The following is a 105,314-nucleotide window of genomic DNA, read 5'->3' on the forward strand; positions in this document are numbered from 1 at the left end:
ACAGAAACATGAGATTGCACCAGGCTACAGAAGAACTTCCTGGTAGACAGCGCTGGGTGCAAAAATAAGGGCTTGGTCCAAGCTACTGACAATTTTTCACAAAGCTTGTTTGTTTGTATAATTAGCCAAAGGCCTGGAAGAATAATGGAATCATAGAATTGTAGAGTTGGAAGCGACCCTGAGGGGCTTCTGGTACAACCTCCTGGAATGCAGGAATCTCAAGGAAGAGAAATGCTTTTGCTTGGTGACTAAAGATATCAAGGTGCCAGGTGAGCTTCCATGGAGAGGGCATGCCACAAACGGGGGGCCACTGCAGAAAAGGCCTGCTCTTGTGCCGGACCCACGGGGCCGCTTGTGGAGGAGGCACACGAAGGGGAGCCTCTGGTGGTGATTGCAGGGTCTGTATAGGTTCATATTGCAGAACTACAATTCCCATCACCTACAGTAACCATGGCCAATAGCCAAGAAGAATGGGAGGTGTGTTTCAACAACATCTGGAAGACCAAAGCTTCCACACACCTGTTCTACTTGGATACAGCCCAATATGAATACGCTTAAGACTATCTTGCAAATATTTCATCACTTACCTTTTTTGCAACGCTTTCCCAAGTAGGAGCTTAGTCTGCCTTTGTCCTCCAATGACATCTCTTCCACTCAGCTGGGGTTTGTGTCTCTTTTTGCTTCCAGTGCATTTGGAAACCCATTTGCCACTTCTATCATAGGACACAATTTGCAGCACTTCCTGTGTGGAGTGTGCATGTATTGAAGTGCGAGAAATATGAAAGTTATTTATATATTTTAAGAAGACCCGTGACATCAATGCATGTTGTTGTTGTTGTTGTTGTTGTACACGTGGCTCTATCCACTGTTGTCCCTCCCCATCCCAAGGCAACCAGATATATTTTCTGGGTGCATATCACATATGCAGACACTGTGCAAGGCGAAGGACTCTTGCTGCCCATTTGGAGATTCCTGCGCTTTTGATTTATTGTGCCAATTGCTTAGGAGACGTTGTCTCCTCTCTGGCCAGAGTGAATACTGACAGCTTAATTTATCACACATGCTGTTTGGTAGACCAATGCTTTATATAAGCTGCTAAGCAAAGATCTGGCCAGTTTAACAAACTGATTACTAATAAACCTTTCACCTCATCTAGCACATTGATAACTAATTTTTCTTTGATAAGAACTGGAGACACAAAGTCAAGAATACTCCAAATTGAAGAGCTGCCCTAGGTTTTGTCTAAATGGAATTGGCCCTATAAGAGGGTGTTCAAAACAGAATTGATCTATTATTGCTATTGGTGACTGCCATACATTGCAACAAAAGGGCAGAAATTGGGATCAGTCAAAACTAAGTGTAGCTTCTCTATTAGAAATTAATTAGCATGGTATATTTGGACTTTATCCAGGGAGATTTAGCTCAATGCATGGCTGGGTATTCAGTGCATTTAAGAACAGAACCAGCCAGAATGGCCAAATGTCAAAGATGAAAGGAGTTCAAGACCAACAACATCTGGAAGGCAACAGGCGAGCCAACCTTGTTTTAAAATAAATAAATAGCTGATGTTGAAGTATCACAAGAAGATTGGATCTGGGAGAAGGTTAAAGGGGCCACAGTAGACCTCACTGAATTCGTCATCACGTCTTGCTCTTCCAGGAACTTATCCCCATGCTGTCAATATGTTTGCATGATGAGCCCTCTATGGATCTGACGAGCAAGCTACCATAAAGGTAAAGGGGACCCCTGACCTTAGGTCCAGTCGCGGACGACTCTGGGGTTGCGGCGCTCATCTCGCTTTATTGGCCGAGGGAGCCGGCGTACAGCTTCTGGGTCATGTGGCCAGCATGACTAAGCCGCTTCTGGCGAACCAGAGCAGTGCACGGAAACGCCATTTACCTTCCTGCCAGAGTGGTACCTAGTTATCTACTTGCACTTTGACATGCTTTTGAACTGTTAGGTTGGCAGGAGCAGAGACCGAGCAACGGGAGCTCACCCCGTCACAGGGATTTGAACCGCCGACCTTATGATCGGCAAGCCCTAGGCTCCGTGGTTTAGACCACAGCGCCACCCGCATCCCAGCAAGCTACCATACTATATAATTATTGATATTATTGATATTACTTGCATTAAAAACAATTAAGAACCAACAAAAACCCTAAAAACACAGCTATACAATTAAAAGGCAGGACTAACAAATACCACCCGATTAAAAGAGGCCAAAATGTCACCCTTTGAACGAAAGGCCAAAAGGCTGGGGAAAGAGAAAAGTCTTTGACTGGTGCTTAAACATAAAGAGGGCGGTGGGCACATCTCACCCTTGAGATCACTAGCCAATCCCACCAAGGGAAGTTACAAAATTACTAAATCAACAGGTAGCATGCATACAAAAACTAAGAGTTCTATCACACATTTCTGGATAGAATCTAACAGTTTTCTTGGGCTAGTGATTCTCCTCCCCCCCCAATACCCCACCTTTTTGAAAATATTATGCCACTTGGGTACCAAAATGTCTCGGGCCCTGGGCATCCCACACAAGTCAAAATATTTACACAAGTTTTTAGATTTTTTTGAGGCAGGGGTTGGATGGCTGCACCTGCTCTGTGTAGGGTTTGGGGGGTAGATAGATGGATGGAGAAAGGACAGCTCTTCACATGCCTAGAAAAGCTTCAAGAAAAAGCACCTGCGAGTTGATCTGCATGAGCTTGTAGCGTGCAAAAGGAGGACAGCGAGCATCTTCTCAAGATGAACAAGCTGATCTTATTTTAGTAGCTCCCCTTTTCACATTTACCCAGTTTTTTTTTAAAGCACTCCAATGATTTCTTTGGGGGCTTCCAATAAAGACCCAATACTATTTCTGCAGCAGGGTCCCTAAGCATTCAGGAACACTGGAAACGGAACGTGCTTCAGTTCCAAGAGAACGGTGTGCAAGTTCTGTTATATACCATGGAACGTAGAGGAAAACACTCCTGAAAAGACTCCGAAAGAATATATTGCAGCACTCCAAATCACTTGCCCACGTACGTGCACAGGAAAAGAGTAGATCTAGCAAAAAGAGAGAGATCCGCATGCATCATTGCAGCGCCTCCCTAATTATTATCTAATTATAGTATTAGCGTATAATATTAGCAGGGCTGTGGCTATCATTAAGGGACCCTACACTCCTGAATTTGCACATTATCAGGATTATCAAAAAGGATAGGGCTGACCACAGTTCAGAAGCTCCTTACCACCCAAAATCACACCAAGTACGCTGACTTAGTCATTTCTCAAATGCCAGTGCTGTGGAGGTGGTGTTCCTTGAACGCCAGGCTCTGAAAGCTCAGTTATTTTAGGATAAAGCTTTGTTGTCTCATCATCGGGATGAGGCAGCCAGCCACCCGTGGCTTCCCAGACAAGTCGTACGCTGCCTAAAGCCTGAGAGATGCTGCAAGCCATAATGGTCCTTGGGAAAGCTCATGGCTGTTGGAACCGGGTTAACTCCTTCCATGCAGAGACCTTGCCCTTCACGGTCCAGTTGATAACCTGGCAATCTTTGCGTGGCCAGCTGGGGCAAGGCTGTGTGGCAGGTGTCTGCACCACAGGTGATAATTGAGAGCCAATATATATGCATATGTACAAGAGGCCTGACATGTAATATGGCAAAACACATTCCCTGAAAATCAAAGCAGCAGAAGCTCTAGGGTCTACAAGCAGCTATTTGGCGCATGCCCATGAACATGTAGATAATGAACATACTCTTCAAGAGGCCACTTTTTAGCCTATATTTAATGACAAGGGCCCACCAAACCTCATGAATCACTCACCCCTGTCCTGTCAGATACTGAGACCACCCGCCTTCCACTTGGCCCTTATATCCAGAAAGCAAAGCAAGTGAGCATTATTTTAAGGCTTCCATATTCCATCCTGCTCTAAGAATTGAAAACAGATAATGCGACAACAGCCCAACACATGCACCTTAAGATTCTAGTCTGTTTTATCTCCATCCCTTTCTGTATAACAAGGCTGGAGTTAGCCTTTTTAAAAAAAATCCCCCAAGCTCAGGTAGGTAGCTGTGTTGGTCTGACGCAGTCAAAATAAATTAAAAAATTGTCCAGTAGCAGACCAACTAAGTTTGTTCTGAAGACAGGAGTGCCTGGCGTGCTCTGGTCCATGGGGTCACGAAGAGTCAGACATGACTAAACAACAACAACAAAGTTTGTTATGGGTATAAGCTTTTGTGTGCCAGCACACTTCTTCATATACACTGTGTATCTGAAGAAGTGTGCATGCACACAAAAGCTTATACCCAGTACAAACTTAGTTGGTCTCCAAGGTGCTACTGGACATTCTTTTATTATTTATTTATTTATTCCCCAAGCTCAGTTGGTTAGAGCGTGTGCTGATTAACACCAAGGTTGCAGGTTCGATCCCTGTATGGGAGAGCTGCATAGTCCTGCATAGCAGGGGGTTGGCCTAGATGATCCTTAGGGTCCTTTCCGACTCTACAATTCTGTGATATAAAATCACACAATACCTACCTGGATATTGAACCTGAGGCCTTCTGCATGCAAAGCTGATGCTCTGGCCCATCACTCTCCCTTCCCCATGTTTCATTTCAGCTGGGGCTGAGCATTAAAGGGTTAAGCTGGGGATAGACTCCTACAAGTGGAGGGCCACAGGTTTCCTAACCTCCATCAGCCCTGCCCCATGAGCTATATTGGCTGGGGCTGATGGAAGCTGCGAGTCCAAGAACATCAAAAGAGCATGCATCAGGTTCTCCTGAGAGAGCCAGTGTGGTGTAGTGGTTAAGAGCGGTAGTCTCGTAATCTGGTGAACCGGGTTTGCGTCTCCGCTCCTCCACATGCAGCTGCTGGGTGACCTTGGGCCAGTCACACTTCTCTGAAGTCTCTCAGCCTCACTCACCTCACAGAGTGTGTGTTGTGGGGGAGGAAGGGAAAGGAGAATGTTAGCCGCTTTGAGACTCGGGTGGCGCTGTGGGTAAAAGCCTCAGCGCCTAGGGCTTGCCGATCAAAAGGTCGGCGGTTCGAATCCCCGCGGCGGGGTGCGCTCCCGCTGCTCGGTCCCAGCGCCTGCCAACCTAGCAGTTCGAAAGCACCCCCGGGTGCAAGTAGATAAATAGGTACCGCTTACCAGCGGGAAGGTAAACGGCGTTCCGTGTGCTGCGCTGGCTCGCCAGATGCAGCTTTGTCACGCTGGCCACGTGACCCGGAAGTGTCTCCGGACAGCGCTGGCCCCCGGCCAATAGATGTGAGATGGGTGCACAAACCCCAGAGTCTGTCAAGACTGGCCCGTTCGGGCAGGGGTACCTTTACCTTTACCTTTAGGGTAGTGATAAAGCGGGATATCAGATCCAAACTCTTCCTCCTCCTCCTCTTCTTCTTCTTCTTCTTCTTCTTCTTCTTCTTCTTCTTCTTCTTTCTTCTTCTAACATACCCAGACTAAACAGGTGAAAGTGTGGCATGCCAGGGAACAGACAGAAGTTCATTCAGTACTGCAGAAAAAAGATTTCCACAAGAGTTAGTGTTAGTGAAGGGGAGTGAAAGGCGGGATATCAAATCCAAACTACTACTACTACTACTACTACTACTACTACTACTACTACTACTACTCTTCTTCTTCTTCTTCTTCTTCTTCTTCTTCTCCATAGACCAAACGCTCATCATTTCACTACACTTGTGCCTTCCCTTTGCTAGCCTGCCCCACTGACGTCCACTACTCCACTCATTGTGTTAAGGATCCAGGAACTCCACCCCCACAGGCACCCCTATAAACTGCACCCTCACCCCAGCTTCCCCATCCAGAAGGGTGCTTTGTTTTTGCTGCCGCTTGGCTTGCTGTTCTCACAGGGCTGCAGAAATTAAAGCAGCAAAGCGAGCCAGTATAATAATTTCTCCCTGTGTTCCCGTTTGATCTCTTTGGGGTATTATTGAGCATTTTACATAATAATCCTATTAATAGAAGTGATAGGCAGCTTAACGCAGTGTGAGGTCACCCACACTAGAAGAGTGAGACTGGTATTAGTTAATCACCAGAAGAGAGAAAATGAGGACTTTGATCAGAGAAAGAGATTTGCCACACTCTAAAAGCTCCTACCTGATCAAGCCAGGAATATTTCATAGGAGGGGAGCCAGGAGAAACAGAATATAGGCTATTGTGAGAGATTCAGAGCAAGTTGCCGTTGTAACAGTGATGGCAGCCAAGGCAGATTGATTCTGTGTGTGAAGTTGACAGAGCAGGCGAGAGTTGGAACTTCAAAGGTCCTTTTCATAAGCATTGGATATGAGGCAGACTTTAGTATCTTCAGAATCTTTGTATTTTCCACCCCTATATTTTTTTAAACCCACAAAGTTTCTAGTCCTTAGGGGGTTTTTTTTTATACCAACTTGGTGGGGAGGGGGGAGGAATAGACTGCAAGTCTTGAAAACCGAGAAGCTCAGAAACTGAATACCTGCCAGAGTTAGCTCAGCTGGTTAGACCATGGAGCTGATTAACTCCAAGGTTGCGGGTTTGATCCCCGCGTTGGCCAGCTGCATATTCCTGCATTTCAGGGGGTTGGACTAGATGACCCTCGGGGTCCCTTCCAAATCTATGATTCTATGATAAGCCAGAAGAGGATGTAGCTGCAGTGGTCATAAAGCTGTGCGTTTCATTCACATCTCATAACTGGGCTTCTTAGAACAGAATGTCAACATTCAAGCTTTGCTAAAATTGGCAATTACCACTGATATGGTATCTAAGAACCTGACAGAGGCCTCGTGCCTTATTTCCCAAAGCCCGGTGTCTCACTTACATTGCTTTGGAAAGGCAGCATGAGGGCTGGGGGTGGGGAGTCAAGTTTTGGTCTTGCTTCTCCCTTGCAACTAGGTAGTGTGCGGCTCACAGATTCCGTGTCAAAGTACTCTTACAGCTCACTTGGTATGAAAAGTTGGGACGCCCTGTCCTAAAGGATCTGCCCACCCTCCATCCCTTTCTACTTGTATGTGTTAAGTTCTTGAAATAAAAATAAAAGCTCTGAGCTGAGAATTGGTGGAAGCTGCGTCCAAGCTGCTGCGCTAAGTTTTCAGGAAGAATTGTCAGAAAAGTGGATTTCCTAAAGCCCTGGATTCCTCTCCTGCTGAATCTTTCTCCTTCAACATTTTCCATTCCTCATCATCCAGCCATCCCCTTTCAATCTCCTTACTTGAAGACAGGGAACAGCTAGCAAGCAGAGCTGCACCAATATATATTGCCAATGGCCTGGTTCACACATTATGCTAAGCCATGGTTTGACCACGAGTTGCCCCACAGACGATAAAAGCAAACCATGGCTTGTTTCTGCATTGTTTAGCTTGTTTTCTAACTGCTCTTACCTACTGCCTTTGTAGCTTGGTAAGCATTAGGGGTGCAGTGGCCATAAAAACACACACTTAAGGAAGGATGCTGTGTTCACACGCAATAGCAACCGTACTTAAAGGAAACAAAGTTTTGTAAAACAAGATATCATGATTTCAGATGATGTTAAACAGATCAATAGCTAAGTGGCTGGGCAGGGTTTAATAAAGTCTGGCTTAGTGTTGTTTTTTAACTAGGCCAAGAGAGGCAGCCCAAGGATGGCATATACTCTGGGAACTCATCTGACGTAAGGCTTCCTTTTTTGCACAAGAAGAAAGTTAACAATGCAGAGTGTCGCAACACCTAATTCCCATGAGACTGGATTTGTCCAAATTATGCCACACAGACTTCAGTTTTACATCAAACTTTCCGGACGACTCTATTCCTCATTTGACCAAGATTTGACTGCTAGTATTTCTGTTTGTAAATGTGTGCACTTGTAGGGGTAATTTCTACCCAACTGACACCCAGCTAGGAAAGACCCACCTGATCAGCCCCTCACACCTGGTTACCGCAGCAGGACTTAGCACTTAGCCACCGGGAGTTGAACGGCAGCCAAGTGGTTCCCAAATGGAAGAGGCAGTTAGAGACAGACCGCATTAGCCTTCTTGCTCCTTGGATCCGGCCAATGCTCAATTTTCACCATAATCTAGAGTAGCTTTCATTTTTGTTTTCCTTTGAAATCTTATGCCAAAATACCTAAATTTCATAGAATCATAGAGTTGGAAGAGACCACAAGGGCCATCGAGTCCAACCCCCTGCCAAGCAGGAAACACCATCAGAGCACCCCTGACATATGGTTGTCAAGCCTCTGCTTAAAGACCTCCAAAGTAGGAGACTCCACCACACTCCTTGGCAGCAAATTCCACTGTCAAACAGCTCTTACTGTCAGGAAGTTCTTCCTAATGTTTAGGTGGAATCTTCTTTCTTGTAGTTTGGATCCATTGCTCCGTGTCCGCTTCTCTGGAGCAGCAGAAAACAACCTTTCTCCCTCCTCTATGTGACATCCTTTTATATATTTGAACATGGCTATCATATCACCCCTTAACCTCCTCTTCTCTAGGCTAAACATGCCCAGCTCCCTTAGCCGTTCCTCATAAGGCATCGTTTCCAGGCCTTTGGTCATTTTGGTTGCCCTCCTCTGGACACGTTCCAGTTTGTCAGTGTCCTTCTTGAACTATGGTGCCCATAACTGGACACAGTACTCCAGGTGAGGTCTGACCAAAGCAGAATACAGTGGCACTATTACTTCCCTTGATCTAGATGCTATACTCCTATTGATGCAGCCCAGAATTGCATTGGCTTTTTCAGTTGCCGCGTCACACTGTTGGCTCATGTCAAGTTTGTGGTCAACCAAGACTCCTAGATCCTTTTCACATGTACTGCTCTCAAGCCAGGTGTCACCCATCTTGTATTTGTGCCTCTTAAATTTGCGTCATTCAAATATTGTTCCCAGCATTTTAAATGAATTAGGGTCCACTAAAGAGGTTCATCCATCCATGGCACTAGCATAACTACTCAGATCTAGTAAGAGGGCGTTCTCACTTTCTCTTTCACTCTCACACAAATATTTATTCAACTGGTCACACAATGTGGCGCTGCCTTTAAGCATTATTCACAAAGCAAACACTGAATTCCTCTGACAGCTCTGAAGAGTGAAAAAGAATCAAAAGGAGTCAGGTGGTAATACTCGAATACCTTTTATTCCCCCCCCCCTCCTGTAAAATGGCTTGTACTTCCAAAACGTACAACAGTTAAATTGTGTTAATATCCATTCACATTGATGTATATAAAAGGCCAGCTTTCACAAACATAACTCAGAACGTTCAACAGCTGGTAACACTTTTGAAGTAAACATTGCCATTACCCCCATTCCCAGTGGGCTCATGGGAATGAGATGCAGTTCTGAAATTTGGGCTTGGGTTTTTGTTTTGTTTTTAAGAAATGTATTTAGAGCATAGCAAAAATATACTTTTACTTGTTGGATCATGCTACAATTTTATCCAGGTGCCGAGTTCACAAGGAGAATGTCAAAAAGTCATGTGTGCCTTGAAATGCGTTTGCAGAGGGCTTGCTGCTGAAATCTCTCTCAGATACATGGCAAACTACCACAGGAGTCTCAGGAAAATCCATAGCTCATTGGCAAAGGCATGGCTTTGCAGGCAAACAGTCTCAGATTCCATCCCTGGCACCTTCGTTGAAAGAACCTTGAAGATCAGGCTGGGCAGGGGGCATCAGAGGGGAGAGCCACGGCTTCTTCAAGACAGTACTCAGTAGGTATCTGGAAACTTACGTCAGAGCCTGTGTGCTATGGTCTGAAACAAGACTGAAATGGTATTGCCATTGTTGGGGAAGAGATGTGGCAAAATAAAATAAAATAAATGCTTTTCACGACTTCTGGGTGACCATCTCACCCTTCAGTCACCTCCTGTTTATGGCTCAGAGCAGATCAAGTACTTTGATCGCTTTTCTTTCTCTGAAATTGGCTTTTCTGACAAAGTTAAACACCACCACAATTCTGGTCAAGAAACAGCACAGGTTGGCTAGGTTAAAATCCCAAATCACTCAGATTCCACAACTACCCACTGCCCTGCTTTGCTCTTCCTTCCAGATTGCCCTTCAAACAATTATCACGTGCATTTTCTGTGCCAGCAAGATCAACAGCTATCAAAAACTAGAAAGTGCTCTAAACAACACAAAGTCTTGGGGCAAATTAAATACTAGTTAATTTATCGCGGCATAAGCTTTCATGGGCTCATCAAGCCTGACAAAGTGTGTTTGAGTCTCTGAAAGCTGATGCCACAATAAATTTGATATTCTTTAAGGTGCCACAAGACTCCTTGCTTGCTTTGCTGCAAAGAAACCACATCTCTCAAAACAATGAATGCTCTTCCCCCCCCAAAAGCAAGCTTCTCAGTGAAGCCAAGGAGAAATTTGCATAAGCAACTTGGGATCGATAGGAATTTTTGTTTTTTGTTTTGCTTATGTTAAAGGGAAATGGTTTGCTGATCTCTGCAGGGGAAAGTTACACCTCAAGAACAAATTAGGACTGTTCACTAAATTTTTAAGGGACCAAAGTTGCTGCTGGGCTCAAATTATTTTCCAGAGTCGTTTGGATCATGGGGTTGATATGGCTGGTTAAGGCACGCCCATTTAAAATCAAATTTGGGGCAAAAAGGAGAGCAGGGGCTAGAAGAGTAAATTATTATGGATTTTCTAAATTAGGCTATTCTCTAAAAACAGGTGCACCAAAAAGGGTTATCCAGAACTGGAGAGCCAACTTCCATGGAACGTGTAGCCATCATAAATCAATCTTAGGCAATATGATAGTTCAAAATGAACTTCCTCTCTACAGACATTAACTGCTCCTGTACTTTCTACCTAGAAATAGTGAGAAAGACATACAAGCATCAGCAGGAAAAGACGTTTAGAGCCAGAAGTTGGAGTTTAGCCAAAGCTTGTTTGGAAGCAGCTAAACAAGAACAGTTCAGTGGGGGAAAAACAGATTTCATATTGTTATGATGCTTTCAGAGACAGATGCACACAACATAGGTAAAACAATCATTTACTAAACCAGTCAATGTCTTACAACATGGAGGTATGAAAGCTTTCAATGGCAAAAAATTGTGACGTCTACCTATGCCCTACACGCCAGCAGTATCACTCACTCGTGTTAGCCACAATGAGACTTCGTTCAACAAAATCTGGATTGATTCAGAAAGAACTTAACTCCTCTGACTTCAGTATTTCTCGTGCTAATCAGCATTGGAGCATGGGTCCGGATTCAATGTGCTCTCAAACACTGACAATCATGGCAGCACAACAGCGATCTTATACACTAGTTTTGCCATTCACAGTAAAGTCTGGGATAATCTAAACTTCAACTAGGAAGTATAGGAACTGCGAGAAGAGCGAAAAACAATGCAATTTGGACAACTCTTTGGATATACAGAACACCGGAAAACTTTATGGAAATGAGCATGACAGAGAAGTCAGTGCTTCAGAGCTACTGAAGACAGCCTGAGCATTATGGAAACCTGGGAAATCTTCCAACTGTTCCAACATCATTCTCTTTCTCACAAAAATGCAATGAAAACAGGGGTGAATCCAACACTTTTGATGTTACAGTAAATCAGTTCTTCTTGTTTCTCAAAGTGGCCCACTAGCAATCCACCCACTAGGTGCACCTGTCACCGTGCGGAACTAGGTCACAAAAATGGATTCAGAATCACAGGTTGGACTGTCCAATGGATCCTTTTTGAAAGAGTCTGGAGTAGCTTCAATGTAATCCACAACTGAAGTGGGAACAATCTCTAGGTATACATTCACACATGGAAGGAAACCTAATTGTGGGAATATTCTACACCTGAGCAGGGCCTGAGTCATCGCTACTGTGTTTTTTCTGTCCTTGAAGTTGGCAAGCAAGGCAGATTTTAAAACTCTGATTTTATGATATTTTGCCAGTCGGCAAAAGGCCTCTTGATAACAGAGCCTGGGGAGCAGCAGACAGAATAAAGGAGGGGTCTGAGGCACCTATGATAAAAGATCAGGATGGGGTTACAAACCGTGACACAAAAACAGGGTTATCGTCAGAATTTGAGCTACACATTTGTCTTGAGGAATATCAAAGGTGAGGAGCACTCATTTTAAAAAGGCACTAGGACAAAGTGTTTATAAAACAATTGGCCCTATTTCCCAACCTACTGAGTGGGGCAGGCAAGCTACGGAGTATGGCATTTGACAGAAAATGCAGCAGAGTGAGTGAAACCTTTCCAAACAAAAGAAATTGGTGCATCAACTTAAAATGCTGAACTTTTTTATACAGCAAAATTGTATTAAACAGCAGCAGATAAAAACAACATGCCCCATCACCCAGTGGGCAATGAACATCTGAAAATGTTTAAAAGGTTAACTATAAAACAATATTACATCCAAAATATGAACAGGCCAGTTCAAGTATATACACAATATATTAAAATCATATAAATTATATATTTATACAAAGGGCACACACATAGCAAGGGGTTGCTGTGAATTTAACAAAATGGAGATCCAAACTGCCAGAATCACTTCAGATGTGCAATTAATTTTTCCCTGTGGGTTCTTTTTTCATGTCAACATTGAAGAACTAATACCTCTGATACCACAAGTATGGGGGGGTGGGTGGAGAAGCATAAAAATACCCCAAGCAGATGAAAATGCAAATATGGTAAGGGCATTATAGCACATGAAATCCCAGTCAGTTCACAATGAGCACTGAGTTGCCTCCTTTCCCACAACTCCACCCACCCACTTCAAACCAGGAATTTCAAACCACATAGGGGATGAATTAATTCTGGGTATTTAATAGTAACATTTGGTGTTTCTCTGAATCTCAAAATAGAGAAAAGGGGGGTGGGGAGGACAGATGGCAAACTGAAAAGTTAATAAACTGTGTTAAACTATTGCAGGATGTTTGCACATTGGCCAGCATCACAGAAGGAAGCTCAGCAAAACAGCTTATTTTTAATTACTGATTTCAAAATAGCTACCAAATATTTAACCATCTGTAGGAGGATTCTTGGTGACTCGCATGTTTAAGACTCAAAGAGTGTCCCAAAACCAGCCATCACATCATGGCCAACGTGTCTTACGTTTTGCAAGAGAGCAGATTGAAACCTTCTTGCTGATGTAGCAAAGCAGCCACTTAAATAACTAGATTTATAACAAGTCAGTTTGCTCACAGGGCCAAGACATGCAAGGGGAAACTATATCCAGTGGCAATAAAGCCAAAAAGGCAGAATTAGAAACGGACAGAAAACTGTGAACATGGTGAATGTAACTGCATATATGTAAAAAGTAACACAAATTGCATCAGATGCAAAGCTGAAAAGGGCTGATATCATATTGTGCCTTACCACCCCTGGGTTTTCATGAAAGCTGTTTTCATGTTATCGCAAATCCCCGTGTTCCCACATTGGTGAAGGAGCCAGTTTTCATTGGCTTCAACCCCTGGTGCTGCAGCAACACCAGAAAATGATGGAGCCATATAGGCAAGACCAGCCTTGATGGGAAGGGCATGCACAACACCGCACAGCCATATAACAAAGTCATTCAAACACACAGTAAGGGCACAGGATGAAGTCACAGAAAAGTGGCTCTTGCAACACTATGACAATGTATGAAGGGGCTCAAGGTTGGTCACAAATTAACTTAATGTTGGTGCGAAATCTATAAAACACAGGGCAGGATGGTAGTACAGTGGCTGTCAGAGAGTTGTGCTGCCTCAGGAAAGTCAGAAGCAAACTAATCTTTTTGCACATAAAAAAGTGACCTAACACATCTGTTGGACCAGATAACCCGTATCTTAAATCTTCCCACATTATGTTTCACGTGTAATGCTAAATACAGGAAGAACATGCAAGGGTAACTTCTGTGTCAAAAAGACATTAATATGTGAAGTGACAGCGATCTCCAAATTTCAAGTAATTTTGAGTGTTTTTTCTTTCTTTTTGGACAGCTGCATTAACACCACACTGCAGAATTCCATAATATTTTTGTGCTATTGTTTATGAAGCCAACCTTTCGTGTTCACGGCTTGTTTAATGCATGTATCTAGTGAACATTCACCCAGGTTTGCTCACACATTCAGTACATCCTCTTTGAGAATGAACTATTCAAGTTAATTATATTGCAAATTAAAAAAAAAAAGAGAGAGAGAGAGAGAGAGAGAGAGAGAGAGAGAGAAAAGGACAGACAAATTACATTCTGTATGCTCCTTTTAGCTTGAAAAAATATGTGTCTTAAAGGCTTGTCAAAGTTTAGAAGAAAAGCATTTCTGTTAAAAAATCCAAGATTAAAAAATCATTAAGACATTGGTATCTTTTTTCTTCTTCTGATCAAGGGTACTAAGAAAAAAATATTACAAATATACTACAATTTTACCAAGAAGATGTCATCATGAACATGCTTCTGTTGAGCATGCAATGCCACTGATACCTGTTTGGTTCCAGGTATCAGTGTATCACCACACTCCACATTACTCCCAGCTGGTTTCTCCCCCCAACCCGCCCCCGAAAAGCCCTCATTAATAACAATCCTATAAAAAGGTAAAATCTAGAGTTAGTGGCAAATTCTTTATCTTCACAGTAAATTGTTAACCATGTGAGCTTTTCCGTGGTCATCTGTAAAATGGTGTCGTCAGTCAATTGGACCCTGAAAAATAAGTTTGACACAGTTCTGATCTCCGGACAGCTGGGTAGCGCAGAAAGGGCAGGCAGCATGGAACGCATGAGTACCATGTGGCAGTGGGATCTGGGACCAGTATTTGGCAGACTTCTCCGAGCACACATGCCCACAAGGGGTGAAAGCATATGTTGGCGGACCAGCATCAACATAAAAGCCTGCCTCGCACCCGAGCCAGAGAGGCACGTAGGGACCAATGGTTCTGCACATAGGACACTCACGCTCGTTGGCTTCTGTGTCGCTACGGTGCCCCCAGTTGTGATAGCCATGGACGTGGCCACAGCTGAGGTAAGCCCAGGGCTGTTTCTCTTCCACCACTTCCTTGCGGTTGATGCTGGGAAAGGCCAGCGTGTTCAGCCCCACGGGGCACTGGGGTCTCGCTGCATTGATCTCTTGCCGTAGAGCCTCGATGTGTTTCTGAGTCGGTGTATGGAATAAGCCATCTGCTGTTCTCCACAGGAGTGTGGCTCCACACAGATCAATGAGAGAACCATCTTGCAAGACGTTGGTTTCATTTTCCACCTAAAAGGGCAGACGGAGATGGAGAACGGTTTGACAGCTAATTCATTCTGAAGCGAAGTGACCCCACCCCACGCAATGCATTTTCCACACACACCCCTTTTCTGTCAGCCTCTTGTACATCCAATGTAGCGTTCAGCTTCCTTCTGTTCTCCTACATGGATTTTATGTAGAAATGTTGATGCAACAGCCCCTCCTCTACAGCAAGCTGCTACAGATTAAACAAAAAAAGCAAATCCAAATCCCTTTCTGTCCTGGTATCTCCATTTCCTCCTCAACTGTTGTTGTCTTGCTTACTGCTAAATTAGGCAAAAGTAATGGAACTTACAATGCACATGTCACTCAATGTGTCATGTAAACTGATGTAACTGCATAAACAAGAGTAATATCTTTTGACAGATCCTGCAGGATAGCCATGATACTACGTTGTTGTGGAAAGGGTCTTGTGGCCTCTTATAAGTCTAAACACATTTACTGTAACAAAGCCCACTTTGTCAGAGGCATGACATGGCAAGTTGGCAAGAGTACAGTGGTACCTCGGGTTAAGAATTTAATTCGTTCTGGAGGTCCGTTTTTAACCTGAAACTGTTCTTAACCTGAGGTACCACTTTAGCTAATGGGGCCTCCTGCTGCCGCCGTGCCACTGCCATGCGATTTCTGTTCTCATCCTGAAGCAAAGTTCTTAACCCGAGGTACCATTTCTGGGTTAGCGGAGTCTGTAACCTGAAGCGTCTGTAACCTGAGATATCACTATATATGCATGCACAGTGAGTCTGGCCACAATTGTACACACTGTGGCCAAAAAGTGCAAGAGATCACCAACAGCCATGTCTTCACACATTCAGCTTATTAGGAGACAAGGCCAGAATTACTTCAAGATTGTCACGCGCTTTGTGTTCAAAACTAAAACTCTTCTGAAACTTTTGTTCTTTTGGCACACAATTCATCAGCAACAAGTTTGGATTTAAATGAAGCAGAAAGGTCATACTGCAGACTCTCACAGTCATGGTCAGAACCATCCATCACAGAAACTGCAGGCTGAGAAGAATGCAAAGCGGCATTTTCTGCCTAGCATTCAGGAGACATTCCATTTTTGGAGCAAGATGGATTTTTTCCCTCCCTTATAAGGCCACAGGATAGGACAAAACATTAAGCCACCATTCAAGTTAACCTGCAACATACCACAAGGCAACCACTGTGAGCCCAGTAAGGCACAATTCCCAGTGGTATGGAAAGACTTGGCTACCATCATGTACACTTTCGTAACATCAAGGTGAGATTACTGCAACATGCTCTATTGGGGCTGCCACTGAGGCTACAAGTAGTACAAAACATCAAGAGTCCTAGCTGGAAGCTGGTGTGAGGGCACCCAACAGAATTATTACCCCAACTTCAGTGGCTTATTAGGTACTTCTACACTTAATCGAAAATGGCAGCACTGAGCTTTAGGCCTAGGATCAGTATATTTTTACTGTAGTTTTACAGTTACAGATAGGTAGCCGTGTTGATCTGCCATAGTCAAAATAAAAAAATTCCTTCCAGTAGCACCTTAAAGACCAACTAAGTTACTTCTTGGTATGAGCTTTCGTGTGCATGCACACTTCTTCAGATACACTGAAACAGAAGTTGTCAGACCCTTCTATATAGTGAGAAGGTGGGGAGGGGTATTACTCAGAAGGGTGGTGGGAATGGGAGATTGGCAGATAGCTGAGATGAGCCTGTTGACGACTCTTAACGACTGTAATAGGTCTTACAGGAAAAGGCAAGGGGTGAGAAGGTGAGAAATGGCTTAGTCATGTATAATGAGATTGGGGGTTGGACTCGATGGCCCTTGTGGTCTCTTCCAACTCTATGATTCTATGAGATAAGAATCCAATGTCTTTGTTCAGCCCAGGTCTCTCCATGGTTTTAAGTTTGGTAATGAGTTGCAATTCAGCAGCTTCTCTTTCCAGTCTATTTCTGAAATTCCTTTGTAGTAAAACAGCTACTTTGAGATCTTGTATAGAATGTCCTGGGAGATTGAAGTGTTCTCCTACTGGTTTCTCTGTTTTGTGATTCTTGATGTCAGATTTATGTCCGTTTATTCTTTGTAGTTTTACAGTTTGTTAGAAGCTGGCCAGAGTGGCTGGGGCAACCCAGACGGGCAGCATAATAATTATTCAATTATTATTATATCTTAAGGGCTGTTATCTCAATAATTAACTGTGCTACCACACTTTCAAGGATTGCCAGCTAGGTCTGTCTGGCCCCTTTCTCCTGGTGCTAAGACACTTTTATTTAGGAGATCTTTAGGACTAGAGGATTAGTGCTTTGTTTGCTGTATTGTTTCTGTTGCTTTATTCCTTATGCTATCTAGGTTGCATTTTTAATTATGGTTTCTTTTCATATGGAAGCCAATTTGAGTAATATGGAGAAATATGGCTAGAAAGTTTTGAAATAAAACCGCTATCATGAACTTCCCAACTTACTAGTTTGCCTCTTTGCTGAGCAGATCTTGTTTCACGCAGAGTATACACATCACCACAAACTGAAATTTCCCGCCAGACTCCCGGTTTTGATTCTTCAGTGAACCCTCCTTTTGGATGCATGACTAGAACGCCATTGGTTGTTAATCCATCCATGTGTCCATCGGGATTCTTCCATTTTGCTGCTTTTTCCTATACAGAAGGCCACAGGAAGAAATAAAAGATAAATTACTCAGCTTTTCCACATTCAAAACTTGTAACGGTATTCAAGGTTGCAACCACAAGTAAGCTAATAAAGGAAGGGTTGCTTCGAATTCTAAACTCAACATTTAGCACAGAACAGCAAAGTAAACATCTGCACACAATTACAACTATTACTAATAGTTTGGCTAAAAAAACAGCTTGCCTCTATATCAGAAGGGACAGAAAGAAAATCGCATTATTGTTTAAAGTCCTAAACAGCCTAGCCCCAACTATCTGAAAAAACTGCCTCCTTCCCTACTCTCAATCAGCCTTCCATGTTCCAAGCCATGGATCTCTTCACAAGTGTACACATCATTTACATATATTGCTACTCTTCCTCCCTTCTTGTTTGATCTATTCCATCTGAGCAGGTTGTACCCTTCAATTTCTACATTCCATTCATGAGTTTCACCACAGCAGCCTACATGTGCCATCCTGTATTAAGAGCTCAAGTTCTTCTTGCTTGTTTCTCTCTTTTTTTAAAAAATAATTTTTATTAACCGGCCAATCAAATCAAATTAAATCACATCACATAAATTCCGAATTCTTCTTGCTTGTTTCTCATACTCTGTGCATTTGTGTAGAGACAACTGAAACCATGAAACACACTGCTGCTGCCTCTATAACACTCAATAAGGAGTCACCTGCCGCCACCACCACACGTCTCTTCCTTCTCTGGGAAGTAGCAGGAATCGTTCTGTATGCTGTACCTTCTGCTGCCACCTTGATGTGTTCTGAGGTCTGCAACCACTGTTCTTGCTTCTCTGGCCAAGAATCAGTGTCCGAGGTGAGGGCATACAATCAATTTTGTAGCTCCAGAGACACAGCATGCTCCTGATAGTCCTACTGTTTGTGTCATGTTCCTCCAGAGGATTGTCTCCTGAATTGGGCAATCTTCCTCCTCCCTAGGGGTACTCTGCCTACATCTCTGTTCCAGGACAGTCCACTCTAGTCTAGCAAGAATGTCCTCATGTTACCCGGTGGCTTGAAGTGTGGACAGGTGGGCCTCACGTTGATGGACCTCCTCTTCCAGCGTGGTAACCAAGCTTACAGATAGCATATGGAAGGATGGGCCTTTCTGCAATTCCACTAGCATTCCATCACCTCCTCTATCGTCAAGAATCATCCAGAATGCGGCAGCTAGACTGGTGCCTGGGGCCGGCCGCCGAGACCACATAACACCGGTCTTGAAAGACCTACATTGGCTCCCAGTACGTTTCCGAGCACAATTCAAAGTGCTGGTGTTGACCTTTAAAGCCCTAAACGGCCTCGGCCCAGTATACCTGAAGGAGCGTCTTCACCCCCATCGTTCTGCCCGGACACTGAGGTCCAGCGCCGAGGGCCTTCTGGCGGTTCCCTCATTGCGAGAAGCGAAGCTACAGGGAACCAGGCAGAGGGCCTTTTCGGTGGTGGCGCCCGCCCTGTGGAATGCCCTCCCATCGGATGTCAAGGTGATGGACAACTACCTGACATTCAGAAGACATCTTAAGGCGGCCCTATTCAGGGAAGCTTTTAATGTATGATATTTTAGTGTTTTTTGGTTTCTGTGGAAGCCGCCCAGAGTGGCTGGGGAAACCCAGCCAGATGGGCGGGGTACAAATAATAAATTATTATTATTATTATTATTATTATTATTATTATTATTATTATTATTAAAATTTTGCCCAACTGGGCACTTGATTCCACATTGCAATGAGGAAGCAAAGGGTGAGATTAATCAATCCTACTTCCAGATTTACTATGGTAACATTAGCTCATGATGCAGCACATAGTCTTGCATGGTGAAGATCCCAAATTGATATTCTGGAATATCCAGTTAAAAAGATCAAGTAGCAAGTGATAGGAAAGATTTTGGACTGAGACACTGCAGAGCTGCTGCCACTCCGAGTAGACTATGCTGGGCTAGATGGAAAATAATCTGACAGTTTCCTATGTACTATGTGTTAATATTAAGAAAAAATAATCTGCAGTTGAATGGCAGCAAACAGCCATCATGTTGTGATAAGAGGACTGGTTTATGCAACAAGTTATCATGACAGAGAGGCTTGCAGAGAAACTAGGTGTACTTACCCCAAGGAATATGTTTTTAGAAGAGTCAAATCCTGCTGCAAAGATTCTGGCAGTGTATGGTGTGTTCCTATCACAGACAATGCGGCAAGCAAACCTGGAGATGGTGCTTTGGGTGATCTGAGTTTCATCACCATTTTGACTGCCAGAAATTGTATCTGTTACAACAAAATCTATGGGGCTCTCTGTCGATCTGCCAACCTGAAGACATTGAAAACATATTTTAGAGAAATACCTTAGATGATACTGTTACATTATACATTATGTCTAGAAAGGCTGTTTGCTAAAACACAATAAACTGACTGACTGACTCTTTGGAGAACTATGCAACGTGAGAGCATGTGAAACCTTAAATAAGCAAAATCTATGGGTAACTTGTACATTCAGGTAGATTCAAGTATTATCCACAAATCAACAATTAACGTAAGTAGGCATCTTGCTCTCATTCTAAAACTGTTTTAGTTACATGGGGTACCTTCAAAATTTGAATGGCTTGTAATAAAACCAAGCCCCTCAGCAGATCCCCCCACTCCCCACAAAAATGTATAAAAGCTTTTGTCTGTTTTTAGATTTAAAAGATCCACTCTACAAACCAATGTTAAGTGATCCTGAATTACTTTTAAGACACCCTAGTATACAAATTGTAACACAATGGGTTCAATTAATGAATTCCATTAGCAGAAGGCCTTCTCAGTGGGACTTTCCTCCTCCTCTCCTCGCATGGCTCCCCCCAAAATAGTTTCTGGTCTTTTGGGGGGAGAAGGCCCAGAACAGCATGGTTCATTGGTGGGTGGGGGGTCACTCTATCTGACAAGCTGAAATTGCTTGCCATGGTAGAACAATATCTTAGCACAAGAATGAATTTCTCCTAACGTCTTTTAAAAGGTAAAGGTAAAGGACCCCTGACAGTCCAGTCGCGAATGACCCTGGCGCTCATCTTGCTTTACTGGCCGAGGGAGCCGACGTTTGTCCACAGACAGTATTTCCAGTTCGTGTGGCCAGCATGACTAAGCTGCTTCTGGCGAAACCAGAGCAGTTAACAGAAATGCCGTTTACCTTCCCGCCACAGCGGTACCTATTTATCTACTTGCACTTTGATGTGCTTTTGAACTGCTAGGTTAGCAGGAGCAGGGACCGAGCAACGGGAGCTCACCCCGTCATAGGGATTCGAACCACCGACCTTTCGATTGGCAAGTCCTAGGCTCTGTGGTTTAGACCACAGCGCCTTTCACTAAATGCTAAGGAAGAAATCATTTCACACAGAGAGGGAGCTATATTGTAGCATGCATACATGCTCATGGCTCCACCAAATATTTCTATGAAATATTTTAGGAGCACAGAAATGTAAGAAGCTGCCTTATACTGAGTCAGAACATTGCTCAATCTTGCTCAGTACTGTCTACACTAACTGGAAGTGGCTCTCCAGGGTTTCAGGCTGGAGTCCCTTGGAACTGAATTTGGGACCTTCTGCACACAGAGTTTGGATCTGATATCCCGCTTTATCACTACCCGAAGGAGTCTCAAAAGCGGCTAACATTCTCCTTTCCCTTCCTCCCCCACAACAAACACTCTGTGAGGTGAGTGGGGCTGAGAGACTTCAAAGAAGTGTGACTGGCCCAAGGTCACCCAGCAGCTGCATGTGGAGGAGCGGAGACGCGAACCCGGTTCCCCAGATTACGAGACTACCGCTCTTAACCACTACACCACACTGGCACACACAGGGCAGATGCTCTACCACTGAGCTTAAGCCCTCCCCAAATTTTCTGCTTCATTGGTATTACTTGACTACTTTTGGCATCAAGATGTCAACGGCTGCACTTGAATGTTTCACTTATTAAAAGAAGAGGTATTAGTGGTGTGTTATGGCATAAAAACTATTACAGATTACTCAGCTGCAGAAACACTGTGATGGGTGAAAATGAACATGGCAAGCCCTGAATTTCTGTTACTGCTTTAACTGCAGTAAAAGTAATAGATATTTGTCTTGCTCTTGAAGAGACTAATGTTGCTTCTTGGAGCTATGCCATAAACCAGAATTATGAACTTCCTAGACAACAGCAAGGAAATCAACAGATTTTAAGTTGGGTCTCTGTGCATCTAAGATTTGGAAAGAAACATGCAGCAAATTAAATATCAGATTAAATATCTGAATCGCATGGATTCTTTCTTCCAAAAAAGAGAATTCTATTTAAAGCTGTCTTCTAATATTTGACATTGACTACCAAGGTACAGGGTTGTGCTGTTTTGCTGTGTCATTTGAGTTTAGGAAACATCCTAACTGCAAAATTCTGCCGGATTTATTATTTGCTAGAAATATTTGCTGAGGAAGACAGGGTAGAGAAGATAAGCCTTCTTACTTTATTCTACTAAAATGCTAATCAAGCACCTCTGTAGAAAAGAAGAAAATATAGTACAGGCGACTTTCAATTTACGCTGGGATTATGGTCCAGGAATAGCGCATAAAGCCAAAATCGTGTATTGTCAAAACACATCGGGTTCAATGGTGGGTGGGATTGCCAAAGTTTTTTATTCCTGGGTGCCTGTCCCTTTCCACCCTCTTTTTCTTTTTAAAAATTGCTTGCAGGATTCCGGGGGGGGGGGGGACTGATTGGCGGCTGTGAGAACAGGGTAGCACTGGCATATCCAGCAAGTTCTTCTTATGTTCTTAGTTCAACAGTTCAGGAATTACCAGCCCCCCCAGCCCCTCTATGTCTAAAGCCCAACTGTCATAGTCCAACATTTGTAAGATAAATCGCCTAGAAAGCTTCACACATTGTCTGCTATTCAAACTAGCATAACACAACCACTTCACTCCTTGAAGATCTTCAATAACTTTGGCTCAAGTGGGGCGATCAAAGCAAGACCACAGAGTGCTGGAGTAAAGGGAGCCAATGTGGAACATTGTACACGGTGAGTCTTTTAGAAGAGGCCCCGTGGAACATGTGCACTCTGTATCCACGGGGCTTCTTTTAAAGGACTCACCCTGTATTTCTCCCTGCCCCAAAACAAATCACACCCAGCTGAAAATCCTACAGTTTATGAACCGATAAACTGTCAACTAAATTAATATTTTAGAAATATTTATCCCAAACATGAGCCTTGCATTTTCAGTACAAATTGGCATTCTCAGAAAGCCCAGATATGTATAAAGGTAAAGGACTCCTGACAGTTAAGTTGAGTCGCGAACGACTCTAGGGTTGTGGCGTTCATCTCGCTTTACTGGCCGAGGGAGCTGACGTTTGTCCGCAGACAGTTTTTCCGGGTCATGTGGCCAGCATGACTAAGCTGCTTCTGGCGAAACTAGAGCAGTGCATGGAAACGGCGTTTACCTTCCCGCCAGAGCGGTACCTATTTATCTACTTGCACTTTGACGTGCTTTCGAACTGCTAGGTTGGCAGGAGCTGGGACTGAGCAACGGGGGCTCACCCCATCGCGGGGATTCGAACCGCCAACCTTCTGATCGGCAAGCCCAAGGCTCAGTGGTTTACACCACAGCACCACCTACGTCCCCTTAGATATGTATAGTATTGCATATTACTAATAAATTAATAAAATTTGTATACTGCCCTTTATCCATAGATCTCCGGATGGTTCACAGCACAGAAATACAGTATTTTGTGTGGCATAAGATAGTACTGTACACATCATGATTGTGAATGGACCAAGCAGCACCTAATCCCCTAATACTAGTGAATCTAAAGAGAAATGGACCCGCATGGTGGAAGAATAGGACAACACTGGGAGCTTCATGTACAGTGGTGCCTCGCCAGACAAAAAGAATCCGTTCTGTGATTCTCTTCGTCTAGCGGTTTTTTCGTCTTGCGAAGCAAGCCCATTGACGGATTAGCGGATTAGCGCTATTAGCGGCTTTTAGCGGCTTATCTGCTGATCGGATCAGCTGATAAGCGGCTTAGCAGCTTAGAAAAAGGGGGGAAGGGAAAAAAAACCAGCAGGAACTCGCAAGACATTGTTGTCTTGCGAAGCAAGCCCATAGGAAATTCGTTTTGCGAAGCACCTCCAAAACGGAAAACTCTTTCGTCTAGCGAGTTTTCCGTCTTGCGAGGCATTCGTCTTGCGGGGCACCACTGTAATATGCTGAGTTTTCCAAAAGACAGGCAGGTTTTTAAATTAACAAACAATATTCTAGTACGCACTGTGCTTTGAAAGCACAAGAGACCTCTCATCGTTGTGAAGCACATAGGGATGTGACAGAAAGTATTTTAACTGAATCTAGGTACATACAGGAACAAAGAAAAACTGATGAACCCACCCACTGTCTAAACACTCCAGAACTACCTCTGCCATGAATGAAAATCTGAAACAATGCCTTTAAGTAATGGCTTTGTTGGTGCTCCTGGAAGAAAACCAACAACCTATTTTTGAGCATCTGTAACTCAGTATATTTACTGCTGAATGAATATGTCATTGGAAAGACCTAGAGAGCATCACTAAATGAAAGTATAAATAATGCAGCCACCACCAGTTCCCACTGGGAGTGCTTTCAAAAGAGCAAGAGTGGGACACAGTCCAGGCTCAAGATTATTATTGAAAGGTCTGTAGAATGCCTTTACACTTTTGCCAACAACAAAAGCCAGTAGTGAATTTTGAAAGCATGACACGCTGAGCAAAAAAAAGAGCTGTGACAGTTCAGAGTGAGATAGTGGGAAAGCTTTTCAGTGTCAGAAAAACAAGCATGCAAGTAATTAGTGTGCAGTCACATATGACACACAAAGCACATACTTTGCTGCATGTACTTGTACCAAAGCTTCGCAGTGTGCACTTCTAAAACCAATGTGCAACTTGCCCATGTAGGAACCAGCAGGTAAGACCCTTCAGAGAGAGCAACATCTGAGAATAAAGCCTGTACTCTAGGACACCATTTCTGTAAGCCATTTCAGGGCATCTTCACACAGGGAATAAGCTATAAAAGCCCACAAACAGCTGTTTTTAGGTCATGCAAATGCACTTACCTGAAACATATCTGTATCTTTGTCGTGTGTATATTCCACTACCACCGTCTGGCTTCTTGACAACGTGTAGGATATACTGTGCTGCCCTTTACAACTGATGGCCTGTGGAATAAGACAGTTCCTGCTTTATTTAAGTAACGCCTGATTCAGGGAAAAGCACATCACTTCAACATTTGTAAATGCTGTTACAGCCATTACCGAGTTTCTCCCTATCCTGGCTAATTCGATTTGTTTATGCGGTTTGCAGCAAGTGTGGCTCAGCCGCAACTCTGGATCACAACAAAGAGCATAGCTAAGGGACTTCCCATGCAAGGTGTGACCCCCCCCCCATGAGCAAAGCTCTTGCTTATGGTCAGAAAATTACAAAGATCTGTCCTTTAAAAAACAAACCAAGCTAGAATCAAGACAAATGAATCTTGAATGCAACCATGCAAGTTTCACTTTTCACACTTTCTCTCTTTTGGGCACACAATTTTTTCAAATGACCCACTTCCATGATCAAAAAAGAAAAACAGCCTGTGAAGCTTTTCTTCACCATGTCTACCAAATCTAACCCAGATGCCTTGAAGGAGCAGTGACTTTCAGAGGCAGGTACTGTATCTTTTCCAGGCCTATTCTGCTTCTAGAGGGTCTTTAACTAGAGATATCCGGGACCAAACCAAAAAGCATCCATGTACTCAGCGACAGGTGAAAACAGATTTGTAAAATTGGCTAAATACTGGTCAGATATTTTTAAAGCATTTTTAGAACAAAAGGGTATTTTCATCAACTTGCTTGATAGCTGAGCTAATCACAAATGAAATTAACTTTTAAAAAAATTATAAACAAATAACTTGGGATAGCAGTCAGCTATGTTTTATTCAAAGTAAACTTATTGAAATCAATGTTCGTTAAGTTCAATTGGTCTACTATGAGTAAAACGTAACTACCACCCATAGCTTTTAACTATGTTCTGGGAGGAATTTAATGTGATTGTTCAGCCAGGGCAGGCATTATGGCTTACCAGACAGAACTATTTCCCCTTTCTCCTCCCACATGCTGTTGCAGGGATTTTTCCAACGCCCCCCCCCCACGGGGGGCGGGGGAGCCCCATTGCACAAGAGAAAATCTTCTCATAGGACTTCCACTGATGGAATCCATTAGTTGAATCCCACCCTTTTCTCCTTTGGCTTTTATACAGAAATTCCAGGATCATAAAATTAAAGCAACAGTGCCTATGAAAAGCAGAAATGATTTTTGAAAGCAATTTTACTAAGGCAGCTTCTCTGAAGCACAGTTAAATAAAAAGCAGTCAGCTGGCATTCACTGACCAGTCTCTGACACTGAGCTAAGGACCCTCCCATAATAAAGGGGAAAGATGAAGCCACAGTGGTGACAGATATGCTTCAAAAGCTGGAACTTTCCATAAAAGAGAATAGAGTCTGGCGGCCAGTTCACTAGAGATAAATGACCCTAAGTTCTGTTCTGTCTCTGTCTGTTTAGATATTTGATTAGAAGTGGAAGAAAGTTGAAAGAATATCAGCCAACACCCAGGGCTTCTCAGCTATTGGATGATAAGGGCCATTTCACTGGTTTTTATTTGTTTGGGTGCACACCTAAGGTGCATTAAGCATACATCTAACAATGTAAAGTACAACTTCAAAAAAAACCCCAAATAGTTAAGAGAAACAGACACTTCATACAAAGCACAACAGTCAGAAAACCACAACTGTCTTCATGTTGAGCACATACATGGTGACAAACCAATTCTGTTGCTGAGTAATATTCTAAATGGCCCCAAGTGGCTATGCAAACAATGAAAGGATTGTTTAGGACTGGAGTTCACACAAGGAACTGTGAAATATTCAAAGACATAGGAGCCAACTCCTAGGCTCTGAGGTCTCTTCAGCCCCCACCCCCATATTTGAGGTGGACGGGGGGGGGGGGCAAAGTTAATGGGACACTGCCATTCAAATGGTATGTGTTTGCTGTATCTTCTGATGGGTTTTGAAGGGCAGGGCTTACCTGCCCCCCCCCCCATATTTTATTCAAGTTGGCATCTTTGCTCAACGAAAAGTCTTAACATAACATTCTGAGATGCTCCAAGATAGTACCAGAAGCTCCTCTTTCAGGGGTTTCAGAATGTTACTGAATTTGTGTGTGGTACTGAGTAAAAAATGCATCAAAAGTAGAGAACGGTGAGTGCATCTGAACCCGCCTTAGCTTTAAGTTCAATTTTATTTTTATTTTTTTAAGGGGTTCTCTCCTCCCTAAGACTGTGCCCTTTTGATTTCTGCTGCAGTAATAAATTGGGAACAATAAAGGGTTACCATCTGCACAGGTCAGAAACAGACTTCACTTTGATGAAGGCTTTACAGATGACTTGGCTTGATAAAGGGTGCAAGGGACTGGGAGACTAGTTAAAAGACCTTTGTGTCTACAGAAGCTACTAGCCCACATGGAAGGGCAAACTGCAACGAGACACCTGCTTATAATTAGAAAAGGGGTCAATGCAGCTTTACCAGGCATCGTAGCCTGAATTACATAGTCAAGGACTCAGGTGGCTTGTTAGGAGTGAACGGCCAAAGTGCCGTCATCATTACAAACTCTGGATCCTAGGCTGAACACGCTTAAGAATAAGGGCAGTACAGCAGAAAACGAGCAGCCCAGTGCTATACACAACTGGAAAACAAAATAAGACGCTAAGTGAGAGTCTGGCACAAAATGCTGCATCGGTGAAACAAATTCATTTTTATTTTTCTACTGCCCCCATCCCATTTAAACTGAGAATTTGGAATCATTAATATGAATGACAATTGTTCAAGCAAATTTGACTCCTTTTCCTCTAGGGAACTAATTGGGGCAGGATATTCCTAATAAGTTATTTTTAGCTCTGCTGCCTAGGGTACTAGAGTGGAATTCTGTCCTCATTAGCTTGTGAAAGGCCATGGCAGACTTCCACACAAATCCAACTCATGCATGAGCTGACATTTAAGACCTGGTGAAAACTTCTCATTTATTCTAAATATCCTATAGCACATTGCTAATGTTCAAACTCCACTTCTTAAATGAATATTTGGTTCTTGTTAAAATAACCACTCACAGATTTACTTTTGTTATTTTCCTAAACCCTTTATATGTCCTTTGGTTCTCTAGACCAACTGAATAGATTTATTGTTAACTATTACTAACAGATGTTGTTCAACTGGTCATTTTGCTTAACAGATAAGAAAGCTGTGGTATTTGGAATCATTCAAACTGAATTATGAGCAGACCTGTATAACAACTTGAACTAAAAATGGTTGATTTTTGTAACAAAATACAGAACTAATGTAATTAAGAGTATATGGTACCCCATCATGCAGAAAGAAAACTGCTCAATGTTCAACCAAAAAAAGCCAATTAAGTTCACCAAGAATTTTGATACATTATGCATTTATGGCTACAAGATTCCTACTAATCAAAAATCAAGGTCTATGCCCTGTTTTTCTTAGGCCTCATTCTCACTGAGGAGCCACTTCGACCAATGGGGTGGGGGTGGGCACATGCCTGTGTTAGAAACTGGGAATAGAAATGGCTCCTGGAACCTAGGTTACGGAAGCAAAAACAGAATAGCTAGTTACCATTTCCCACCCCCACCCCCGTTCAGCAGCACTTTCTATTTATTCTTTCAAAATGCATGAACTAATTCACTATTCACATCAGTGACACATGGTTAATATCATATTTTCAATAGCAATTCTTAATTGGACACCACAGACATAAATGGGGCTCAGCCCCTGCAATGGCAGCCAAAACCCTAAGTCATGAGAATAATGAATATTTTCAAATACCAGCATGTGTGTGTAGGATGCGTTATGTAAAGTATTGTGCTGGATTTAAACTTAGTTTAAACAGTACTACTTGTATAACAAAAGCAGCCCTTTCACCCAAGCCTTAGTCACACACACGCGGCTTTAGTCACTGAGGTCCCCAATCCATGCACGTTTTACTTGGGAGTCTCCAGTGCCACTGCAGAAGCCTTCCCACTGTTATTGGAGAAGTCTCAGTATCAGCAAGAGATTGCCAGCCCCCCCCCTGCCGCTGCTCCTTTAATCTGGTGGTGGCAGGTGGGGTGCATAGTTGTCAACTTACAGATTTGAAAATAAGGGACCAGCAGCCTTGAAAATAAGGGATCAGCAGCCAAAATAAGGGATTTTAGTCAACCAGCAGCCAAACAAAGCCTCAAGTGGTGGTTCCCATAGCGCAGCAACCCGGCAAAGGGGATGCAGCAAGGAAAACCACCGTCACCTCTCCGCTGGGAAGCGCTGAGCAAAGGCGAGTCCCCAGGCAACACGGCCGATTTGATCGGCACAAGGCATGCAAGCTCCACCCCCCAGTCGTTCTTAGACTCCTTATTGGGTGAGCAACGCAGCCAAGCAACACGGTTGGAGCCTCCCTCCTCCCTGGCCGGCAGGGAGGGAGGGAGAGGAGCTGCTTCCTTTGAAACCCGGGAAATTTAAGGGACATCATCAATAAGGGACAGCAGCGGGACACGGCGTTGGGATAAGGGAGTTTCCCGCCAAATAAGGGACGGTTGACAGCTATGGTGGGGTGCCCATGAGGTGCCACTCCATTGGGGTTCCACCACCTAAGTGTGCAGTGTGCCTTATGGTTGGGCTGGCCCTGGCATTATCAAGTCTAGTCCCCTTGCTAAACAGCAGTCATTGGAAATGGGAGGGCGGTGAAATGGACAGACGAGGGATGTCACCATCTGTCTTTGGACTGTCACCACTTTATATGTAGAGAAGACTGTTACTTTGTTAAACACACACCAGATGAAAATTAATTGGCCAGAATTACTGCTTCTATGTTGTAAGACAACAGTAAATCTGAGAAGTGAAATTGATCTGTATTGCCAATAAAGCCATTAAGTGTAATTTTCTGGTAACCTTTAGCAAAAGAGAACATTGCCATGGAAACCTCATGAGCTTTGAGTGCCGAGAAGGAAGCCCATCTGAAGCAGAATATTAGAAACCATTTTTAAAAGAATTCCCACATGTTTTTAACCACACACCTGGCCATCTTCAGTGTTTTTTCTTGCAAGATAAGGTCTTTTAAAAAATAACTCAGCTAAGCATGTGCATTTTGGAAGCGCTTAAAACACTTTGAATCCCACTGAGAATTTAATGCTGCAGAACATAAAGGTGAAAAATATTTTTTAAAGTAGGACTAAGTCAAAACTACTCATTATTTTAAAAAACATTTTGGCAGTGCCTTCACCCCCACCCCACAAAATCTCCCTCCCTTGAGAGTTTTTCTGTACTTCTGGTGAAAATGCCCCTATACATTTAAATTGCTCTCACCTGCTCACAACAGCACAGCCAAATTTATTTACTAGTTATGTGGTGTGTATGAATTTGTGGTTGGAAATGGGAGAGAGCACATCCATTACAATGATATTCATATTAATTCTAAATTGCATTTTTATTTTCAATTGAGAAAAAAGAGTCTGAGAGCACACTTTAGGGTGTGCTCAATTTCTACATATAGGAAGTTTGATTTTTATGTACAATTCTCCACCAGTCTGAACTGTACTTGTCCCCAACCTCCAACATTGCTGAAGTACACCATGCAGTTGTTCTGAACAGGTAAAGTGGCTTGCCCCTTTGGAAGGGCTGCACAGAAAACTTCAAAGGAAATAATTTATAAAATTTATACTTTACTTGCACATAAATGTCTGACTTAAATCCAGAGAAGACTGATCAATTATTCCAATAACAATTGCTCCCCAACCAATTCATTGCACCATCAGGCTGAGAGAGGTAGTGAAAAAGTAATTGTAGTCACCACAAGGTACATAGCAAATGTTGTCTGTTGAGTCCTCTCACCACAACACATGGTTTTGTGCAAAACTAAGAGAGTCAATTTTGGATAGGTGTCAAAACCAGTTGAAGCAGCATAGTGCAACTATCAATATTCGCTTCCTTTAACTCACTGAAAGAGACCCTCATAGCTGGTAACAATTAAGACCAAACATGTCAGATTAGATTTCATATTATTGAGCCCAAATAGCTATAATGCCAAATCCTTCATTAGAGCTATGAATATACATACATTCCACTGTAAATTGGGATCAGAGCAGGAAAAATAAAGTGATGGTTTGTAAGTTCTGTAATACTGCTTCCAAGAAGTTCAGAGTCTGAGTGGGTAAACAGCACACTCTCTCACTGGTATAGCACGCTAATGAGATAAGACCCATCAAATAACTCCATTATTTTCGGACACTACAAACTGAATCTGACGCAAATCTATTTTGTATTGACAGCCAAAGATACTCTCGATAGGCACTTCAAGAGAGACCTTTAAACAGCTTCCCAATCTCTCTCGTGAGAAATGAGCAGAGACAAGAATTTAACCCTTGCCAAAATGCTATCGATTACGCACACAACTGGCATCCCTTAATGCTGTGCAATAGCGAAACACAATCGGGGGGGGGGGGAGCTGGTTGAAGGCTGCTTTTCCATGAGAAGAAGGAAAAAAACAATGGGGAAAGATATCTTCCTTTTGATTGCCAAGCGCTGCAATTTAGCACAAAACAGCCATAAACTATATTACTATCAGGGGCTTGAAACAGCAGCTGCAGGGACCTATCACAGGTATTAAGATCCAGCTCCTACCCCTGCTTCCAGGAAACAACACTCTGTATCTCAACAGGGTCATTCATTCACAGAGGCAGCTTGAGTGTTCTCATACTGTATATGCCAGCCCTCCCCAATCTGGTGCCCTTCAGATGTCTGGAGTACATCATCCCATCAGGAAGGCTGCTATACAACCCACTGAACATCTTGAGCTCAGTGTTTCCTTTCTCAAATATTTATGACTATCTGTCAGCCAACCAGAACATTTACTTTCTGTCCCATGGAAAATAGCGCCATAGGGAACATCCACACCACACATTTAACAGACAGTTTCCATCACAGAATCCTGAAAAATGTAGTTTACCCCTTGCAGAGCTACAATTTCCAGCACCCTAAACAACCACAATTCTCAGAATTCTTTGGGGAAAACCAAGCGATTTAAATCTATGGTGAGGATGTGACCTATATCCCCAGTAGCACCTAGTTCTTTCTTCTGGAAAGCCTTGTGTACTTATATCTTCAACTCTTGTTCAAGAGATTCAAATGTAATTATAGAGGGTCAACCAGAAGTCCATTAATTTTGCAGATGTTCTCAACTCTCTCTTCAGATGACATGTGAGCACAAGTTTTGAATTACCACCTTAGGTTGTGTAATCATGCTTTAATGGTGAAAGTAATTTCTATGTGGTTTTGTCGAGGAAGTATCTAAAATACAAATAAGAAAACATTTAAATCAGCAGTCTTCAAGCTTTCAGACTCGGGATCCCACCCCCCCACCCCCATCATGACCCACTCTGTCCTTCTCCCCCATCCTACTTGTCCTCGTATTAAGCAATATAAACAAAAAGGAGAGTGGCATTGGATGTCAATTCTCTGACACAGTTCTACCAGCTGAAGACCAATTAAGTGGTCTTGATATAAAATTAGTCCACCCTGCTTCCTATAGTTTTACATATCTGCTCTCAGGCACAAACATCCGAAATGCAACAGAAACTCTAGCACTCAGCTAGGCTGTCTGCTAATACATCAGTACAGTGGTACCTCAGGTTAAGTACTTAATTTGTTCCGGAGGTCTGTTCTTAACATGAAACTGTTCTTAACCTGAAGCACCACTTTAGCTAATGGGGCCTCCTGCTGCCGCCGCAGCACAATTTCTGTTCTTATCCTGAAGCAAAGTTCTTACCCTGAAGCACTATTTCTGGGTTAGCGGAGTCTGTAACCTGAAGCGTATGTAACCCGAGGTACCACTGTAAAGAGCTCAGAAGGGGAAGCCTTTCCTTAAATTCACTCTGTAGCAGGTCTTGAGTAGCCTCATCATCTTATTTTAAGGAAAACGAAAACAACCACCAAAACCCTTAAAATTATGTCATTTTATAACAAAGTTAGCAGTACTAACATCTCTATAGTCCTTGCTTTGGGGAACCCAACACAGTCCTAACATTTTTGGGGCTGTGCATAATAATGTAAGCCTTACTCTTTGCCCTTGGTACAATTTACCATTATCTGTTGCTAAATGATTTTGGCTATGCCTGCGCAATACAACCAAAACTTATTTAATATTATTGTACTAAATAATTTTATAATCAGAACAATTTAGCCATAATGATGTGGAGTTAAAATCTTTATGGAGTACAGATAAAAGGTCTTCTAAGTTGAAGTAAAAAGACGTAGTATGAGGAGACATGCTGGTGTGGGACAAACAAATGCCTTTGAAAAAGTCTCTAAATGTCACTGATGCTGAAAGAAAGCCCTTGGTTCTGCTGCTCAAAAATAGACCGAAAACTCATTTGTGCTTATGTCAAAGTGACTTGCCCATAAATCATCATGCTTGGAATAGGTTTTCAAAGCCACTTAATGTTCTTGAAGTTAAGTCTTACGTTGTGCTATCCCCAGGCTTTGTTAACTCTGCAATATCGGCTGATATAATATACCTATTTTGAAATGTCTGGTTACATTGAACAACAAGTAAAGTAATGCATAATGAACATTAAATATACTGCCTAGCCATAAATTCACCACTGAAGTGCCTGTTCATGAGATTTCAAAGACATTTGGTTGGACACTTTTAGGAAACAGAATGTCGAGCAAGGTAGACCTTGAACAGATGCGGCAAAGCAATTCTTGAGTTCTGAGCGAAAATGTCATTCTGCTGGCACAACTGGATGTAGTCTTCCTCTCATCTACCCTGCGTGCACCCAAAATCTCCAGAGAGCCTACCCCCAATCCTCTGGAGTAGATTCTGAAGGTGCACAAGGGAATGAAAGAAAGGAGAAGCCTTGTTGCACAAGTAGATGTTTGAGTGAAACAGCAGAACAGGATACAACTCCTACTACTACTATACTAAGGGGTCAATTTGTCTTTCATGGATAATAGCCATTTTTATATACCTACAGTCAATTAATTTCCCAATCCTTTTTAAAAACCAAGTGAGTTGGCAGCCACTCAGAAACTTTTCGTCCGCTCTACGTCTTTTGAGAGGAAACATTTCCTCCAGCATAATGTCACAGCTTCTCTCAAACATAGGATAACCATCTTATTCTGCTGAAAACAGTTAAAGCCCAACATCAATAAAGCAAGACAAATTCCAATTGTTAACAAAGGGGACATTCATCAGGTGTAGCTAGTGTGCACCATCTATAAAATCTGAGGCACAGTACATCTGAACTCTTGAGAACAAGGGTAGCTTCTGACAAATTTGAAAGAAAATACATTCAACCTATATGTAGCTTTTCTTACAACATATAGTCGTCCCCCATAATTTGGACTTCCTTGATATGGCAGTCTGAGGTGGTAAAGTATTTACAGAAGTAAACACTGTTATTATGAACGTGACAAAAATTGTAGAGGTGTCAAAGACATAGGTAAGAAACCTATGCAGTTGGCAACCAAAACAAGCAGGATTAATTAACAGTGCTTCAGAGCTGTTTCAACACTTCAGGGAAGTACATGGACTAAAAGAGCTGGTATTACTAGGCAAGTAATTTGCCCAGCATATACCAATGAATGAGTATTAGAATGAATCAGTAGAAGAGCTGTCTGGCTGTTTTGTGGGGATTTTGTAGGATTATGCATTAAATATGATATCTGAATTCTAGTTAAGAATTTAATCTCAACCACGGTAAGCAAATTCTCAAGAAAAATTACTATGGCTGAAGCTCCCAGAACTTTGCAGCAGCTGTTTACACTATTACCCATGTCACTGAGCTAATTATGCTCTCATTACATTACAATATAGCATAGCAAAATGTCGCTTGAATATCATTCATTGTAGCATCTACACAGGGGCTTAGCCTTGCTCATGAGTAAGCCATAAGTATTTTTATTTACCTTTGTGTAACCACAAAAAATAAATCACAGAGCCATGTTCAAAAAGAAAAACTGAATTTCTCATCTCAGTTATAGAGATATCTGGAAACAGCCCATTTATAAAGGGAGTACAAGGCAAACCCAGTTTAATAGAAGCATCTCAGATATCCTTTAATACTAATAATTTCCAAGTTTTAATTCTCACTAGGTAGCTTAATACACATGTTCTTCTACACACATAACTCCAGATTGCCTTTAGTTCATAGTAACAGATAATGGATGCCCTGTGCTTCTAAAATAACTGTTCATTTAGCACAAGTTTCAATGAAGCTATTTGTACAACACCAAAACTGCATCCTGTGAGTTGTTTATCTGAACTGATGGTGGCCAGGAGAGATATATTGGGATTTGTGGCAGGAAGCTCAATGAAAATGCCAACCCAGGGCACAGCAGCTGTGATAAAAGGCAAACTCCATGTTAGGGATCACACTTGGAATACTGTGTACTGTTTGGGTCATCGCAGCTTGAGGAGGATATTACTGAGTCCACAAAGGGCAACAAAACAAAGGGCTGAAGCATTTCTCATATTAAGAACATTTGGAGCTTTTTCATTTATGGAAAAGGTGAGTGGAGGTGGGGGACAGGATAGAGGTGTATTCAACTATGCATAGTGAGGGGGATGTGGATAGAGAAATTTTCTTCTCTCTTACATAATACTAGAACCAGGGGTCATCCAATGAAATGCTGGAAGACTCACGACAGACAAAAGAAGGTACTTCTTCACACACGACTTGGATGGCTTTTAAAGGAAATTGGACAAATTAATGACACAGAAGGCTATCAACAGCTGCTAACTTTGATGACTATATACTTCGTCTGGTATCAGAGACAGCATGCCTCCAAATACCAGCTGCTAGGAATCACTAGTGGGAGGGAGTTCCTGTACTCAGGTCCTGTTTATGGATTTTCCATACACATCTGGTTAGCCACCGCAAGAACAGAATGCAGGAATAGGTGTGTCTTCAGTTTGATCCAGCAAGGCATTTCTTATTCTCATAGCTCCCTACCGCCATTTGCTAAACATATCTGATGAGTGTATTCTAGGGACGTCCAACTCCCAAGGGACTGTGATCTACTCACGGGGGGGGGGGGACTGGCAATGATCTACCCATGGGGGGGTGGAGTTCAGAGTTGTTAAGCTTTTTTTAGGGGGCAGGTCAAATTTGTTGAACTATTTTTTTTTAAAGTGAGTATGCAGAATTATTTTTTTTTTAAAAAGACGCTCATCCGGGAATCAACCTGCCAATCGCAGTTGACCGGTTGGACACCCCTGGTGTATTCCAATAACTATTTGTAGGCTGGTTCTTTATGGCTGAAGGCTCCCCCTTTTAAAATAGAAAAGAAGGACATATGTAAATCATCAACAAGAAGAAAACGAAATGTAAACATGATTATTTGCCACTTCACAAGCAGGTTGCCAACCGCTTCCCACACATACTGTGCTTTCCAGGATTTCTGAAGCTTAGGAGAGGAGGCGGCAGCACTGGCATGACTTTGCATAACAAAGCCCTTCAGGAGAAAGAGACAAATTAAAGCATTAAGAGCTTCTTCATTTATTTTCTACCAGTATATAGCCAATTGGGTCTTTGCCTGAAATAAACTTTACACAGCACACACTGATTCCTGTCAGTTTACTGAGATGAGCAGAGAAAAGAAGGTGCAAAAAGGTCTATGTCCAACACGGGAGATCATGCCTCCACCCTCTCCTGACCTAGAAAAGGTGTATCGGTGTTAGCAGACATGCAAACTGATCTGAGGATGGAAAGAGGCACAAATAATACACATCTAGAGAAGAGGAGAAGCTGGTCAAAATCATTGCTCCAGAGCCAGAGAGATTCCTCCACTTGCTCACTCAGCTAATTTTCAAACAGTCCCATCAATTCACTGAAGTATTGTGGCTCCTCAGTCTCTGAGGAACACCAAATGTTCCAGAAGTAGTTCAAGGATGCCCAAGAAACAGAAGTGCCACACAACCTTCCCTTGACCTCTACCTCTCCACCTCCACCAGATTATTCTCCTTTTAACTGTCTGGATACCCCCCTGCCCCTCAATTTCTTCCCTTCTGACCACCCCATGCATCCTTTCTCAAGGGGCAGTGTTCTCTGTTTGGATCCTGTCTCTCTGCAGGAAACCATTCTGCTCTCTCCTCCTTCCTTCGTCCCTATGTTCAAATGTAACGGCCCCTTCTTTTCTTGTCTCCCCAAATGTTGTAGGATAATTCCCCTTTTCTTTCAAATCCAAAACTCCCCCACCCCGTCCCTTTTAAGATGGCAGCCTATTTCTCCCCTTTTGGAATTTTCTGCACCCTAAAAACCTGGCCAGCTTTGTGAGTGGAGAGATTCTTGATAAGAAGCTGCTTCTGCAATCAAATTTAAAATAATTGTTTAGTGGTGTCAGGAATAGCTAAGCTACAAGAGTGCCTATTTTTTATTCGAGTTATCTGGCACCAGCATTCAGAACCTGGTACTTTTCTTCATGAACCGAGCCCCAAAGATGTTGTATATCTCTAGTGCATAGAGTAGAAATAGAAAACAACAACAACAACTCCAGAGCAAAAAGCAATTCAGTAAAAGATAGTTACAGCCTAGGCTGAAGACATTTTATAGTACAGTAAGACTGCAAATGTAAATAATGGTTTGGAGTCTTCCCTTCGTTCACCGCCTGCCCCCCCCCCCAACCCCAAAGAGTGGATTTATTTTATTTGTAGCAATGTTTATCAGTAAAGGGAGCTCTCTGCCATTTATCATACAGATGACTTATCTGGCTGGAAGCTAGAATTAGAAGAAAAATATGACAGAAAAAATGATAGTTTTGAGCAATGGCAGCTATAAAGCACAGCATGCACCCTACACTCTTCTCCTTAAGTGAAGCAACGTCAAAATCTAAATAATCTCAGCAAACTGGGAGGTCGGATGCTTCAATATAGTCATCTGAAGTAAATTTTTATATAGACCTTCAGCCTACTAGTTCTTTCAAAAATACTCTACTTACACATATTGATACCCTATACTGAGTCAAGCTAGCCTATCATTGTCCTGTTAGCTCAGTACTGCTGACAATGACTAGCAGCTATGTCTCCAGAGTCTCAGGTAGTAGATAACTGTTGATGCCAGACTGAACCTGGGAATGTGTGAAATAATACCATGAGCCAGTGTTAAGAAACTCTGATATATACAGTTAGCTAATTGACAAATGGCACCTTAAACCTGGGCTGCGGTTGCCACAACGGTATGTCCAGGTGCCAGTTCCACCTCACTGGGGCTTATCAACATCATCATCGCCTGCATTTCTATACATTGGTACCTCGGGTTAAGAACTTAATTCGTTCGGGAGGTCTGTTCTTAACCTGAAACACCACTTTAGCTAATGGGGCCTCCTGCTGCTGCTGCACCGCAGAAGCTTGAATTCTGTTCTCATCCTGAAGCAAAGTTCTTAACCCGAGGTAATATTTCTGGGTTAGTGGAGTCTGTAACCTGAAGCGTCTGTAACCCGAGGTACCACTGTACTGCTTTGGATTTTAAAGCAGTTGACAGCACATTAAAACATCAAATAAAACAATCCAGATGAAAACAAATTCAGGCTTCCAGGAAAAGATTTCCAATCCTTCTCGAAGAGACATTTTGCTTTCCCTTTATTTATTCACCTGCTAGGAAGCCAGTGGGTTAGACTCAGAGTGTCAGGCTAGGAACTGGGAGATCGGGGTTCAAATACCCCCTCGGTCAACTGGGTGACCTTGGAGTCAGTAGCAGTCTCCTAACCTACCTCACAGGGTCGTTGGAGGGATTAACTGAGAGGCAGGGGTGAACCATGTGCTCCTTGAAGAAAAAGGTGAGAGATAAATGCAATAAATAAGCTCTTCTGTTTACTTGCTTATGAAAGCTGCAGGGGCCAGACATCAGTTGCCTGGCATCCAGAGATCTCCACATGGTCACAAATGGACCTGCGCCTGGTGCCCGGCTAATTTCTAACACTGCCCTGAGCTGGCAAATTAATAACAGCAGGGTGAGGGGAACCAAATCCAGAAGACATTCACCCAGGAGTTCTTAAAGAATTAAAAAAGAAGAAGAAATTGCTGGTCTTCTAATAAAATAAGCTCTATATCCAAGGACTGGCCAGTGGCTAAATTAACACTGAGTTAATCAAGGAAACTGGTGGAAACATTATTAAAGATAGAATAAGTCTTGCCAGAGCAGAACCAGAATGGATTCTGCAAGGGTTAGTCCAGTCTCACTAACCTATCTGCCCAAGGCCAAAGTTCTTATGATGCCATCTCAGTTTCATATATGAAGAGGCCAACTCAAAAGTGCCACAAATCTGGCACCAAGCAATTCCAAACTATGATCCAGTTGCACCAATACTAGTTCTGTGGGGTGCTTTTGTTCTTCTATAACAGGCTTCCTCAACCTCGGCCCTCCAGATGTTTTGAAACTACAATTCCCATCATCCGATTGATTCCCAAACTTCCGAGGTGCCGCTGTATTCTGTTGTTGTTGTTTAGTTGTTTAGTCGTGTCCGACTCTTCGTGACCCCATTGACCAGAGCACACCAGGCACTCCTGTCTTCCACTGCCTCCCGGGCATAATGAGTTGGTCAAACTCATGCTGGTAGCTTCGAGAACACTATCCAACCATCTCGTCCTCTGTCATGCCCTTCTCCTTGTGCCCTCCAGCTTTCCCAACATCAGGGTCTTTTCCAGGGAGTCTTCTCTTCTCATGAGGTGGCCAAAGTATTGGAGCCTCAGCTTCAGGATCTGTCCTTCCAGTGAGCACTCAGGGCTGATTTCCTTCAGAATGGAGAGGTTTGATCTTCTTGCAGTCCATGGGGCTCTCAAGAGTCTCCTCCAGCAGCATAATTCAAAAGCATCCATTCTTCCAGCTCTCACACACATCACTACTGGGAAAACCATAGCTTTTACTATACGGACCTTTGTTGGCACCGCTGTATTCTAGGAGACCTCAAACAATTAAAATGTCTAGTTCTGTTCAATTAACCAGAAAGTGGTTTTTAATGCAATGTGGCAAGCTGTTGCCTGGGCCTTCCTGGGTTCTAGCTCCTATCATATTCTGCTCAGAACTTTCCACTGTTGACTCCCAATCAACCCAATCCTCCATGAGGAACCATTGGTGTTACATGTTGCATGCCTTTTTGCTCAAGCTATTTTCTCATGCTTAGTTGTGATCTTTCAGAGGAAGAGACAGTCTTCTGGTTTCTATTTTAAGCAAAGGGATACAAGAAGCCAGAAAGAAATAATAAATAAAATTATTAAGCGCCCAAGTATTATTCCCTCTCTACATCCAGAAATCTGCATGACTACAAGAAGGCTGCAGACCATGGAATGTGAAATCCATTGGAGAGCGGCCATTTGCCTTTCACAATGCCAACAGAGTTGAAAGCAAAGCCCATTTTAAATGTTCATTATTATATTTCTTTATAAATCACTTCCCATGAAGCATCTCAAAGAGATTTCACAATATAGCATAAAACAAGTTTGCCTATAATAATTAATGTGGGGGGCAGCATTACAGCAGGTTCCATCACCCCACATACATGTGTTCACAGTAAGGCCAAAGAATACCCCATGCATACAAGTATAATTACACAGAATACCTTCTGCGCAGTTGGAAACCCTCTTTGAGAACAATCGTATGTGTGTGGGTTTTACAAAAAAATAATATAAAAAATACGTAGAGATTAGAAGCAGAACTTGCCACTTAGATACAGCACACCCACATAGTGCAATAACTGCATACACTATGGATATCGGGAAAGGATAAACACACATGCATTTTAGCTCAGATGACTGCAGAGGAAACTTCCATGACGAGCAGTTTTTGCTCATATAGTGGTGCCTCGCAAGACGAAATTAATTCGTTCTGCGAGTTTTTTCGTCTTGCGAATTTTTCGTCTTGCGAAGCACGGTCAAGTCGCAACTGCACCTCTTCAAGCGGTTTTAAGAAAAAGGAAACAAATTTCCATAGGGAAATTCGTCTTGCGAAGCAACTCAAAAAACGAAAAACTCTTTCGTCTTGCGAGTTTTTCGTCTTCCGAGGCATTCGTCTTGCGAGGTACCACTGTACCTGGAGATAACCCACCAAGTGATAATCCTTTCCCCAAGATTTCTTGCCTATGTTCAAATTTTGTACAGAAAAGCTTTTGGAATTTAACCCACTTTTCTTCACTTGACACAAACTATAGGTTCTGGTCCAGAGAAAGAGTTTCAAGTACAGACTGTTTTAGACATAATTTTATTACATTCAAAAGGCATCACACTCATAAAACAGTTTACTGGTCTCAGCTCTACAAAGCTGAGGGCCTTCTTGGTAGTGGCGCCCACCCTGTGGAATGCCCTGCCATCATATGTGAAGGAAATAAACAACTATCTGATTTTTAAAAGACATCTGAAGGCAATCCTGTATTGGGAAATTGTTTATGTCTAATGTTTTACAATTATTTATTTGCTGTAGGCCACCCAGAGTGAGTGGGGAAAGCCAGACAGATGGGTGGGGTATTAATAATAATAATAATAATAATAATAATAATAATAATAATAGATCAACATGTTAAAGTTGCAGAAGTGCATCTACAAAAACTGTAGCATTTTTCTCAGCAAAGAGAAATTGGGACCATTCTCTATAACTTCTAGTCCCGAGGTGTGGGGTGGGAATCTCCATTCTGATCATAAAGGGGGAGTAAAGAAGAAGTCTCCCTTTCTTGTATTGTATACTGGCTTATTAGAAAAAATCCTGTTCCTCAAGGCCTGCAATTCTTTGAGGACAAAATGAGTGGCTACCTACTATGTACTAAGGAAACATCTAGTTTGGCTCTTAACCTCTCCAAGTTCAAGAGCTGTTTAATGCACATGTAAGAGGCCAAAGATTATGACATTTTACCAACAGGTTAGCTTTCAGTCAGGAAAGTTCAGGAAGATGAAGAAACTGAGAATATAGATGACCTCCAAACACACTTTGATCAAGTGAAGCACAGTGAAGAAGGGTGTGTGTGTCAGAAAAGCCTTAAGTACCATTTCCAGCTGTTTTATTTAAGACAAGAGGAAGACCAATAGTGCCTCACTATAGTAATAATAACAATAATAATAATAATAATAATAATAATAATAATAATAATAATTTTTTATTATTTATACCCCGCCCATCTGGCTGGGTTTCCCCAGCCACTCTGGGCGGCTTCCAAAAGAATATTAAAATACTGTGATACATCAAACATTAAAAGCTTCCCTAAACAGGGCTTCCCTATAGAATGCCTAAATGGAAATACATAATAAAAAACTGCACATATAAAAACTTCAAGGCACTGTGAATGCTAAGAGAAGGGAAACAATTACACGAGAATGGTGTTGAATGTAATTTTCATCGAGACATCTCAGTAAAGAGTTCCACCACTGACTTCCAACTGGATGATGAATGCACCCTTTGTAGGATAAAGCAAGGCCTGAGAATCCAAAAATGTGGTTGGAATTTCAAGTACAGTGGGACCTTGGTTCTTGAACTTAATCCGTTCCAAGAGTTCTTTCGACTCCCAGAACTGTTCAAAAACCAAGGCACGGCTTCCGATTGGCTGCAGGAGCTTCCTGCACTCAATCGGAAACCGCATGGGACGTTAGGCTTCTGAAAAATATTCGCAAACCGGAATACTTACTTCCGAGTTTGCGGCGTTCAGGAGCTGATTTGTTTGACAACTAAGTTGTTTGAGAACCGAGGTACCACTGTATACTTTCCAGCACCACCTCTGTGAGCAACCCAAGAGCGTGGATCAAAAGTCACCTGAGAACTGAAACACACCAGCACTGGCACATATCTGGCAGAACAGCAATGTGGGAAAAGCCACTGAGAACACCTTTACCTGATATTTTATTGGTTTAAATATTAAGAAGCATGCTTCATGTACTGTTGGAATAAATGTGCAGCTGTTGCTTAATTATTGCAAGAAAAAAGGGCATTCTCCATGATGGATGATGTTCCTATGGCAGCAGTATCACATTTGGCCAGCATTTAAACACAACAATATTTTGTCACTGGGAAAAAATGCAATCTTCACCAGCAAATAATGGGAAATACAGAGCAAAGTGTATTTTAAGGACTTTGGAAGCTGAACATTGCCCTCCTCACACTGCCTCTCAAGAGGGACACTTGAAAAAAATCTGTTTTTCTTCTCTCCCACGCCACTTCAATTTATCTACTCATTTTTAGTTTCTTTCATAAACAGGAAGGAAATATAACCAGAAATATTGGTACTGAAAGGTCCTGATTTCAGTTTAACTTAATTAAGCAATGCCAAAGATTATTTGTTTTGATTTTGGCTCATTTAATAGTTTTCCTACAGGAGCACACTGTAAATGAAAAGGGGATGGGGAGTCCTGGTTCCAACCCTGATCAAACAGACTAGCTTACTAGTGTCAGGTGTGAGCCAGCAATAAATCACACAAATTAAGTGAAATTAACTCTGTATTAGAAGAAACAGGCTCTGCTCAGGAGTGCCAGGCCTAATGAGAAGAGCAACTCTTCTTTGGTAGATCTTGCTCCTATGAGGCAGTTGTGGAGACAGGAGGTCCCAGCCTTCCCACAGCAGCCTAAGTCTCCTTCTCTCCTGGAACTTTCCCAAGCCATCTGAGACTATGCCAGTGTGCCTGCCTTTGCTCCTATCACTTCATACCTCTCCTGGTCTTGGGAGACTAGGGGGAGGGGAGCTTAGAAGGCAAGACACCTCTGCTTCTTCACCAGTCTGACTCATCTCTGCCTCTTGGCCTCCCTCCACTCCTGCTTTAGCTTCTGCGTCCAATTCTGGACTTCTCTCTGCCAGATTCTCCTTGCCCATTAAACCTTATTACCTCTTTGGCTTCTGACACCTCCTCTTCCCAAGTCTTCTCCCTCTGATCGCTCATCATTGTCCCACCACCAATCCCCAGGCTCTAAGCCTTCTTCCCTTGGGAGTTCACCAGCTGGTGCCTCCCATCATTCCTTTGTGTCCTGTCCATGGCAACTCGTAATTTCTACTGCCACACATGCTGCTCCTTCCACATCACTCTTTGGGAAGATCTTCCTAGAGTTTGATGTTGCTAATTGCAATCAATACCTACAAAATGTACAACCTGTGTGCTTTTTCTCAGGGAGGCCACAGCCCCTACAAATTTGTTCTTCAGGATTTGGAAAAGAGTGAAGACTGAAAGAGCTCCTGCACACTTACGTAAGAGCCAAATTGATGGCTGTTTCTTTCTTCCCCCACTCAACTTGTGCACATAACCTCTCCTTTCTACTCTTAATGACTTGAGCGATAACAGCTTATGGAAGGGGCCATGGGCCAGTAGTAGAGCACCTGCTCTGTGTGAAGTCCCACCTCTGCCTAAGAATATGGAAAGGTGCTGCCAGTCAGAGTAGGCAATGCAAGAAAAGGCTAGAAGGACAAACAGCCTGACCTGGTATTAGGAATGCAAATCTAGTTTCAGTCCATGTTACTTTTGCATGTGTTCCTCAATATTCCCATTTTCATACTAACTGTGTGGTTTTTCAAAATCCACATGAACATTTGCATTGTATTTGAATACTTATCTCAAAATGTATTTTTCTCAAAACATACATGTCTAAATATATTCTCTCTCCATTTATTCATTTTAAGTGTATTTGATACTTTTTTTAAAGCCAAAAATTCCTTTGAAACATTCAGGAAGTGAAAAAGCCGGTAAATAACTAAGTTCCAATGTGTACTTTAGTCCAGGAACAGATCAGGTCGATTTGTCTCAGAATTCACAAAACTTAACTGTTCAAGCACCCCTATCTGCTATAAAGCAATTTCCTATGAGAGTTCTTGATGTTTGCTTTTATACTTATAAACATTTATCATTTTGATAGATGGGCCACATACAATTTACCTGTGCACGAAGACACATGCAGCAGACATACCACACTCCATAGAATCATGGAATGTCCAGTTACCTGGGTGGGAAGCAGATTTTGTTTTCACCACAGGGACATCACTAAATGAAACACAAGTGAATCACAACTATTGTGATTCATGTTCATGGAAGAAAAGAGAAGTGGGCAACTATGAAAACCTGTTGGGATGGGGACTAAACAACTTCCTGCCCCTATCAACCCAGTCAATCAGATTTAGTCCGCCCCATGTTGCCTTCAGGTTCTTGGTCATGCTAGAGTACAATAAGATATTGGAGACCAGCAGAAATAACTTACTTTGCCCTCTAAATACAGATCAAAGGAAACTATTGTGATGCCCCAAGCGGCTCACAGTAAGAAACCGACGGCAGCTTGTCATCTTAACCCAAGAAAAACACTGCTGACAGTGATTGATGACATGATAGAAGAGTGAAAAGTCAGAGAGATCTATCTTGCACCTTACTGCCTTGGTGTCTCTCTTTGCCTCAGCCACATCTGTTTTCTTAAATGTATATTCAACACAAAATTGTGAGTTCATTTCTAATGGCTAGGGCTTGTTTCTCCTTTTTAAAAGTTCAAGGCCTCCTGCTGGTCTAGCTGCTATTAAGTAAAGCCTATTTTCTTCTGCTTTCATGGTTTGACACCACAGACACACACACACCCATTTACACGTATTTCAATAACTGCAGGTATTCCTGGATGACACTGATTATCTAAATCCACTACAATCTGGGTTCAGACCCAGCTTCGGAACTTAATCAGCCTTGGTCGCCCTGATAGATTACCTTTATCGTGAGAGGGGCAAAAGGAGCGCAACCCTGTTACTTCCACTCAGTCTCTTAGTGGCTTTTGATACCATGGACCATGGTCTCTCTCCTCCTGGATTGACTCAATAAGATGGGTATCAGAGGCACAGTATTATGGTGGTTCTGTTCATATCTTCAGGGCTGTATCCAGATAGTAGGACTGGGTGAGTGCTCCTCGCCCCCTCTGGTGTTCCGCAAAGAACTATCCTCCTCTCAGTGCTATTTAACATCTATATGAAGACACTGGGAGAAGTCATTAGGAGTTTTGGAGCAAGATATCACCAGTACCCTGATGACACGCATCTCCACTTCTCCATAACAACTGAATCAGGAGAAGCTGTGAAAGCTCTGGATCAGTGTATGAATGCAGTAATGGACCAGATGAGGGCCAATAAACTGTGCTTAAATCCTGGGTAGATGGAGCCTCTTTGAGTGGCTAGCTCCCATGTTTAGAAGACAGGCAAGTTGCCTGTTCTGAATGGGGTTGCACTTCCTCTGAAGGAACAAGCACCACCTTTGTCTGGTTCACCAGCTATGGCCGTTCCTGGACAGGGATAGCTTGACCACTGTAGCCTATGCCTTGGTAACCTTTAGGCTGGATCACTGCAGTGTTCTCCATATGGGGCTGCCCTTGTGTCTGGTTCTGAAGCTCCAGCTGGTGCAGAATGGAAGCATATAGCCCCACCATATCTACACTTATATATACCGTATTTTTCGCCCTATAGGACGCACTTTTCCCCCTCCAAAAATGGAAGGGAAAATGTGTGTGCGTCCTATGGGGTGAATGCAGGCTTCAGGAAGCTAACCGCTAGCCGTGGGAGATGCAGCTCTCCCACGGCTAGCGGATAGCAGCCTGTTCTGGGGGCTGGGGTGGGGGGAAGCTCGGGCTTCCCCCGCCCCAGCCCCGCACCTGGGGGGGAAATATTTTTTTTTATTTCCCCCCAAAAAAACTAGGTGCGTCCTATGGGGTGAAAATACGGTAATCATAAGATGGTGCTCAGCATCATGATTCTGCACACCAGAGATATTCCCTCTGATCACAGTGTTCCTAAGAGGGTACATTTCCAAGACATTGCTCTCCAGATGCCTCTCATGAGTACGGAAAACAGAACAAATGTAATAATTCAAAATATAAATCCGACAGGTTCTTTCTATCTAGATTTTGTTTATATTCCATGCTTCCTCAAAACTTAAAAACATAGCACATACAGTGTTCTGAGGCAGTCTCCCATCCAGACTTTGACTAGACTCAGACCTGTTTAGCTTCATATCAAGACGGCCACATTACGTGCTTTTAGAATGAGTCCTACCCATCTGGAAGACCCCATTTTCAGTTAGGTCAATTTCAATATCTGAGCCAACACATCACATTTCATGCTTTGGAAGTTCAACTATCCACATTATCAAAACAGCCCTTGTTTACATTCTTAAACATTCACCACAGTTGATGGGCTGACATTATCGAAAAGATGATGAGCCTTTATCTTTCACTCACCGCTGTGCACTAAGCTAAGCACTGGGTTACACTACACTGACTTCTGACAAGCAACTACCAACACCAGGTAACAATATATGTTTACTCCAAATCCAGGCATGTGTTTTTGCGTGCATATGCACACACACACATTTTAGAACCTACAAAGAAAAGTGCAGACTTATTTGCTTCTGTGCATCTACCACATGCATGGAAGTGAACTTGCACCAGCCAGCACCACTCCCAACAGTCCCTAATGTCTGTGCATTGAACAGAATGACAAAAAGGATAGAAATTTGATAATTAATTTATACAGAGCACTGTGTATGTAGGTTCTGCTTTCTGAAGTTCAACTGGAAGAGAGCTCCACAAAACAGGGTACACAATACTGAATGCATGGGGGAGCACTAACAGTGACTCTCCCAGAGACTTCTATACTGGAGCAGAGATATAAGTTATCAAGTGGTCCCTGAGGTATCCTGGACCCAAGTTGCTAGGGCCTTGTAAATGAATACAAGAACCATCTTGACCAGTTGCATATGAGCAGCTGGAGCAAGATTTTGAGTGCCTGGGTTATGTGCTGGTGATAGTCTGTCTTCATCAACAGTTCAGCTGCAGCAATTTGCACCAGCTGGAGCCTCTGGGTCAGGCCCAAGGTAGCACCACACAGAGCACATTGCAATAATCAGGTCTTGAGGTGATTAAGGACAGAATAAACAGAAAAATGCAATTTTTGTTTTGGCAAACAACTCAGAATTACATGCCGGACATTAAGAAAGAAACATTGCACAGAGGCCAGAATGCATTAATATTCCGTAAAGTGAGAATTGCATTTAGTCTCTTGCGGATGCTAAAGGTCAATACTGAAAGAGCTAGAGCAGAACCAAAAATTTTAGAAGTTATTTCTAAGAACAAAGCAAGTTTCTTGTTCTTTTGTATTTGAGTTTGGAAATCATATGACTATAGAACATGCAAAAATAATTCCTGGCCCTCTTGATTTAGTTTCAGGCTCCATAAGCTCCAAGAAAAGCTATCTAAAAAAAGGCTTTCAATTTATTTTATTATATTTTTTTTAAGTTCAAATCTGCTTTTGCACTTTGGAAACAGCAATAGCTGTAACCCATTTCATCACTGTTCTCTGGGCAGACATCCAGAAACCATACCTTACACAGCGATTTAAAAAGCACAAAAGCTCTTTCATAAGGGTTCAAAGAAAGTGCAAGAGAATTATGTTGAACCTGGCATCAATTTCCACTGAAATGCAAAATAATAAAGGATTTTAATTACCATATCTCACTTAACTTTTATTGTCTTTGTACTCACAAAAGCCAGTATTCTGCATATTAAATTCAAGGTGCATGATATGTAATCAGGTTGAAGCTGTTTTTAGGTAACAAGGTGCCTCTGGCACTCTCAACAGGCTTTTGGCAAAGTGATTAGCTATTGTGAAATCCAGATGTTAGAAAATATGGTATTGGGTGCAATTTCCCCTTTCTGTTACCCTCATGAAAACTGAGAGTGCAAACAAGCAAGGCTTGTGCACAGAAATGTTAATTTTCCTCTGGTCTTAATTCCTCATTTTGACAATACACATGTACAAAAGAGTAGAATTTGTTGTATCTGATTCCCAAGAGAATAACCCCACAACATGGAACTGTGGATATGAAAAAAAATCACCCCAAGTAGTTATACATGAAGAATGCTGTGTTCTCAGAGAGCTGTGCACTCCACCTAAAAGCGTGCAGCAAAGAACTCAAGTAAGAAATAGTAATGCAGCAGCAGCATCTATCCAAATCACCTGATAACATCAGAAACATTTACCATATTGGTCTGAATACAGTGGTGCCCCGCAAGACAAATGCCTCGCAAGACGGAAAACTCGCTAGACGAAAGAGTTTTCCGTTTTGGAGATGCTTCGCAAAACGAATTTCCTATGGGCTTGCTTCGCAAGACGACAATGTCTTGCGAGTTCCTGCTGGTTTTTCCCCCTCCCCCCCTTTTCTAAGCCGCTAAGCTGCTTATCAGCAGATAAGCTGCTAAAAGCCGCTAATAGCGCTAATCCGTCAATGGGCTTGCTTCGCAAGACAAAAAAACCGCTAGACGAAGAGAATCACAGAACGGATTCTTTTCGTCTTGCGAGGCACCACTGTATAAGCCGCACCCAAATATAAGCCACACCTTTAAAATTCAAGAGGGGGGGGGGAAAGACAATACCCAAATATAAGCCGCTCCCTTAAAATAGTGCAGGCACTCACACCCGTTCCGCTTTACTGTACGACTGTTTCAGCAGTGATGTCGTAAAAGCCAATTTTTGTAAGGTCACGAATTTAAGCAGCACTTTAGCTTTTCACGGTAGGAATTTGGGGGGGGATACAGTATATCAGGCACAGAACTTCTTTATATACAACTCCCATTTCCTCAGAAATTACTGGATCCTCAAATGTGCTCTTCAGGGGTCAAGTTGTAACCAGTGCCTGTTCACTATTAAGACTCTACCCCCTCTACCCCCCCCAAAAAAAATACACCCACTCACTCTGAACAGTACTCGCACTTGAAACTGGAAATCCACAATAAGCTTATTGCCATTTGCTTCATATGTAAACATCCCAAAGGATTTCTAGTTCTCTTAACCAGTTCTTTAATTTTTTGTGGTATTTGTGGTACTTTTCATTCTTTCTTCTTGGTTCCTCCACTCCCTTTCCGGGTCTGTTCAGACAATATTCCATCCCTTGAACTCCTAAGCACACTGCAAGATGGTCTTGGACTTACATAATAATAATTTATTATTTATTATTTATGCCCCGCCCATCTGGCTGGGTTTCCCCAGCCACTCTGGGCAGCTTCCAACAAAACACTAAAATACAATAACCTCTTAAATATTAAAAGCTTCCCTAAACAGGGCTGCCTTCAGATGTCTTCTAAAAGTTTGATAGTTATTTTTCTCTTTGACATAATAATATTTTTTTATTATTATGCATCAATCTAGCAAATTCTGTTAACAGAATGTCAGGGAGAACCCAGAGTCCAATAATGATGATATTTCCAGGTGTAATTGTTCCTTTATAAGCATGGGGAAGCTAGGAAGTGAAAGGTGTAGAGTCGTCCAGGGGTGTGGGGAGAAGAGAACCAACTGGATTTCAAACAGGCACTACATTTTGCGCTCTCATTCATGTGCAATGGATTTTCTCCTTCCTTGCCAGCAGGAGAAGACTTTCTTGTTCCAACATGGTTTGGGGAAGAGACTGCGTTTCATGAAAGGGCTGGTTCCATGCTGTTTTTATTGTAATTATTTGTATGAGATATAGATAGATAGATAGATGATAGATAGATAGATAGATAGATAGATAGATAATTCTATTAATATTCAATTGTTTTTTAATTATTCTCTTCCTGCATGTTTTTAGCTGTAAGTTGCTCTGAGTCAGGGAAAACAGCAGAGCAATAATAATAATAATAATAATAATAATAATAATAATAATAATAATATCCTTTTATCTGTGAGAGTAGGTTTTCTGGTGCATTCGCCTTATATCAGAACTGCTAAAAAATATATCATTTTCCATAACATCACAAAGCTTTATTCTTTATAAAGAACATTCCATCAATTCTGGAAATCTATATATTCTTCTATCTGAATTCACAAATGTACATACAGTTTACATATCACAGATTTCAGATCATCAGTATTCTCTTTCTTTCCAGGATGCAGATATCTGCATTTCCATCGCAAACAAGGTTCCTCTATAGAGTGAATATCATACAGAACCACTGTGTGTGTTCCATAAATAGTTTGCTATTATTTGGCTCTTTGGAGGTCTTGTTTTATTGAAAAGCAAACTAAAATAACCTCTTACATTAGGAATGGCCAAGTTCAGCAAGTACGCATGGGGAAAGAGGAGGTATGATTTAGATTCAAGCTCCTCGGCCATATTGTGAATTTCCTCACACCAGTCAGCTATAATACAGTCTGCACTAGGGGAAACCCAGAAACTCTCCAGTCTTTCCTCAACTGTGACATCATTACGGAAGTATAGGCAACGTCCCATGGAGTAAAATTCTGCTCATGGCATCATCTATGTCTTAACAAAATTACCAGATAAGGTTTCTAAAGATGAAGGCGGACACTGCAAAGTTCCTTTTTGTTAAGCAAGTAGGTATTAAGAAAAGCAGGATATGAATGCAAGAATAAACCAACAACAGTTAGTCATCTGTTAAACCCCTACAGCAGAGGAACTGAGGATTCCCCTATTTCAGCTCATCCTTTCAACAGAAGAGCAGTGTCTTCCGGTGACTGCAGAATACCATGCCAGATCATGTTTAGACAGCTATTTTTTTTCTTGAGCCTTTCAGTTTTAATCTAAACTCCTCCCAATGGCATTACACAAACAGACAGCGGGATAGACCTCTAAACTCCTCTGCATGTTCTAAGAAGGAGCCCACCTTTCCTGTCTGCTCTTAGTAAGATGAGAAATAAAAAATACTTGCAAACATGTTTAGATCCAGCATTTGAATTTTATTGCGAAAAACATTCGAAATTTATGAAGTACAGCTGGCTGTTGCATGGACTCGTAACATTCCAATAGCTATTATTAAATTGCCATCACAGTATAAGAGTGAATAGCTTAATTTGTGTACTCAGTTTCACATCCACATTGTTCCTTCATTTAGACTATCTTTATGTGTCCTTAAATCTGCGGTGATCCTCTCTTAATGCAATATAGTTGCCTAGCAGATGGATTGAGAGTATTTCACATTTGGGGATACTATAATCAAATTCTGTGTGTCTGGGCAACAAGGTATGTTGGATTTTTCCAGTCCACTATCCACTGTCATTCAGACACAACCAAACACAATCAGCTTTCCAAGTCCCTGTCCACATGGTTTTTGCCTTGGGTATCAGAGACTTGGGAAGGATTTTAAAGAGAAAACATAAAACTCAACTACACTGATGAACTGGTCTTGCAGAAAAATATATCAGAAAGAAAAAAAGCTATTCCTTCGTTTACAGTAGTGATATGTTAGCTAAGTAGAGCATGACAGGGAAGAGAAATATAAACTGTATAACTAAGTAAATTCTTGTCAAACAAAAAAATTAACCATGAATTGGGTTTTCAGTAAGAGGAGTGGGGTCTGGCTTTGGTTAACGATTTGCTATGAGAGAATGCAGAACACTATTCTTGATGGAACCGAAAACATCATCTCAATGAACAAATGTATTCCAACTGCAAAAGAAGATACTGTACTGTCAGGGAACTGACATCAGAGGCACGGGAGAAGGAGAGGGTCTCTGATTCTGCAGGAGAAGGTCCCAGCGCTAGAGGGAGACTCAGCTGGGAAGAAGGGGAAGAGAATGAGTGTAACACCAGGGATCCAGGAGAACAACGGGACAGGGAGGTGCAGGGGCTCCCGGACTCTTCGTTGGAAGTTAGTGAGGAGAGCCCAAGCACCCCGCTGCCCACGCCCACCCTGCGCAGGAGACTCCCGCGCAGTGAGAGGCGGAGACGATTGGGCGTCAAACAACTCTTATGTTGGCAGCGCTTTAAGAAACGCCCACAGACAGATTCTACGAGTGACTAAGGGCAGCCACGCTGAGATGGGCTGTGCAGTCCGGAGGGTTTAACCAGGCAATCTAATGCTCAAACGGAGCAGGATTACGCACGAGTAACTCCCAACCACTACATGTACATATCTAGAAAGGCAAGCAAATGGCAAGGCAGAAAAACACAGGAGATGGGGATTCACGTAACCAGCCCCATCAGTGGAAGCCCTGTACAAGGACTTCTGCTTATTCAACAGGGCTCCCTTCTCCATAAAAAAGAGAGAGAGAGAGAGAGAGAAATCCAAGAAAAGCATGTAGTGGGAGGAGAAGGGAATCATTCCATTGGGCAAACGGCAGTGCTCTCAAATGACTGGAAGACTGCAAGATTGAATTCCACCCCTAATCACCAATACTCTGCAAGATCAGCATCCTTTTGCAATCTCAGAGGCTTAAGTGCTTACCTTAGATGCTTGAGGTGTTGAAATCACATGAACTGTGCTGGGTTTGACGCCGTTTGCTTTGGGTCTCTTATAGAGAGCAAACCTGCTCTTCCTACGCCCCCTATCACCATTAGGGAGGGAGCCATTGTACCTAGGAAGACAAATGCAAAAGTTATTTGAGAGACTGTTTTACGTGTAGTGGGAAAGGAAGCTGAAAATCATAAAGACGGCAGTGAGAGATGCATGGTCTAAGTCAGGCTTCCTAAACCCTGGCCCTCCAGATGTTTTGAGACTACAAGTCCCATCATCCCTCACCACTGGTCCTCTTAGCTGGACTGTGGACCACCAGTTGTATGCATGCAAACTTCATTCAGATGACTAGTGGTATGTTTGTGGGTTTGTGGCTAGGGTATGGGAGATGGCATATCCAGAGTACAGTGGTGCCTCGCAAGACGAAATTAATTTGTTCCGCGAGTTTTTTCGTCTAGCGAATTTTTCGTCTTGCGAAGCACGGTGTCGGAAAAGTTTTGGAAAAGCTTCAAAAATCACCAAAAACCTCAAAAAAGGCTACCACACCGCGTTCTATGAGTTGCTCCTCGAAGTCAAGTCGCAACTGTATTAACGGTGTTAAGAAAAAGGAAACAAACTTGCAAAAAACGCAAGACGTTTTCGTCTTGCGAAGCAAGCCCATAGGGAAATTCGTCTTGCGAAGCAGCTCAAAAACCGCAAAACCCTTTCGTCTAGCGAGCTTTTCGTCTTGCGAGGCATTCGTCTTGCGGGGCACCACTGTATTAACTATTTATATAGATTTTAAATTGTATTTTTGTTGCTTTTTTGTTGTATTACAATCTGAATTCTATAAATTTGAAATGGTAATACATGAGAAATAAAACCAGTAATAAAAATGCAATTAAAAACTATACAGGATCCAGCAAAGTGCATTACATTTGCTACAGCAGGCAGAAAAATCATTACGTGGTCCAGCAAGAGCCTCAGCAATGTTCAATGGCCCATGAAGAACAAGCCTGGGAACCACTGGTCTGCTTCTATGGAAATGGAAGTACTCCTTCCATTTTCAAGCCATTTGTTAAGCTGGCTGGCATTCATGATCGTACAGACTACTGTTCACTAAGCTTGTTGCTATTCTAAGTACAAGATTTTGCTTAATTCAAGTACTGTGTCTAGTTAAAACAGAGCAGAAGTTGCAGGAGACAGCTAATGCGTGCCAACAAAAGGCTTCAAAATTGCTCAGCCAGCCATACCAATATGAAAGCTCATGACATGCTGATTTAGCCATACCTGTTTAGCTAATCGAAAGCTCATCATGGAATAATGTTTCCAAAATCTCCCACAGGCACTCATCTGTCTGACACCAGCTCAGATATAGCCCAAGAATAACCCAATTTCAAGAGAAATATGACTTTGCTGCCTTGTGCTGAGAACTCCATGCTATAAATTACTTAGAACCAACACTTTGCAGTGGAGTTTTTAAAACCACACATTCCCTTAGTTCTTGAATAATGTTCAGTTTTTATTATGGATTTTAAGCACAGGAGCTCATTTCAATGAGCACCAAACCTTCTTCTTCTTATACTTATTATTATTATTTGAATTTATATACCGCCCTACACCCGGAGGTCTCAGGGCAGTTCACAGAACAAAATCAAAATATAAAACCACAAAATATATAATCAAAATAAAGACAACAACCCAATAACCCCAATAAGATCATTTCCATTAGTGGCAGCTGCATTCAAGTTCCCTAAAACAACGAAGTGTAACCTTAGCTATGTAATGATAGAATCCTAGCATTCAGTCCCGAAAGGAGTAATTACCAGTGGAAATTCATATTTATTATTATTTATTCATATTCATATTTATACACACACCATGTCCCAGCAACAAAACACAAATTGAGCCACTCATTGGAATAAATGGGGCTGCTGAAGCTGGCACATATTACCCACATGTAAACCATCCTGCCCATCAACAGTCTGCTAGTTTAGCCCTGTTTATTATTATATTTGCACAATTTCATCACTCTTTACTATAGGAAGAGTGTAGACAATTATGTCGCTTTCACTCCCCTCACTCATCCTACAACACAGTTCTTACAAAAAAAAAAAACCCTGTCAAAACACAATGATGCTAAATGTAAACACTACAGTGGTGCCCCGCAAGACGAATGCCTCGCAAGACGAAAAACTCGCTAGACGAAAGGGTTTTTCGGTTTTGCGTTGCTTCGCTAGACGAATTTCCCTATGGGCTTGCTCCGAAAGACGAAAACGTCTTGCGCTTTTTTCTTAAAGCCGCCTGAAGAGGCGCAGTTGCGACGGACCGTGCTTCGCAAGACAAAAAACATCGCAAGACGAAAAGACTCGCGGAACAAATTATTTTCGTCTTGCGAGGCACCACTGTATTTATGAATTAGCCCTTGCTGTGTCATATTAAAATAAAAAGTAACCCCAAATTTATCCTCAACTCATCGCCTTGCTCACAAACAAACTGTGTTTACACACAGTAAGATGTTCAATGCCTCTCCTTTTTGTCTTTCACTCTGCAGCAGTTATTCAGGGAGTGTAGATAAAAAGCTCCACTGCATCAGGCACCAGGGAAAAATTATGAAGAGAAACAAGATGATGCATTTAGCACTTAAAGGGCCTTTAAACTGAAGAGGCATGATGGCCTCTGACCATGAGGGTACAACACTGCTAAAATGGCTAGTAGTTACTGACAGCCTTGTGAGCTGTGATTTTGTCTAAACCTCTTTTAAAGTCACCCAGGTTGGTAGTCATTACTGCCTCCTGTGGGAGGGAGTTCCATAGTCCATAGTTCATGTGCTGAATGAAGAAGTACCATATTTTTCTATGTATAAGACTAGGTTTTTTTCCTAAAAAAGAATGTCAAAAATTAGGGAGCGTCTTATATTCTGGGCCACCTCTCCCCATTTTCTTAAATCTGAGTCCCCCAAAATAGGGGGTGTCTTATACACGGGGGCATCTTATACATTGAAAAATAAGGTACTTCATTTTATCTATCTTGAATCCTCCAACATTTGAACAACTGATTCACAGCCATATTTCATTGCTGCAAATTCCCACTTTATCCATTTCTTTGTGTGTGTGTGTGTATCCTGCTTTATCGTAAAAGTCAAAGTGGCTAACAAAGCATTTGTTTTTAATCATCAGATAGACCAAGAGACACACAGTGGAAGAATGTAAAATAAATAGTTCTTCAAAGAGGAACTCTTTCCCCACCAAAGGCGTAGTAACTGTAGCCAACTGGACGATGACCAAAGGGTGACTAATACTAAAACATGGACTAGTACAGAGAAATGTAAGTGGAAATATACAAAGAAAGAATGAAAATGTTGTCCCCTGAGGTAATTATCAGACAGCAGTTTCCTACAAGGATTCTGCAGTGACAGTCAAAACAAAATTGGATGGTGGGCTGATTGGGGCACATAGCCCAGGCGGAGAATGTTCCCAAATAAGGAACTACGTAGGCACGGAATCAGTATGTATGACCACCCCAAAACCATTAAGTAGAACAGAGAATAACCCATACCACAGAGCAGCAAAACAGATTTCACGCTAATACCTTCTTAAATAGCCATGGTTCTGACTGTGACATTCAGACTTAAGGCCAGACTGTTTTCACAATGTGGATGTGCTCCTTCCCAAGAGATTCTTCCCACACCGCTCTGGTAATATGTGGATGGGGTCAACTGAATCATCACTTCCCATTCAAATATTGATGGACTGGGAGGAGACAATATTCAGGGTAGAAGAGAATTATAGGACTGGTCCTAGTCATGTATTTCCAAGATATACAAGACACCACAGCAGCATGAGAAAAAAGGCAACGAGATATGGGCTCAAACTATGAAAGTTTTCCATTTGCTTTCCACATACAGTGGTACCTCGGGTTAAGTACTTAATCCGTTCCAGAAGTCTGTTCTTAACCTGAAACTGTTCTTAACCTGAAGCACCACTTTAGCCAATGGGGCCTCCTGCTGCCGCTGCGCCACCGGAGCACGATTTCTGTTCCTATCCTGAAGCAATGTTCTTAACCTGAAGCACTATTTCTGGGTTAGCAGCGTCTGTAACCTGAAGCGTATGTAACCTGAAGCGTATGTAACCCGAGGTACCACTGTACTTTGATGTTGGCCTAGCTCTGATTCCCTAAAGCAATAGAGGACTCAGAATTATACTTAGGCAAAACAAGTTCCATCTCCTTGGCCCCAACTCCCTTGCCTCAGAAGACCCGCTGTTTGGCAATTGCCAGGAAGGAAGGACTGCTTCCATTATCAGCTGAGTGATATCCTGCAATTTAAGACAATCTGGTGGGAGCTGCTGCCTGGTATGACCAGGAAAGGACAATGAAGGCAGGAAATGCTGCAGGAATAATCTTAATCCTATAGGGAAAACTTGTAATTTCTGTTACTACACTACAAAATTGAGGAACCTGTGGCCCTCCAGATGTTGCTGGACTTTAATTCCATCAGCCCTGACCATTAGGCTGGATACGATGTCGTTTGGTCTAACAACATCCAGAGGGTCACAGTTTTCCCATCTCTGCTGTGCTAGATTTTCACATGATTTTACTTTGAGAACATTTCGTAAGCTGCTATGAGAGTGCCTCTCGAGGCTGCAAAGCAGATTAGTATTCTAAATAAAATATCACTTAACTGAGCTATCAAAAACCACTTTGCAAGTAATGCCATTGCTGACGACATTTCACATTCAAAACCAGAAAGGTATGAAACAACAACTCCAGGCATCAAGTAGTTAGATAATGCCTTGAGTTGTGAAAAATCATATGAAATCATTTGAATAATTTTTGATTAAAGTAGTTATAGACTTAAATAACTACTTTAGTTATAGTTATAGACTTAAATACAATCTTTAAATAATCTTCCCAACAATACTATACTAGCTACTATGGATGTGGAATCTCTGTATACCAACATCCCACACAACGATGGTTTACAAGCTATAAGGAACACCATATCAGATAAAACCACAGCGGACCTTGCCACCAAACTCTGCCAATTTGTCCTTACCCACAACAACTTCAAATTCGGTGATGACCTGTTCCTTCAGATCAGCGGTACAGCAATGGGCACCCGCATGGCCCCACAGTATGCCAACATCTTCATGGCAGATTTAGAACAACGTTTCCTAAACTCCTACCCACTCAAACCTCTCTTGTTTCCTAAACTCCTACCCACTCAAACCTCTCTTGTACCTGCGATACATTGACGATATTTTTATCATCTGGACACATGGTCAACAGACCCTGGACACCTTTCACCAGAAATTTAATGATTTTCACCCCACAATCAACCTTACAATGAATCAATCTATGCAAGAAATACATTTTTTGGACACTACTATAAAAATACAGGATGGGCGCATAGACACCACCTTATACCGCAAACCAACTGACCGACAAACATATCTACATGCCTCTAGCTACCATCCCAAACATACCAAACAGTCCATTGTATATAGCCAGGCACTACGTTACAGCCGCATCTGTTCCAATTCTACAGACAGAGACTCTCACCTAAGAGATCTACAGCAAACCTTCTCAGAACTAAAATACCCAGCAGATGAAGTTAGACAACAGATCAACAGAGCCAGACTGATACCCAGAGAGAACTTGCTGCAAGACAGACCCAAAAAAGAAAATAACAGAACACCTCTAGTCATCACATACAGCTCCCAAGTTAAAACAGTACAACGCATCATCAGAGATCTACAACCTCTCCTGGACAATGACAGTTCTCTTTCTCAAGCTCTGGGAGGAAGACCTTTCATTGCCTACAGACAGCCACCCAATCTTAAACAACTCCTAACCCACAATAATACTACAACCAGACTTAACACAGACACTGGCACCAGAGCCTGCAATAAACCCAGATGCCAACTTTGCTGCCACATACACCCGGACAACACCATTGCTGGCCCCAACAACATCACACATACCATCTCGGGACTATTTAATTGCTCATCGTCTAACATTGTGTATGCCATCAAATGCCAACAGTGTCCTTCAGCTCTCTATATTGGACAAACAGGCCAAACCTTACGCCAAAGAATAAACGGACATAAATCTGACATCAAGAATCACAGAACAGAGAAACCAGTAGGAGAACACTTCAATCTCCCAGGACATTCTATACAAGATCTCAAATTAGCTGTTTTACTACAAAGGAATTTCAGAAATAGACTGGAAAGAGAAGCTGCTGAATTACAACTCATTACCAAACTTAAAACCATGAAAAGACCTGGGCTGAACAAAGACATTGGATTCTTATCTCACTATACATAACTAAACCATTTCTCACCTTCCCACCCCTTGCCTTTTCCTGTAAGACCTATTACAGTCGTTAAGAGTCGTCAAGAGGCTCTCTCAGCTATCTGCCTATCTCCCATTCCCACCACCCTTCTGAGTAACACCCCTCCCCACCTTCTCACTATATAGAAGGATCTGGCAACTTCTGTTTCAGTGTATCTGAAGAAGTGTGCATGCACACGAAAGCTCATACCAAGAACTAACTTAGTTGGTCTTTAAGGTGCTACTGGAAGGAATTTTTTTTATTTTGACTATGGCAGACCAACACGGCTACCTATCTACTACTAGTTATAGACGGGAAGTCTACCAAAAAAAAACCAAAAAACACCACAACAACAAACCAGCAGCCCCTGCAAAATATGCAGGCAGGCTTCAGCTTGCAAAAAAAAAAAGTCAATCTGAATATTTCAACTCAACCCAAAACTGAAGCTTCTGAACATTCCACTTACTTATTAGGACAACATTCTGTAAACTCTGAATTCAGCCCCACATTGTAGGTAAATACAGATGTAGGTGAAATACACAAAAGATCCCATAACTAACATCTTAAGCCTACCTTTTTGCTATACCTGTTCTGCAGAAAAGTTAGCACAACCAATCTTTTATATATAGTAGTAATTCTTAATCTGAGCACACTACTTTTTTTTGCAGTAACTGTAGCAATGAAACCACCCCATTTTGAATTCTTCTTGCTCCCTAAAGCCCAAGTATTCTCAATTCTACTTAGAGTCTTTATTGACATTGATGTCTTCTTTTTATCAGTACAAGCTACAGATTTTTTTTATAAAAAAAGTTGCCTGGAAGGCCTGCAGCTGCTAGCAAGCTTTAACATTTGGTCCTTTGTGAAATGGTTTTAAAAAATAGCAGTACAACAAAACACCCTACTGCTGGCTTTCATATGTCATTAATGTTGGAATGACATCTATCTAGCTTATAATTTAAAGAACTACTAAAAGCATTTAAGCGTTCAATTATGCAAGGCTTTTAAAATTCACAACCATTTGAGGCTATGCCCAGCTATTTATAGCAAGGGATACTCTGTTCACCATTTCAAAAGATCAAACTCTAGTTTGAAGGACACTGACAAACTGGAACGTGTCCAGAGGAGGGCAACCAAAATGGTCAAAGGCCTGGAAACGATGCCTTATGAGGAACGGCTAAGGGAGCTGGGCATGTTTAGCCTGGAGAAGAGGAGGTTGAGGGGTGATATGATAGCCATGTTCAAATATATAAAAGGATGTCACATAGAGGAGGGAGAAAGGTTGTTTTCTGCTGCTCTAGAGAAGCCGACACGGAGCAATGGAGCCAAACTACAAGAAAGAAGATTCCACCTAAACATTAGGAAGAACTTCCTGACAGTAAGAGCTGTTCGACAGTGGAATTTGCTGCCAAGGAGTGTGGTGGAGTCTCCTTCTTTGGAGGTCTTTAAGCAGAGGCTTGACAACCATATGTCAGGAGTGCTCTGATGGTGTTTCCTGCTTGGCAGGGGGTTGGACTCGATGGCCCTTGTGGTCTCTTCCAACTCTATGATTCTATGATTCTATGCAGCAAATCAGTAATGGAAGGCCATAACATTGTTGTATTGTGTCCATCATTGGTCCCTATATATAAAGATCTATGGCAGCCCAACAAGTTTGGGTGAAACTTGTTCTGAGTGAGGTTTAAGCATATGAATAATGTGTCCACACATTCTTAGAAGAGGAACATTAGTATCTTCTGACCCTTTTCTAAACCACCTCCCGATGTGCACACATCACTCTGTAGAAACTTAGGCATGTTCCATTTGCACTGCAGATAGACTTAAATGCATCTGATCAATTACTTTATTGCTATGTGTTCTGTTAAAAGTTGGATTTATAAAATCCCGCTTTTTACATTTGCCCATACAACTATGAAAACTCCTGAGAGGTTTTTAATCACCCCCTGTAGTAATGGGAAATGCCAGTTTATTTATTATAGCTTTTTAAAAATATTATTCTGTCTACAGATTCATATCAGCAAAATTATGATTGGAGAAAGGAGGTTTTTCACCTGTATGTGATGTTCTTTAAAGGGTCATCTGTGCAGTCACACAGATAGGGATACTGATCATATGCTGACTGTCTTTTGCAACCTTCCTAGCACTCAAGCTGAGGAGCTAGCACTCAGGCTTCTTCCCTCAAGAGGAAACTTTTCCTCCTCAAGAGGTAGGAAAAACATCTTTCTGCTGCATTCCTTCATGACCACCACAGGAATACCCCTTGTAAACATGGGAGACGCTAGCAACAGAGAGTGGGTTTGTGAGTACAACAAAGACTCCTCATAGGACATCTGTTAAAGACAAGCAAACTGCATTTTCTTCATCAACATCTTTTTGAGAGGCAACATAATACAGGTTGGCAACCCTGCAGCGGAAGCCTTAAACAGGAAAACATACTGCTGAGTTTGGCTCTATCACTGACTATATCTGCTGCTTTCATGTCCAAAGTGTAGCATTTTACAAGGGGTGGCAGGATGGATCAGGTAGCTGAGTTGCATAGTTGTGGAATAAATATGCCATTGCAAGTAAGGGACAAGAGAGGAAACCATGCCTCTAAATAACCTTTGGCAATACAGTGGTACCTCTGGTTGCGAACGGGATCCGTTCCAGAGGCCCGTTTGCAACATGAAAAGCCCGCAACCTGAAGTGCCGTATCTGTGCAGGTGCGCGGTGTGATTTGGCGCTTGTGTGCATGTGCGAAGCGCAATTTAGCGCTACTGCGCATGCGCAAGCAGCAAAACGTGGAAGTAACCATTTTCGGTACTTCCAGGTTGCCGCGGGACGCAACCTGAAAAAACGTAACATGAAGCAAACGTAACGTGAGGTATGACTGTACATGAGAGATTCTGCCTTGCCCACTCATAATACAACAGCATCGAGAGCTCATTACCCACTTCTGGCTGGTGCACAAACTATAACCATTACTGAGAAGCAACAGACTTCTCATGGTCATTCATATATTGGTATCCTCATGATCAGACAACTGTAATGATATGTATGTGGAGGTACCCTTGCACCTGGCTTAGGAGCTGCAGCAAGTAGAAAATGCAGCTGCTAGACACCCCCAGTTTTACACATTTTACACTGGTGTTGAAAGATTGGCGCTGGCTGCATATTAGCTAACAAGTTCAAGGTTTTGTGACTGACAGGATACTCAGGAGCGCAAGAAGCTAACTTGTACTAAGTTAGACCACTGGGTATATCTAGCTGAGTATTGTCTACACTGACCGGCAGCAGCTCTCCAGGGTTTCAGGCAGAGGCTGTCTCCCAGTCCTACCTGGAGATGCTGGGGAATGAACCAGGGGCCTTCTGCAGGCAAAGCAGATGCTCTGCCAATGAGCTGTATCTAAGAAATAAATTCGTTTCAGAAATTAACACAGCAGGGTTCTAAAAGCATTTCCATAGTCTGAAGAGGGACTATGAATGCACACATCTCTAAGATAAGGCAGATAATTACTGTAGGAAAACACCCTTCACCATCACTCTATGCACTGTAGAGAAAAAGAGCAGGGAAGAGGGGATTTAAGACCATTTAACTGAACTACTTTGGCAAGGCTCTGCTCCCACCACAGGAAGCTGTAATCTGAAGAGCTGGTGCTTCCCATCGTGGTTACTTATAAAAGGAAAAGAGACTGTGCAAAAGGCAACTGATAACTGTGGTAAACAATGGGGGCTATTTGTGGAATAAAAAGTAAAAGTCTTGACCACTCCACATCAACAAGGAACTCCAGAGTCTCAGCAACATCCTTCATAAGCATTCACATTTTAAAAACAAAATGATCTGGAACGTAGGCTTTGGAGACAAGGCAGTGCACCACTGGCCCATGCAACTGCAGGATGTTGGCATACACACGTGTGGGAAACAGATCTCCAATAAAACTCAAGTTCCCTTCACCCCCTTCGCACACGGGTGCTGCTCGCCCGGTGGCCTGAATTGTGCCATTGCATTTTTCAGCATTGATAGTGGAAGTACGTGCAGAAGACCTAAGTACAAGAAGCTGTCCTAAGTTTCTTCACAGAACTCTGAACTTCACTCACTTCTGCATAGTTACAGTACTGCCCTGTCACTATTTCATCACTTAACCCAGAAAGTGCACCCAGTCGAGACAGGGCAACTGGCATGTGCATCCGATTCTTCCCATGAAAATCAAGCAGCCACCAGAAAGAACCATGCTCACAAATGGTAACATTCTATGTTTAATTCAAACCTTGGTGATATGGACTGGGTGGGGGAAATGGGAGGGTTTCAGTATCATAAGCAAACAAATTCTCAGCAGCTTTCAATACCATTGACCATGTTCTAGTTGGGGGTCACATGCCCTATGACAGAGAGGGTCTGCAGTTTAGGGTTCCTCCTGGATCCATAATAATAATAATAATAATAATAATAATAATAATAATAATAATAATAATAATAATAATTTATTTATACCCCGCCCATCTGGCTGGGTTTCCCCAGCCACTCTGGGCGGCGTCCAACAAAAGATTAAAATACATGAATGCACTGCTTTTACCTGAGGCACAGACAGCCTGGGGGACACAAAGTACATTCCATCAGTTTAGTCTGATGACCCAACTACAACACTATCTGGGTAAGGATTTCTGACAGCAGTAATCTGTGTTATGGTAACGTAATGACTGGATTACTGCAGGGTGCTTTACGTGAGGCTGCCTTTGAAGACTGTCCAGAAACTGCAGCTAGTACAGAATGCAACCACCCACCTGCCAAGTCTCTAGGCAAGCCAAATATAACACTGACCCTGCCACAGCTGCACTGGATGCATGCCTATTTTCAAGTCCAGTCCAAAGTGATGGTTTTGACCTATAAAACCTTGTAAAGCTCAGTATTCCAAAATGCATCTCCTGATATGAACCTATGAAGCCCTTTAAGTCTTCAGCCGAGGGAAGTGTGGAGGACGGCAAAAGAGGGAGAGGGCCTTTTCAGTTGTAGCTCCCCTTTTGCGCACCATAATTAACATCCTTCGGGTATCAGGTAAAATACAGTGGTACCTCGTGTTACGTACTTAATCCATTCTGGAGGTCTGTTCATAACAGGAAACCGCTCGTAACATTCTGTAATGGCGCCTCTGGCTGCTGCCGTGCCACTGGAGAGCGACTTCCGCTCGCATCCCGGGGCAAAGGTCACAACAAGGGGCATCTATTTCCAGGTTAGCGGAGCGCATAACCCGCAGCATTCGTAAGGGGGACGGTACGTAACACGAGGTACCACTGTTTTCTCTCTTCCCCCAGGCGTTTGAAAGATTATGATGATTTAGCTATTTACTGATCATATGTTTTTGCTTCGGTTTTATTAGCTATTGTATGTTTTATATGGTATTGTATTGTTCTTTTTCTTTGTTTTACATTCCTCTAATTGTGCAAGTGACTTGGAGATTCTGTATGCAGTAAGCGACTTCTAAATTGAATAAATAAACTACTTTGTAAACTGCTTTGAGGGTTGTTGTTGTTTATAATCAAGGAGTGCATAACTTCTGTGAAATAAATAAATGCCAACAACGGCAAACAACAACTTAGTAAATAGAAGGCAGCTCCATTCAGAGGAATTATTGAACCAACCAGCAAGCTCATGTCCTGCCTTAATTTGGAATCATTACACAATGGTGGCCCCTTTGATGAGGATGATCACCATTCCTACTAAACCACGACTGCCCATGACTGTGTTTATCTAGTTTATGCTGTTTTTAAAAATAATTTTAAAAATAACAATAGGAGAGGGGTTGGAACTAGAACCCACCTTTCCTAGTTGCTAAGGCACAATTCAAGCTGTGGTTTTAACTTGAAGGCCTAAGAAACTTGAAGCCCGAACAGTCAGTCATCTGTTCCTTCGTCATTATCTCTGCTTAGGGAAATCCAACACCACAAGGGCGGGCGAGCAAGTTGGTAAACATCAGAGTCCAGGCATGTGAATGTTACAGGTATAAACCGTGGAAAAAGACGCCCAGCTTCTAATGTCTTGTCACACGCAGGTCTCTTTGCTCCGAGTCAGACACAGATCTTTTACTGCCTCGTATTACATTTTCCCATAGCTTCAAATACGGGGTATCATTCACTAGACTATACTGAATCTTCAGAAGGTAAGATGAGAAACAGTCCTGATTATAATCTCTCACTTTATGAGTGCAACATACAAATGGCGCATACCAAAAGAAGGAGCACTCAAGGCTCCCCGCCCCAACTCTAAACCGTTCCCCCCCCCCAAAGCTTAGTTGAACCTGAACCTCAGCCTGATTACCTTCTGGGCAATACAGTATCTTGTGGTGTGCATTTGCCGTATTTTTCGCCCTATAGGACGCACTTTTTCCCCTCCAAAAATGAAGGGGAAATCTGGGTGCGTCCTATGGGGCGAATGCAGGCTTTTGCTGAACCTTGGAGAGCGAGAGGGGTCGGTGCGCACTGACCCCTCTCGCTCTCCAGGCTTCAGGAAGACATCCGCAGCCTAGGCAGGCTTCAGGAAGACATCCGCAGCGTGGGGAGCCCTGCAGGAGCTCCCCGCAAGGCTCCCCACGCTGCGGATAGCAGCCTGCTGCCCAGCGCGAGGGGCGCCCTGAAGCAGAGCGCCCCCCGTGCCGGGCAGACATGGGCCAGCCCCACAAGTTCGGGGGACAGCAGGGAGGCGCAGCGCCGCCATCCCGCTGTTCCTCGACCTGGTTCGGTTTCCCTGACCTGCTTTGGGGGGGGGGGGGAAATAAAGGGGAAAAAATTTCCTTTATTTCCCCCCCCAAAAAAAAAACCTAGGTGCGTCCTATGGGACGGAGCGTCCTATGGGACGAAAAATACGGTAACTGCCAGGAATGTTTACATCATGATTTGCATTTGCACTTCCTCCTCCACCACCAATATTTACTGTATTTACATATCTTAGAGAAATTGGAAAACAATGAAAAGATCTTCATAATAAGCACCTGTGGAAATAAAAAGGCTGCATGAAGTGTCTTTAAACTCAGTGCCTGCTCCCAAGGAAGCCATTGGTTTCCCTATCTGACTGCTCTGCTGTAGCCACAAACTAATCTGAACACTCAGGAGACTACATTTTAGGCAACTCGTTGGAAACAAAAACCTCGAAGCCTGACAGTATGATATGGTTGGAAACACCAGCCCACCTTGCTCAGTTTTATCTGATGCCATTCTCAAGCTAACTGTTTCCATTAATTACAATATTATATCTCAGTCGGGAAGTAAAGGTAGCGTGCACAGCTGAACCCCTATTAGCAGGAACTGTAGATTAGGGAAGGATAGGTTTCCCACCCTGTTTTATTTCCAAGTATTAATTCTAATTAATGCAGTATTAATTGTAAGAGCAATTAAGTAAATGAAGTATTTGTGCAACTGTAAACAGAAGCAGCAACTTCATTTTGCATACCAGATGGAATACACACAACAGATAATCACCAATCACTGATGCTATATAACCTCAAAACATCCTCCATTCATATCAGAGTGGGCTTGAAAGTCCTTGGAGACTTAACTGCCACAGCGTCTGCTGCCTATAGATTTGCTGAGGTGAAGAAACTTGTTATCCATGTGAAAGTGTGTCCAACACTAAAACTTAAGTTCTGGGTGGCTGTAGGGCAGCATTTTAAACAGGTCAGGCACCAGTCACATTCTACAACTGGCAACCGGCCTTTTGGAAGGATGTGGAGATGTCCGGGTGCAAGGTTTGATACCTAATTTCTCCACCTGGCTCCACGTGTGCCTTTTCATGTTGAGCAAACATTCCGTTTTGGCGCCCCAAACCCAGGTTCCAGGTACCCTGTGGCCAAACAGCTTTCCTATCCCAGTTTTCTCACACTGCTATAGGGAAGATCTAACACATAATTCATTATTTTTGCCCTTTTATAAGCTTTTACGCAAAGGAAGAAGGAATGCCACATTCAAGTGATGCATTACTTACTTTCTCCTTTGGATATGTATATATTCATTGCTGCTACTGCTTCACAACTCTTCTCGTGCTGCAGAGAGGGCTGTCTACTTTGTCTCCCACCGTGAACAAAGCATTTTTATCCAGTCAAATTTTTTTTGGGGGGGGAGCTTTATTCATTTAAATCAGCATTCTGAAATCTCAAGGATGGGATGAGGAAATGTGAGAGGGAATAGGTGGCTTCCTAACTGCTTATTGTGATGGACAATCTGCACTGTGCAGTCTCTTCAGCCCCAAACAGGAAGAACAGTTTCCCACTCCAGCTACATCTGACAAAAAACTCTAGGTCAGTCCAAAATGCAGGAAGGGTGCTTCCACAGCAAGCTCACCATTGAAAGAATATCTGGGTGTATCCCTGAAGGACATATAATACATAATGAAACACAACTTTTAAAAAGTAGAAGCAAGTTTTTAAAATTAGAAGATTAAGTGTAAGTTAATTTATATATTCAGAAGGTTCCAGGAAGGTACTTTCAGGAGACTGCAGAAAGAGGACAATCTTCTTGAGTATAAAGTAATTTAGTTTAATGAGCAAAAGCTATTACTTGTTGTAAATAAAATACAGTCACACTTGGGGGGGTATTCAGGATGGAAAAACTGAATATTCCAGTAACACACCAGAGCTAAAATAGCTTCAGAAAAGTTGGAGATTCTTTACTATGGTAAACTATATTTCAAGTTCAACTGGGCGCTATTAACACGAGCTACCCATGTTGGTTCTTTGCATTAAAAATGAAAACCATACAATGTGTCCAATGGAAAGATAAATCATCTAGGTTTTTCATCTAGCCTAGAGAAGAGAGGACAAAGACGTCTGCGAAGCTCTCCACTCCAAGTCACATAAAACAGGCAGTAGAGAGGAACCCAAGATAGCTCAGAACTCCCTGCTCATTTCCCCAGGATATGCACAACTCACCCACCCAACGCAACTCTCTTAAGGCCACCTGCCACTTCTCAACACAGACTTGCAAAACATTTGATGCTTTCTAAAGGGCACCCATGACGACATGTGAAGGTAAGTCCAACAAGTCCCAGGCCTAGCTAGATGGCATTTAGGATGCCTTAATCTGTCTCACTACATCTCCTCTCCTGATAAGCCTATTGTAAACCAGACTAAGTTCCAAACCATTCTATCACTGGGAATCACAGTCCAGGTTCTGACCCATAATTTTTGTTGGGGGGGGGAGCTCGGTTTATGCATGCAGAAGGTCCTAGGTTCAAACCTCAATGTCACCAATTAAAAAGCATCAGTTAACAAACAATCTAATTCAATAGAAGGTAGTTTCCTATGGCACTGACCACAATATTATCAAGCTCTATGTGACACACCTGGAATTTTGCCACTGTCATCTCCTAGCCATCTGCAGTTGCTCCATATCTATTACATGATCAACCATTTCTACCTTCCCCAACTCTAGACCGACGCACTGATTTACTCAGCCAATCTCCACAAACGCACTTCATGTATTTACCCCTCACTAGGCCAATGAACTCCACCCCGTCTTTTTCAGTAGCTCAGAAAGGGGCATGAAAGAGCAGGTAGCAAGCATTCTGAGCACCAGGAAGCCTCAATAGCCATAGCCAAAAGCAAGGTGCTAAAGACCGTCAACCTGAAATCAGCCTGCAATCCATGTTCTGCCCACCCACATTTTGAATGAGTTGTTTCTCAATGTAAGCAGTTTTCCTCCCACAAGCCTTTCTGGGGCTTTGAAAAACAAGCACGATTACATATTCATTGTGTTTAATGAACAAGCCTTGAGGCCCTTTTTCTTCTGTATTCAAGAACAAGGTTCCTTCAACTGCCTTTCCGCCGCCACCCTCTTAGAAGTACTGTAAAACTGGTGCACTATCTGGTGCTACAAGCACCACATCATCTGTGTAATCCCAAAAGACCTCCACAAATTTGATCACTGAGAGCGATAGCCTCTGGCCAGGATGCCAAGCAAATTCCTTGCCCTCAATTCCCCATGAAACGAAGAGAATATGGGCAGGGGAATTTCATGCCACACTGGGCATGCAGAAAATGCAGAAGATTATGTCAGCTCAAAACTTCAGCACATTGTGAAAGGTGGGCAAGGGATCTCCCCAGCTTTGGAAAGGCAGAAGCAGCAAAACAGACAATAGATTGCCAAGAATATACAAGAGAGTTTATGGTTGCAGCTTCCTATGCTTTTAAAAGACAAAAATTCAGCAAGTGAAACTTTTCCCATATTGTATCTCCAGAAATCTTCAGCTGTTGTATTTCTCCTTTTCAAAAAGAATAGAAGTCTGTCTGGAAAAGAAGCTTCTCATCCCTATTTAGGGTGCTTTAAAGTTGCTTTCAACAATATGGCTCTCATTCCTGAGGGTATCCGAAAAGATGACTGTGCACTGCAGAAGCATTAATGGACTAGGACACAGCCATTCTTTGCTCCAAGGAATATTGCATCACACACTCTTACAGATTAGAAAGCAGTGATAACTTTTCTTATGAGGGCTTGCAAAAAAATTCCCCTTTGAACTTTGAGAAGAAAAAAATCCACAGCTACTGGGTTCAAAAAAATTCCATCACATGACATGCTTCTTAGACTTAACAGTAATCTCTTAGACCAACCATGCCCAAAGGTTTACTAAGTCCACAAACACAATTTTGCCTTTGTTTTGGGCTTTGCTGGTAGTTTCAAACTCTGCCCTTGGAAATAAACCCTCTCTCACCCTCTGTATGGCATGAGACAAAAAAAAGATGCAGCACATGTTCCATGTTTCTGTGTAAGCACAAAATGGTGACTACAGAACTGGTAGAAATGTAATGTATTTAATATCTCAGTTTTCTTTTTTAAGAAGTATTTTAGCCCTTATGGTTACAAATATATGTTTAAAACTTGTGCAGGCAACATGACTATGACTGCAAAAAACAACACACCTATGAAAACACCACTATTAAAGAGACACAAAAATAAGAGACCCTGAAAACAAATATAATGCAAAGCAAAACTAGGCCCCTAAAACCTCCATCTATATGTTACACAAAAGATCCAGAATTTGATCTACCAACTTCTTTTTAGTGAAATGCAGTAATGGGGTTGCCAATTTGATTACACATTGTGCTGGGTGAAAGGTGTTCAATACTTCCCCCTTTCTAACATGGTTTTCAGAGTCAAAGGTCACACACCTCAGCTACTGTTCTACCCCAAGGAACAAGGACAAGCATCTACATAGCCACTCTCTGTGAAGAAGGACACCTGACACCACACAGATCCCGATATTTGAAACCTCATTTCCTTACAGTTTTTAAACTGGTGAGAAACAGCAGGAGCCCCCTCAAAGCAAGGAGAGAGAGACTCCTGCTGTTTCTTAATGTCAACCAAACACAACAAGTGCCTAGTAAGCTAAGCCAACATTTGTGGACATCTTAAAAAATATAACAGTATTTACCCCCGCAAGACAAATGACAGCATGAGGATGATTTTGATTGGGGTCAAAAAAATGAGCAGAAAGGGATGGAAACTCCCTCTTCCAGCACCCTAGTTCTTACCAAACATGGTTTTTTTATTATTTTAAAAACAAGCATCAGATAATCAGCATGGTTGTTTTGTGTATTATTCTTTATTTCTTATTTATAGTTTTTATCTTACTGGAAAAGGAATCAGTCTCAAATACTCTGAAAGGGTTCAGGACAACCCAGTCAGATGGGTGGCATAAATAATAAGTGTGTTGTTGTTGTTGTTGTTGTTGTTGTCTGGCCCTCATTCAGCCCACCACTAAGTGCGGGCACATTGGCCCAGGGCTTGCATGGCTTCTCTCAATTCAGATATTCCAGAGAAATAGAGGTCAGTATCATCAGCACTCTAGTGACACATCTCCCTGAATCTCATAATGGCCACTCCCACCAATTTCATGTAGATTGGTGCCACTATAAAACCATGGCTAGGCTATGTTCAGGTGAAGAATAAATGGAAGCAGAGTGTAGCAAAAAAAGCCACCCACCGAAGCATTAATACACACAACAAACACCCTAAACAAACAAACAAACAAACAAACAGAACATGTTAATGGGCTTTCACACTAGCAGCTTCTGAAGATGTAAAAAAACCCATTGTGCTTGTCAGATTTTCCTCAGTAGGGGAAAAGCTGGATTGGCTGTTGAATAAAGTATGGGCTGGCATTTAGATGATTATGAGATCCTGTGGACAGTGCAAAAACTTCCAAGTACCAGAAGCACACAATTCCACAATAAACTCGTGTCTGGAAGTTTCCTAAGCAGGCAGGTCTTTCCCTGCCTTCCTGCTAAAGCAGAAAGCCTGGCAGGGCTGCCACCTCAGCCTTACGCCAAAAGGCAAAGACAACCATGGGAGCTACTGCTGGAGGGTTAGAGAAGGCGAGAGTCCTGCCAAATGATCGAGACACCTGCTGTATTTCCAGCAGCTGCACGCTGGGACTTGGCACCACTGTATCAATCTGTACACCTGCCTTTAAAAGTTCTTTCCCACTAAAAAGGGCCCATAATCCTTAAGGCGGAGGAAAGACACAGTCCTAGGTTTTCCTCTCCAAAGGAAAAAAAGATGACACCAAAACAGAAAAATAGAAAAAACAACTTCTAAGGTACACTGAATATTATTTATTTAGCCCATATGCATGGCTTTAATCCCCTTCCCCTACAGAATCTGGAGTTCACACCCTGAGGATTGAAACATTCTAAGCCAGAGGTGGGGGAATCTGGCCTGCCCTACCCAACACGGGTCATTTTGACAGGCCGCCCACCTGTCAATCATGTAGTGCCACAATCTATTAGGTGATGCCAGAATACATATTTTTTTCAGATGCAGGCACAACTCAAGCCACACTTTTGCATAACCTCCTTGAATTTGAGCTGGTGATAAAAAGGAATATTTGTGCTTACAGCAAGCCCCACTGCGGGAAGGGATCAGCTTCCCTATGGAGTTCCTGAGCAGGACTCCTGTAGCACAGCAAATCCCTCCAGAGCTTACTGCAAGTCTCATTGGCACTGACAGCAATCCTCACTTGCCAAGGAACAATCAAGAGCACATTCTGAGAGTCCCAATTGTTATCTTGCAATCATCCCCAAACCTGGCATTACATGTGACAGGCATGGAGCAGGCAGCAAGGTTTGGAGAAAACAATTCCTCTTCAGTTCTTTGTGAATTAGGAGGACATAAGCCCCCAGCCACAGGAACACCCCGCGGGGCAGGGCATATGCACCCTCTACACAATTTGAGTCCTCATTTTTCTCTTGACACGAGAAGAGAGCTAAAGATATTGGGCATTATTATATATCAGTAGACATGAAATGTCCTGAAGTGATCCTGGAAAACCTACTAAGTTATATTAGCAACATACCAACTCAGTAATTTTTAGGTCTGCTGAAAAACTTTCCTCTTACAGTACATTTTGGAAGCCTCAAAACCTTTCAGAACTTGAAACTCAGGTTATGCTCTTTTTGGCTTGAGGCAGAGCAGGGAGAAAGTGTGACATTCTACTCCAGTTATTGCATTAGTAATTCAATACAGACAACAGGCCAGAAACCTAATGTGGTTACGGCTCATGAGTTCCCAAACCTAGGGGAAAATAGGTAGCAGAGACCAGAAGACCCACTCTATCTTGTCTCACTCTATCCACCTTGCACATCTTTCCCATCCCTCTCACATGTACACACCCTGCCATAGGAAACCACATACGCAGTGGCAGAAAGGAAGATAAAGGGGGTTGGGGGTGGAGGAAAGGCCTGCCTACCTGCAAGGAAGGAATGTCAACTTTTTTCTAAATTAAATTTGATGAAAGCTAACAAAACTTTTTTTCCTCTTAGGGGCTCACTATGGCAAGGTAAGTGAAGAAAAACCAACCACATGGTTTTAAAAACAGCCGAGAAACTTTCCACTATGTATATGAATTGCATAATTTATGCTCATAGTTTGCTATGAAGTCACTAGTTGACTAGCATTATCAGAAAGGTTTACAGTGCATATTTTACTATCATATTTAATTTTACTTAAGCAGCAACTAAGTTTGACTTTTCTTGGTAGGTGACTACAATTTGTTTATTTAACAAAATTTGTATACTGCTTGACTGTAATGAAAACCTCTAAGCAGTTTACATAGAACCTAAAACGTGCATTAAAAATGTCAGGAAAACCAATGTTAAAAGCATAGTGCTAAAAGTATAACCTAAAATAACAGATTAAAACACACATCAGTTCCACACATCTGGAGTACAATGAGGCGTATACTAAATCCACAAATCAGGTAGAACAACTACTCTTATGCAATGCTGCCCAAGGCAGCTACTACAGTAGTAATGTCTAACTCAGTTACTGCATAAACTAAGAGAGCAGTAGAAATGTATTGTGCAGTTCTATCAAAGATAAGGCAGAGAAATCATTCAGGTCCTTTGAGTGTCTCAACAAGTTACGAAAGAGCACACCAATGAGTTGCCTTGAAGGTATACACATGTCTGTGTGGTGTAGTATATAATACAGTTGTACCTTGGTTCTTGAACAGAATGCGTTCCGGGAGTCTGCTGGATGTTCAGCTTCTGAAAATCGTTCAAAAACCGGAACACTCACTTCCGGGTTTCAATCATTCAGGAGCCAATTTGTTTGGGAGCCAAGGCATTTGAGATCCAAGGTACAACTGTATCCTCATTTGTACTGAAGAATAATGGAAAACTCACTTTGAAGTTTGAAGCCAAGAACAAACTCTGGCTACAGCTTGTCATTACTTTGATGCAACCCAGAGTATGGAACACATACAATGCTAAGAACAAACCATGACTTAGTGCAGCAGCAGGAGGACTGAGAGAGGAGTAAAGTGGCTGTGAATTTCTTACTGTTCACTTGCTCCTTCATGCTAAATCATAGTTTAGCTTAGCATTGTGTGCCAACCAGGCCATTGCTATATGTAATAAAATTAAACTTAAAGAGAAGTCCACAAATATCTAACTGTAACAGATTTGCAAGGAACTTTTCAACGGGCTGGGCCGATATTGCAAATTTCAGTGAAGCCTCCGGGACTCCTCCTATCCAAAATACAGCCTCAGGGCTACAACTTGTAGAAGACTGTTCAAGCCAAGTGTGTGTGAAAACAATGCTGTCATTTTCTGCCCAGAGGCAATGTTCAGTTTAAATCCATTCTCAGATCTCTTCAAAAATTCTAAATCACAGTTCAAGAGGAATGAACTGCTAGAATAATGTTTAAATTTCAAAGGCTCTGTTTCATTTAATATTTATTTTCCCTAGTGCAGCCAGATCAGGGTAAAAGTCTGGCAATTTAAGTTCAGATAAGCTACAGCAAAGGAAGCAAAGGCAAATAAGACACGTGCGGCACAATCCTATGTTCTTCTGTGGTGCAATGGGTCAGTATGTCTGGCTCTTAACCGGAAGATTGGTGGTTCAAGCCCACCCAGGGATGGCTGTAGGCAGGATTCCTGCACTGCAGGGGGTTGGACTAGATGATTCTCGGGTCCCTTCTAGCTCTACAATTCTATGGTTCTATGTATGTTTACTCTGAAGTAAATTCCGTTTTTGAAATAAAATTAATTTTCCAGGTAACTTTACAAAGGTATAGTCTGCATTTAGCCAGGAGCAAGTCCATAGTGAGTTCAATGTAATCCTCTACATGTCCACTGAGAAGAAAATCTGGGATCATGCCCAGAATGATTCTTATTGATTACCATTAAAAAAAAAATCAAAGCAGTGGTATTGCATTATGGACCCCACTTTTCCCTTCTAGGACACAGGACTGGTAAAAAGGGCAAGTCATTGACAGATTCATATATGGGCCCAAGAAAGAAAACAAGAACCAGACCATGCTTGGAAAAAAACCTAAACCATTTTTGTCTTCTCAGGGTCAGTTCTCACTTTTTTAAAAAAAGATAAATTCTTACAAGGCGCATTATGATCTAAAAGCAATTTCTTGTGTCATGCCAGAAGTATAATACACACATACTATTATTACATCTGTCTCTGAGCAAAAAGAAACCTTGAGAGCCAAAAGTCCTGCCATACACATAGATTGATTCTTTTCTTGGAATCAGCTGGAGGTCTTGCAATTCCCATCTATCCTCAGACTGACTGATGTAAATGTACCCTATTTCTTAAACTAAATAACTTGAGAAGCAAATCCTGAGCAGGGAGAAGAGGAGCTCTTTCAAAACATCCAAGTAGACTGAATATTTTGTCACTGCAGATGGCGGGGGGGGGGGGGGAGAGACAGGAAGTGCGGTTAGTCAGCATATCTGAAGTATCTGCATTCTTTACTAAGACCTTAAGTGTAAATGTCTTTGGAGCGACAACCAAATAGTACTTTCCTGCAGCATACCAGCTTTCTGGTTTTGGCATACAAACTATAGGGGGTATTTTTAGGAGGGGGAGGGCACAGGTGGTAGATGAAACCAAACAGGAGACTGATTCGATGGCCTTTGTTCTCTTTCCAGATCAATTAATCAGACTCGCAGAAGCAAAGAGGAAGTAGAATGTCTCAATGTTTTTTTTTGGGGGGGGGGTTGAAAAGAGAGAACAGTTAGTTATTACTATTAGGAAGGACATTACCAGCATAAATGCTCACCAAAAAATAGCACTCCCACTGACCTGGGAATAAAACCATCATACTGTCAAGTCAGCCAGTCAAGGTTTCATCACATGGCTGCCTTGTATGAATACATGCAAATGTACTGAATAGGTAACAACACTGCACAAATAAAATAAGAACACCTGTGTTTTTAATGAGTTTCATCAAAGATGCAAATAGTACAATAAATGCTAGGGAGAAAACAATGGACCAAACAAAGAAATAAACTAAAAACGAAACACAGACAACTCAGTTGGATAATACAGGTGTTTGACCTGCAGGAAAACAGAGCTTTGCCTCTGTTAGTGACCTAACCAGTCAGTAAAAATGCACCGTGTAACAGTTCAATAAAACACTAATTTTTATCAACACCTACTGCTCCCAAGCATCTTCATGAACGTACTCACACAAACCCAACCCATCAATACAGACTTATTCATTTATATTCATTCACTATATACATTTTCTTTTCCTTCGGAAAACTTCATACAGAAAAGAAAAGAAAACATAAATAGCAAAAGTAGACCATGATCCACTAGAAATAAGAATTCCAAAATCCACAGCTGGGCTAAGCTTTTATGAGTCTACCTTCATATGTTATAGCTTCTCAGCTCCAGGCTGAGAAGAATAATTAAGAATATTTCTTACCCCTGAAGACCTATTTCTTTATTTATTTGCATCTTTGTTACATCTGTATCCTGCCTATCAACCAAAAGGTGTTCAAGGGAGTTAAAACATCAGCAATAACAAGAACACAAGTTAAAGAACAATTTCAACACAGCAGTCCAGAAGAAAGTGAGGAAAGGGAAAACAAAAGGTGAGGTGTTAGCAGCAACATAGAATTACCGTATTTTTCGGCCCATAGGGCGCACCTAGTTTTTTGGGGGGAAATAAAGAAAAAAAATATATTTCCCCCCCCAGGCGCGGGGCTGGGGAAGCCCGAGCTTCCCCCGACCCCAGCCCCCGTGGGAGAGCTGCGAGAAGCTCGAAGCCTGGGGCGTGCTGAGTTCAGCGTGCCCCGGGCTTCTGGGTGCAGGCAGCTCTCCGCAAGCCGTGGGAGAGCTGCATGACTTCGCGCAGCTCTCCCACGGCTTGTGGATAGTTTCCTGAAGCCTGGAGAGCGAGAGGGGTCGGTGCACACCGACCCCCCTCGCTCTCCAGGCTTCAGCGAAAGCCTGCATTCACCCCATAGGACGCACACACATTTCCCCTTCATTTTTGGAGGGGGGGGGAGTGCGTCCTATAGGGCGAAAAATACGGTATCTTTCGGCATCCTGACTGGTGCTGGTGTTAGGGATTGTGTCCAGGTATGGCAAGCATGACTGGCAGACTGTGCAGTAATGTGCAGTGGCACTGGACTCTAGTGGGCATGTTGCAGTTCTTGCATTATGATGTTTAACTTTGTAATTTTAGGCGGAGGAGTGGGCAAGATGGTGCTGGCTGAGCACAGGATACCAAATAGCTGGTACAGTGGTACCTCTGGTTACGCACGCTTCTGTTTACGCACGCTTTGGGTTATGAGCTCCACTAACCCGGAAGTAGTTGCTCCCGGTTGCGAACTCTGCCCCGGGATGCGAGTGGAAGTCGCACACCGGAGGCGCACTTTCACGAATGGCACCTCAGGATAAGAACCGTTTCAACTTAAGAACGGACCTCCGGAACGAATTAAGTTCATAACCAGAGGTACCACTGTACTAATGTAACCAGGGGCACAACAATTCCCATTTTAGCTGGACTGTAGCTCTAGAAGGCAGATTCTAAATCCCTTGAAATACATGTGCGCTGCATCAAAGTATTACGCCTGAGGAACAAAGTCAGTCCTAAGGAGAAGCTTTTCAAGTGCCCTTTTAATATACTGTATAGAATCATAGAGTTGGAAGAGACCACAAGGGCCATCGAGTCCAACCCCCTGCCAAGCAGGAAACACCATCAGAGCACTCCTGACATATGGTTGTCAAGCCTCTGCTTAAAGACCTCCAAAGTAGGAGACTCCACCACACTCCTTGGCAGCAAATTCCACTGTCGAACAGCTCTTACTGTCAGGAAGTTCTTCCTAATGTTTAGGTGGAATCTTCTTTCTTGTAGTTTGGATCCATTGCTCCGTGGCCGCTTCTCTGGAGCAGCAGAAAACAACCTTTCTCCCTCCTCTATGTGACATCCTTTTATATATTTGAACATGGCTATCATATCACCCCTTAACCTCCTCTTCTCCAGGCTAAACATGCCCAGCTCCCTTAGCCGTTCCTCATAAGGCATCGTTTCCAGGCCTTTGACCATTTTGGTTGCCCTCCTCTGGACACGTTCCAGTCATAAAAATTGATTCTTTGAAGAGGACAGGATGCAGAGGGCTAGGGCAGTTTGAAAGTGTGTTTGTCACCTACCGTAAATATTTCAGTATACTCAAAGTTTAAGAACTCTTTCAGAGCAATAGGCCACCAGCAGTACCTTTAGCTCTCCCCCTCCCTTTTTCTTTTTCTAAAAGCAAAGCAGCTAACGGTATGCAGTCTATTTTAAACATTTATATATACTATAGAGGCAAACTATTGGTTGCCACTTACTTATTTTACTGCCTTTACATACTGCCTTTCTGCTGAGGAACCCAAGGTGGTTTAAAATTAAAATGTTAAACAAACAAATGGTACAAAACATTTTGAGGCTGACTTCAGGAGCTGATGTCCAGGCCGGAGCTTCTTTTCTGCCTTCCCTTACGGCAGAGAAACCTGGGCTTCCAAGCTTCTGTTACTTATACAGTGGTACCTCGGATTACATACGCTTCAAGTTACATACGCTTCAGGCTACAGACTCTGCTAACCCAGAAATAGCACCTCGGGTTAAGAACTTTGCTTCAGGATGAGAACAGAAATCGTGCAGCTGCGGCACAGCAACAGCGGGAGGCCCCATTAGCTAAACTGGTGCTTCAGGTTAAGAACAGTTTCAGGTTAAGAACGGACCTCCGGAATGAATTAAGTATGTAATCAGAGGTACCACTGTACATCCTACTGACTTTAAACCAGTGATTACTATATGAGGACAGAGATTGTTTTGCATCAGCAACATCATGCCAAAAGTAAAAGTAAGCATGCACACTCAAACAGCATGCTTAAACTCACCACCCATTTTGATTCTTGCATCCTGTACTTATAAAAATGCTTTTCCATCCTTCTCAAAAATAAGCAAGGGGAAATAGATCCACATTTAAAGGCAAACCTACCTAATTCACACATTCTGAAACCATACAGAAACTGAAACAGTCATCCTTTGAAATTTCCGCTCCTTCTCCAAATCTTGCAATGCAGTTCTCCAACCAAATAATGCATACAAAAATATAGTGAGGTAAAGTGTGCATAAAATGCATATAATTATTTTAATAATAAATTTTAAAAATGGCACTGTATTGGGAGGGCAATTGCTTTGCAAACATGTGTATATTATGACAAATTTGCATGAAAAAGCTGGTGAAATTTCATGCCTTTTTTTTAAAACAAACTGATGTGAACGTGTGTATAACTGAACTTAAGATTGGGAAAATGAGAAACCGATTCAGCCATCCTTAATACTAAAATAAAGTATTCAACTGACACTGTGTGCTTTGTCAGAAGCATTTTAAAAGTCTTAGTACCTTGCAAAAGACTTTTGAGTAACCTTAACAGTTATGGAACAAAAGAATTCCTCCTGTGGTTAAGAAACAGGAAACACAGAGTAGGAAAAAAAATCAACAGTTCAGTGCTATCCCTAGGGATTGATATTGGTGCCTATGCCTATTCACCCAAAGTTATATACTGGTATGTTTTAGAAACGTGCATGAACACACATACATGGATGCAGACTTGCTGACTAGCTAAGTCTCTTGCACTTCCTAGGTTTCATATCTGAGGCAGGCTGCTCTGCTTCCCAATTAGTGGACCAATGTATTATATATATTATCAGGAATAGGCAACTCTGCTGGATATTCTTACAAATCACAAAGATGGTCCTTCTCAACTAGTTGTTTTACTGGTCTGGCTTAATTTACAGGAGCAAGCATTTTCTTCATCACAGTATTAGCCACATAAAAGTACTGTATACAAGAAAGCCTTTCCCACACATTTACTACCACATTACTTATATTTACAAAGAATTCAGGCTACTGGGGAAAGGTCATTAAAATGCATTTACAGCAGCAATAACATGCTATTTTTGGCAAGTGTGCACAGTTCTTCCAGCGCAATTAATTTTTCCCAAGTTTACATTTGTACAGAGAACTATCCCTATACAGACATGTCTGAATGTGAAGCAGTCACTGAAGGGTAGAGATAACTCAATCAGACAGAAGGTCCGAAATTATTTCCTTTAGTATTACTACTCACTCACTTCAGTCTTCTTATATTTTTAAAGTTACTTCCAGCACAACCCGTCTTTGCTATTTAAGGGAAATTGGCTAGTTTTATTTGTTTCTTTGCTTGTTTGTTTATTATTAAACAGATCACTTTACTATATCTACAGTTCAGCAATTGTCACAACAAGATGCACTGTTATGATTACATTAACACCTCTAAACCACAAACCATTCAAGTTATTTCTAATCCTCCAAGGATGTGATTATCTCATTCAAAACCTTGTTACCTGGAGTTCTTCATTTTAAGGCACTGGTAATAGCATAAGATTACACAAAGATTACTTATTCTGTATTTTTTTTTAAAGAATGCTGAACAGATGTTCAAGCTGTTCTGTGATTATTTCCTACTAATGATCCAATTCTGGGGGAAAAATAGCAAAATGCTATTTGTAGCACTGTACTGAATGATTAAGCATCTTGAAAAAAGAAGAGAGGAAGATGTTTTGAGTAAAACAACAACTTAAAATCTCTTCTTTTTCCAAAATAGACTACTATAAATTGGTTCAGGCTCAAGCAGAAAACCTCACCCTCAATCTGCTCAACAGATTTTTATTGTCCAGATATTCTAGCCCTAATGGCACCTTGTGTTTCAAAACGTGGTTTGCTACAATCCAGCCAGGAGAGGATTAGATGTATCACTGGCATAGCTGAAGAACTGTTTCAGTAAAAAGCATAAATCTTCTTTAATATCAGTGTTATTAATATTGGTGGCTGGTACTTTTATAAAATAATTAAAATTGTGTATCAGTGTAAAATATCAAATGCTTCACAACACACAGCTGGGGGAGGTGGGCTTTCTGGGGGGGGGGGCACACAACACAAACCCCTAAATCCAACACTGAGGACTACTGAGAAAGGGGACACACATTGTTTTTATTATTTCACAATGCAGTAAAATACAGCTACAGGATACATTTGTTCATAGAAAGCAATCAGTGACAATATCCCTTAACAAATGTTTTGAAACTAAACCAAAGTTCAAATTGCAACCAAAGTGTCCTGCACCTCTGTACTTTCAATTACTATTAAAAACCACAACAGCCAATTCCTTTCCATTCCAGCTGTGACCAAGCAAGCAGCTGCAGCACAAAATGAACCTGTCCTACCTAATTAAATTAAGAATTTGACATTAAATGGGAGTTCCAGAAATGACACAACCTGAACAGCACAGCTGAGGTTCCCCCTCTGCTTTCAGCATGCCACCACTCCAAGTAAACCACTCTCTGCTGTTAGCAACTTAACATGGATTTTTCCACCTGAAACTGCTGAGATAAACAGCTTTGCCACATCTCAAGCCTTTCAAGTATTTGAAGTCGTGTTACATTTTCACAGCGATTTCTAAAATAATCCATTCCTTAGTAACCAGATTTTGACAGATTCCTTGTGCTGCCAAACACAGAATAGTGTTAAGAAACTCACACCACAGGCTACAAAGGTTTACCAAGAACAGAAGGCTAAAGTAAGAGCAGTTTTCTGCTGCTGGCTTTGTTTCAAGCCCACTGATCCTGTATCCTTTCGGATATGTCCAAAAACAGCTCATGCTTACTGGAGTGTACTCCAGAGCCTTATTTCATAGACGGGCTGGGTTTTCCATGCAGAGGCCTATGCCTCACAGAGTGTTTCATGCTTTGTTTTTTCGATCAAACAAGTTCAGTTGCCCGCTGTACATCATATGCACGCTCAGCTATCGAGATTAAACACACTTGCAGGGCTCGCTTGGGCTCAGTGAACATGGGCTTAGATGCCTTACGTTCAGCATCAGTTTCTGTGGCACTCAGCAGCGAGGCTCCAAGCTAGAACAGCAGGGCTGAAGCATAACACCAAGCGGATTACACAAATAACCCCCTCCCCATGAACTGGCAGTGAAGGAGGAGTGCTGTCCATCTCTTATATATCCCTCCCCCCCCCCCACATCTGCCACCCACTATGCATCAGCAACACCACATAGCATCTGGGGAAACAAAACAATGTCTACCACAGTAAATAATACACTGCCAGGAGTCAGGAAGTGGATGGCACGAAGCCTTTAATTACAAAGAGCATCATAAAGGCAGGGAGTAGCCATCTGCAGACTAGGATCTGTGCAGAGATGGATAATCTCCTTTTGCACATTCCTTTGTATGTGACGAACTTAGAAAAAGAGAGTCTGTCACCATCTCTGCTGCTGTCATATTGCATACTTGGGAACATTGCAAGTTTTCTTTGAGATCTGTCCAAGCTGGAAGCAGCTCCTGTATCTTACGACATTGATAGCTTTCTCCCTTGCTCTGAAACAGTGGCATGCCTGAGAGGGCTAAGCACACAGCCCTCAGCTCTACTGCTCCCATGTAACAAGCCAAGCTATTATGCCTGGCAATCCTGCAGGCTCAGCCAAGATAGGAGGGGGAATTCAGTCCTAGATACATATTAGGCCAGAGGCAAACACAAGCTCCAAGGGAACTGACTAAGCTGTGGGTCAAGGATTAACCAAAGCACATGTCCTCCTGACAAGCTGTGACTAACGTCTGCAGAAAGCAAGCCCCCCCCCCGACAATTGTAGGGCCACACAACCAGTCCCTAACCCCAACACACACGCAAAAGCACAAAAGCCATGCTTATTGGCCAAAGTTTAAGAAGTCCATTGAATCCCCTCCTCACTTCACCCTGGGGGTGTTTTCTTCCTGAACAGTGCACCCTCCCACATCCTTGCATCCAGGAGAAAATGAGGAGCAGGCAGCTGGAGGATCAGCCCCCCTGTTAATGAATGGGGGCTCCTCTTCTAAAGCCAAACATGAACGAATCAACTTTAGGATCTGTCTCTATCTGTTAACTTCAAGCACAAAGCATACAGGGCCCCAGGCGTGCTAGCACCTGCCTGCCCCTCCCTCTGCACCCTTTCCACCCCTCCCACATGCAAACTACTCCTACCCCTCAAGCACACTCACTAATCCTCCTGCCTCCCCCCTCTGCTTACTTCTCACACAGACTAGACCCCCTTTAGCTTCTTTCCCTTTGCAGGGGGTCTTCCTCCAGCCACCAAACTCCTCTTTACCTCCTCCTTGCCAGCTGACACACAAGACTCCTCTTCCCACAAGGAACACACACACACTCCTGGCAGATGTCTTTCCACCCCACCAACAGCCCCCAGAGGCTTTACTGCTTCCAAAAAATTAAGGGGGGGTAGGGAGAAAGATGTAATTTTCCAAGGGAAAGCAACCTCACCCCAAGAGCTAAACAGAATCTTTTCCAACCCTCCTTTCCCAATATCCATTTGCATCTCAAAGCAAACAAGCAGTCGTAGTAACAGATATATTACTACTATTTTATGCTATAGATGGGGGGGAAAGAACACAGGAGATTAACACATATCCACCCTTGCATGCCCAACGCTCCCCATCACTTCAGGGGTCTCTCTCATGGGGCACGTCTGGGTCCCACTCCAGAGTCACTTCCCAGGGGAAACCCTTCTTCTCTTCCCTCCCCCCTGCACGTTCCTCACCTCCACCCCTCCCTTAATTGGGGAGAAAGGGATCCCCAATAAGACCCCCCCTCACCCGTCCAATATATTACTTACTTCTCTACACAAACACACAAGGGTCCTGGCTCCCCTGGTGGGCACTCTCTCTGAACAATCCCCCCCCCAAAAAAAACTCTCGCAGGGGTGCCAGCAGCCCTCGCCCAACAGCCCCCCCAGTTTTCTCCAAGACAAATAAGGACCCCCCAGTTATCTCTGCACTTTATCAACACCCCCACACCCAGGCCAACTCCAAGGGCCTCCCCCTCAAAAAAACAGGGTCAGGAAGACACCAAGGGACACCCCACTATCAGCACCACGTTCCCCCCCCCCGTTTCTAAACACACCCTTCAAAAAAGAGGAGGAGACCCCAATCTCTGAACAAAACCCCACCAACACAACAGAACAACACACTTTCACCCATTGTGAATTCACAAGAGGGGGATCCCTCAACAAGGCCGATCAGTCACAACAGGCACCCCCACATTAAATGAGTCACCCACCCCTCAAAAAAGACCGCCGCCCCCTCTTGAATTTAACCCCCCTTTCTATCACACACACACACACACACACAATGGGGGTCTCCCCACAAACAAGCCTCTCTCTTAAAAAAACACACACAACACCACCAGGCTGGATTCCTCAGGAAACACGCGCACACACGTGAACGCGCGTCCACACGAGACACACAATAGAGGAGGGGGCCCACAAACAAACAAACAAGGGTCCGCACACACACACACCCCAACGGCACCACCGGCTGGATTCCTCGCGAAACACGCGTACACACGTCCACACGAGACACACACAGACACAGAGGTGCGCGCGCGTCGACTCACCCGAGCACCACGAGCTCCCCATATTTGACGGGCTCCTTGTTGGGCGCGCAGTGCTCCTCCTGGCTGGGAGAAAACATGGGGCCGCCGCCGCCGCCTCAGCCGCCGCTATAATCCCATGCGGGGCAACAACAACCACAACAACAACAACAACAAAACCTGACGGGGGGCGGGTAAGATGAAGAATAATATTTTATTCTTGTTTATCTATATAAAAAAGAAGTCCGTCCGGCGTCTCTTTCTTCCCCTCGCTTCTCGGCCCTCTTTCTTTCTTTCTTTCTTTCTTTCTCTCTTTCTTCCCTCAGTCAGTCGCTCGGTCGGTCGAAATCGTCCCCCGTTTCCCCCCACTCTTCGCGCGCCCGCCCGCCGCGGACTCCTCGCTCTTCCCTCCTCGGCGAGCGCCCAGCGACAACAGCCCCCAACTGCCAGAGGGGGAGGTCGGGAGAGACCAAGTCAGTAAGCACCGCCTCCGAGGAGGGGGAGGGGGAGGAGGCGTGGAATGGCCCCACCCCCTCGGCTCTCCTTCGACACCCCCCTCCGTTCCCGTCCCAAAAGCCGCGATGGTATCGTCCGCTCTGTTATGTAAACAGAGGAGTAAAGGGGAAGGGAGGGGGAGGCGCTTAAAGGGCCCGCCGCCTCTGAAAGTCAATGCCGCCTTTCATAAACCAGAGGGATAGGAGTGGGAGTGGGGGAGGAGGAGGAGCGCCCCCTATGGACGACGTTCGAAACTGCGTGAAATTATTATTATTGTTATTATTATTATTATTATTATTATTATTATTATTATTATTATCATCATCATCATCATCATCTATATTATCTATTATTAACTATCCTCCACCTGGCTCAAGGCGGCTTGTACACAAGAATAGGAACAGGTAAAAACAGAGGTGTGGAAATAGCCATCAAAACATAATTAGAAATTTATAGAATTAAAACTAAATATAGATATATATCTATATATATGCGGGTGGCGCTGTGGGTTAAACAACAGAGCCTAGGGCTTGCCAATCAGAAGGTCGGTGGTTCGAATCCTCGCAACCGGGTGAGCTCCCGTTGCTCTGTCCCTGCTCCTGCCAACCTAGCAGTTCGAAATCACGTCAAAGTGCAAGTAGATAAATAGGTACCGCTCCGGCGGGAAGGTAAACGGCATTTCCGTGCGCTGCTCTGGTTTGCCAGAAGCGGCTTAGTCTTGCTGGCCACATGACCCGGAAGCTGTACGCTGGCTCCCTCGGCCAGTAAAGCGAGATGAGCGCTGCAACCCCAGAGTCGGCCACGACTGGACCAAATGGTCAGGGGTCCCTTTACCTTTTTATAGATATATATGTCACCTGATTATGTGTATATATTATCATCATCATCATTGTTACCTTATTTTTATTATTCATAAAACTCGTATGCCACCCTTCATCCATAGACGTCAAGGCAGTTCACAGCAGAAAGATTCAAGGTAAAAACTCAAAATACACAACAAAAACAAAGCAAAGCAATAAATGGTATATAACCATAGAATCAAAAACTGTAGAGTTGGAAAGGACGCCGAGGCTCATGTAGTCCAACCCCCCGCAACGCAGGAATTTCAACAGGATCATATACACACACATAAAAAATCTATGCAAATCCATACAAATTATTACAATTAAAAACAGCACAGCGCCAGGCCTTTCATTAAAACTGTAAAACTGTAGAGCTAATGCCAGCAAGGAAGGAAGAGCTCTAGGGCTACTGAGTGCACACTGCCGCATAAGATGAAATATTGACTTGCCCTTCTGAATTCCTCACCCCAAAACCAGGCTTTTAAATTTGTGCCACAATAGCTTTCCTTCCAAGATTTAGGCTGTGTACGCATTCTCCCATTGACTCTGGTTTGCGGTGGTTTGGAAAGCAGTGTCCACATTTAATTTTATTTATTTATTAAATTTATATACCAGCCTTTATCCGAGGAGCACATGGCATTAGCCATGGCCAATTTCCAGCTCTGTGATTCTGTGTTTTTCCCCCAAACCAGCTTTGATCCAAGCTGAGAAAAGGAACAACCTAGCTGTGTTTTTTAAGTTGGTAATGTGTACACAGAAGAAAAGTTTTGTGCACCTGTTTAGAATAGCAGTAGTGTTTGGCTATCAGCATAAACCCACCACCACCAGAGACTGCTTTCTGACCTACAGCAGATACAGGATTTAAGCAACCCTTCTTCCACTGCCACTACTCTTCTGCTCAGGATGTCAGCCACCAAGCCTGCTTTTCAGTAGAGTATACAGAAAAATCAAGGGAAAGAAATACCCAGCTGCGTGTAACCTGGAGTCTGCCCTAAGAAGGGCATCAAAGGCAGAGAAGTAGTGCCGGTTTAAATCCAGTGTGGCTTGTTTTCGGGATCAAGAAGTTTGGTGTGCAGCTGAGGTAAGTGACTTTTCTTCTCTGGGCTTTAATTTATCAGCAATTGGAAACGACAGTTTTAAATTCTCTGGTCTCAACCGCTTCCATTGTTTCATCTTCTGAGATGAAAATAAATTGTCTTAACTGCTGGATTCTTTGTTCTTCAGGGAGTTTTATTTTTTTTAGAAAAACACACACACTTTTTAAATGAAGAATTTAAAGTGAAAATGTTTAAAGTCCATGTTCCCTCTTTGGAGTCATTTATATGCTGTTTTATCTTTCCAGCCTTAACAAGTATCCTGAGCCTTACAGCTCTTTCTCTTTAGGGAGCTGAGCAGGGTTATTATATCATTCTTTTCTCTCTTTTTTATGTAAAGGAACATTTTTCTCCATCCTTCTCTCTAATTTTTTTGGTTTATACTTGTGGATAAAAGCATTTGATCAAATTATTAATGTCTGTTGGGCTACATGACAGACAAGTAGATATCCCAAGCCAAGTTTATTTTCCTGCCTTGAGCGTCTGGGATGGGAACATTTGGCTTGTATGACTTATTTATGGGATACCTGATCCCTGGTTAGCTTTCAAATCAGGGTGGTTACATTCAGCCCTTGCTCCCTGCTACCACATAGGAATCATAGAATTGTAAAGTTGGATGGAACCCAAGAGTCATCTAGCCCAACCACCTGCAATGGAGGAATTGCAACTAAAGCATCCATGACAGATGCCCATCCAGCCTCGGGTTCAGAACCTCCAAGGGAGGAGAGTCCACTGTTAGAATATTCCATTCCACCTTAAGAACAGATGTGTGGATTGTTGTATGTCACATGCCTGTTTACACTCCAGCACTGCTTGCTGGGAACGTCCGTTTTTGTGTATAGCTATTGCTTATGCTTGTTGTCTTTGTCCATGGGGTTTTCTTGGCAGGGATACTAAGGTGGCTTGCCAGTTCCTGCTCCAGGTGGATCACGTTTTGGTCAAAACTCTCCACTATGACCTGTCCATCTTGAGTGACCCTGCACGGCATAGCTCTCTGAGTTATTCAAGCCCCTTCGCCATGGCAATCCAGTGATCCATGAAGGAGAAGGGGAAGAAATGGAGGTAGTGAGAGATTTTACCTTCTTGGGCTCCATGATCACTGCAGGTGGTGACAGCAGTCACGGAATTAAAAGTCACCTGCTTCTTGGGAGAAAAGCAATGACAAACCGAGACAGCATCTTAAAAAGCAGAGACATCATCTTGCTGACAAAGGTCCGTATAGTTAAAGCTATGGTTTTCCCAGCAGTGATGTATGGAAGTGAGAGCTGGACCATAAAGAAGGCTGATCACAGAAGAATTGATACTTTTGAATTATGGTGCTGGAGGAGACTCTTGAGAGTCCCATGGACTGCAAGAAGATCAAACCTATCCATTCTTAAGAAAATCAGCCCTGAGTGCTCACTGGAAGGACAGATCCTGAAGCTGAGACTCCCAATACTTTGGACACCTCATGAGACGAGAAGACTCCCTGGAAAAGACCCTGATATTGGGAAAGATGGAGGGCACAAGGAGAAGGGGATGACAGAGGACGAGATGGTTGGACAGTGTTCTCAAAGCTACCAGCAGTGGAAGACAGGAGTGCCAGGCGTGCTCTGGTCCAGGGGGTCATGAATAGTCGGACAAGACTAAACAACAACAAACAACAACATTGCTTATGCTGCTTGCTTGGACATGAAAAGGGAGAAGACATGTTTTTCCCTTTGTCCTGATGTATGCTGAATAAACTGCTTGTAAATATGCTGACACAACCTCTCCTGCCACTAAAATTAATGGACACGAGTAACTCGGATTCAATAATTTTGGTGAGTCTACACCAAGTAGGACTTAAGTTGGCTGCAATCCAAAACACATGATCAAAGCATCTGAATCAACCCTGAGTTCATGGTTACTATTCTGAATATTAGTGAATCTGTCCATTTCGGGTTCTCTCCATTTCTAATTTTTCCACTTGAGTTTGGTCTTCCACATTTCCACATCAGTTTGCTGCAACAAGAAGAAGTCCTTGTGAAAATTCCCCATCGTTTCATTGCAAAGTCCTAATACAGCACGCATTTGTATGCAATTTCCCCTAATGTACACATTTTTGCAGCACAACTTCCCCCTAATATAATGCGTTTTGCTATATTGTTTTCACTAATAGATGCACACTTAACCCTGATGCATAAGCATTTATGTACACATTACTTGGCTGGAGGTTTGCATAGGATGGGAGGGGAGGGGCTTTAGCTCCTTCTGGGATAGTTTGTCCACCTTTCATAGAATCGTAGAATTTTAGTCCCCACCCTGCACTCAGCTCTCACCTGTGGCTCCTAGAAGCTGCCAGCAGGCAACAGCAGCCACACCCTGGGAAATGGCTCCGACTGGCCAGCAAAACCAGGCGAGGGTAGCCGATGAGTCTTTAACCCTCTGTGAGTTATGGACTTTCAGGCTGGTGCAAAGGCTACAGGAAGCCAAAGGACTAGCCCGCTTGACTGAGGGGTTTTGGCTTTCCTGGACTGAAATGATCTCCAGCTATTCATTTCCCTGGTGCAGACCTGCCCCTGTCATTTCCAGAGATAAGGAAATGTGGGGGGAAGCAGCTAATCTTAAAAACACTGAAGCTTTTTCTGGCGTTTTCCAGGGAGAAAAATGAGATTTTATTAAAAAAAAACAGGAGCTGAATTATTACAGATTTATCTTCTTTATTAGGCCACGTTAGCGTGGAAGAAAGCTGTGCCTGTAACTCGCAGTCAGAGAAAGCAAAGACGTTTTGGCAAGCAACGTGAGAAATCAAACCAGCCAGCTAGCCAGCCTTCATTGAGGATCCCCACGTTTTACTCCAAACGCAAACACCTCTTCTGCCTCCTCTAAATCAATCTCACTTTCCATGTCCCACACACTGTCCCTAGAGCAAGGAGTGGGGAACCTCAGCCCCCAAGGGCTTATACACGGCCCTCCACGTGCCTCAGCCTGGCCCCCAGGACACTATACAGCCCATGCCCCCTCTTCCAAGGTCACACTCTTCACCAGCCCCACTTTGCACCCTCTTGTCTGGGTGGGGGTGTGTAGACGAGGCAAAAGTGGGTGGAGAAACATTGCATTGCAGGGGGTTGGACTAGATGACCTTGGGGTCCCTCCCAATTCTATGATTCTGTGATATGTGGCAATAATAATAACAACAACAACAACAACAACAACAACAATAATAAATTTTATTTATACCCTGCCCTCCCCAGCCAAGACCGGGCTCAGGGCAGCTAACACCAGGTATAAAAACAATTGATTAAAATACAAGTTAAAAACAAGATTAAAATACAACCTTAAAATGCAGCCTCATTTCAGTAGAAACTCAAATCAAAAACTTTTTTGAGGTTGAAAACATCAAATCTTCACCAAGGCCAACTATCCAGACTGGTCCTACGTGGGCCAGAAAAAAGCTAGGGAAGTCCCCAAATAGGAGTTCCATCACAGAAGGAGAAAGAAAAAAGGAAAGAGGGGGAGGGGATCAAGTTGATTCCAAGCCAAAGGCCAGGCAGAACAAGTCTGTCTTACAGGCCCTGCAGAAAGAAATCAGATCCCGCAGGGCCCTGGTCTCATGAGACAGAGCGTTCCTCCAGGCCGGGGCCAGTGTTGAAAAGGCCCTGGCTCTGGTTGAGGCTAATCTGACTTCCTTAGGGTCCAGGACCTCTAGGGTGTTGCTGTTTATGGACCTTGAGGCTCTCCATGGGGCATACCGGGAGAGGTGGTCCCGTAGGTACGAGGGTCCTAGGCCTTGAGGGGCATTAATACAAAAGCAGAAGCCTTAGCTCAGGGGCAGAACGAATGCTTGGCATGCAGGTTACAGATTCAATCCCTGGTATCCCCAGGTAGAGCTGGGAAAGATTCCTGCCTTAAACTCCCAAGAGCTACTGCTGGCTGGTGTCAACCGTGCTGAGCTGGATGGCATACCCTCCAACCGGGATGCACAAAAAACCAGGACACGCGTCTTCTGTGGCTGGGCTCCCATGTGAGTCACATGACCCATGCAAGATCGCGGCCCCAGAAGTCATACTTTTGGATGGCTGGGCTCTCTGACGAGAGCACAGCACCCAAAACCGCACATTTTGAAGATAATCTTTATTGATTTTATGGTTACATACTATACATATACACATTACTTTACATTTACATTTACTCCTAAGAGTTGACTTCCCTCCTTCCTTCTTCTGGCTTTTTTATGTTGTCTCTAAGTTTTTCACATTGTCTTTATCAATTTTGTATCTTGTTGTTCTTCTTTCAACTTTATCCGTACAGTGTCTATATACAAATAAACCTTTCTGTATATACACGTCTTGTTGTTTGTCTATATTCATTTACAGGTACAATTAGTTACCTTGATTGTATTTTACATTTTAATTAATATTGTCATTAACATCCAATAAAGTTTCTTTTAATTTCCCATTATGAGGTTCATTTCCATTCTACCGATTTCACTATTTCACCTTATCCTATGTATAACATAAATTTTCCCCATTCTTTTTGAAATGTTTCATCACCCTGTTGTAGAATTTTCCCCGTTAATTTGGCTATTTCCGCATATTCCATGACCTTGTGCTGCCACTCTTCTACTGTTGGCAATTGTTGTTGTTTCCCACACCTGAGCCATTTTGGGGTGCCTCGTGAAATCGTAGCTCCAGAAGAAGCACCTTTTCAGGATGAGGTCACAGCGCCCCAAATGGTCACCGTGCTCTCGTGTGAAGAAACGGGGTGACCCGATTTTACCAAGACAGTTGAGGCGTATGAGATGCACCAATTGTCTGATTTGGTATTAGGCAACTTCCTATGTTCCTACAGTCCATGGACTTGTTCCAAACCAGCCAGAAACACCAAAGGAGGGTGGAGAACATGGCTGATGAGGGCAAGTCCTGAGGTCCAGAGAAGGAGAGACCTGGATACCTTGATCCACAGCTCCTCAGCCCCTGCAGTCAAGTATTCTCAGTCTCCATTGTAGCTCCATCCTCCCAGGTTAGCTGTTGGGTTGGGCTCTCCTGGGCAGGAAGAGCTATAAGCAGCTTCCTGTGTGGATGGGGACTCTTCCTGGGCAGCAACAGTTGTCCTCCCTCTGGTGCGTTTCTGCTCTTTGTTGCTATTACTTGGCCCTGGCTTCACTCTAGTAGCTTCCTATGGCTCAGCCCTAACACCTGGGGCAAGCCCTGCTATGCACACAAAAAAACGAAGATCATGGCCACTGCTCCCATCACCTCCTGGCAAATAGAAGGGGAAGAAATGGAGGCAGAAGAGAAGAAGAAGAAGAGTTTGGACTTGATATCCCGCCTTTCACTCCCCTTCAGGAGTCTCAAAGCGGCTAACATTCTCCTTTCCCTTCCTCCCCCACAACAAACACTCTGTGAGGTGAGTGGGGCTGAGAGACTTCAAAGAAGTGTGACTAGCCCAAGGTCACCCAGCAGCTGCATGTGGAGGAGCGGGGAAGCGGACCCGGTTCCCCAGATTACGAGTCTATCACTCTTAACCACTACACCACACTGGCTCTCAGTAAGAGATTTTACTTTCTTGGGCTCCATGAGCACTGCAGATGGTGACAGCAGCCACCAAATTAAAAGACGCCTGCTTCTTGGGAGAAAAGCAATGACAAACCTAGACAGCATCTTAAAAAGCAGAGACATCACCTTGCCAACAAAGGTCCGTATAGTTAAAGCTATGGTTTTCCCAGCAGTGATGTATGGAAGTGAGAGCTGGACCATAAAGAAGGCTGATCGCCGAAGAATTGATGCTTTTGAATTATGGTGCTGGAGGAGACTCCTGAGAGTCCCATGGACTGCAAGAAGATCCAACCTCTCCATTCTGAAGGAAATCAGAACTGAGTGCTCACTGGAAGGACGGATCCTGAAGCTGAGGCTCCAAGACTTTGGCCACCTCATGAGAAGAGAAGACTCCCTGGAAAAGACCCTGGTGTTGGGGAAGATGGAGGGCACAAGGAGAAGGGGACGACAGAGGACGAGATGGTTGGACAGTGTTCTCGAAGCTACCAGAATGAGTTTGACCAAACTGCGGGAGGCAGTGGAAGACAGGAGGGCCTGGTGTGCTCTGGTCCGTGGGGTCACGAAGAGTCGGACACGACTAAACGACTAAACAACAACAACACGCTTGCTGCAACTACTGGACAGAAATCTTCTTCTGCAATACATGCTGCTGCTAAATCATTGTTCCAGTTTTATTCATATTCTGCTTTTGTGGGCGCTTGCAGATGACCTACTTACTGAGCCTTTGTCCTGATTTGCTTGCACGAGACTTACACGGGGGTTAGACTACGCCAAGTGTTTAATTGAACATTTGTCCTTATCTGAGGGGCAGTTATATGACTATGGGGATTCTTCTTGAGTTGCTAATGGGGTTGTTGATAATTCATTCATCCAGTACTCTCCAGTGCATTTTCCCCATCACTTTCCTAACTGCAAAAAGTCTATTGCGTTTTAGGTAGATTTGTTGCATTGGGGCAGCAGAGCACTTTAATTCACGCTGTTTGAGCAAATAAAATTTCTGATACTGTGCTGTCCTGAGGGTTAACCGTCCGAGGTCGAGGGTGCAAGGTCCGAGTCCAGTCCGAGGTCGAGGGTGCAGTATGAAGGCTGTCCGTCAAGGCTGAAGCTGGGTCCAAAGCAGGGAGTCGGGTGAGGTCAGGGACTCTGGCAGAAGAGCAGGACAGGGTGCAGGCAGGAACAGACTACCAACGACGTTGCTCCCACAACCTGGGACTGGGGCTGACTGGCTTTTATCTGCCCCGAGGCATAGGGCGGCCCCGATCCTCGGGTGACTCACCTCTCCTGGCCTGGAGGTGAGCACTCCTCCTGCAGGAACTTAGTTCCCTCCGCCTCTCTGCCCTGAGCCTCTGCAGCTCAGGAGAGGCTGGAGGGTTACCGGACCCAGAGGCAACCTCAGCTTCCTCTGACGGGGCTGAGAGTGGAGCACCTGCAGGCAATGGGTCCTCCATCACCTCAGGAGCCAGAGCAGACTCAGCTGATGCCTGCACCTGAGGATCCAGCACAGGTGAGGACCCTTCAGGCTCAAGCCCCAGCCCCGGCTCAGGTGGTTCTGGAGGCGGGGACTCCTGTGCAGGCTGGGATTCCTCAGGTTCAGCCTCCGAGTCCGAATTCCAGGCCATCCTTCTTTAAATTTCTTAGGTACGGATTGCTGGAGTTTCCATCCTCAGGATTTCAATTCTCTTTCTCCCTTGATTTTCTAGAGGCGGAATCTAGTTTTTGGGAGCCTCCCATATTAAGGAACCAAGTAGCCATTTAACACATTCCAGCTGGGGAGATTCCCTTAGAACTGCTAAAACCAGTAACATATTTTAGGACAATCCCAGTTTTCTGGTGTACATTATTGAACGAAATAACACTCTTTAATTTAAATCAGATATCCAGATGTGCTGTTGCTATCGGGGGGGGAGGGTTGATACAGTTGAATGAGGGTGTCTCTGTTTTCCAGCTGTGAAATATTAGAGAGTATGCGAGTAATCACAACGGGACATGTCTGGTCAAGTCAGAACAGTGACATTGATGTGGTGGCATCAGAACCAGGGTTATTCCAAAGGGGCGTCTTTTTGTTGTTGCTGCTGTTGTTGGAAACTCGTGTTGCAAAATACAAGCCTGTTGTTAGAAGCCAACACATCTGGAAACTCCACCCTTTTGGATCAGAGCTGGCTTGGCTAAAAAAAGAAGAGTTAAAGGCTTGTATTCTTCTCATTACTTGCAGAATCTACCTCAGAGATAACCTCAGGAGCCCAGGCGTCCAGCACTGGGTTAATGTGGTTTTTTGTTTTCGAAAAGCTTTTGTCTGTTGTTTTGACAGTGACTTATGTGGAACTGTCTCTGCTACGGAGCTGGGGCAGCGAAGAGGGTGAGGCGGAATAATAGCCTCTTCATCTTTAAATTACATTTTCTCTACTTCAGAGCGGAGGGGCGGGGGGTGAGGGAGGAGAAGGCAGAGAGACAAGAGGCAGCCTCACATCCAGAAAATAGAAATAAGCAATGGAAGGAGCGGCACCAGACAGTTGTTTGTTTCAGGGATAATGTTAAGGATAACCAAGTATTGCATTAATTCGATTGATTATTGATCGATCTTAACAATTTACATATCACTTAAGGTTGAGACTGAAGTGATCAGGCAGCGATATAAGGAGCCATGCTTGTACCTTAAGGTAGCCTAGACCCAAGTTGTTAGTGGCCCTGTAAATTAATACGCTTTGAACTTGGCCCAGTAACAGACGGGCATCCTATGCAAGCTCTTAAGCCCATAAGTTGCTGGAGCAGAGGTACTTTGCCCCCACCAACAGTCTAGCTGCAGCATTTTACACCAGCTGGTGCTTCTGGACCTGGTCCAAGGGCATTAATAATATGAATAATCAAGTGCTTTTTTAAAAAAAAACAAGCTAGTCTACAAAGAGAACAGAACAAGGCCTTGTCTACAGGCTTATAATCTAGGGCACGAATGGGTAGATGTCAGACTTGTGGGCTATGTTTGGGGGGAGGGTGGTCTATAACACCAAGGTCCATCAAGGAAACAGTAGCTGGGGGGGGGGGGCAAATACGCAGGGACAGAGGTTCTCTGAGCACATGCACAATCCAGGGAATTTTTTTCCATTGCAGTCAAACCTCGTTTCCTGAACGGCTCCGTTTTCGAACGTTTCGGCTCCCGAATGCCAAAAACCCGGAAGTAAATGCTCCGGTTTTCAAACGCTTTTCGGAAGCCGAACGTCTGACGCGGCTTCCGCTTGAGTGCAGGAAGCTCTTGCAACCAATCAGAAGCTGTGTCGGTTGTCGAACATTTTGGAAGTCCAATGAGCTTCCGGAAAGGATTACGTTCGACAACCAAGGTTTGACTGTACCAGAACTGATTGCTTTCCCCTTTTGCAAAAAATAATAAATAAATAAAAATTCCACTCTTGATTTCCCCCAGAACTTCCTTTATTTCAGCAGCCCGACTTAGAAGGAGATGGAAACTCCAAAAGGCATTTTGTTGTTGCCATTGCTAAATAAACAGAGAGAGTCTGAGACCTACCCAGTCTGCAGGAATGGAAAAGAGAGCATTAAGAGTTTGTGTGGAATTACATTCCAAGCTGCGCTTTGATCTTGCTCTGATTCAGCCGTTGTAAGGCAGGGGCAGGCTGACTTCTTTGTTTGCATACCTGTGGTCCACCAGAGTGCTGTAAATTTGCAAAATAGGAGTGCGTACTTGGGACCTCTTAATGGCTGAAGCACAAGTGCCTGGACGGATCAGGCCAAGACAAAGTTCATCTTGCCCAGCAAGAATTGCAACAGCTGGAAAACACGAAGTGGACAACTAGAAATTGGCTAGGGGTCCACCCACCACCCAACCATGACCTCCCTTCTATCTAGCCCTTGTTCCAGAGTTTGCTGTAAGCAGAGGCAAGTGAAGGCTTAATAGGCCAGTTCTCTACATGAATGGCGTCTGTGCACTACAATGAACCCTGACAATGCTGGTTTTTGGGTTGTATGGGCAGTTCCCCCGCACAGGGCACCAAAGTGAGGGGGTGCATCATCATCATCATCATTATACCTACATGTATACAGGTACCGTACTTACTGAGAAGATCCATAAAAAGCAATTGTACTGTTATGTACTGAGTTGAATAGGATCCAAAATGCAGCAGTCGGATTGGTCCTAGAACAATAGGATTCAGAATGCAGCAGTCTGATTGGTCCGCAGGCGCCACCCAATCCAGCTCCACAACCTGGTTGGCCTACAGGAGAATCCAAGAATTAGCCAATCTGGTCAGACCTCACCTGGAGTACTGTGTCCAGTTCTGGGCACCACAGTTCAAGAAGGACACTGACAAACTGGAACGTGTCCAGAGGAGGGCAACCAAAATGGTCCAAGGCCTGGAAACGATGCCTTATGAGGAACGGCTAAGGGAGCTGGGCATGTTTAGCCTGGAGAAGAGGAGGTTAATGGGTGATATGATAGCCATGTTCAAATATATAAAAGGATGTCACATAGAGGAGGGAGAAAGGTTGTTTTCTGCTGCTCCAGAGAAGCGGACACGGAGCAATGGATCCAAACTACAAGAAAGAAGATTCCACCTAAACATTAGGAAGAACTTCCTGACAGTAAGAGCTGTTTGACAGTGGAATTTGCTGCCAAGGAGTGTGGTGGAGTCTCCTTCTTTGGAGGTCTTTAAGCAGAGGCTTGACAACCATATGTCAGAAGTGCTCTGATGGTGTTTCCTGCTTGGCAGGGGGTTGGACTCGATGGCCCTTGTGGTCTCTTCCAACTCTATGATTCTATGATTCTATTCTATGATTCAATCACGTGCAGCCCATTGTGTAAACAATGTATATAAAGCAGATATTGTGGGGGAACTTCCATTCCTCCTCACCACTATGAGCTGAATAAAGAGCATGAAATCCACTCTCGACTCCTAGTAAATTTCATGTACCAAAAGGAATTCTGAAATATTTGCAAGAGTGCATTCGCCACTTTTTGTCCTTGCTCAGGGCTCCATATTACCAGTCTGCCCCCAATCCCAGATTCTCGAACAACAGGCAGTGATGGCCACCAACTTGGATGGCTTTAAAACAGAGGCAAATTCATGGAGGAGAGGGCTGTTAAAGGCTTCTAGCCATGATGGCTATACTCTTCCAGCGGTGAAATTTGGGGCTTGCAAATTTCAGCAGCAATGCTAAAATTCGGTGCCCCCCTCCCCAAGCAGGCTGCTCTTATGGTCTTAACACAAAGTCAGACATAGGGAGCTGCCTTATTCAGAGTCAGGCCAATGGCCCATGTAGCTCAGCATTGCCTAGAGCAGCGCTTCTCAAACTTCTTTTGCCCTGCAGACCACTTAAGAATTGCTGATAGCTTTTGGTGGACCGTTTAATGAATTTTCCTTCCTGTTGTGGAGACAGTTAGATTCGCTATGCTAGTGGCTGCATGATTTGAAAATTCTGTTTCTATAGCTTCTTTTATTTCTCATGTTGCGTTGCAAGAAATAAAAGAAGCAATAGAACGCCACGAAAAATCAATGTGAATATTTAACGTGGACATTAGAACGTAAGACGAGAGTCAGTTACATCATGGGAAGCCTCGTAACAAGCTGCTGCAGGAGAGAAACCGTGAGCAACTTCCAGGGAGGGGTGTTTCTGGGACTGAGGTAAAACTGTGACGCTCCCTGGTTATTTTTGCTATCGCATGCTGCATGTTGTTTAACTAATCTTACATTTATAGCATTGAAAAGTGGGGTTTGTGTTATCACATTTACTATTGTTTTGCTATGTTCTTATGAAATTGTGACTATATTCTTGCTTTGCTATGTGATTATGAAATTGTGGTGTATAAACAACCCCAGCTCCCCTGCCTTTCTGAAGCCCTACCAGGCCACTCTGTGGATGTCAGGTCTGTTTGAGGTGAAAACTCTCTCGTTCCTCTGGCTAGTCAGGCAGGTTGGAAACAGAAAGTCCCAATCTGTGTCTCTCATGCGTTGTGGGTCAACTTGTCCTCCCAGCATGGCCTCCCGCAAGGAGGAACAGTAACCCTGATTTCCAGCAGTTGCAGAAAATTCCTCCTTGTAACTGAAGCAACAAATGCAGCAGTTGCTTAGGAGTGTTCCCACAGCTGCAGTCAATTATCGGCAAGAACTTTAAATATCTCGTGGTTTGTGCTTTTGGGATTACTCATGCCGACTTCCTAAAGTGGTGAAGGAGGCCTTTTGTTGAAGTTTTCCTCCGTACTGACATTTACAAATAGCTCTGGCAAAAGTGCCTCTCTTTTTCCGCCCCGCCTCCCCCTTTTTCTGTTTTGCCATTGGCATCGTTGCAGTGGTTACAAAAAAATGCAAAAATAAAAATCTGGCTTCTTGTTTTGGCAGAGCAAGGAAGGGCTATGTTTAGGGTTGCCATCTCATGACACCGTCCATGTGCTCATCGATACTGATGCTCATCACTGCTGGTGAGAAAGCCTCTGATGGTGATTGGCTGAGCTGCCCTTATGTCACAGAGTGACAGGGCAGCTGTCATTGGCTGAACTGCTTCAATGCTGTGAAGGGAAGGGCCAAAGGTCAATGGCAGGGGTCGAGAAGGGAAATGGAGAGAGAACAGGCAGAGTGAAGAGATCCCTTGGCCTGGAGGTGGAGAGTTGCATCGTTATTTAAAGATTGTAAGCTCTTCGGGGCAGGGGTCTATCATCTTGAACTCCATAATCCATTTGCAGATAGGTAGCCATGTTGGTCTGCCATAGTCAAAATAAAAAAAATTCCTTCCAGTAGCACCTTAAAGACCAACTAAGTTAGTTCTTGGTATGAGCTTTCGTGTGCATGCACACTTCTTCAGATACACTGAAACATGACTAAGCCATTTTTCACCTTCTCACCCCTTGCCTTTTCCTGGAAGACCTATTGCAGTCGTTAAGAGTCGTCAACAGGCTCATCTCAGCTATCTGCCAATCTCCCATTCCCACCACCCTTCTGAGTAATACCCCTCCCCACCTTCTCACTATATAGAAGGATCTGGCAACTTCTGTTTCAGTGTATCTGAAGAAGTGTGCATGCACACGAAAGCTCATACCAAGAACTAACTTAGTTGGTCTTTAAGGTGCTACTGGAAGGAATTTTTTTATTTTGTCCATAATCCATTGCAATAGCACTATGTAAGTGAAAGCCTGCAGGCTTGCCATCCAAACCTATTTCAAAATGGCCCATAGTCCTAGAGAGGTAGTTTAGGATGGTGTCCGTTCCTCCTGAGCAAAATTTGTAGTTTCTTCCTATACAAAGATCCAACCGGAGCACAGGGAACCTCCATTGAACAGTCTAAGAACTTCCATTGAACAAGAGAGTCAACCTGAGCAGTGGGGTGTCTTGCTTTTGGGGCGTGCTTTCTAGTTTGTCCTCCTGTCTTGATTGATCTTTGACCCAGCCAATGGAGGATGGTCCCCTAGAGTGCAAAGAGCATTGTCCCACAAGCCTCAACCCACCCTCACCTACCTGCCTTCTTCCTTAAAAGTGGTCCAGGGAGTGTCAGTCTCCTCTTCCTCCTCCTCCATCGATTCAACATTGCTTTCTGGAACTTAGCAGGAATCAGGGTGGTTCAAAACTGAGGTGTTCCAGGGAGCTCCCTCAGGGTGCTGGGCTCTCAGCCCAATAACCTTTTACCAAAACACTTACCCAAGAGATTGAGACTCAAGGAGTAGCATGGTCTTGACAAGCCAAGAACATGCACAAGGAATTAGTCCAGCTCTACAAACCTAAAGTTAGGAAACAGCCCAAGGACAATTATCACAGGGAGCTCAAGAGTAAGGGGGAAATGGGGGGGGGGAGGACCAGAGACATGTATGCCCCACGGAGGACCTTAAGGTCCATAAACAGCAACACCCTAGAGGTCCTGGACCCTAAGGAAGTCAGATTAGCCTCAACCAGAGCCAGGGCCTTTTCAACACTGGCCCCGGCCTGGTGGAACGCTCTGTCTCATGAGAACAGGGCCCTGCGGGATCTGATTTCTTTCTGCAGGGCCTGTAAGATGGAGTTGTTCCGCCTGGCCTTTGGCTTGGAATCAACTTGATCCCCTTCCCCTCTTTCCTTTTTCCTTTCTCTTTCTGTGATGGAACTCCTATTTGGGGACTTCCCTAGCTTTTTTTCTGGCCCACGTAGGACCAGTCTGGAAAGTTAGCCTTGGTGAAGACTTGACGTTTTCATCCCCCAAAAAGTTTTTGATTTGAGTTTCCACTGAAATGAGGCTGTATTTTAATGTTGTGATGTTGTATTTTAATCTTGTTTTTAAGTTGTATTTTAATCCATTGTTTTTATATCAGGTGTGAGCCGCCCTGAGCCCGGTCTTGGCTGGGGAGGGCGGGGTATAAATATTATTATTATATTTCTATCAGCTAGAAGGCTCAACAGGGAGACCTTACATACTAGTTCACACCCTAACCCAGCCAATGGTAGTCAAGGAGTTTCAGGGACTTCTTTACTCATGAGTAGACCCCATGCTCACAAGCCACACAATCACTCTGGGTCTGTAGATGCACGCTGTCACTGCTCTTTGGCATGGAGCTTTTGAGGCTGGTTTGGGTGGCTGCTCTTCCTCATCTGACACGGACAGCGAACTTTGGGCTTCTTCATGCTGCATGAACTAGATCTTACTTCGGAAGCTGCCAAGTCAGAGCCATTGGTCCATCTAGCTCAGTACTGCCTACACCGGCTGGCAGTAGCACTCCAGGGTTTCGGGCAGGAGACTCTGTCATCTGCCTACCTGGGTTTGAACCTGAGATCTCCTGCCGCTGAGCCAGCCAATCAGCACTCTGCATAGCCAGGCTCTTGCAGATTGGAAGAACCTGCTTCTCCCAAGCAGAATGCAAGGCGGTGGTTTGCACATCTGTATGGATAAGGGCGAGGAGGGATTCCTGGTCTTCTCGCACTCTCAACCTACATGCAAGTTCAAAGCCTTCAGTTGGCAGTGCTCCTAATTTGCCTTGGCAGAGCCTTGAATTTAAAAACCAGAGGCACCCAGCGAGAGCCTCGCAGTGTCAGAATTTCCTCCCCTGCTCCTCCATCGAGCTGCTGAGTTTGGCCAAAAGCACACCTTTCTGCAAGTGAATTCAATCTTGATTTGAAGAATGCAAACCACGGCGAAGCCAGAGTCTCCTTGGGTGGACTCTTGGCGGTGATTAATTACTCACACAGGGACGTAAGCTTTCTTTTCTTTCTCATTTGAATTTGACCTGTTGCATTCACTTCCTTTGCTGGGAGAGATGAGAAAGACGCAAACTGTCCTATAGTGGTGATATTTAGGCACCCAGATCCAAACCCTGTTTAGGGATAAACCACAAAAAACAAGCACACAGATTCCACTGAATGTGTTTTGCCCTGTGCATCAGACAGAATTTGCTGCTAACAAAGACGTTTTTCATTGTGCATTCATGATTGTTTTTGCCTATCATGGTTATCAGGGCAGTAATATGTGATCCTGTTTTCAGTACATATAGCACCTGCAAAGGTTTTTGGGGCAGAAAGATTGCTTTGTTTCCAAGCAGGGCTTGTCCTATAACTTCCTGCCAAAATACTGAACAGTGGTACCTCGGGTTAAGAACTTAATTCATTCCAGAGGTCTGTTCTTAACCTGAAACTGTTCTTAACCTGAAGCACCACTTTAGCTGATGGGGCCTCCTGCTGGTGCCATGCCACCGGAGCACGATTTCTGTTCTCATCCTGAAGCAAAGTTCTTAACCCAAGATACTATTTCTGGGTTAGCGAGTCTGTAACCTGAAGCATCTGTAACCTGAAGCGTATGTAACCCGAGGTACCACTGTAATTCTTACACCACAAATGTTCCAGTTTATTTTCTGTCCTGCCGTTGTTGCCTCCCCAGATGGCAATAATGGAGTAATACCAGGGGAAGCACTGCTAGTGTGCTGTGGTGGTTAGAGTGTCAGGCTAGGATCAAGGAGACCAGAGCTCAAATCCCTGAAGCTCACTGGGTGTCACAGAGTCACTCAGTTCACGGTTGACGTTAACTCTTTATGAACAGAGACTTGGCTGAGTGTCAGGCCTAATTAGCAACAGCAGCTCATTCTCTGTAGTCTTGCTCCATGAAATCAGTTGCCGAGACTGAAAGTTCCTTCCTCCTCAGAGCTGTCTAAGTCCCCAAGCAATCAGAGACTGCGTCTGTGTGCAGTCTGTAACTGCTCTGCCCATTTTAGACCTCTTCTGATTCTGGGAGACTTGAGAGGAGGGGAGCTTGTCTCGCCAGGAGGGGGAGATCTCTGTGCTTCTTCACCAGCCCAACTCATCTCTGCCTCCCTCCTCCCCTGCTTCAGCCTCTGCCTCTGATTTTGGACTTTCTGCCACTGATTCTCCCTGCTCCCTAAGCCCTGTTACTCCTTCCACTTCCAATGCCTCCTCCTCCCAGTCTTTAGGGAAGTTTTTAATGTGTGACATTTTAATGTATTTTTAATCTTTGTTGGAAGCCGCCCAGAGTGGCTGGGGAGACCCAGCCAGATGGCCTGGGTACAAATAATAAATTATTATTATTATTATTATTATTATTATTATTATTATTATTATCATCATCATCATCATCATCATCATCACCATCCCTCTGACCACTCATCCTTGTCCCACCACCACCCCCTGGGCGCTGCGCCTTCTTCTCTTGGGGGTTCCCCACCTGGTTCCTCCCACCATTCCTCTTTGTCCAACCAGTCTGTGACACTGTGTGACCTTGGGCCATTGACCGTCTCTCAGCCTAGCCTACCTCACAGGGTTATTGTGAGGATAAAATGGGGAGAGCGAGAACCGTGGATATGCCACCTTGAGTTCCTCAGAGGGAAATGGTGGGATGCAAATGCAATGAAGAAATGATAACAAAGCCCAATGACGTGCGCACGGTCCAGCATAAATCCACCACAAAAGCATCAATTACATATTGCGGAATGCAACCACCCAAAAACACCCCACCCTTCTGAAGGAGCCTGAAGGCGATGCGCTTCTTACTAGCTGCACTGAACATGCTACAGTGACTTCCGTCCTGTTCCCATTCCATCCGCAGTTGTGATCCAAAAGCCCTTGCAGCTCTCCCTTCCCAGGGCCTCTGGCTAACACGCACTGCTTATAAATCCTGAAATGTTAAAAATGTGCAGCCAATCAATCATTTTCGGAATTCCAGTCCACCGAGAGAAGACTGAGAGCAACCAAAGCAATGCAGCCACCCGCCACTTTTACCACGAGGAGCAAGTCCCCAATTATGCAAAGGTCACTGCCTACAGATGGAACTGGAGGAGGTTTTCATTTTTCCTCCCCTTTATCATATCTGCATTTTAATTTTATTTTTGGCTGGCCTCCCTGTGTGTTCTCCTACCCAAAATACAGAATGTGTATACGTAATGGGAGGGATTTGCCTTATGAGGAACAGTTGATGGAATTGGGGATGCTTAGCATAGGAGCCAATTTCTGGCGGTCAATTTACCTTTACCTCTACCCCCCAATAAATAATATTTGAGGAGGCTGCCCCCTAAATTGATGGGCATTGCGCCACAAATGGCATGTGTGCACAGCATCCTGTGATCAATTATGCAGGGTGGGACTTACTTGGGCCCCCAAATATTTTATTCAAGTTGGCACCCCTGATGTTTAGTCTGGAAAAGAGGAGATTCGGAGATGATATAGGTTTGAGTCCTACTCTCCAGAGCAGGAGAAAACAAGCTTGCTTCCTCTTCCATGTGACAGCTCTTGAGATATTTGAAGATGGCTTTCATATCTCCTCTCAGTCTCCTCTTTTCCAGGCTAAACATCCCCAGCTCCCTCAAGTGTTCTTTGTACGGCTTGGTTTCCAGACCCTTGATCATCTTGGTTGCCCCTCCAGCTTGTCAAGATCCTTCTTAAATTGTGGCTCCCAGAACTGGACACAGTATTCCAGGTGTGGCCAGACCAAGGCAGAATAGAGTGGGGCTATTACTTCCCTTGATCTGGATAATATTCTTCTAGCTAATGCTAGAATAAAGGTAAAGGGACTCCTCACAATTAGGTCCAGTCGTGACCGACTCTGGGGTTGTGGCGCTCATCTCACTTTATTGGCCGAGGGAGCCGACGTACAGCTTCTGGGTCATGTGTCCAGCATGACCAAGCCGCTTCTGGCGAACCAGAGCAGCGCACGAAACGCCGTTTACCTTCCCGCCGGAGCAGTACCTATTTATCTACTTGCACTTTGACGTGCTTTTGAACTGCTAGGTTGGCAGGAGCAGGGACCGAGCAACGGGCGCTCACCCCATAGGGGGATTCAAACCGCCATCCTTCTGATCGGCAAGTCCTAGGCTCTGTGGTTTAACCCACAGCGCCACCCACACCCCTAATGCTAGAATAGCATTAGCCTTTTTTGCTGCTGAGTCACACTGCGGACTCATGTTAAGCTTGCGGTCCACCAAGACCCCTAGATCCTTTTCACATGTACTGCTAGTAAACCAAGTGTCCCCCAGCTTATATTTGTGCACCTGGTTCTTCTTGCGTAGGTGCAGGAAGATGTGGGGACATGAATTGTTCCACATCTACCAAAGGGTTGACTCGAGCCTGCCACTTTAGGCAGGCGTCCCATAGAATCATAGAATCATAGAGTTGGAATAGACCACAAGGTCCATCGAGTCCAACCCCCTGCCAAGCAGGAAACACCATCAGAGCACTCCTGACATATGGTTGTCAAGCCTCTGCTTAAAGACCTCCAAAGAAGGAGACTCCACCACACTTCTTGGCAGCAAATTCCACTGTCGAACAGCTCTTACTGTCAGGAAGTTCTTCCTAATGTTTAGGTGGAATCTTCTTTCTTGTAGTTTGGATCCATTGCTCCATGTCCGCT

General features: G+C 43.4%; 1 protein-coding gene across 2 annotated transcripts; it reads right to left on the reverse strand.

The window, feature by feature from the left end:
• Positions 1-9,058: 9,058 nt before the first annotated feature.
• On the reverse strand, positions 9,059-85,009 carry PELI2 (pellino E3 ubiquitin protein ligase family member 2). 2 transcript variants are annotated; one of them, XM_081193568.1, is made up of 6 exons: positions 84,582-85,009; positions 53,013-53,142; positions 24,863-24,964; positions 19,896-20,093; positions 17,586-17,774; positions 9,059-15,120 (listed from the first exon to the last, which is right to left on the reverse strand). In XM_081193568.1, exons 1-6 carry the CDS (start codon positions 84,656-84,658, stop codon positions 14,554-14,556), a joined length of 1,263 nt encoding a protein of 420 aa, XP_081049694.1. In that variant the 5' UTR covers positions 84,659-85,009; the 3' UTR covers positions 9,059-14,553. The 2 variants fall into 2 exon arrangements, with proteins under 2 accessions (XP_081049694.1, XP_081049695.1); XM_081193569.1 differs by lacking the exons at positions 53,013-53,142; positions 84,582-85,009 and adding an exon at positions 50,867-50,956.
• Positions 85,010-105,314: the final 20,305 nt, after the last annotated feature.

Source organism: Podarcis bocagei (assembly GCF_964188305.1).
Source record: "Podarcis bocagei genome assembly, chromosome: 1".
In the NCBI taxonomy this organism is placed as follows: domain Eukaryota; kingdom Metazoa; phylum Chordata; class Lepidosauria; order Squamata; family Lacertidae; genus Podarcis; species Podarcis bocagei.

What these genes read in the sequence shown, in the direction of transcription:
- PELI2 (XM_081193568.1), bottom strand. Translation starts at nt 84,658, where the DNA reads ATGTTTTCTCCCAGCCAGGAGGAGCACTGCGCGCCCAACAAGGAGCCC. An exon ending in GGGGAGCTCGTGGTGCTCGG is followed by an intron (nt 53,143 to 84,581) that starts GTGAGTCGACGC and finishes TTGTCTTCCTAG; the next exon opens with GTACAATGGCTCCCTCCCTA. An exon ending in AAGATACAGATATGTTTCAG is followed by an intron (nt 20,094 to 24,862) that starts GTAAGTGCATTT and finishes CAATGTCTTCAG; the next exon opens with GTTGGCAGATCGACAGAGAG.